Source organism: Folsomia candida, unplaced genomic scaffold (assembly GCF_002217175.1).
Source record: "Folsomia candida strain VU population unplaced genomic scaffold, ASM221717v1 Fcan01_Sc017, whole genome shotgun sequence".
Taxonomy (NCBI): domain Eukaryota; kingdom Metazoa; phylum Arthropoda; class Collembola; order Entomobryomorpha; family Isotomidae; genus Folsomia; species Folsomia candida.
In genome coordinates, this window is record NW_019091209.1 from 1,574,645 (window position 1) to 1,712,014 (window position 137,370).

Genomic DNA, 137,370 nt, shown 5'->3' on the forward strand with positions numbered 1-137,370 from the left:
TGACCAGTCCAGTCCAGGAGCATGTTGATGATGATGAGAATGAATCATGATTTCATTTCATGCAAAATTTTAGCTGACTTTTGCATGCATTTGACTTATGCAAGTTAAACTTTACGATGCATGCTGATTAATTCTACGGAATATTCCGGGACCGAGTGGAGTCGAATATTTACCCCGAAAATAAAAGCGGGTAGGATTTTATGATTCATTTCATCATTTCAGTTCATTCATCTTATCGGAAAAAGCAGCTGGATTAATTATCTCGTGCTTCCCTCGTGGTCTGATCTGGTCTTCCTCCAGCTGAAATTTGCACTATACAACCATTTCCTGGAGGGGGGAAGGATATAGCAAACCGGAAATGGAATACAAATAATTATCCAAAACAGACCGGAAAAGATAGAAAAAAGTGTGTAAATTTGTGTGTCTGTGCATGGTTTTTTATGGGAGATGATGAAATATTTACAATGTACGGATAAGTCGAGGATTACTGTGATGACGTGGCGAAAAAAAGTGTGCACCTGATAACTTGACCACTCCTCCGGTCACTTCCTTCCTCCAAGGGTATGAATTTGTCTTAAAAATTGTAATATTTCCATGAATTATTAAAGTATTCGATATGGTATCGCTAAATATCTCTGGGTGAAAGGGTCGTTTATCTCTGGAAGAGGCATTGACATTGATTTAATTGAGATTACACTTAAATTATTAACTTGGTGGTGGTGTCAAATGAACGTTAAATATTAGGATGGACTCTTGGTTGGTTGGACAAAAAATAAGAATTTGCTGTCATCGACCAAGTCTGCCTTGCTCAACCAGATTTGAGAAATATAGTCACAGTCGCTATTCATTTAATGAATAACACCCGAACGACAAGTGAGGCAAAAAGTAATTGACAACTTTATGACGTTAATCTTTGAAGAATTCTTAATTTGCTGGATGCGGGTGGTGTATCCATTCTTGTCAAGTTGGGCGTAATATTAATATTTGCAGGACGACAGATTCTTGTCACATTACATAATTATGAATGAAATCTGAGCCTGATATTGCTGCATATTCAACTCTCTATTTTTCCAAGAAGTATTTATTAAAACATTAGTGCAGTTAGGTTAATTAAGTTTGATTAATGAATGTGATTACAGTGGCAAATTGATAATAAAAATGGCAAATAGCGAAGGAAAAGTCGTGAAAAAATGAGTATCAAAGGTCTCAATTAAGTAAGTATATTAAGTAATTGGTGGTAGATATTATAATACTGGAAAATTCATAGGCTGAAGGATTTTTAGTGACAAGATTCTTATGGTCATTTTAATCTCGTGTGTGGTAAATGTATGTATTTTTGGAGGAAAGCGTTAATTTTCCTGCGTTAAGATCGCCATTAAATCCTACTCTCCATTTATGTATTATTATTATTTGATCCAAGTGATAATCTTGAGGAAGGAAAGGATAAGAGGAGAACAAGCGTCTTCTGTGTATTTCTTGTTAAAAAATCCAACCATGTTTTTCTATTTGTTTTACTGTAAAACTTTTATAAGTTGTAAATTACAACGTCGTCATCGTCGGCGACTATACGTATAAAGTGAAGATGAGATTGTTCCTGGTCCATGATTTTTTATATTTTTATTGTCAATAGTATAAGCCTCTCAGTTATCTTGGACTGTTCTCTGTTAGGCTGGCCATGATTTTTTTATCTGGAATTTACACTGTCTAATAATAAACAGTTGAAGGAATTGAGTCGATAAAATACAATATTGACGACAAAATTAATCCATGAGACACGTTCCTTTTTAGTGATAAACTGGACACAATTGATAAACCTGTTCTCAAGAAATTGATGACATACGTGGAATTTACGGAGAGAATTTCTGTATCCCTTTTTTTAACCAGCCATTCCAATGCGACGACGGGATTTTGATTTCATAATACATATTTCGTGTGAAGTTTAATTTCATGGCCGGAAAACAAGTTTGTAAAATATATGTCGTAATGCAATAATAATCGACCATAATTTTTCTCCTACGTCCGTTACTTACTTACATAGTTTTATTAATGAGGAGAAGAAAATAAGCGGCTAGAAAATTCTGGAATGATGGAAATCCTGATAATCGCCTCGTGTCGGTGGTGGTGTTGGGTCGCATAAGTTTCTGAAGGTTTCCTTGTCTGTGTGCTAATAAACTAAATTTCATGATGGGAGAGAATCTAGAAGTAAAAGTTGTCAGGAAAATCAAGGTAAAGATTGCAAGGATGTTGCACCACCGCTAGTTACATGTGTATCTCCAGTGATAGCAATTATGCAGACATACACACGTAACATCGGGGGTTCGATTAGCGAAGAATTTAGCGTTATGGGAAGAAACACGAACTTGGCCCTGATTTGATTTCAAGTCATGTCACAATCAGTGGCAGCGGAATAAGCTGTGGGGACATCTGGGAGCATTAACATTGTATGATGGGGGAGGGAGGAGATGGGGAGATGATACGGACATCGAATAACCGTGGGGACATTATCCCTTCCGCGACCACTGGTCACAATGACGTCCTTGGTTGTTGTTGTTTGTAGATAGCTGGTTATACATGTTTTACCTCGACAACATTTCTACATTTGTTCTTGGTGTGATGACGCCAAATGAAGTCAACGGATGTACAAAGGAAAATTCCCACATGGTCGCGTCCTCTCCTCCCGTTGCGTTGTGCAACTGAGAGAACAGATCCTGCGTCTAACAAGACAAAAAAAGTTCTACTTCTTCTTCTCCTTTGGTTTTGATGCTATCTTCTGATTTCGCAAGAACTGGTCCACCATTCTTGCAAGGAAAGCCGTCATATTATCGTGTGGTGTGGTAACCTCGTGTACATAATAATGGGATTGCAATGAAGTAGAAGAAGAATATGCGTGGAGGAATCACCGACCTGATGATCTCTCCTCTGCAGAGGTCTCACTTATTATTATGCAATCGCACAATGGGATACAGCACATTGCTGGATGGATGGAGAGAGAGATCATCCGAGCCAGATTACGACTCCTTGTTAGTCAGTTATAAATCTATTACTACACATTTTGCCAAGAAGCAGTAAACCGTCCGTCGTGGCATATAACGTCTCGCATTAAATTGTTGTACCGCCTAAGGCAATGTTGTCACCCGTCCGTCGGCCGTCTTCTTAATGATACCAAAGCAGTCTTCTTCTCACGCATCCATCCATCCATCATATCGTTTCGTTTCGTCAGTAGTGTTGTTGTGGAGGTACTTACTTGGTTAGGATTGTGGGTGGAAATACCCAATCCAGTCCAGGGGAAATCTTGTTTATCCTCCATTAACGACAACCTGTAAAGTTATCAGGAGTTAGTGCAATATTGGATCAATCAATCTCTTAGAACGCTAGTTAACCCAGTGTGTGACGACTTTTCCAGCCTTCTTTCCGGGTAATTTATTGACTCGATGGTTCATTTCTGGCCTCATTCTTGCAGAACTTCTCGCCCCGTGTGGATCTTCATCAGTCTCTAAAGTGTGGTGCAGTGGTGGTGTCATATCTTATCAAGAAATCAAGTGATTCTCAATAAATACATAGATAACAATGAATAACGGAACGGACAAATCGTGGCCGCCACATGTGGGCATTGTCGCCCTCGAGATCTACTTCCCCTCGCAGTACGTCGACCAAACTGAGCTCGAGGAATTCGATGGGGTTTCCGGGGGCAAGTATACGATCGGGTTGGGCCAGTCGAAAATGGGGTTTTGCTCGGATCGCGAAGACATCAACTCGTTGTGCTTGACGGTGGTGAAGAATCTCATGGAGAAGCATAATATTGGTGAGGAAGAATTATTCAAATTAATTAGTTGGGCCAATTTTTAATTGAATTTTGTGCAGGGTACGAGAAAATTGGGAGAATTGAGGTGGGCACGGAGACCATTTTGGATAAGTCCAAGAGCGTCAAGTCCGTCCTCATGCAGCTCTTCGAGGCCAGCGGGAACACGGACATTGAGGGAGTCGATACCACGAATGCGTGCTATGGGGGGACCGCCGCTCTCTTCAATTCGTTGTCGTGGGTCGAGTCAAGTGCTTGGGATGGTGAGTAGTCTCTTATCTATTTGTTCTTATCATGGGTAAAATAAAGCCATAATTTACTTATGTAGGTCGTTACGCCCTCGTCGTTGCGGGAGATATTGCCGTTTATGCGTCGGGCGCTGCTCGTCCGACCGGTGGGGCTGGTGCCGTGGCGATGTTGGTTGGTCCCAATGCGCCCCTTGTGATTGAGAGAGGTAAATTTGCATAACTCTGGGCGAAAGCGTATTTAACAAATTAGCAGAACTAATTTTTGTGTATGCCTACAGGTCTTCGAGCTTCTCACTCTGCGCACGTCTACGACTTCTACAAGCCCGACTTGGAGTCTGAGTTTCCACGTGTGGATGGGAAATTGTCCATCCAATGCTACCTCTCCTCGCTGGACAAGTGTTACAAGCGATTTTCAGAGAAGGCGAAGGCGAAAAATTCCGAAACGATTTCTCTCGAGTCCTTCGATGGGATCTTGTTCCACTCTCCGTACTGCAAATTGGTTCAAAAGTCGTTGGCCAGGTTGCTTCTGAATGACGCAATTTCTCTCCCGGAGGCCGACGTGAAGAGCAAATATTCTGACTTGGAGTCTATTCGAAGCGTCAAGTTGGAGGACACCTATTTTGATCGGGACGTTGAAACGAAGGTGGTTTCCAGCTCAAAGAAAATATTTGAAGGGAAGACGAAACCATCGCTGCATTTGGCGAATCAGGTCGGAAACATGTACACGCCGTCGGTTTATGGTGGTTTGGTTTCTTACTTGGCGAGGTAAGCTATCCTGGTGACATTACAGTTTGAAATATGTACATATCACATCACATACTTTTTTTGTCCGCAGTAAAACGGAAGCTCAGCTCGTGGACAATCGAGTGTGCGTGTTCTCTTACGGATCTGGTCTTCAAGCTTCCATGTATTCAATTCGAATCTGCAAGGCGAACGGACAACTGACCAAACTTCTCGGTGGAATTTCCGACGTCAACTCTCGCCTCGACTCTAGAAAGAAAATTCAACCTGCTCTCTTTGAAAAAACCATGACGCTACGACAAGAAGTTCATCATAAAGGTATGTAGATTACGATAATGACAAGTCAACGTCATACTTATTGCTAACTCGCTGTTTCCAGCTCCCTACGTACCCGTCGAACCGGTGGCTGACTTCTTTCCAGGAACGTACTATCTGGAAAGTGTGGATGACATGCATCGCCGAAAGTACACGCGAAAAATGAAGTAAAAAAAGGTCACGGATTCCTCTCCTGTGATTCAAACCCGCACAAGAACAAAGCTGATTTTCTTTCTAACAAGAAGAAAAAAGGTTTCGTTTATAGTTCGGTATACCGGTGCTAATGTATTAATATATAGAATAAGCTAGAAAAATTATATAATTATACGCGACACAAATTCTATCATGCCCATTTCCACTGTAATAGTTTTAAGTTAGTAAAAACGAAAAGTATGTAATTAAATTGTTATGTAGCAAATTTTAACCTTTTCACGTTACAAGTTGTTTTTTGCTATTAAAGAAAGAACCAAAGAAATGGAATGGAAGTGACAAATATCTGGTAGTAAAATAATACGGTGAGTTAGTGGATCTGACAAAATTCGATTTGTTTAAAAATTATTGAGACAAGAAATATATCAATTTCTACAAAATTCTATTGTGATTTTGAGCAAATAAATTGATTGGCGAATAAAATTAGAACATTACAAAATTGGAGGTGTAGTAGTCATAAAACTAAATTGCATACATATTTTAAAAGAAAATTCATTTATTTATGACTTTTTTTATTATATAACATTCATCCATCACCTATGTTAATAGTGTAGAAGACAAAAAAGGGAAATTTTACGTACAAAACTCCAAGTAATAAACAACAACGACACTTTGTCATTCAGTAATAGTAAGAAGAAAGTGATAAGTACGAAAGTGGAATAACTTAGTGACGTCGACGAGAGCGGTTGGCATTGAGTGGTTTTTTCATAAAGGCCCAATCAACGTGAATCGTATTGCCGAGCATGTCACCCCCATCAAGTCCGTTCTTTGCTGCACTGGCATCCTTGAAATGTTCGAATTCTATCAAAGCGTAGCCCTAAAATTACATAAAATACGCATAAAATCCATGTACATACTAAAAACCATTAAATCTGTGAATACAACATAATTTATTGCATAAGATACCTTCAAGAATCCAGATCTTCTATCCAAATTGAGATGCAAGCTTTTGATTTCTCCATACTCTGCAAATCTGCCGTGAACATCGTCCTCGTGCGCTTCCTCATGAATTCCAGTCACCATTAAGATCCACCCCTCGATAGCTGAAATAATTGCATCACAATCACAATTAGTTAAAATCCGTCCCAACATAGTTATTATTTTTTTTAATATTTTACATCTCTGCGCCGACATGTCGACATATTCATCAACGGCCCTTCCAGCAAAGTCAATCCTTTCGTAAACCTCGTCAACACCTTCCGGTCGGGGATTCTCCATCGCGAAACCTCGCCCCTTCTTCTTTGGAGCGCGCTGCTTCAGAGTCTCGACTCCACCTAGAAATAGCAACCAACCACCATTAATTAGTTAATTAATTAATAACAAATACCACCAAATTTCCCAATTCACCACATTACCTTCATCCTCTCCGCCTGCCTCATCAATCGCCATGTCCTCCTGCTGCACGTCCAAATCCAAAATATCTGCCATTTTTGGGAAACAATCAACCCCAATTTCCAAACGTAGTTAACTTTTTTTAATTTCACAACGTAATTAATTAATTCTCGAGTCGGTAAAAGAGCATCAGCAGCGGTGTGTGAATTGCAAGCGGCCAACCGAACGTGCGAGCCAAGCCGACCAAAATCCTTGGGGCATTGTAAGACTTGACTCTCATGGTTGCGTTTCCATCTCGATCTACCTCACAAAATAATCTCAGTTTCATGAATTTTTGCGTATTTAACTATAATTTTTTCAGGAATTTAAATTGATAACCCAAATTTGTTTATCTGGCCCCAAAATAATCAAACATTTCCATTAGACTTGACATGATGCCGGAAAGTGAGATTACTCATATTATGTAAACGATGATGGTGGTCTGGTATCTGGTATGGACTCTTCCCTTCCAAGATTCCATTATATTTTATACATCTCCGTCTATACGCAAACAAAGCAACATCCCGTCAAACGATGCCGGCTGTGGTGTAGTGTTGATATTTTTATGAGCACTTAAAACCTTACTCACAGCCAATCGTGTCCAATACGACGTAAAAGTCTCGAGTCCTTCCTGTAAGACACCTTTTTTGGGTAGATTTTGGAATTTTGGGCCCATTTCGTTATACGTAAAAATGCATTCCGCTTAAACTCTTGGACTGGTTTAAAGAAAAGAATAAAAGTTTTTTAAAAATGGCTGGAACGGTTTTGGAAAATTTGAGCAACCGGAAATTGTTCGTCTTAACGTCAACTTTGCTTATTTGTCAAGTCGTGTGTTTCCTGATTGGAGGTTTGATCGGTGAGTATTTTGATGGGTTTTAATGAATCTGTGATGTAAAAGCAAATGTTAATATTTGTTTAATCAGAGTTGCGAGAGCAGAGTCGGGGTTTTAGTTAAATGAATCAATCTCTCATTCTCATTTTGTCATTTCGATTATGAGCAGTTGGATCGGAGAGTGGAATTTTAGTAGTTTTCACTCGGAAATTTAAAAAATTAATGTATACAATGTTGAATTTTTGAAATTAACGTGTAATTTTCAAAATAGATGTGCAATAAATGCATATTTAATGGGAGGAAATGTTCAATTTTACTTTTTTAGCTCCTGCCCCCTCCCGTGCGACATGGATGTTGGGCACTAAATGTTTGGACAAGGAGGCGAACCGGAGCAAATGGACGTACCCCCGGGGGGCTGGGAGATGTCCGCAAATTTCGGAATTGGAACATGACCTCCACGCGAACCAGATCGTCTTCTCGTTTCAAATACCTTTCGTCAAGGAGAACGTTGTTCTGGATTTTTCACGCTGGCAACAAAACTTGATTGGAATTCTGCAACTGGAAATTCATTACTCGAAAGAAACTCCTGTCCGTGAGTAACATTTTAGTTTTTAGAATTTATGTCGTATAAAATTTGATACTTAAAAACGTAAAATTTTAGGTTTTGTGGAAATGAATTTGATAAAATTTGATTATACTTAAAAAATGTAGAGGATGGAGCCATGCTCATGCTGGACACGAGGCTGGCCTACAGGAACAAGTGGGATAAGGACTCGGACTGGAAATTGTACGCGGAATCGATGGAGGAAAGGACGCTTGAGTGCGACATCGAGGAGGAGAAGGAAGGTCACACTTATCACTGCGGTCTCATCCCGTTGTTCGAGTTGGGCTCGCTACACCACGATTTTTACCTGCTCAACATCCGAATCCCGGACGCAGATGGGCATGAGTACAATCGGGTACGTACATATTCCATATTTCGTACATATATTTCGACAATGCCTGAAAAATTATGATGGGAATATTCATTATTAGTTCACATATTCGTATGTCAAGACAATTTTGAAGCAAAATTTGTGAAAGTTTGCAAATGAATTTTTAAGCCAATTTTTTACGGACTTGCGAACTTTGTTTTTTTGCTAATGATGATAACTGGTAACGAATACGCTCAATGTACAATATTACTTACTGTGCCATTAATTGCAGGGAATCGGAATGCTGAAAGACTTAAATTTGGTAACGATCCACCAAAATGGGGGGTTCACGAAGGTGTGGTTATCCCTGAAAACGGTCTTCACGCCCATCGTCCTAGCCGTAGTGATTTGGTACTGGCGACGAGTTCAGGCGCAAGCCCGACCGGCCGCATTGTTGGAGAAGATGATCCTATTTCTCGGATGTGCGATCGAGTTTCTGAACTGTATGTGGAAAAACCTAAAACGAATTATGCGAAAGTATTGCATATAAATGAATTCTGTTTCCTTTTTCATGATTACAGTTCCCATCGAATGGCTCACACTGTTTATCGACATGCCGTACATGCTGCTGCTCAGCGACATTCGCCAAGGGATCTTCTACGCAGCGTTGCTCTCCTTCTGGCTCGTCTTCACGGGCGAGCACCTCATGGCAAGTGAAAAATGCGATGGAGGTCTCCCAGCTTATCCTCATAGGCTTTGAGCAAACTAGTGTCAATTGATCACAAATTTAATTAATATGAAGTTTGCGAAAGACATGATCTCCCAACGGGCACGTTTGGCCAAGATATTTGCATCCGAAGAGGAGAAAGTGCTCCTTAAAGTCGACAATCACTTTCCAAATTCACTGTGCGTTTTCTCCTCTTCGGATGCAAATATCTCGGCCAAACGTGCCCATTGGGAGATCATGTCTTTCGCAAACTTCATACTAATTAAATTTGTGATCAATTTCCACTAATTTACTCAAAATCGGATCGCATACGCAGGGATACGTTCATTATGAGTTTAAAAGATAATTTAAATAATTGTTCACTTAAAAAACTATTTCCCCAGGAGTCGACCGGTCATCGTAACACGCTCCAAACTTATTGGAAGCACTTGAGTGCGGTAGCCTTCGGGTGTCTGTCCCTCTTCCTCTTCGACCTATGCGAGCGTGGGGCGCACGTCGCGAACCCGTTCTATTCCTTGTGGGCGACCCCGTTCGGGACACGTCTCGCCCTCGCGTTGATCATTGCTGCGGGGATTTCCGCCTCCCTTTACTTCGTCTTCCTCTCCTGGATGGTGTGGCGTGTGTTTCGAAACATTAGCAGCAAGCGGACAGCACTTCCAGCCATGTCGGAAGCTCGCCGACTTCATTATCAGGGTACAGTAAAATTTGCATAATGTACAATGTGCCCGTTTTAATGCCAGTGTCCATTTTAACCACATTTATTAGTTACATTTGTATATCTGGACATGTTCACTTTACATTTTTATCACTTCAAAACTTGACCCCAGTGTCCAACGCTATGAACATGACAACAATTTTTCCGAATTTCCAAAAACTAGCCACTAATTTTTCCAAAAATCTTTTTTCCCATAATTTTCATCTTTTTCTATGCATGTATTGCTAATGAATGACAGATAGCATTCAAAATATCAGCAAAAATAATAAGTTTCCTCGTTCCTTACAAAAATTTCCTTGTAATCCAAATTAAAAATGCCTAGTAGATGGAAATATATCATACTAATTAATCCAATTTTCATCTCCAGGCATCATCTACCGCTTCAAATTCCTCATGGTTGCCACCCTCACCTGCGCCGCCATGACGGTCATCGGTTTCATCCTGGGACAAGTTACCGAGGACAAGTGGAAATGGGACGGCGACGTCGAGATCGAATACACTTCCGCCTTTTACACCGGAGTTTACGGAATGTGGAATATTTACACGATGGCGTTACTCTCCCTGTATGCACCCTCGCACAAGCGGTGGCCCCCAGAAAGGGGTGAGTACTTCAATATTTTTGCAAACATGATACAAATTCCCAAATATTTTGAGTCAAAATTTTTGACCAGTAATTAATTTTATCTATTTTTACAATGTTTTTTTTATTATCAATATTATGTAACCATTCATAAGGCTGTTGGCTACGATGTAATAAATCAATTATTGTTACGAATTCCCATCTAAAATTCCGACCCCCTCTTTTTTCCAGACCCATACGCCTCCACAAACAGTGGCGCTGAAGAGATCGAGTTCAGTCGTTTGGATGCCGACACCTCAGAAATTTCGGCGTTGGCTTCTTTCGCAAAAAAAGTTGCGGCCGACTAAAAAAATCTATTTTTTGCATGTCATAACGAAAAGTATTATTATCAATATTATGATTTTGTCTTAAGCTCGCTTTCAGTGTGTAAAACAAGTACTTAATCTTTTTTATCTGAGCATTTTTAACCCACATTTTTATATCGGCGTCATGTCATGTTTTTTAATTTGAATAATTCCGCAAATACGTAGATATCTATGTATTTTTAACTTAATCCCTCTCTCTACGTCACGTAATACACAATGACTCGAGAAGAGACGCGCTGACTAATGGATAATTCCAGTTTCGTGCTGTTTTGCGATGTATAAATTTAAATATACAATTGTGACGTCAAACCTATTATCATCTGCTTATCGCTCTGCTCTGTCTCCTTTAACCTATTCAATCATCAGAAAATTCAGGCGTTGTAAAATTATAATGCAAACATTTATTTACCTAATGGAGCAAAACATTAGGAGGCAATGACGTAAAAAAACTGAGGTGGTTTGGTTGTTTTGTGAATGTCTGATAAAATTTACACAATGATGATGATGATGATAATGCCAATTGTATATCAGATTATTATACGCTTTTTTAAAGTGGTTTGTATTTTATAAATAAATTCTTATCAAATGTATATGTCCAAACAAACAATTTGTTGTTTTTTGCCACTCATTTTTTCATATGACGTGCGTCGTAAATATGCACAAGCACAATTAAATCAATAATTTACCATTCCCATCAAATTTCTCAAATCATGGTTATTTTTATTTCGATAATTAAGTAGTTAAATATTTATATTAAATGGCATTCAACTACGAATTTCTATCGGAAAAAATTGGACTACACGGTAAAAATACTGACAAATTATCAAATGACAACTTAAACAAAAAAGTTGTGTTGCATTCATTTTTCGTAAATAAATAAATAAAACCAATCCGTTTCTAATTTAGTTTTCATTTCATTTTCAATGTCATCCATACATTTAAATAAATACTAAAATTCGTCAGTCTAAACTATTCTATAACCACAACCATAAATAAAAGTAACAACAATGATGATGATGATGATAAATTAATAGTTGTGTGTGTACACGGTAGTAAAGTCTATAACTTAAATATGGCCAATAACAATTATTCATTTTTTCTACACGGTACTTACACAAGCAACACTTATCAATAAAATGTTTATAGTTATCATTTTGGTACAAGGTATGTACGATCATTTCCGGCGTGATAAATAAATTTCAAGGCGTTGGTTTAGTGGGTGGGTGGGTAGCAAAAAAAAGTAGTAAAACTTTAATTCGTCATAAATTTCGTTTACTTTTACTAATCGATAACCATCCACCTTGAAATAGTTTTGTCTATTAAGTCAATTAAGTCACTAAATGTCGCTAAAAAAACCCGAATAAGTAAAAACCATGTAAATAAAAAACGAGACGTAAATACTTAATAATCTCATTAACCTACAAAATTCGTATTGCGTTCCTCCGGTAAAAAATTTACCAAAGAACATTAAAATTTTTTGGTAACAATGTTCTCTAACGTTTTTGTCGTCGTCGGGCGGAATAATTTGGTGGAAGGATGTGTTATTTATTGTTATTGTGTTCATTTTAATTTTAAATATTTTTTAAAGTAATGTCAATGCCGACGAAGGATGGGCGGAATATTTAGTGTAACCCTTTGTCACGAATATTTATTTACGACTTGAACTTCTTCCGGAATGAAATTAAATATAAAGCACCATTTAAATTAATCGTTGCGAATTTGCTGAATTGAATTTGGTCATGAATCTTAAAGGTCAAATTTCTTAATGGTTCCCTCTCTTCTCCATTTTTTTACTACCTGCGAGGTCACTGACCTTTCGTCGGGCTGGACGAGGATGTGTTTTGCAGGAGAAATCATTGGCCGCGGAAGTGGGGGGACATTATTAAAAAAAATAGTTTTACGGAATTGGAGGAACATTGACAAGACATGATTTTGCCGAATTTCTCCGGGGACAATGTCCCCCTGTTCCCCCGCCTCCTTCCGCGGCCAATGGACTGCGAATAATAATAATCGTAATTGGATTCGCTCATCAGATTTGGGATGATATAATCTATCTCAACTTGGATCAGGTGTGCAAAAGTGAGTACGAATAAAGCAGGCTAATTTCAAAAACGACAATAAAATTCTCTGCTCTTGCCGAGAATAGATTTCCTCTCTCTCTTAATTAACAAGACTGCTTTCTCATGGATGACCAAATTTATGAGAGAGTTGTAATAAAACACTTAAAAAAACTGTGGTCTGGTCGGGTAAATGGCTGGCAGGATATAATTTTCATGGTCTAAACCTTGATTTTTTCCCCCATGTTTATCTATTTTTAATTGGGAATTTTAGACAGATTTAGGCCAAGTATTGTTTGAGGGAAAAAGTTATAATTTTCTGAGGTAGATTTTGTTTTGCATTGAATTTGGATTTTTTACGACGACGACGACGATCCCCGCTGTTAAAAAAGTGTGACCAGGAAGCGTATCAATTATTATTATTTATTTTTATTCCTCCATCCGTCCGTCCATGCACCGTTCAGTTCAGTCGCGTTATTTCAAGAATGACCAGACCAACACGAATTGCAGTGAAATGAAATGCATTGCATTCAGGAATGGAAAGAATGCCAAAAAAGTTGTTGTTGTTGGGTTAAAGAAATATTTAATAATAATGAATTCCTTTTTTTACTCGTGCTTTTTTTGAGGACGGAAAAGTTAAAAAAAAAAGTTTTTCTTTGTAGGGGATTTTCCCACACGCCACACCACACCACGCGGCATTCATACCCATTGACATATTATTATGTAGAAATAAATAAATAATAGTAAAATTGACACATAACAAACAAACAACACATGTAGATAACTTTACAATTCCGGTTGAAAAAAAAACCTGTAAAGATCCAAATCCAATGATACATAAATCCAAGATTACGCGTTCGCAGTGTATCATATTTTTTGAAAAGATTGCAATTTTTTGCAATACTACTTTGTGAATGATTTGTAACCAAAATTTTGCGAATTTTGTCGTGAATACCCCCATTTATTTATTCGGGAGGATTTAATTAGTCCGACATTCCTGCTATTGACGAGATAATAATGAATAATCCATGCGTGCATGTGCGTGGGTTGGATTTAGAATTAGATTTAGGATTGGAATTTGGATCAAATAAGGTCTTTTTGTTCTCATTTAACGACATCCACGTCCACGTTACGTCCACGTCCACGTCCTCATTATGTCGGATTCGTGTTAATTCTCCTACTTCTTACTTACGTAATAAATACATTCCTCTTACAAGATCAAAGTGAGATGATGAGTTAACTAACTAAATAGTACCTACCAGTTCCAATAATACCAAAAGATAACCCGAAAAAAGAGAGAGATGAAATTTAAATATTTACAAGTATGTAAACCCAGCACCTAAATAAATAAATAAATAAATAACTATTTCCCTCTCCGAGATAGTTGCCCCTTGGATGAATTTTTTTTTCTTTCCTAAAAACAACCGACCCACCGGTTCCCTATTGTTTCACGGTTAAGGATCCCGCAGATAAAAAAAATCTACAGTAAAAAAAATACACATGCAAATGGAGTAACGAAACTCGACAACCTGCATGAAAGTTAAGCAACCCCGGAAGGTTCCTACATACTTTTGTAAAGCTTTTCCTTCTGCAAGGTCACTGCACACAATAAATAAATACATTTGTATCCCACTCGTTTCGAAATCGACCGATGTGCGAACCCCCAAATTAAAAATAAAAAAAGTCAACTTAACCACACGGAAAAAACGGGTGTAAGGTAAAGTAAAACTTTTTTTTACACCTGCTCAAAGAAGAAGATCCTCGTTTGTTCGCTTCACAGACAATTGGTGTTAAATTCATTAGTAGCTTTTTTTACCTGTACGTAAGTCACCTCTTCATGACGAGGAGGAAGAAGACGATGAGACGAGTGGGTTTGTGAATGGAAGTTGCAAAAAAAAACTTGTGCAGGTTCTTGTCAACTAGACGTGATGATGTTTAGTGATCATTTGCATATATTTTTTTTACGTATGTATGTATCTCTCTCTATTTTTAGGGAAAAATTCATCCAAAAAGCACTCTCTAAAAAAATCTCTTTTGTCCGTCAGGAAAATAATGTATGAGTGTCATCCTAAAAGTAAATATAAAGAGTAGAAAAAACGGTAATAAATAAATAAATAACCCAAAATATCGTCTAGTCCGTAGTGTTTAGTAAAGTTGTACATGAAATGTTGTCTATTTTCTAAATATTTATTGTCTCATGTGTCGTCTCGTTCTATTGCAACTTGCTCCTCTGCTGAATTTTGTCTCAATTTTCCCCTAATTTTAGACTCACTCACCTCTTTACGACAGTCTTGGGAGGTACTTCCGCCCCGTGGTGAAGTCCCCTTGATGATGCAGATGCAGGGAGGGAGGGCTCGTCGTGGCGTAGAAGTAGTGCGGACTAGGGGGCGAGACGGGGGGGAGGGGGGACGACTCGGGAAAAGGGACTTTCTTATTCAAGGCCTGCTTCCTCCTCCAGAGGAACAACCACGCAAAGATAATCCCGACTTGGAGCACGACCAGGAACGCGCAACAGATCAGGAACCCCATGAAATTTAGGCACTGCCCAGACACCGAACGGGACGAAGTGACCTCCCAATCGTCATCGGCCACAGTGTCGTCATACTCGTCGAGAGTGTTATTTTCTTGGAATTTGAATCTATCAGCGATCCGGATACTGTTGATGACCAAGACATTCTCAACCTGCTGGGTGTCATTTGAACCTCCCACACTGCGACGCCTCCTCCGTCCGTACGATTGCGCCTGGAACGACCCCCCAGTCGAGGGATCTGCAGCCAGAGAACAGTCGACCGGCTGACACGTGGGGAGACAAGGGGTCACCAGCGCTTGGAATTGGACCACTTCACTCGTCGGGAATTTAAACGCTTCGAAAAAGGCTTGCAAGATTTTCCCGTGGTTGTGCACGTGCGTCACGGGGCCCATGATGGAGGGGTCGGTGGGACACCCGCGGGAGTCGATAAGCACAATTTCCGCACCGTCAGAACCATCCATGGCGATCAGTTCGCGGACAAAGATTTCGTAGGGAGAGGACACCTCGGCGATCTCGAAGCGGAGGGAGAGCGGGTCTCCAACCTAGATTTTTAGGGCGAAATGTGAAAAAGACGAGACCAAGACCACAGCCATGCACACCACGCCACGAGACTTTGTTTACAATTATGTGTGTGAATGTACCAGTAGTGGTACGGATTTGCTAACCTGTGCCGTAGAAATGTCGGCCCCGACCTGCAAGTAAAAAGAGAGGTCAATGACACCTGCATAAATTTTACATTTTCCTGCATCCACTCCCACCCATTACTCGTACTCATTTCAAAACAAACCCTTTCTGAACAGCACTCTCGCTCTTATTCTTAAAATGGCACTCCCACCCACTGGTTACACCCACAGGGGTGATTTCCTTGCAGAAATGAAGAACAATATTCTTCTAGCCATCTTTGAAGAGGCAAGTGATACCCGCACACCCCACAAAAAAACGAGTAATTCGGTTATCCAGGAGTACAAATCAACGGTAAGTTGAGACGGAGTTTTCATTGATTTTGACTTACATATTCAATTAATTATTTATTAGGTGGAATACTATGATAAAATGGAAGGTCCACTATTTGAGCCAATTTCCATCCAAAATGCCATCCTCAAACAAGAACTTTCTGCGGATGTGAAGACGTTTTTGAGTGAGGAGTGGAAAAAATTGAATGAGAAGGGTCAACATCAATGCCCATTTGTAAAGGATGAAATAAGATGCAGCCAAACTTTCTCCAATCCAAGTCAGATGCTGAAACATTACCAAAATCTTCATACTAGTACTACACAATTCCAATGTAAGGTGTGCAATGCTAATTTCTACGAGCGAGCCGCTGCCAATGATCATGTCATGGTTAAGCATATGTGTAAGTCTTAAATATATAAATCATCAACAATAAATAATAAAATGATGCTAATTTTTTTCCAGTTTTAAAACCCTACCAATGTAAAGAGTGTGACGAGTCATTTAGTGTAAAAAGAAGTTTACTTCACCATCAAGCAACGGTCCACCTTGTCCCACCCAAAGGCTCCATCATCTACACCGAGAATAAAAGTAACAAGAAACTGGCGTGGTTTGTGTTTTCTAGAGAAAAGAGTGAAGGTCAGTCCAATAAGTTAAAATGTATAAATGTTTTATACATTAGATTAATATGCAGGTGGTGCTCTCAAGACTCAAATATATATGATAATTTGGTTTGACAAAGTGACTCGAAAAGTCATGGGCATCTCGTTCGAGTACACATCTCTTAAAGATGTCAAAATAGCAGCAGAAAAGCTCAGAAAAAAGAACATCCGTGCTGCTGAAATACTTGCCGAAGGGATAACAGCTAACTCCTATGGTTGCAGTTATGTGGACGAAATAAACAATGGATGGGATTTCGACCCAAATGATGCAGTCCCAATGGAAATGTATGGTGACGATGGTCACTAAACTTGTGACCAACGCTGTTGGTCACGACAAAACCAGACGCTCATTAGTATTTTTAGCAGATTGTGAAGGGCACTTTTTTGGAGCAATCAAAAAGATGTTGCCTAAAATGCCAGAAGATAATCAAACTTTCTTCAGCAATCGGGAATGGGAATTTGAGAAGAAGTATGGGTTGGAAGCCAAATCTGAAGATGAAGCCATGCCCCCTCCAGAGAAAGTCCAGAGAGTCGTTTAATTAGTATCATTATTAAATTGTTACATTTTTTGTGAGCAGCTTTTCTTAACTTAAAACTAATTCTTAAATATTCTATTCTTTATAAATTTTCTTTCATCCGGAACATACCAAATATGTAAAATGTAGTCTTTGTGATCTCTTGTTATAGTAATATAATACGTGAAAATAAATTAAATTGTATTAACTTACACGGTCTGTAATTCTCATGCTGACATTTGGACTTGGCACGACGGCCGACTCACTCGCCATGGATTGAATTTGTCCCGTAACTTGCAACTCGATTCCATGAGCGACACTCCTGTTCTCCAAGTGGAACGAGCAGCGGAGTGCGAACCCCATGTCGGCACTTGTCATGATTTGGTCATGCTGCAAAAAATGAGGAGATTGTTGTGTAAATACGGGGATTACATAATTTGCAAAATTTTGCGCAAAATTGAGTCATTACGTACATGTTGGAGGACTAAATCGGTCGCGAATCGGCCGGGTTCTTCCTGTTTAATCCCGCACCCGGGATCGGAGTAGTCCATCACCATTTCGAAGGTCATGGCCTGTTTGACATCCAGAACGCAGGAGTTGGGTCGATGTCTCGCGTACACTTTTCCGTTGAAGATTTTGTTCGTGGAGAGGCGGGCGATCAGGTGGTTGGCTTGACAGTCGAGGGTGACGTTGTAGCAGGAGCCGCGTTCGTACGAGACGCTCCCGTTCATGACGAGGTAGGGCTCTTCGACCTGGGACACGGTGACGGTGGAGTGGTGGCTGAGACGGCAGACGCCTTCGAAGTCGAAGGTGTGGCAGCGGAAGGGGGCATCGCTGTATAAGGGATGGAATGGATGAGATGATGAGTGAGGAAAATGAGATAAAAGTTGTGTACGTAAAGTAGCAAATTGAGTCAATGAGACGTAATTTTCAAGTAATGCTGCTTAATACTTCTTTTTCCATGTAGTTTAAATTTCATGTACTTAAAATTTAAGTCAGTTAATTAATCGCAAAACATGTCGAAGAGGAATAACTCTAGGAACAGGGAAACTAAATTTGAGAATTTTTTCGTGGTAGACAAGTCTGAGAAAGAAAACACGGTCATATATTGTTCAACACTCGGTCAAAGTTGAAGTACAGGCTCCTTCGCCGACAACGACTAATTTTGAAGCATGGGGACAACATAAAAAAATTTGTTCTACCAAATTTCGAAAAAAATATATTTCCAGAACGAGTTTATGGAACTTCTTTTACATGTGTAATGATGAGATTCTTTTTTCTCTCGAGTCTCAGATTATCGCCTTGTTATCAAATTAACTTTTAGAGTTTGTCATGCATGTAAATGGAAATTCTAAATTTGCATCCCTGTTATTCTTCGTAATTTCAGTTATAAATGTAAATTTGTTGATTTTCAATGATCAAGGTGTTCATCCTAATATTCATTAAACTTGGCAAAACCATAATGCCTCATTCGAGAAGATATGTATGTTTTACTCAAATTTTTAAAAACTCATACCATTTTCATATCGATAAGTTTTCTCAAAACCAGAAATTCCATTACTCACCTACAAAGTTGGCGACACTCCTCGACCGAGGCGACCCCTTCGTGCAAAGAATCCACCGTTTTGAGCAGCTTGTTCTCAATCCTTTTAAACTCGCACATTTTACTCGGCTCGTCGACACATTGGCTCTCCATGTACTCCACATTGGCCAGAGGGGCGAAACGGCCCGCGTTGTCTAAGCTGTACCGGTCCAAGTCACTCATGACGCATTCCGACTTCACCACATCCCACCAAGCCGACCTGTCAAAAGGTGGAGGAAAAAATGAAATAAAATTCCCGTGTCAAAATCTGGTTCGATAATAAAGAAAAAATTAATTTAATGTGTCATCTCGTCATCATGCATCGTCAGGAGGAAGTGAGGAGAAGTATGTGGTGAGGTGTCCACCCATTACTTGATGACTGACATGCCTCCCTCCGTATGAATGACGGAATGAATGCAGATCGCGGAAAAGATCTCCTCCTCCGTCTGATCCATCAAACCGTTTTGCAGATAAGCTCAAGAAGAAAAGTGGATCTCGACCAGGCAGACCAGACCCAGTGGCCGCGGAACAGGACAGAGGGACAATGTCCTAAACGGTTGTTCGATGTCGGCATCATCTCCCCATCTTATGTAAACCCGTCCCTCCCCTCCATCCTACAATGCTAATGTCCCCACAGGTTCCGCGGTCACTGAGTGCATGCAATTTTAAAGGGATGACCATTGACCGCGGGGACAAAGGGACATTGTCCCCACAGTTATTCAATGTCCGCATCATCTCCCCATCTTATACAAACCCGTCGCTCCCCCTATCCTATAATGTTAACGTCCCCCCATGTCCCCCCCCCCACCTTCCGCCGCCACTGACTGACCAGACCAACGTCAACCCACCAAACTGTCTCTCTCCCTCTCACACATTTAACCGTGTCGGATCCATTTATAATTATTATTTATAAAGAACAACACCTTCTTCTCGATCTTATTCTGCCATGCCGCGATAAGAGATTCATCTCATCCATTCAGACACATGCACGATAATTTTTTCCCCTTTGAGACACGATGAATATTAATAATTGCGGGCATCAGGTCTGTCACTCCAACCTGTCGGGGATGCATTTAGATGTGGAAATCTCGCCTAAAATCTCTCTCAGAGATCCCGATTCAATGGGAGATGACGACGGACGTACCTAAGTCAATGCATAGCACACATATTTCGTGTGACCGTGGTGGTGGTGGTGCTCAATCCAATTGAGAGTGCCGTTACACGAATTGATGAGAGTTTTCAAAGTGCGGATGGACATGGCATCATCATCATCAGAAAAGTTTGGATGGATGGATGGACAGGACATGCAGAGAGACCTCACCTAAATAGGTTGCCTAAAGGCGATTACTTTGTACTTATTGCATTACACGGTGGATTGGATGAGATGAGAGAGATGGCTAAAAAACCCACGTATTTGATTTACACGTTGTACATAAAATACCATGCCGGATAAACAAGTCATACACATCTTCTTATGCCTGCTGCCCTTTATATCCTGCAGTTTTTGAACTGCATTGGATGACCGATCCAAAATAAACTTGACCATTGCAATATAATGAAGATACATACACAACTAACCTAAAAAAAGAAGGATGAGATGGACAACTATCTACTTCACACGCTGGTGGTGCATCCCATCATCAATGAAATGAGTCAAGTGAAGTGAGTGAATCAATGAACAGACAATCCAAAAAATGAGACGAGATTTATTTGCGAAGGATGACAAAGTTTGCAAATTACGGTCGTCCCAATAATATGACTTTTAGCGAGGTGCGTGCAATTTTAAATTAGCAATAGATGGACATTGTATGGTCTATTTTTTCCCCTTCTCCCCCCGGCCGGCACCCAACCTGGCTCGCTCACTCACCCAACCCAATTTAATTCTGGGAATAAGAGGCTAAAATGTAACCCAGGCCGGGTTACGTTACATTGCATTGAATTTGCTGGCTGGCTGACTTGTTGCGAGAAGGTGATGTTTAAAAAACCTGCTTTTTCTAATTTGTTGACTGACTTTGGTTAAGTTACTATTCAAAATTTTGTGGGATAGCATTTATGTACGTGAGTAAATCTCGTATGTGTGCAGTTTTGTTGGTTATAGGGCATGAGGTGAGTCTTCTCCGATACGTACACCGTCATCTTCCTCATCTTCGTCTTCTTCTTCACCTTGACTGAATTATAATATATGCAGAAACATTTTGCGGTACTTTCTTTCTTTGGGTGGACTCGACAATCAACAATTGCAGCCCAACCTTAAGAACATAGATTCGCTACCTAAAACGTATCCACAGCCAACCAGCTCCACATTCCTTGACCAACCAACAAAGTTTAAATTTGCATTTGCATTTCTCCCCTCTTTACAATCTTTTTTCTTCTCTTTTCTTTATGTACATTGTGGTCTGGTAAGTAAGCTTCTAATAATTGTGAACCGGCGTCGTCGTCGTCATCGTCGTCATCCATTGATTATCTGAACGACCGAGTTGGCAGAGATGCAGGCAGGAGATGACCTCGCTTTTGACACATGCATTGACAACAACAATAAGTTGATGCCGATGACTCGCAACAATTATCACCTCGGTTCTCGAATTAGTTATCGATTACACATCTCGATGCATAGGCGGGCGGGACGAGCTGATGAAGGTGATAATATGCAATGATTGTGCAATTTTATTAAACTTTTATTGTGTAGGGTCATTCAGCGGTGTGAAGATGATGAGATGACGAAGGTGATAAATCGTGTGGAGGTGAGGAGGATGATGATAAATGACACTTGGTGAGGGGGATGATGATGATTTGGACTATATTTCCTTCCGAGAAATGGAATCGAATGAGATGCCATAGACACATCCACCTCGGCGCATTTAGGTATGAAAGGAGTACTACTTAATGTAAGGCTCATGGCAAAAATCAGCACATTTTTAATCATTTTTCGGGTCTGGGAATGTATTTTAAAATTCTGAAAGTCAAATTTGTAGAGCAGGGAGTTGCCAATTTTTTGAAAATATGCACTCCAGATTTTGACACTTTTTGAAGGAGGAGATCTCAAGTTTAGGAAGCCTTCAGAAATATTGGAACTCGTCGAAACTGGCTTAAAAAACTCGATGCCATTCCATCAATCAACTCTCTGAGGACAAATTTGAATTTCCAGAATTTTAAAATAAATTCCCAGAGGGGAGAAATTATTAAAAATGTGGAAATTTTGACGATAAGTCATCCAGTCCTACGTAAACACGAATATTGCCAATTTTCGAATCCGACGTACACATTTTTCGCATAAAACTATTACGCAACTTTCCACAAATCTATAACCTTAAACTTCAATCATATCTACTCACCGGCATGGGAACGTCCTTTCCTGAATACCTGCAAAAATTCCATGATACCTCTAAATAAGTATTTTCCCCTTAAAAAACCATCCAAATAATAACTCACAAGCATCCATGCAAGCCATCCTTGACGGAAGTTGCATCTGTTTCTTGACCCCATTCCGGATATAGTAGCCCCTCACCAGCTCAAACCCCCACGCTCGGGTGCAACTCCGCGCCGACGGGATGCACTGCTTTTGAGCGTACATGGTAAAAACTGGAAACTGCGACTTGATCAAGGTGTCTGCAACCAAAAAACAATAAATCTCAACTTTTGCACAATGTATACGTACGTAATGATAAATATGGTTCTTCCACTTCTTCCGCAGAGTCATTAACCGAACCCGTAATTCCTCTAATTGTTACGTGCCTCCTCTGACGACTATCGAAGTCCGAAAGGTTTATTGTTTACGAAAACAAATGAGGCATTGTTCCTGGCATGGGGTGAGTGAGACTCGGAGTGACTGATGGGCGAGACGATGGACATACGGGATGATGAAATGGGGAATTTGAGACAGTCTCATCTCATCTCAATAAATATGTATGAATTTCATTTCATTTCATCTCATCTCATCCAAAAAAAAGAAGATAAGATAAGTTATGCTCTTTTTCTTTTCCTTCCTCACTTAAAAATTAATAATAATAATAATAAATACGAGTTTAATCTTGACGAGTACAATGCCACCCATTCATTCAAATTCGTTGGTGGGTTCGTTGCGTAATGAAATAATTTTTATTATTATTCGTGATGTATCGTTCGGTGGGTGAAATGAAATGCGGAATGAAATTATTCTGCTGCTGCTGGGAATAAGACGACAAAAAATAAGTCATCAACTATTTGATTGAAATGATTCTCAAAATCCAGTTCGGGCAGTTAATAAGTACGAAGAAGAGGTGGTTAGTTAGTTAGTTAGTTATTCGGCATGCATAATAATCTGAGTGTCATTGTACATTTATTGCGGGCAGGCTGGATGTGATGTAACTGTAAGTACAGGTATTTCTATTTATTATTGATTTTTAAAAAGTTGAGGAGGGACAAGTTTCGCAAGGTCTTTTTCTTCTTATGCACTCTTGACCTGAAAAATGGTTTTCTGCTAGTTCCGACTAAAAGACAGTGGCCGCGGACAATGTCCCCACGGTCGGCATCATCTAATATAAACCCGGGCCTAAGTACAATGTTAATTATGTCCCCACCCCTTCCGCGGTCACTGTTGAGCCGACCCGACAAAAAATAATAATAATAATTTTAATTTACTGATGTGATATGATGATATCCGAACACCAATTTTTTCCCATCTTCTAAATATACCCCCATAAATACCAATATTTATCAAGACCGATAAGAAAAAAACTGTACGTATGTACGTACGTCCTTCTTTTTCAAGTGATGATTACACACTTTACTCCCAAAAAAACCGTAATCTTCTTTTCTCAGCCAATATTTATTCGACCGAACCAAGTGAAATAAATCATTTCAATAAGTAATTCAAATCTCGTCCAAAAATGGACATGAGAGATTACTTTCGTCAAGAATAAGGAAGTCGGCTTAGTCGGCAATTTATTTATCTTGGTTGATTTCATTTCATCATAATAATTAACTAACACTGAAAAGAGGAGTAAATCATTCATCGCACCCCGTATTTAATTGTTTGGAAAGAAATTTTTAAAAAAAAATTGGGGAGTGTAGCACATATCATTATTTTTTTGAACATGTCCTCCGGGTGTGGATACCCTGATTTGCTTACCTATAAATAGATAAACTAGTAATTTATTTGTGACGAGGATTGATGAAAGGTAAAATTAGCCTCGTCGTCGTCTCTACTTCTTATCAGGGCAGTTACTTAACTTAACTAAACCAACGAAATTTCAATGGTTGGTGGTTTGAAAACGAGGATGGTTTTTATTTTATTTTATTTTATTTTATTCCATTTTATTTATTTATGTAAAACCATTCCAAATGTTGGTTGGTGTCTAGTTTATGTAGTTCTCTTTTTTTTTGGCACAGAAAATAGTGCCTGAGACCACGGTGTGATGTGATTCTGATTCATTGTGAATTGTTGATTGTGGGAATTAATTATTGTAGACTCAGCGGTATTTCGTTCCTTGTGAAGAAGAAAACCATTCATGGTAGGAGAAGAAGTGAGTTAAGTAAGTGAGTTAGTGAGTGAGTGAGTGAGTAAGCTTGCATAGAAAATGGTAATCATCATCCTGCCCTCGTCTAAATGTGACCAATGTTGGGAGACGACTTTTAAAAAGAAATTTTCACAACAATAGTTTTACCCCATTAGAGAGAAGAGAAGAGGAGAAGAAGCGTTCCCATTGAGGAAGCAATGGCAGAAGAAGAAGAAGCTTTTCGTGGGAGTAAGGACAGGCGCCGTGAAAAAATTGGGGGGATGAGGGGGATAAAAAATTTCGGAAATTTATCCTAACCTCTCCGACTCGTATTTGCATGTCTTAAAGGTTTTTAAGGACGCACAGTTTATGAATAAGCAGGGACAATTATATTTAGGGCATTCATTACAGTAAAATAATTTTTTAAAAAATTGCCAATGTCCAATTTTGCAAATTGATGTTCAAGCCAAATTTTTTGCGAACTTGCGAACTTTTTTTTGCTAACGATGCGAACTCGTAATGAATACCCCCATTGTTGTAAGGCAGGAAGGGGACGAGTTCAATTAAAACATACATCTTTCTGTATGTACAGTATTGTCCCCGATGTCCCCCCACCTTTTTTCGCAGCCCCTGCTGCTTTATGCTGCTCACTCACTACATTTAAAAAGATGCCATGCATACATACATACAAGGAAACTCCTGCCATTCGTAAAGTGCCGTGAAGAAAAAAAGAATAAAGAGTAAATACAATTTACTCAGATTTGCCCAAAGAATAGCACAACTTTTACCCAAACTGTTTTCCCAACATGGTTTTCTTATGCATGCACACGTTCCACATAGACATCTCCTGATTTCAGAGAGATTCGCAAAAGTCTCAGCTTGCACGTTACGTTCAACGTTATGTTTGCTTGCAAATGTGTAATGTGATCAAAGAAATCTCTCAGAAGAAGAAGTGTAAGTGGTAAAAAAACACAGAGCTCTTCTTCTCTCTGACAAGTTCAACATTGACAGAGGAAAACCCGGATGCGCAAATAATACCTTCCTCCTCGCCTAATTCATAATAATGCAATAATGTCTGTGTGTTATGTGTATGTGTAACCATTACGTCTCATTTTATCATCTCCCGTGTGGTCTGCACAATAAAGAGACGCACACCAAACAATGTAACCAACTAGCCCGGCTTCAGATCAACGACGCTCCTCTCGGCGTTGTTGTTGGTCCTCATAGATAAATTATGACGTGGGGAAGAAAAATCTTGTATAAATAATTACCCGTAGGATGTATTGCAGTGGTCAGTGGCCGTGGAAGGGTGGGGACAGAGGGACAATACGGTTGTTCGATGTCGGCATCATCTGCCCATCTTATGTAAGTAAACCCGTCCCTCCCCCATCTATCCTAATGTCCCCAGATGTCCCCACAGCTTCCGCGTGCACTAAGGATGCATATGTAAAGGGAGGCTTCACAGTGACCGCGGAAGAGACAGAGGGACAATGTCCCCACACTTATTCGATATCGGCATCATCTGCCCATCTTATATAAACCCATCCCTCCCCCCTTATCCTACCAGGTTAATGTCCCCCACACACCTTCCGCGGCCACTGGTGTTGGTGGTGGTGGGATCGATTACGACGATTTACGAAATTCTGTGGACATGATGTGTGTGAGATTCTAGTTGGTTGGTTGTGTCTCACTCTTCCCATGGAAGTGACCTCGCCGACCTACTTGTCTCAGTCGTGGTGGTTTTTGGTGGTTCCTCGGTGTGTGTGCCGTATCGTAAATGAATTCCGATGGTCACTCTGTTTTAGCGGAGGAGATGAGATGAGTTGGTTGGTTGAGCTATTTTCCTCATTTGAATATCTATCTATCTACTCGGTGTGGTATGGTATAGTTTTGGTGGGTTGATTTTTAAGTGGGTAAAAAAATAGGAGAATGTTTTTTTTTCTTTCCTACAATAATTTAGATTTGGTTTGGTTGTTCTTGACCATATTTGGGTTATCTTAATTTGTCTAATGCTTTAATTTAGGGGATACCACTACGGCTACGGCGTGCATAATTTGTGTCGCAAAGTATGCAAAGTGTCATTTCTACCTGTCTGGCGTTTTATTCGTGGAGTGGAGGTAACTAACTGTTTCGAGGGTAATGGTCGCGACATAATTTGGTTAAGTATGATTTAACCCGTGTCGGGGTCGAGCGTGGGTAGAAGGGTAGAATAGAAAAATTAAGAAAAAAATGGCAAAAGGTTAAAAAGTTACGAGATAAAGAGATGATGGACAGATATTTAGTGTTTTTGTCAGTAGAAGAGTTGTAATTGTGTCTGTTAAGAAGAAATTTATGGCCTATTTGAACGGCTAATGTCCAGGCCATTTATGCCAAAAAATACCCAAAATGCACATCCCTGTTATGCAGAACTCTACTCGTTTTGTCATTAGAGTTGTACTTATTCCCGTTCAGAAGGCATTTATGCAAATAGGTTTTATGGTAAATTTAAATGACCATTTATAAAACAATGTCCAGGCCATTTATGCCCAAAATGCCCACAATCTCCATCCTCCCCATGTATGTACAAGTTTACACGTCACACGAACCAACAATAATTAAGTATTAGACATGATTATTAATATGTACCGTCTCCAAAATTAGAATACCGACCCGTTACACTTTTTTTTGCCCACTCCTAAAAAAACCGTCTCGTCTCATAACTCAATCTCAGTTTAGGAATGGACCGGAAAATTAACAAAAGATGAGATTTCTTCTTCCTCATCCCTATGCATTTCGTCAAGAATTGGATTTTTATACATTAATAAAAACTATGGGCTTCCTTTCCTTCCTATGCAAACAATCCTCGGGTCGAGCACCTTTTCCTCCTCGTCGTCGTCATCCAAATGACGCCGAGACATGGTCATAAGTATTTATTTAATAACGAGTATAATAATTTTCATCCAGCGTGAACAACCCATCCCGACAGCGGCACGACAATGGGTCATTTTACTATACGAAGTCCTGTTTTCTTTCATTTCATGTTTGCAAACAATGAAATGAAGAAATGTGCACTTTTTTTAGGCCTCCACTCCACCACCTCAAATTTCGAATTAAGACGAGTGGATACTTAAACAATGAGAAATTCACAGGAAGGAAAAGTCGCTGGTGGTGTTTTTTGGATGGATGGATGGAAAAAATCACAATGCAATGCTTTCTTTCACGCACGCACTGCTTCTTCTTCTTCTTCTTCATTACTCGTGAGGCTATCTTCATTTTCATCTCCAAAAATTGAGATTACTTTTCTGCCCAGACTTAATAAAATAATGAGGAAAAGAGTCGTTAAAATGAAATCATGACCAGAAAGCAGCGAAAGAAAGCGGGAGTGAAGAACAGTGGCCGCGGAAGCTGTGGGGACATTAACTAGGGGAGGGACGGGTTTGTATAAGATGGGGAGATGATGAACAACCGTGGGGACATTATTGTCCCCTCTGTCCCTTCCGCGGCCAAGTCAAATAAAAATGATACATTTCTTTTTTGTGCAAATCTGCCCTGAAATTTATGTAGTTTCGAGATGAAAAGTTACAAAGTGCGGGTCATCATCTTCACATAATCGTCATCATCAACGGAGCAAAACCAAACATACCTCGTTTAACGAGAGGGAGCACAATTCATGTCATGTTGACACATTCCCTCTCACATGCAAAATAGCGATTATTAGCAACAATGACATCTTTTGTTTGAAATTTACCCATAAGAAGAAGAAGAAGAAGGAAGGAAGGAAGTCGAAAAAAAACCGCATGCATGCAAAAAATTGGGATAAGTATGAATGGAAAATCAAGAGTCTGTATGCATGCATATTTTAAATGATAAGTGACTGAAGGACAGCCGACGACGTTTTTTCCTTTCTTAAATAATACCGACATATTGGTAAAAAATATAAATTCTGCTTATGCATATTTACTAAATAAATGATAAGCAATAATAATATCAAGAGTGCTTATGTATGCATTTATTGTCCGGCTGTCGGCAAAATTCCCACCGAGTGACGCCTCCACAATAAAACTGATGTCATGTAAAACTTTAAAATGCAAAGTATAAAGTGACCATTTTTTTCCGTGGTTTGGTTAGTTTGACCCCGGAATTTCTCACTTCCGACAAATTCAACTTGGCATTTTTTTTTTTGTAAAAAAAACATCAACTAAAATTCGTGAGTCAATAATTTGACTCAGGAATTGTTTACATTTATTTAAACTATAAACTAGCGGATCGTTACTAACAGGTAAAAAAATTGACCTCAAGGTTTAATAGAAAAAATTGCTCATTTTTGGCCAGTTTTAAGCAGAGAAACGTACACAGCCATTTTATTCCTCCACGTCCACGTCCACGATTCAATGAATAAACAATAAAATCCCGTTCAATTCTATGAATAAAGTAAAAGATTCGATTACGAGAGAAGAAAATACTCTTCGTTCTTCGTGTCTCTTTTAATCCTTGGCGAAAAATATGCAAACTTGTTCCTTGCTCACTTTATTCTGCACATCGAGAAGACCTACTTCCCATTCATACGGAGAGTGCCTCTTGCTTATTCTCGGAGGAGGATGATGCTTTGAATACAACGTGAAGAAGAATGAAAAAGTGATGGGCAAAGTTCAATAGGTATTCATTACCTTGGGTGCATCATCGTCATCGTGGCGATGCATGGCCTCAATAGGACGTGACGATAAGCATCATCGGGAAAGAAATGGCTCACACAGACCACCGATTATCTGTTTCCCATTTCCCAGGGATGCATTATATTCCCCCCATTTCGAAGTTCGTTCGTGGCCTAACGAGACACATGTGAGTGAGGACTCATTATTACGTGTGTCTGAATAAAATGGGTAAGTATTTTTTTTCTTTCTTGATAAGTAGGACACACATAAATAACTCGGTGATTTTTGCGTTTTCTGACAGAAATGGGTGGGTGAAATCTCCAGATTTGTCAAAATCTCCAGATTTGTCAAAATCTCAAAAAAAAGTGACAACAATTACTTTTCATGGCGTGGCGTGGCGTGGCGTCGCATATTTCATGCTCGTGTCGTATCATGTATCATGTTTCGTTTAATCTCCGTGTGTGTGTATAAAACAGTATCAATTTCATCTTATCGGCACAGAGTGCGCGTTGTTGTGTTGTGATAAGTGTGATGATGACGATGATGCTTCTGGCCCAGAATTAGAATTGACAATGGTTTTAGTTAGTTGCATGGATGGATTTGATTTGATTTGATACGTGCCCAAAAAAAGTTTTGTTGACGTCTCTTTGTTGATTTGGTGGCTATGATTGGTTTTTATTTATCTACGACGACACGATGATGCAGGTGGTGGTGGTACAAGTGAGTGATTCATCTCTCTCAAGAGAGGAGACCTCATTAAACCAGCAACATTCATTATTATGTATGCTTGTTAGTTAGTTAGTTAGTTAGCAACCTATTTCTGGATGGTGTGGTTGACAACAACGAAGGTGACGATAAACAAGTTTATGATGTTGCACCGGTAAATGGAAAATGTGTTTTTGAACTCTGACTGATGTAACGAGGTACGGATATAAATACATAATTCGCTCAAGTGCATATACATATTTACACAAGTAAATAATGTACGTACATCCATTAACAATCGGGAAATCTATTGTTTTTACATAACTACGTGGGATGTGATGCACTCTTTTCTTTCTTTCTTCTCATTAGGTAAAAATTCGCAATAAATTCGCAATAAGGTTTTCTCTCCCCAGATTTTTTTTCGGTGGTTGGTACTTCGTGGTGGAAATGAATAATGTTTTTCTCATGAGAATAATATAAAATAAATATGTACACAGAACAGCAGAATATTTTGCTATCTTCTTCACGACAAAAAAAGAAGAGGACCGACCGGAGACACAAACAGGAAAAGGAAAGGAAGAAGGCGTCCAACTTTTTTTTTGTGATTGTCATTCGAAGAAGAATATTTTGCTACTGGTTCGTAATATTTCATGCAATTTCCCATAATAATATGCACTCTGCGAAGAAGAAGATGCCGTAATATAAGTGTCCAACAACTTACCCGTCCTGTCTTTAACTTGGCTCTTAAACAAGACACAAAGTCCCGTCTCAAAATTGACAGCGAGACAAGATTGATTCGATTTGCAGGCCTCGATGCATTCGGCAAGCTGCAAAGTGCCGGCTCTCGTTTCAAGAATGTCCTGTGGAGAGGAGTACATCCAGCCGGTGACCAACTCAAACGTGGCGTCCTCCACGGGACAATTCGTCACGTCGTACTGGGCCACCACCCCCAGGACCACGTGGACCAACACAAACACTGCCCTGCTCCACATTATGTCCAGTTCACTAGTAATTTATTTTATTTCCTAAAGGGGGAGGAGGAGGGGGACACTTGAGACGATTTTTAATATGTCACTCGTCACACCACGATATTTATTAAGATATTTATCGTCCACTCCACACTTTTTGTTGAGACTCGGGAATTTGAGAATTGGAAACTTCCCGTCTTCTTGTCTTCTTGGGCCGAGATATGTCGGACGACTAAAAGGTCTCTCTGACAAACCAGGCAGTAAACTAACTAAGTAGTAAACTAACTATGCGGACATCATCATCCTCGAGATGTTTTCAGGGATCGGGAGGTTTTTTAAATGCCACTCAGTCCACGGCACATATATTCGCAACGTTACGTGATGTAATGGTCAGAGAGATGCAAATGACAGTAAAGTGAAGGTACACATACATAAGTAAAGTAGTAAGGTGTCGGTTGTGGGGTTGCAATAATGCCGTAATCCATCCTAACCTAACCTACGACGACGAAGAAGAAGAGGAAACAGGTACCCGTCGTCGTATGTATGTACATTTGCCAAGTATTCTGTATGTAGTACTACCCACTACTAACTACTGCATACCCACCAGGCCACATTCCCCGAGAAGAAGAAGAAGACAAGACACAAGTAAAACCAGTACTACACATTTGAACTTGGATATTTTACTCATCAGTGGAAAGAAATTGACTCCTTATAATTTCGCTAACTTATTTGAACCCATTTCACACACTTTTCCATCAGACGCGTGGCCGCGGAAGGTGTTCTAGGGACATTAACATTGTAGGGCCGGGTTTATATAAGATGGGGAGATGATGCCGACATCGTGGGGACACTGTCCTTCCGCGGTCACTGTATCAGACGGACGGTGTACCTACCTACACATAAATTGGGAAGATACGAATCCTCAGAAGTTTGCATGAAATTCGAATCAACGGATCTCACTCATTCATCTTTCACATCCTTCCAACAACATCCTTGACTGAAAAGATGAGTTATGGCTCGACCAGTGGTTTGATCTAGTTCTTCTGCAATCACGCAATTATTTAATTGCACTTAATCAATCAAGTTTTCTCATCTGGGGTTGAATTGGATTGCGATGTGGACGCATTTTGGCCCTGTATAACACAACCCTTGGAGGGGGAAGACGAGAAAAAAAGAATCAAATCGCATTCCATTTATCTTGGATAAACAATAGGACTAAATGTGCACACATTTATTTGGGTGTACGAACGAACGTACCCCTTGCGGCGATAATATAATAAATATTGCATTCAAGAAATGAAACAATCGCGGCTTGTTGAACTAAAACAATTTGACGGATGGATGGATGGATGCTTAGTTTGCTCAAGTAGGAAATTATTAGCGGATACTTGTTAAAAGGTGGGAGCGAATATTAATTGGGATTTTATTTAGCAGACGATTCATTCACTATTCGGCATCTCCATTTCATAAATTATTAGAGTGGTACGTTACGTAACGTAATTTAGAAGGGAGGTGGACCAGCGGATGCGATGAGATTTTTGGCAAATTAGTGGCAATAGATAGCAAATTTAATTGGTATGAAATTTGCGAAAGACGCGATCTCCGAATGGGCACGTTTGGCTGAGATATTTGCATCCGAAGAGGAGAAAACGCACCTTAAAGTCGACAAATTTTACACTTTCCAAATTTACTGCGCATTTTCTCCTCTTCGGATGCAGACATCTCTGCCAAACGTGCCCATTGGGAGATCGCGTCTTTCGCAAATTTCATCATAACCAAATTCGCCATCGATTCACACTAATTTCCCCAAAATTTCATCGCATCCGTTGGGAGACCTCCATTCCAACTCGAATAACGGGTACCGACGCACAGACAGACATTTGCACATCCACCCATTCACGGAATGACTGTGCAAAATTAATTACCATAATGCTCGATGTATGTATGTACCACTGGAGAAAACAAATATTTACGTACGCCCCAAAATTTTACACGGGAGACACGGAAGACACGCTAATAATAACTAGACGTGCCAATTCAATTTCGCAAAAATTTTACCACGCTACGCTACTAAATAAATCATGACAGCAAAAAAAAACGTCAATCTCCTCTCATAAAAAAATCGCTGTTGTATAATAATAATAAATACTTCATTGATTGCTTTATTGCTGAAGCAGGAAATGTAAGTATGTAAAGACTGGTTTAGTTCACACACTTTACAGTCACGGTGACAATTATGACCTAATGAACGGATCACGTCGCACATAGTTAATTGCAGCATTTTATCACTTTATTAAATAACAGTTCCATACAGACAACTCGAGAAGAAGAAGAAGCAGCTTAATCAATTCCGAGATGATGATGATGATGACGATGATGACAAGGTGTTTAATTCCTTATATCGATTCATCCCCGACGACGAATCCACTCAATTTATTGTGCGCGATGAGATGAATAATGGGCATGAATTGGGAGTGATTTCGAGAGAGATGCGATCACTGCTATGAAGGGACCAGTGGCCGCGGAAGGTGTTCTGGGGACATTGACATTAGGGAAGGACCGGGTTTATACAAGATTGGGAGGACATCAAACAACCGTGGGGACATTGTCCCTCTCTTATCTTCCGCGGGCACTGATGACGAGGAAGAAATCAGCTCTTGACGAGAAGTAACCTTATCCAAGTGCAGATTATCTAACGCGATGTGCAGGCATACGTTTGTCTCATTTTTTCTTTATAACTTACATACTTATTATTTACCCGGTAGGACAGGATTGCTTACTCAGAGGGTGAGTAAGTAAGTTAGCAGCTTTTTTACCGCTATGCCTGCCTGCATTTTAAACCTCTCCAAGCAACTTTAATTAATACAAGGTTTTTAATGGATGGATGGATGGATGGATAGGTACATGCCCGACCGGACTGGGCAAGAAGACCCTGCAGTGATGAATTATTTAATGTGGTCGGTTGGCATTTTATGTGCGATTGCTTCTGCGAGTAAGTGAGAAGTGAAGTGAGATGAGGGGATGTTTTTGTGACCACTTCTTCTTCGTGGCGTGGCGTTGTTATTACTGCTTGTTGTGTGTCGTGTTGTGAGTGAAGCGACAATTAATGGCCTTTGGCTTCCCTGACATTGTTGCATGTCTTATCAATAAATATCTCCATTGCAGGCAGAGAGAGATTCCAACTGTTAACAGAGTTGAGAGGATGAGAGTCGAGGGGGACCTCTGGGATCATGTCGAGTTCGTTAAGACGATGGGCAGAGGAAGGATATGTATTGAAGTAGGAAAAAGGGGGGAAATATGTATTTATTATGAAGGGGGAAAATTATGAAATATTTACGAAATGTGTAAGATATAAAAATGAGAATTTTCGAAAAAAAAATATTTTTGAAATTAGTGCTATGATATTACACAGGACAGATATGCAGATATGAAAAAGGGTTGAAATATGTATTTTAGAATTTAGGGAAAAAAGCCAAAATGTTTATGAAATGTGTGTGAAAAATAAGAATTGTTAAAAAATTTGTAGTATTGATTCTCTGGATATTTTGTGATCCGACATCTTTTAGGAAAAAAAAATCGTCTCACGTCGTTGAAATATTTACAAAATATGCATTTATTTTAGAAAAACATAAAAAATTACGTATTTTTGAAATAATAGCGGAAATATTAATATTTCTGAAAACCTAGAAATATATTCCATGTATGTATTTTGAAATTTTTGTGCCCTACGCAATTTACGGGAACACACCCACAAAGTTTGACCATATCGGTCGTCCTCATATGATAAAGCTGACCCTAAATACATATCCGCCCTCCCCTGATGACTAACTGATCATCAATTTATCCCCTGTATTTGTACCTGTGTCACAAATGGTTGTAAAAATGTCACACAATTTTAAAAAATTGTGCCGGATTTTTTCCATTTTTGTGATAAGAATAATTGAAACCTGAAATAAATTTGAATCCCTAACTATTTCCGGCATATGGATGAAAATATGTATGGTAAATATGTAAACGTGAACAAATAGCGATTAATCTCTGGTTACATTACATTACATTCCCAACATTTTTTCCAAACTGGTTGGATGGTAATCCGAAGCTCAACATTTGTTTATTTAAAAGCCAGTCGCCGATAAATATGTTTACTTACTGACTTTTAACGTGACTTTGGTCAGTTTTTCTGTGGCAATGCAAGTGGTGGGATTCAGCAATTTGGCTGGCTGTAGATACACTGATGAGAGAGAGTCCTGTTATGCATGCATATCAATTAAATATCAAATCAGCATCAGCATCATCGGTGCCCTGTTTGGTGGTGCGAGTTAAGTGGAGTCACTGATTAAATGGCCATATTTTCTAAAATATTATTCAAATTAGGTATGGAATTGCGTACACCGCAGTGGCCGCGGAAGGGTGAGGGGACAGAGGGACAATGTCCCAAGGGTTATTCGGTGTCCCCAGATATCCCCACACTGTTCCAAAATGTCCCCACACTGTTCATTGTCCCAGTTTGCCCCCACGCTGTTCGTTGTGCCAAGATGTCCCCACGATTGTTCATTGTCCTTAAATGTCCCCACGATTGTTCATTGTCCCAAGATGTCCCCACGGTTGTTAAAGGTCCACATCATCCCCCCATCTTATATAACCCCCCTCCCTCCCCCATCCCTCAATATTAACCTCCCCACATGTCCCCACCCCTTCCGCGGCCACTCTTGCACCTGATCCTTTTTTTACAAGAAATGAAATTTACTGCGGTTTTAGATTTGTGTAACGTAACGATTCCTCCCTTTCCATGTGAGATGAAGATGATCTTTTCATTTTATTAATACGGGTCGACCTTTTTATGCAGCAGAACTAATCAACCACCTTCCGAGGGCCGGCCTTATTGCAATTTTACCCATTGAACCACATATTTATGAAATGACACGATTGTTTTTTAGGCAAAAAGTGGTATTTATCAGCCTCCTCCATCTGATTGACCTATAAAAGGAAAAAGGTAAACTAAACCGAAGATAATCATCCGTAATGAGATGAAACAGTTAGAGAAAAGAAAAGGGATGTGGAAATAATAGTGAAAAAAGTAAGCTTATTATTTATTTATTTACCATCCATGTTGAGACTGATGGGGTTTTGGGATTGGAAAAGTAAAGTGATACATGAAAGAAAGAAATAAATAGTTAAGTGGTGGTGGTCGTGGTGGTGGTGAGTATTGCTTGCAAATAGCGGTTTCACCCCGAAATCAAGACCACACCGACCATCCATCAGACCTACTAGCCTACCCTTGACCTTAGACGGACGGAGATACATGCGGACATTTACAAAACCAGATTTCATGAGACAAAATGCCTCATAATCATCGCAGTGATTCGGTTCATTTCAATCTTGAAAAAAGTCACTGCAGGCAAGACGACGGAGGAGTTGATGATATTCAATTCGTCTACTTTTCTGATGAATGTGTGTAATGTGTCCTTTTCTTGAAGGGTTTCGGGTGGAGGAAGTTACCACTTGGGAGAAAGGGGTTTCTTGCAGGGGAATATTTTGACCTGGGAGAAATGCAAGGTGGGAGAAACTATGACACGAAGCCGTAAATAAGTAGTTCGTACGGCGCGTGGTTGGATGATGCGCATTTCTTGCAGTTTCTGGCACCTCGGATTTCTTGCGTTGCTTGTTTTGCAGTGCACGAAATGTCGCAAATCGGCAAGAAACGAACCACTGAATGTAAGAAATAACGGGAAGAAAGTGGTTTTATGCAGGTAAATATTTGTCCCTGGAAGAAATGCACGGCGCAAGAAACGACGCCCCGTCGATATAAATACTTCATACGGCGCGTGGCTAGATAGCGCATATTTCTTGCACTTTCTCCCAGTTTCTTGCACCTCCAATTTCTTGCATTTATTCCTTCTCATTGCAACAAACGAAACACTGGTCACCAGAAGAAATCTATGTCTCTGTCCACCTTACATACATGGTCCATCCTAAAAGTATAATAATTTGTGTGCCCGTCCGTCTTGTCAGTCAGGTAAGTAAGTTGCCCATTCCTTCTTCTTCCTCCTCCTCGTCGTCTCCTAATGACGACGAGGAGGACCTTGTGGACCTCGTTTTCTTTGATGTGCACATATTTGCCAAACCAAGCAAAAGTTCAAAGTCTGGTTCAAACCTATACGAATCAAAGATTGTGTAACCCAACCAAAGCGATAGCAATTCCATAAAAGTAGAGTAAAACGAGTTTACCTGCTGCATTGCATGCTTTGCTTTCATCTCGCTCTTCAAAAAACCTTTGATTCATTGCACATACGATTTTTCTTATGGGTTTGACTCGGATTGAAGCCAATGGCCGCGGAAGGAGGCGTGGGGACATTAACATTGTAGGGAAGGGACGGGTTTATATAAGATTGGGAGATGATACGGACATCGAACAACCCTGGGGACATTGTCCCTCTGTCCTTCCGCGGCCACTGATCGCTACGTATGTAGTTTGGTCGGTTGGTCGGTCGGTCGTCAAATAATCTGCATACACAAGTCTTATTTCCTGTATGTAAATAAATATATGGATCACGGGGATACACTAAAACGTAAAGTAAAGTAACCTATAATTCATGACGTGACTTTTTACTCTCATGTAAATTCGAAACCTGTGAGTGATTCATTTTCATAGTGATTCATGAACTGGGAGATCAAGACCATGCAATAAGTCGCACCCATAATTTCGATTAAATATACAATGCCTAATCATCATCACTCCACACACAACAAGTGGTCAATTAAGGGGAGAAGAAGAAAATCGGGCAGAAAGATACGGTTATGCATGCATTTATGCATAATAGTTACGGAGACGCAGACAGACAAACACGTGATTTTGAGGATTTTGTTCTTCTTATAATAATGTAAAATTTTTTAAATGATTTTTTGAAAGGTCGACACCGACCGACAGTTGCATGCATATAAATTATGATCTTTTATTTATCCCGTAAGAAGAGAGATAAATTGCACCTCTTAAACAAATAGTGGAAGGGCAGAATGTCATTAGCGGCGGTGGTGGTGGTGTTACGTTGATAATCGTTTACGAGACCGTGGTGACTTTGACTTATGAGGGAAAAGATGAAGAGGATGAATTGTTGATTGTGTGTGGGTTCGTAATAATGTTGGGTTTTTTTAGGGTGAAATCGGGATGTGTTTTAGGTGGATTTTACGTAAGTGAGACTTCCGAGTAAAACTTTGTGGAATTTGGGGTAGAAATATGCGTTTGATGGATTTTTAATCAGAAATTTGAGTATTTTTGAAAATTCTTTTTATTCTAAAATTTTGTACGTCAAAACAAACAATTTTGTAGATTCTCACGCAACATTCTGACTTCCGAGTAAAATTTTGTGTAATTTGGTCATGATGCTTTTCATGCATTTTTATTCAGAAATTTAGCATGTTTGAAAATTACTTTTATTAAGAAATCTTATACCTCATTCCTGTCACAAAATAAAAATAATACGTGATTTGTAAATGTTCACTCTTTTAATACATAAAAATTTGTCGCATAAAATCACCCTGATTTACGAACCCTGCCTGCCTAATAAAGCCGAAGAAATGCAAAATTATCCCAAATTTATAACATGCCAGGAATCCCAATATTTTTATGCGGTTAATAAAAGTCAAACTTATATTGGAAGAAACTAGGCCATGAAAAAGCACATCGTTGCGATCCATACATCCATAAAATCAAAACCTTTATTGTTACCACCAAGAGGAGGGCGATGTCAAAGGTCGCCTCCAAAAGCTGACCCTTGTCCTCTCCTCAAAGCAGGTACCGGTTTAATGTGATCGACCAGTAATGAATTTTGTAACGAAAAGAGAAAAAAAAATCCCATATTTCTGATTCTGATTTATTGCAAGTTTGTGTTTACAGTTAAAATGAAAAAAATTGTAATGAGTTGAAATGTGGTTGTTTTCAAATTAACCGAAATCATCATCTTTATCATCTTTATTACTTCAGAGAAGAAAAGATTATTGAACATTCATAAATGTAATTGCGCAATTATCTCCTTGGTTCAAGTTTTGGTAAAACTATGTAAAAATATTTTGCACAAAAAGATTTTTTAAAAAGAAGTGTGTTTGTTTGTTATTGCGACTCGTGTGTGACAGTGGCCGCGGGGGGCGTGTGGGGACATTAACATTGTAGGATAGGGGTGTATATAAGATGGAGGGATGATGTCGACATCGAACAACCGTGAGGACATTGTCCTGTTCCGCGGCCCCTGATCCTTGACACCTTATCTCGCCAATAATAATGATATGGCCGAGCAGCATGCGATACGCGATCAAATTCATGATTCTTCTTCTCTTCTCTCAGATTTCTTCGATATGGACTCGTAAATGTAAACTAAATGTAATAAATCCTTAATTATCCTAAAGTCGGATAGAAGATTTCATCTAATATTCTGAAGTAACACGGCAAAAAACAACGGCTATTATTTCATTATCGATGTACCACTTTGTTCATGTGTGTATTTTTTATTTTATTTATTTACGTGCAGGATATGATGATGGTTGTTTTGTTGTGTTGTAAAATAACAGTTTGTTTAGTTTAGTTCAGGATAAGGTGTAATAAATAAACGGTGTGGTGCAGTTAATTATAATGCAACCTGGTTGGTTTTAATATGCGTGAAAAATGTTCATTTGCACAAAATCGATTCGCCTATTTATTTATTGTGGAACTGGATTTTTTTCTGAAGGTTTTTCTCATTTCCTGAACAAATCTTGTCCCAAATTTTAAATGCTGATGGTATTAAACTTGCAAATGAAGCAAAGCAACATTTTGTTTGACTTTTGGATTCCAAAATTTGAATTTCTCTTCCTCATATTTTGTTACATGACCACGATTCGCCTAACTTTAACTAACGCCATGCTGAATTTAATTTAAAGGTGCATTGATCTTTTAATAGCGTCTCATTAAACTGTTGCTTGGTGGGTATCAAAGACTGTGCGAAACGAACGAAACCCCGACCGACCGACCAGCAATATTCGCCTTAATAAGAATTTTTTTATCGCGTAATAATACGCAAATTTATTTTAAACCCGGTCCACACCGGGTCCACACCCCACTGTGCGTTCCGAATGCGATTTCTTCCCTTCTTTTTTACAGGCCACGCACAGGAAGAAAAATGCGAGTCCAATGCAAAATTCTGTTCCTTCCCCTTCCGGTCAATCGTGCAAATATTGTTTTAGTTGCAGTTTTGCAAATCTCAGTTTTGCACGGACCACCATGCCGAAGTCCTCAGTGTCAATCGTGCAAATAAGTCGTTGTCGAAGACGTCGCCGTTGCAGATTTGCAAATTCACTTTTGCAAAATCAGTTTTGCACGAGTATCGTATCGGACTATGCAAATGATGACGCTGTCCTGTTGTTTATGCAAAAAAGAGCATGCATTTGCATTGCATAACAAAAACGCATTGTCCAGCAAGTGACGATGATGACGGTGATGATGATTTTGCTGGTGGTGTTATGCAAATGGGGTGGTGGTGGCCCTCCTGGCTGGATAAAAGACATTGTAATCTCGCCTAAATTTGTGATTCGGTTGCGTTGGCCAGCAGCACATGGACGGACGGACGGACGAAGAGAGAGAGCTTTTATCCTCATTTTACTACTCGTGTGCTGTGTGACGGTGAATTTGGGCAGTTTTTTTCATTTCAAAGGAGAGCGAATAACGAGAAGCAGCCAGGCAGCAAAACCAACGAGCCAAACCAACAGCCAGCCAGCCAAGAAGAAGAACAACAGAACAGAACAGAGAACAGACTAAATCAAGAACAGAAAGAACACGGACGGATGATCAAAAACCGACGAGCTTATCTTCTTGTGTCTCTCCCTCTTCTACTTCTTCTTGACTGCCTGTGAGAATACTTCTTTTTTAAAAAAAACTTACGGATTATTGAAATTTTGCTGAGTTTTTTTGTGGTGGTGGTGGGGGTGTGAACTGTATTAATTTGGGGGAAATATCATCACCTGAAAAATGGACAATTAACGGATAATAGGACAGTTTTAGAGAGAGAGAGACCGACGGTGTGGGTGGATTGGATTGGATGTGTGTATGGTGTGGTTGTAAAAGTTGGTGACGACGAATTTTTAACTATTACTAACAAGACGGAGAAGAAGGTGAGTAAATAAATATTTTGTTAATTAATTAATTAATTAATTAATTGAGGGAGAAGAAGAAGGGATTGTCATTTCTCTTTATCGGCGGGACATTAGTTAGGACGAGTGGTGTGGTGTGGTGTCTGTCTGCCTGCCGTCACGTATAAATAAATTAACTGACTTTGAAAGTTGTTGTTCAAATATTAATTTTTTTATCGGTGCGATAATGAAACGATGCATTGTTTACGTTTAGTTTTATTTGTTATATAATAATCATCTGGTGATAATGGTCTGGTCATTCATTCGAATGTGGAGCAGAGAACATGGTCATTTAATGGTTCATTATTTTAGGACTATCAGTGCCCCCTGATAACATTCCGGTTCAAGGACTCACATTTAAATGTGAAATGTCGTTGAATGTAACGGTACAAGTAATGTAATTTGTGTGTGTGTGTCCATGTGGCATAATAATTGGGCAGATATGCTTAAATACAAGATCATCAGTTACGATGTGGAGGTGGGCAACAGACTTATTTAGTTGGTGCTTTACTATTACGGTATTCTTGGAAGTGGTCGTAATTACTGGCAGTTAAGTAAACCGGGAGAGAGAGGATTATTAATGTAAATAAATATTTCTCATGCATAAATAAATACATATAGGAGATGGTACATATAAGGTCGAACGGTATAGGTAATTCTGGGTCATTTGGTCACACAGGGCGGGGTTGGTTAGATTTTGTGTTAAAAAAGCTGACAAATTTGACCACAATAGCGTGCAGCCAAACGTGCTATATGGATCCCCACTCCACTCCAGTCAAGGCCACGTCCACGTTATATTTAAGCTCGGAACAGCATCATGCATATGGTTTTTGTTAAAAAGGAAAGTCGTATCGTCGTCGTGGAAGTGGTGAGATACTGGTGAAAGTGGATCATACTTTCGCCGTGTGTGTGTATAGGGATAAAAGGGAGAGAGAGGCCTCTTCTTTCTCCGGTAGCACGAATATGAAATGAAATACCAGGCTAGTCAGTGGGTCGGTTTTTGTGTTTTTGTGTGTGCACACATCAAGGAGCTTTCTCTCTTCTTTCTTTGTTCCTTTTATCCCATCCATCCATCCATCCCTGGTTTGGTTTTCAGCTCTCCAAGGTGGTCTTCCATCCATCCTCCTCCTTCTCTATTCAGAGAGTGAAAGCAATAGCACCAGCAGGCAACCCAGCCAGTCAGCCAGCACGCTATATCTTGTTCTTCTCTGGGTGAAAGCTGACGTGGGAATGGTCGATATACGATTCATACATACTTACATGCGACGAGGCTAAAATTAATCTCTCCGTCAAAAGAGAAGAGAGAGGAAAGTGGTGGTAGAGGAAGTGGCCGCGGAAGCCGTGGGGACATTAACTAGGGGAGGCCCGGGTTTATATAAGATGACATCGAACCCCCCTGGGGACATTGTCCCTCTGTTCCTGGTTCCGCGGCCACTGGTGGTTTGGTTTGGTATCGTAGTAGTGAGTAAAGCCGAGTATGGATGGCACAGCCTTTCTTTCTTCTCATGTCTTCCCATTTTTTGCGTGTGAGGGAGAGGCTGCTGCAGCTGGGGAAAGCAGGCAAGGATGGGATGCGGATAAGTGGGAGCAGGATTTCGCCCTATAAAATAATGCAGCAAGGGCAGCGTGAATGTGCCGAGTTGTTGGAAATGAGTGTGACGTGCGAGGCGAGGGAGTAGAGAGTGAGGAGAAAGTCGTCTGTCGGTCGGTCGGGGAAATCATGTCGGTCTCGTCGTAATGCTACTAGTAAGTTAGAGTTGTAGTAGTAGGAGTAAAAGCACCACCACCACCACCACACGGTCTGCTTGTATTCTTCTCGTGGTTGGTGCCCTTTTTGGAGAAAAGCGACCGAATTGCATGCGCCGATCGATGTTGGAGTACACAAGAGGAGGAAGAAGAAGAAGAAATTGGCACGGCTCGCTAGCCAACCTAAACTCACCCTCGCTTTCTCTCCCCACATTTGCGAAAGGGCTACCTAAATCGATCCAGGATGGAGGCCAACCTGAAGAGTTCTCTCCTCGCAGCACACAATGGTCTAGGTAGTAGGGGAGCTAAGAAGAAGGAGTAGTCAGGCAGCATACATAATCCGAAAAAAACCTCCCTGCACACCGTGGTAGGTGACGGACCAAGTTTTAGCAGAGGAGAAAGTAGGCAGGCAGGCGGAGAAAGCAGGGGAGCCTTATTCTCTCTCTTCCTCTTTTTCTTTCTCTCTCTCCGTGGTGTGTGTGCACCTCTGCGGTTTTGTCTTTGTAAATTTCTTCTTGCATTCGAATCTGCCTGATTTGATAGTGTGGTGTGCTGGCAGGGAGGGAGAAAGTATAGGCCAGGATCTACTATCTCAACTAGACAGGCAGGCAGGCGAGGGAGGGGGAAAGTGGAGTGGAGAGAAAGCATGGAGCCTAGAGGAGAGGTGACCAAGAGGACAGGACACGAAAAGAGAAGCAGATAAGTTATTAGAAAAAAGAGAGGTGACAATAATTGTCCGTCACTTCTTCGTGGTCGTCATCGTCATCTGCTGGTCATACGTCATTTGAAAAATATATCCCCCCCCTCAATCAATCCAGTCCTCGCGGTGCTATGAACTTTATTCAAAAGTAAAATGGGTGCTCACTTCTTAATTGCCATTATACAATAATAATAATAAATAATAAGAGTAAAAGTAACTAAATAAATAAATAAATAAGCTAATTAGCCTAACAATAATTCAGTGCTACCTAAAATAATAAGGATGTCTCGGTCAACTAATAACTCGTACTTGTACCACTCTTGGTGATCAATTCTTCTTCTTCTACTACTACTCTTTTCGCCTGTATAAATGTGAGTCTTACAATTTTATTTTTTTCCACTCATTTTTCCCCCCGTTCTTCTCCGAGGAGGAAAACCCGAAAATATCTTGAAAATCCTAAATTTAGACCTTAGTATGGTGTTGGTTTAGCCGTGGCTCTCGGAGATCATTCTCGACGACGAGTCTCTCCCTATTTAAACTGTTTATTTTTGTGTACTAAACTATACAGACGGCTAGAGAGTTCTCTCTCTATCTCTCCCAGAGTTATTATTATTCCTCTCCGAACTAACTACCTAATCTGCATAATATGTACATGCCGTAGCCAATTCTCTCTGTGCAACGTGCACGAATTGCACTGCAGAACAAAACCAAGTCAGTCCTGCTTCCGTCATTACTTTGGCTGGCTGGCTGGCATCAGTTAATTAAATGGAAATGGATGGATTGGTTGGTTGAGATAGTTATCAGCATGGATAAAGCCAGTTAGTTTAGTGTAGTTAGTTATTATTCTCCTCGTCATCATCATCATCATCATCATCATATCATTTCTCTACTATATCTTTTTTTCCAGCTTATGCAGCAGTCGAGAAGGACGACGACATGAAACCGCATGTGTGTCTCCTCTTTGTGATTCATTGTTTACTCCAGTTAGTTTTAGTTTTATAGTTTAGCTCGGCCGTGGTGGTGGTGTGGGTTTATTGCTGCTGACTCTAGGAATTAAATGACTATATAAATATATGTGGAGTGTATATGGTTCCTTCCTTCTGACGTAGAGGTTTTATTCCTTGTGTCATCTTATCAAGAAACAAAGGAAGAAGAAGAAGAAGCGTGAATAATCACAAAAGTCAGTCTGGTTCAGTTTAGTTCGTGCCACCGGGAGTGAGTGAGAGAAGTTTTTGGTGGTGGTGGTTTCTCTGGTCGGTTTGTTCTTGAAAAGAACACAACTTTTTTTTCTAGTCAGAGGAGAGGAATAATTCATTAAAATTTACTTTTTAAGAGTAGGTTAATAACAATTTGGTTATGTAATGGGTGGTTAAATTTTAATGTGTTCTCTCTTTTTTCTGTGTTCCAGGTCGTCACTACTTCTTTCTTCTTCATGTTGTCCTCCCGGTGGTGTTTGTTGAGATAAGACACACTCCTCTCGGCGGCCGCTACTCTTACTGCCCTCGTCTTCAGCAGAAGGGGTTTAGCCTAGACTGTCAGAGTAGGAGGAGGAGGAAGTTTAAATCCAGTGAAGATGGCGAGTGACGAAGGATTGCCGTCCCAATTTGGGATCGGGCTGGGTGATTTGCGAGATCTTATGGAAATACGGGGGATAGAAGCGCAAGAAAAAGTTGCAGAGGTGGGAGGAACCCAGGAGATATGTCGAAGACTGGCTTCATCGCCTATAAACGGTGAGATTAATAATTCGAAGGGCAATTATTATGAAGGAAACGGTGACGAATGATTTGTTTTTCTGTGATTGGCAGGCTTAACTGGATCAAAGGCAGACCTGGAGCTTCGACGCCAGGTTTATGGTGCCAACGTCATTCCACCAAAACCCCCGAAAACCTTTCTCATGCTGATGTGGGAGGCGATTCAAGACGTGACCCTCATCATCCTTCAAGTAGCTGCCCTAGTCTCCTTAATACTTTGGCTCGTAACGAAATATAGTTCTGGGGATGACCATGACGAGGAAGATGACGAGGAGCATGGCTGGATTGACAGTGTGGCCATTCTTGTGTCGGTCGTGGTCGTAGTGCTGGTTACTGCATTCAACGATTATACCAAAGAGCGTCAATTTAGAGGTTTACAAAGCCGGATTGAGGGCGAACATAATTTTTGTGTCATTCGGGGAGGAGAAGTGAGACAAATTCCGGTCAGCGAAATTGTCGTGGGTGACATTTGTCAGGTTTGTCATCTCTTTTTTTGTGTGTTTTGGCATTGTGTCAGAGAGAGTCAAATTACTCATCTGTTTGTATACATCATTGCAGATAAAGTATGGCGATCTTTTACCCGCGGATGGTATTTTGCTACAAAGTAACGATTTAAAAATTGACGAATCGTCACTCACCGGAGAGTCAGATCATGTCAAGAAAAGTGAGAATACAGACCCAATGGTGTTATCAGGTACGCTTCTTTCCTTCCTCATCATTCAGTAGTTTAATGGCCTACCTAAAACATTATTACATGTGCGTCACTACCATCTACTCTGACTAATTCACATGTGTGTTGTGACGTTGACCAGGTACCCACGTCATGGAGGGCAGTGGCAAGATTGTCGTCACTGCGGTAGGCATTAATTCTCAGTCCGGCATCATTTTCGCCCTCTTGGGCGCTGCAGCTGAGGAAACTGAGAAGGAGAAGCCAAAAAAGAACAAAGGTACCAATCTGTCTTTAACAATACATTAGTTCTAGCACAATTTGTGGTACTTTATTTCTTTGCTATTGGAGTAGAACCCGTCAAACCCGAAACTCCAAGGGTTATGAAGCGAGATGAAGAGGCTGGAATGCGACCTGTGATTTCAAACAGCCATCAAACCGCTGTCAGAGATGGGAGACCACCTCCAATTCCAGAAGAAGCTCCAATTCCAAAGGAAAAAGTGGAGGACAAAGGACATGAAAAATCCGTGCTGCAAGCTAAGCTAACTAAACTCGCCATACAGATTGGATACGCTGGTTAGTAAGAAGGACAAATAGTGAAAAACAAACTGGATGAGATTGAAAATGTTTAAACCTTATTTTACCGTTTTTCTTCGTAGGTACCGCAATCGCCGTGTTGACCGTGGTCATCATGTTTGTTCGGTTCAGCGTTTTGACCTACGTAATCGACGGAAAAGAGTGGCATATTAAAGATGCCCAGAAATTTGTGACATTCATTATTACCGGTATTACTGTGCTCGTCGTTGCCGTTCCGGAAGGTTTGCCATTAGCTGTCACGCTGTCGTTGGCATACTCTGTGAAGGTGAGACGTTGATTCTTTCAAAATAACTAACCAATCCATATATTATTTACAATATTGATGTATGCATATTTTTGTCTGTCTGTGCGCAGAAAATGATGAAAGACAACAATCTTGTCCGACATTTGGACGCTTGTGAAACTATGGGTAATGCCACCGCCATTTGTTCCGACAAAACTGGTACTCTCACTACAAACAGGTTGGATTATTAGACATATATATCGACTTTTTTTGTTAACCAGTTTAGTACAAAATCGGTGAATAATTGATGCCCATTAATTTCATTAGGATGACTGTTGTCCAATCCTATGTTTGTGGAAGTAATCGGAAAACTACTCCAAACTATGGCGATTTACCTCCTCACGTTGCTGACGTACTTGTTCACGCAATTGCTGTCAATTGTGCTTACACTTCTCGAGTTTTGGTAAGATCTTGACAAAAATTTTAAAACACGTTGTTTTCCTGGTAATGTTTTTGTTAAAACAATTTTCACCGAATATGTACAGCCTCCAGATAATCCGGGAGAACTGCCGAAACAAGTCGGTAATAAGACAGAGTGTGCTCTACTTGGCTTTATTAGAGATATGGGGAAGGATTTCGGACAAATTAGAGACAGAATCCCGGAAGAATCGTTTACTCGTGTTTACACATTCAATTCCGTGCGTAAGTCCATGAGCACAGTGATCCCACGACAAGGAGGAGGATACCGGTTGTTCACCAAGGGTGCTTCAGAAATGATATTAAAGAAGTACGTTATTTAAGTAATGTTTAGAATTAATATTTAATATAAAGTTATTAATTTTCCATGTTTTCACTATAATTAGATGCGCGTACGTTTACGGGAAGGATGGAAAAATTGAAAAGTTTCCCAGAGAGTCTCAGGATCGTTTAGTTTCGGACATTATTGAACCCATGGCTTGTGACGGTTTGCGTACCATAGCAGTCGCATACAAAGATTTCGTTCCACACAAAGCCGAAGAGAATGAAGTCCTGTCCGAAGGCGACCCCAACTGGGATGATGAAGACAATATTGTAAAAGATCTGACATGCGTGTGCATCGTTGGAATCGAAGATCCTGTCAGACCTGAAGTGAGTACAGTGTTTTTAAATTCAGCACGTTTGAGATGGACATAAATATTAACTTCACGTTTAAAACTTTCCAGGTACCTGACGCAATCAAGAAATGCCAGCGAGCGGGAATCACAGTGAGAATGGTCACTGGAGATAATGTGAATACGGCTCGATCCATTGCTCAGAAATGTGGCATCGTCAAACCCGGTGACGAATATTTAATTTTGGAAGGAAAGGAATTCAACCAAAGAATTCGAGACAGTAATGGAGAAGTCCAGCAACACTTGATTGACAAGGTTTGGCCAAAGTTGCGAGTTTTGGCCCGATCCTCACCAACGGATAAGTACACCTTGGTTAAGGGCATTATTGACTCGAAGGTACGAATTAGTAATTAGTTTCAACTTGATTTTTTTTTACACAACACAATTTATTATTCGGATTTTGACTTATAATGTTATTTACTATTCCAGGTAAACGAGAACCGTGAAGTCGTCGCCGTAACCGGTGATGGAACGAACGACGGCAAGTTCTCATCTTCTTAATATTCTTAATAACAAAAACAATTAAAATCATATGTAATTAAGTCGTTTAAAACTTTTAATTTTTATTTTCAGGTCCAGGTAAGCAAATTACACTTAAAGTATTTCAGTCTTCTTCCTCCTCCTCGTCATCATCATCATCCTCGTGATCTGATTGGGGGTTGGGCCCAAATTCCGCTTCCGGATCGACGACGTTTTTCCAGTTCATCAACTTTTTTTCTCCGTTCGGTTTCTCTGTCTCCATCCATCTTTCGATGACCTCACTCCTTTTAAGAGTGAGTGGCAACTCGGAGCAGTCCTCCAGTGTCGCCCACTTGGGAGGCCATTCCCCACTCTCTTCATCCACCTCTTCAAACAACTCAATGGACATGTCCAACGCCATCTCGATAGCCTTCTGGCGATATTTTTTCTCCAGGGCTGCCGTCCTCGTGATGATGTAAGTAGTGGTGGCGTTGGGGTTCATCTTATTACGTTTTCTTCCAAAAGCCTAATGAAGTAGTAATTTTAAATTATTGTATGCACACATAATAATTTCTATTTTACCCCAACAGATATTGAATTCTTACCATGAGAAACGCCTCCGTTTGTTCCTGATGGAATGCGTCACGGCAGAGAATGACCTTCACCTCAAAGCACTTGTATTCCCCCGTTTCGAGTCTGTCTTTTATGAGGCTGCGATGGGCGGGTTGGAAATGTTTCCTCCGTATGGAAAACAAACCCTCGCGAGTTGTCGTCTTCCCGACGTAATAAACCACAAGGTCATCCCGGGTGCGTACAAGTTTCGCGACGTAAACTAGATGCATGCGTTTCCTGTTCCTCCTCATCTTGGCGTTGTCGAGATTCTTCTGGCGGAAGTCGTCGTTCTCCCAATACTTTTTCCGCTGGAGGTCTTTATTGTATTGCTGGTGGTGGATCGTCATATCCGCACCCCAAATGCGTCGGAAGTGGGCCCGGAGGGTGATGTTTTGCCACCCTTTCTTCTTGGCGGAGTTGGATTCCTCGAAGTAATAGCCAAGGAGAGGGGTGTAATACAGCTTGGCCTCCTCAAAGGTGGAATTTGCAGCTTCCAAAAGTTTCGCCCGTTGCACCCGATCCTCCTCCTTCCCCCTCAAGAACCCCAGAAGATCCTTCCGCGCCCTGTCGACTTTCGGGGTCTCGGACCACATCTGCAAAACAGAAAATCATGCATTTCTCCCTTCCTTCATTCATTCAATCCATTTTTCATTCAATTATGCCTGCGCAAATGTATGTAAAAATGAATGAATGGGTATTTTTCTTACCGTGTTCTCATCTTCCTCCTCTTCCGTTGGTTGAGGGTTCTCCTCTTGTTCTGTCCTCTTCTTTTTCAAATTCATCTTCCAAGTTTTGCGCAGGTAAGACAAGTAGGAATTGTTTTCAAATCCAGAGGCTTTACTCCTGCTTTTCACTACAAGGTAATATCCCAGGGTTGGGGACCACTGGAGGTCATCCCTGGGATGTGATCCACATTTTTCCACCAATTTCTTCAACTTGTCGTCATCCCTTTTCCTCCCCTTCAAAAACTCGACCAATTTCCCTCGAAGTCGGTTGATGACCGGATCGTCACTGTAGACCTCCATAATTTTGTTGTTTGAGATGATTCCTTGACAAAATTTGGCACTGCACTGGTAATGATAGTGGTGGGGGAGAAGGATTTGTAGAGTAAAAGGGCCTCAATCATGATGAACATCATAATTTTCTTATTCTTCAGTTTGAAGGATGATGATGATGATGATGATGATGATGAAGAAGAAGATGGAAAACAATCCGTTCTTGAGGCCTCACTCATTTTGTTTTTTTTTCTCTTTCAGCATTGAAGAAAGCAGATGTCGGGTTTGCCATGGTAAGACGATTTCATTTATCAAATTGGAGAAACATTTCCTTCCATTCACGGTAGCTTATGGTGTCCATTTTTTCAGGGTATCGCTGGAACGGACGTTGCAAAAGAAGCTTCTGATATTATTCTTACTGATGATAATTTTTCGTCTATTGTCAAAGCTGTTTTGTGGGGCCGAAATGTGTATGACAGCATCGCCAAGTTTCTACAGTTTCAATTGACTGTGAATGTCGTTGCTGTGATTGTGGCCTTTATTGGTGCTTGTGCTGTGAGCAGCAGTCCTCTCAAGGTATTAGACACGACATAAACAAAACTAAGCTAACCATTGCGTACGATTAGTAATATTCCTAATCCTTGTTTGTTTGTTTTAGGCTGTGCAAATGTTGTGGGTAAACTTGATTATGGATACTTTGGCGTCCCTTGCCTTAGCTACTGAAATGCCTACTCCGGATCTTTTATTGAGGTAGAAATGCTCAAAAGTAACGATTTAATACTGAAATGAATACATTTTCATTAACGTTTGCTTGTCTTACTTTTTCAGAAAACCATACGGTCGTACAAAGCCCTTGATCTCGCGCACGATGATGAAGAATATTTTGGGTCAAGCTATTTATCAGCTGGTTGTTATTTTTTCTCTGCTCTTTATTGGTGAGTGGTTCAAATGACTAGTTACATATATGTTTCAAATTGTGGAATGGGAAGTAAAATGCACACTTGTCCTGAATTTGTAGGAGACAAGCTCTTGGATATTGATAACGGCACTACTATCACCGAACCGTCGACACACATGACCATGATATTTAACACTTTTGTAATGATGACTCTCTTCAATGAAATAAATGCGAGGAAAATTCACGGACAAAGAAACGTGTTCAAAGGAATCTTCACAAATCCCATCTTCTACGTGATCTGGATTCTCACAGCCGGTTTACAGGTTTCCAACCATACCAATTATTCAAAATCATAATTATCATTCAGAAATTTCTTGTAATGTTCAAAATATTCTTCTTGTCTAGATTGTAATCGTCCAATGTGGTGGATTAGCCTTTTCAACTTATCCACTACGATTGGAAGAATGGATGTGGTGTTTGGTATTTGGTGTTGGTGCTCTTATCTGGGGTCAAGTTGTCACCACAGTTCCGACGCGAACACTGCCCAAATTATTATCGTAAGTAGTTTTCACCATTAAATACATGCATAATAACGGTTATTAGCCATGATTAACTTGAACCTTGTGTCTTCTGCTGCAGGTGGGGACGTGGGCACCCAGAACAGTACACTGACGTCGTACCTTTGGGAGAAGAAGGATATGATGCGGATGCAGAAAAAAGGCGAAGTGCTGGTCAAATTTTGTGGATTCGGGGGCTGACCAGGTTGCAAACGCAGGTAGGTGTTTTGCCCTAACTTGACGAGTTGCTTGCAATAATAATAATTAATTAATGAAGAAAAAAGAAAGAAATAGGGACACGCGCTTAGTTTTATCTCTACAATTGAAGTAGACGATCAATTCTAAATATGATAGCAAAGTAAACATTCAAATATGGTGGCAGTCAACCCCTCCAACATTCAGGAGCAGAAATGTTTTATCAGTACAAACAAATTCAGGGAACAAAATAACCTGAACTTAACAAAAACCTTTTTAACGTCTTTGCTCAAAGTTCGGAACATTTTGCAATTTAAAACCAAGGAGCGGGTGTTATTTATGACTGCCACATTCCGTTCCGATTATTTTCCAACGTACTCTGGCAGAAAAAAGAGGGAGACGTCGTTAACTTATCAGGAATAGAATAGCAGAGACGACGGCGGAGTACGCATACATATTTTTTGATACTTACCATACTATACTAACCATATCGTAGACGCGTAAGAAAAGGGGCAGCGTACCATAAAAAAAATCTGCAAAAATCCTTCCCGTTATTCTTATTCTCATAACTTGAATGACTTTCCCCTGAAAAAATCGAAACCGAAAAACTATCCCCTGTCTTTCCCTTTCTTTTTGAACCCGTCAACACATATATTACTTACTTATACTTACCTCTCAATTACCTCATGCGGTCGTATGGTATCTATGCAAAACTGATGTCTTCCACCATATATTTATATATATATATTTCTCTCTCTCTCTAACTCTCTACCATCCATACTATTTACGACTACTCCTCCTCCTGTACAACCAACTCTCATTCATTCATGGTGCTCTATGTGTCACCTAATTTCATTACATTTTCCTACATTTATTACATATCGGTTACGAAACTATTTATTATTTTCTTTATTTACTGAGAGGACCAGACTGGAATACTTTTGAACAGTGGCCGTGGAAGGTGTGGGGACATTAACGTTGTTGGGAGGGACGGGATTATATTTATACTGATGGGCAGATGATTGTCCTTTTATCCGACGCTTCCGCGGTCACTGCTTTTGAAGACGTGGTGGTGGTGGTTATCATTTGATAATTATTTTAAATTTCTTCTTATGTATCTCCTGTTTTTCATCCTTGATGGCATATTTCCATCCACCCACCAGCACCACTGCCACGGCTGGTCTGATCTGGTCGGCATATTTCTTTTTTATTGATTTTGTTGTTGATTTTGATCTTAAGAAAGACATCTGTTTTTAAGTTCTCTCCATCTTTCTCTCTCTGTTTTTCTGTACCGGAAATCTTTCTGAACATATTTAAACCATTATTCTTTTTCTTCTTCTTATCCATACCGAACCATACTTACCTCTTTTTGAATGTACAACAAATACCATGTTATTTATTACTCTCTCTCTTATCTATGTTTTCTTGACCTCCTATAAATATTATCTTCTTCTTACATATGCGTGAGTGACTAACGTGTACTTTTCTACCCTGCTTTTATTATTACTTATTATGATCTGTATTTTACATTACTCCTGAAATCACAAAATCTCTCTCTGCCTATATGAAAAAAAGTTAACTGAACACTTGCGGAAGTGGATGATGGCGACAAAAAATATCTATGTTGTTTCCTTTCTTTCATGTTTCTGTCTTTCTCTCTCTGCGCATAATTATTCTATTCTATTCTTCTTGTTACCGTGATATTCTTCTCCTCCTACTAAGCCGCCACTTGTACCTTTTTTAGCTCCTTAAGTGAAACAAATCTTCTCTACCCATCCTACAAAATTGGGCGTATTAATTTCTTCTTAAGGGTGAAAGTCGCAACGTGTTTTATGAAAGCTTAAAAAAAATCTCTATTTCTCTATGCGAAAAAATGTTACTTGTGTGTTTCTCGTCCTCGTTTCGTCTCTTTCTCCTTTCTCATTCTTCTTCTTGTTCACCTTGTTCGTTCTGTTAATATTTATGTGTATGGAAGGAAGAAAAAACAATGAAAACTGCCAATTTTATTGCAAAAAATATACTATAATTGTGGAGCTAAATGAAACCCGAGTTTGGCAGAGTGCTCGAAATTGATCCCTATATTTACACTTGAAGTGATCACAATTATTGACTCTAAATAGCAAAATCCTCGGACGCAAGTGTATAATTTGTCCTCTTTTTCTCTTCTCCATCCAGAACTGATCTGATCTGATTATTATTTCTTATACCGCTTAAATAATGCTTGTGTGTGCAACCTTGGAGTAGTTTTTGTGCACTCTTTTGGATGCCATATTAAAATGCTAAGTATAAAATAATAAGTAATTCTTGATATGCATGCTATTTTAGTTAGTTAGTTAGTATATGAAAAAAATGAACACGCACCCAGACACATAAACACACGCCCCACTCACTAAATAATAATGATATCCATACAATTAATTAACTACACACCTTGCCCCCACCCCCCGTACGTACGTAAAAAACTTGTATCTCTCTCTGGTAAAACTGGCTGAGCAAAAATGATCATCATCTCCTCGCCGACGCGTGACACACCCCCTCCATCCGCTGGAAGAAGGATAGGTTTCTCTTTTTTTGGGGGGAATTTGGTGGTGCTGGGCTAAAACGCTAACTTCTTTCTATCGACTTATCTTTCTCTCGGTGATTGAATGATGACTCCGACGACTACGACGATAACAAAGAACATTGATTGAACAGACAGATGAATGCAAGCAACCCTGTATTATTTATGTATAAGACTCGTATTATTATATCTCTACTTATATATTTACTTACTTATACGACATAATAATTTAATTTTGCACTGGAACGTGGTGTGTAGGTCGCAATGACCTGTGATGAATTGACAATGCGAGGTCTGTGCGGTTGTAGATTATATATTTATATTCAGATCACATCACTATTTATATTATATATCTATCTATCTATCTTTCCCCCAAAACCTTCCCCCCTGCGTGTCTACTTATCCGCCTTGATTCCTACTTATATAACTGCAAGTGAAAGCAACCCATTCCCTTCGTGGTGATGTATGTATCGTAAATAGTAGTGTCTCAGTCCGTATATGTAAATACCTCTGTGTGGAATGTGCTCTCTCTCTCTATGCCCCCTTCCCCCCTCTATTCCCCCCCCCTCTGGGTTGTTCTCTCTTATCTTTTCGGCTCATGGCATTATTTTTGTTGTAGTGTTCAGAACCTTTCTCCTCAAGTATAAGATTTCTGTGGGATTATGTGGCCTTGAATTATTTCATTATTTTGTTTTTCTCTCTGAATATGTAGCATTTTTACACCCCAGCATCATTCCCTAACTACTTTTACTTTCTCTCTCTTTCTCTCTTTCTACCAAACCACCCTGACGACGTCAGTATGAAAATATGTACAATACGATGATACGTTGCTCGCTTATTTTAGCTATGTAGGGTTACTTACGATAAGTTAAGGTGGAGTACCAATTTTTGAGAAGGATATTTAGACTTTTTTTGTGTCAGGGTGTCAAAATTGTGCATGTTTTTCTCTTCTCCTAATGCATTTATTTCCCCGGCCGGCTGGGATTGTGTTGTACGATTTTTTGAAGAAAGAAATGAGAACGGCATGGGCAGCAAGATAAGGATGAGTTTTTTGCTAGATGGAGGAAAGTCGTTTGATTGTTTTGCCCGATAGTTTTTCTTTTTTGTCGTGAGCTGTTCTGTTCTCGAAGGCACAAGATGAATGATGAAATGCTATACCGCTTTTGGGAATATACGTATAAGTATTTGAAAAGGTCAGCTTATTTATTATGTGAGGTGTGTTGTTCTTGTTCTTGAAACTACTTGTCGCTACTACTACTTTGTTAGAGAGAAAAGAAAGGAAAATAATTAAGAGTGTAAAAAAAGTAGTGCAAAGGTTATCAATTTTTCGCGTCCGGGTATGAATTCTCATCTCTCCGAACAAAAAAAAATGACACATAAGTAAAAGCAGCCTTTTCCTGATGCCTCTCTCTCCCAATGTCCTGTTTTTCAGTTGAGAGTGATAAGAGCATTCAAGTCAACGCTGGAGGATATGGAGGAGAAAAGATCTGTCCATAGTTTACACAGTTTGCAAAGTCTGCGAAGCTCACGAAGTCATCCAGGGACGGGAAGACCGCTCTCCGACATCAGCTATATAGATGAAGACCCCCTCAAAACGCCGTCACCGTTGACCGACAGCCAAAAATCGACGGGGAATCAGCTCCTAAGATTTGGGACCATTTCAGGCGACGATAGACGTAATGTACGTTGGACCAATACGGAAACACTCCCATCTTCCCGAGGTGGTAGCACGCTTAGCCCGCATCGCCACATTAGTCGTTCTCTGCTCCCCGAGTTGCCAAAGTTGGTGCAGGAGACGAGCATCTAAAAAACAGAGGAGGAGAATGAGATGACCAAGAAGACGTCACTTTATATTAGAGAATCCAATACTTTCTCTCTATCTCTCTTTACTAACACGGACCACACCCACACCCCCGATATTAATTACGATGATATTATCTCTATCGCCTCACAAATGTGTCTTCCTCTTTTACCAAGACGTATACTACTTATTGTATTTACCACCTTCCTTCCTCTTTTCTCTGCTTCTTCTACTTCTACTTCTTCTTCTCTCTTGTCCCACTTCCACCCTCGCCGTTTCGATGAGAAACGATGTCTGCCAAAAGCCTTATCAGTATTTTTAGAGCCTCCTCCATATCCAAATCATTCTTCCCTTGTTCTTCTTCTTCTTAATCTCAGTATTCTGTCCGCGGTGTCTCTCTCTCTCTTGTCTGTATGTCTCTCCTCAAGCGAATCTCAATATCAGTAATAACTATTATAATTATAAAAAAATAATGAACTATATCAATGAACATCTTTAGGACAGGGTATAAAAAATACAATCAATCACTTCTCATATATAAAGAGGTCAGTAAAGAAAAAAAGTGACCTGTAATTATGTACTACTACTACTACTGCCTGATCTGGTGTGTCTGTTCTTTTTATATAAATGTTCTTGTCGTGTCCTGTATTATTCGAGACGTAAATATGTAACGTAACGTAGTAGCAGCAGCATTGTCCAAGTTGTGGCCGCATGTGTATATTTTCATTCGCAGTGCTGTAATAAATTTACTCCTAGTTTACCACTACCACTCATTTATTCGGTTGTTTTTCTTCTAAGGTGAGGTTCAAAGAAGGGTAAAAACTCGAACTTTCTCCATCTGTTGTAATGGCAGAAGAATGCTTTTCATGAAAAATATTATCAAAAAATGTAGAGAATGGAGTAAACAAATTTCTCATTACTCGATAAGTATTCACAAACTTAATTCGTTTCACGGAGAAAGTCCTTCCACTTACAATTCAACATTTACTTGGTTCGAATCTCATTGTTATTTCTCTCGTAAAATTTGCCGTTCTTCACCTCACCTTAGAATTTTAAGTTGTTCCGTATTCTACTTACATTACATTTGGTATGTCGTATTACGTAACGTAACCCTTTTCCCCATTGATATTGTCTGCCGTGTTCTTGCCCCCTTGTTGTTGTTGCTCTTGATCAATCTCCACCAACCAACCACACCCAATGTTGTCTCAGTCCAGTCTGGTTATCTATTAATTATCACATTGATTGAGGAGAAAGTGCGTGCGTGAATATTATTCATTATATTGCACCACCACTACCACCGCATCATCACTATATTTAATTATTGCACCAATTAATTAATTAACCTACTCATTCACCAACCAACCAACCAAACCGCAAGAGAAAGATTGACGTACAAAATATGTATTTTATCCTCAGCCAACATTGTGTTCAGTCTTCCAGATGATGAGGTTTGGTTTACCGATTTCTAAAAATTTTCTTCTTCTTCTTCTTCTTCCCTGTCAAATCAGAAATATTTAATACTTGGACACAAATTTTCGTCTCCTTCTTCTTGAAAAAATACCTACACTTACTTGTTCTGCTCTGCTCCCACGTTAATCTGCTTTCGTTTTTTCCAGCGGCACAAAATACACAAAGAATGGTTACACTTTTCTGTTTGTTAATATATTTACTAACCTGAGCTGGTCAATACGTAATAATACTCCATCCTCCCCTCCAAATAAGTAGGTTAACAGACAGGACAGGCCTGCATAAATAAAAGTATTATTAATTAATTAGTCACAATTAACTTACAATTAAGAGTAGTTTAGGTACTAAAACGGGAAACAGGTTATCTCTCTCTCTCTCAAAGATAAGCAAGCAAGGATCTGATAAGGATACGCATAATTCTCTCTGTAATTGGAAATGTTGGGCACAAAGAAAGCAAGAAGAGTTGAAAACTTACCTGATATTAAAAATACACATGATAAAATGATAATAAATAGGACACGATCTGAGACTCGTTTGTTTTACTTACTAACTTCCGGTCAGTATATACCGTTTCTGTCGAAGATAAGTAGAAGAAGATAAGCATATTATTAGTGGAGAGAGAATTAACACTACAGTATTTACAGTATACTACTACATATGGACTGGGTGGGTCAGGTTGAAATTAGCCCAAAATATGTATGTATTAAAAAACTATCGATAACATAAATATATACGACAAATTACTTATCTTTATTTGACCAATGTTCATACACATAAACTCATTAGTGAGACGAAAAGAAGGCATGCTTAGAAAAACTCGTCTTATTTTGAACTGAAACTGAATTAGTAACTTGAAAAGACATGAAAAACCGTAGGAGTAGAAAAATACATACATAATTAATTAGGTTGTGACTACGGACGGACATAACCTCTCAGTCATAAAGTAGCTCTCCGCTGAGAAAACAATCATATAAACAGCATATATAAAATACATAACTATGTAAATACATACACCTATAACTTTTTGCCTATAAATAAAAAATAGCACGAATTAAAAGTGGATGATAACTAACTAGCTTCAAAAATTACTAACATGTGCATACGTACACTTATCTAATTGCTGCTTATGTATTTACCGTATGTAGAATGGCTTTGATTGATTATGTAGTTTCAATACATGAATTTGAAACAGCATGCTTAAAAAATTGACTATGCGCATTACTTATCTTCGTCCCCTTCTTCTTCTCTTCTTATCATAAAAAATGAATGCTATTCCCCCCACCCACCACGATTCCTGCGTGTATATTAAAAAAACATGTCGTAAAAACAACAACTGACAAATTATTTTATTAAAATATTTCCTTATTTCCTTATTTCACTTATTTGATTTTAGAGGAAAAGTACACTTTAGTAAAAAAGGATCGATTGTTTGTAATAACTGAGAAAAAAAACAAGTATTACTAAATAATAATAATGATAAGTCATTCACGCTCATTCATGTGTGTTGTGGTATTAATGAATATGGTATGAGTGAATTTTACAAAAAAATCAACTGCAATCTTCTTATTCATTCACTTATTTGTTATTTTCTATTGTGCGCCTATGCAAAAGAGCAAAAACACTTGAATTATTATATAAATGTTTGTTTGTCTATCTATTTTTTGTGTGAAATGTCACGCCATTCAATATTTGACACACACTTTACTCGTTGTCGTTATAATGAAGTACTTACTTATCAATCACTCGTTAAGTAAACTTAGTATCTTATCTGGTCTACTTTTTCTTATATATTTTTCCGTCTTTGTTGTCTATTCTTCCGCACTTTACATTACATACTTGATCGGACTTTGTTAAAAATTGTGAGTAAAAAAAAGAAGGAAAAACTTTAAAATTTCCTTGACACGACTTTCTTCTTACCTGTGTATGTAAGTAAAAACTAAACTATTTAAACAGACCACTAAATAGATATCGATTAGGATATAGTAATTATATATGATAAAAAAAATACACCTTCTTCTCACCTTCTCAACTTCTTCTTCTTCTTCTATTCTAGAACTTTACAAAAACTAATAAATAAATAAAATCTGAACGAATTATAAATATTTCTTGGAGAGAAAGAATCAACGCAGTGGAATAATTTTTTGCAGACTTGTTATTGTCATAATTTCCTCCTTATTTTTCTGGCACTGTCCTAAATATTTGCATATTTTTAAAAAAGGAAACAAAAACGAGTAGAGAAATGAAGAGGCATCCGTAACAAAAAAAAAGATAGGAGAAAAAAAAGTATGTATGACCTTCCTTCCTGTAAATTTCCTGGGAAAAAATGGTGACAAATTTTTTTCCCCTCCTTGACTTTGACTCCTGTCCTTTTTTAACCCCCTTTTGAAGTGGAAATGAAATGAGCCCCCCTTTTATGAAATGAAATGATACTCTTATACTGCCACTCTTACTCTACTACTGCTACTTACTACTACTACTACTGCTACTTGCCTCCGAGGTATGTGTGACACTTTTATCTCACCGAACTCTGCCCTTTGATATGTAAGGTCATAGGCGGTGAATTGCAAGAGAGATTAATCCCGGTTCCCTACAGCAAGGTACGACAATTACTTGGTCTTCTTCAGGGAAAAAGTTACGCTACGGGGGTATGTTGTTGAAAGAAATGAAATTAATTTGTTCAAATTTTTAAAACCCAATGAACTGGGTGGAAATTGAAAAAAAATTATTCAGAAAAAATCAGCGTTTTAGGGTAGCCTGAAGTTTTTAGAGAAAATAAAGTGTTTTTTGCGAAGGTGAGATTCGAGCCCTAAATTCTTTCAAGTGTGGTATTAAACCATCTCAGATTTGATTCTTGATAGAAAAATTTCCAAGATTATGAGCACTTTTGACATAAAAAATGTCGATTTCCCCCCCTTTTAGTATGCAAATGACTTCCTACTCCTTCATTCTTGTTTACCAATCCCATGATTTCGAACTATCGTTATAATATTACATTTAAGGCCTGAATTTGATTCGTTATTTTGTAGGAGAAAGTAGATATCTGTTCATGACAGGTTTTTTGAAGTGCGGAAAACTTTCTCCCCGTTCATACGTGATCAGACAGACGATTACCTTCCAGAAATAGTTCCAGATCGCTAAACTTAATGCGAGGCACGTAATCGTTTCCATTTTGGTTAAACTTTTCCGATCTACATACTTTTCCTATTTCCCGTTTTAGATTTGTTTTTCCTGGTCGGATATTTAACTATCCGAAAGTAAATATTTTTCCCCTTTTTCTCCCTACCATTCAACAACATACCTCCGTAACTAAAGTTTTCTCTCAAGTTAACAAAATGATTTCTGTGATTTAAAAACCGAATGAATAACAAATTTTTTTGTCATTTCAAATTGCAAGAGCTCCACAGATCAAGCTGTAAGCAACTTTTTCGGAGCTTATCCATTACTCTAGTCTTAATGTTAACATGGGCGTCATGCATAAATTATGGGATAAGTACTTAACATAATTCATGCATGGCGTCAAACTTATCCCTAGTTATTAATTATCTAAACAAGACTTTTACTTACGTTACTTTCACCTTGCACTGCATGCCCTCTGTAAATATCTCTCTTTGTCTGTCTCTCTCTCTCTTATCTTTATACACTTATCTGTCTCTGTATTTAAGAAATATAATATGTAAACTATTTATATTTAGTCACCTCTTGTTCTTGTTCTTGTTCTTTTCTATTACTTATCGCTTTACTCGCTTTGTCTTTGATTTTCTCTCTATTTGGCTTCGTGACACTGGTTCTTATCCTCTGTGTGACTTATCTAAATATTATTCTTATCTCACTTTTTGAGTAAGGATCATGTACGTACGTATGTATGTGTCGCACAAAAATTGTCATGATGCCGCTATGAAAAAATTGATATGCTTGCTTATTAAATATATAGCTTCCTTTTTCACCATTATTAATTAATTATATGGCTTATCTACTTACTTACGTACTCACTCCCTATTTATACTTTTGTCGCATGGAATGAAATAAACGGGTGTAATATTTGTAAATCTTTTTGAAAAAAAGAAAAAAATATTTTCATGCCTCGTTTTTCTTTTGTTTTCTTCTGTATTTTTTTAAAATTTTCACTGGTGAACGGAGTAGTTATACTATTTAGAAACACTGTAGATTAGTAAAAAAAAAGTGAAATCTTTGCTTGATCGTAATTATTAGTAAAAAGTAGAGGATCGTAGATAAAGTAAAAATACGGTACGAAAATACCTCCACTTATTAATTACCCATTCTTTCTTTGCAAAAAATACTACCCAAATCCGCTGTATTTACTGAGTAGTGTACCCTTTAGATAACTTAAAACAAAAGTATTTCTATCCTAGATAAGAACTTATCTTATTCCCCTTACTAATTTCCCCTCCGGGTAGACTAGAATTGAAAATCAGCTGTTCTTCTCTCCCTCTCTCTTTGGCGCAGGACATTAGTATTTTGCGGTGGAAGTAATTAATCTTGTCGTCGTGTTTGTCGTCGTTCTCTTTCGTCGTCGTATATTTGTCGTAATTAATTAGTTAGATTCGTTGTCGCAATGTCAGTCACTGTTTATTAGGAGAGAAAAACTTAGAAAAAGCGTTATTTTCATAAATAATAAATAAATAATAACTGAGCTAGTTTATTGTTCTTTAATACTCCGTCTCCGTCCGTATTTTTTTTTGTTTTCGTCGGGTAAATAAATTACGAAAAAAGAAAATCCATTTGTTTCGGATTTTGTTTTTAATTCGCACATTTCAATGTCTCGTTTCGTTTCGCTGTTGTTGATTAATTGGTTGTTCGATGGAAAAATTATTATTCTTATCATTAATAATTATTAATTAATTGTGCGTAGAAATGAATGGACGAGGTCATTGTGCGCAGATTAATTTTTCTTTCTTGAGTTGTATTTAATTTGCTCTAAATGTCGACAATTATTTATAAGCTCTTGGTGTTTTTTTTCTCGGTTTAACTTATTTATTACTCTCGTAATTATTATTATTATTATCATCATAATTATGTTATTATATTGCAAATATGCACTCAAAACATAAGTTCGCATCGCATGCGGCTATTTACCGTGCTTATATAAAACAACGACGGGATGAAGGAAGTCAGTGGACCACCATTTTTATGAAAAAAAAGAAATTTTACGATGCAACCATTTTCAAAAAAATTGACCAAATTTATTAATACAAAAAATTTTATCAGATTTGAAGGAAAAAAATAATAATCATGCCGATTGGAGGTTGGATCAGTTTTTCACAATTTTTTATAAAAAAAAACTCTGGAGGCAGACAGACCCCGTAGGATTTTATCTTCATGGAATAATAATTTAGGGAGTAGAAAATAATTGTTTAGATTTGCATCCTACAGTTTTTGGAGAAAGTTTTAGGAAAAATATTGATGTGTCGTTTTTCTGAAAAAAATCACTTTTCCACGAATTTATCAAATGATGAGCATGTTAGGCGATAAATAAAAAAACTAGCCTTTTGTACGTCACCATCACGGATGACTGAAAAGTAGACCTAAATACAAAGCTTGTCGCATAGTAGAACTGATATGATCACCCCTTTTTAGTCCAAAGCTTATCACAACTCTGATATTACTCTTAGCAGCAAGAACCAGCAACCAGCAGCAGTCTGACTATTTAGTAGTGTGTGGGAGGAGAGATGACCACTCCATCTCCCCCACTCAATTAATTACAATAATTAGTTAATTATTTGATTAAGTTTTTATTTCTCATTTTCCTCACTCCTTCTCAGAACATGATGGAGTTTTTATTTTTTGATAGGGCACAACAATCAAAGAGTGATAATTAAGCAATGAGTCACCCATAATGGGTGACTTTTTTTAGGGGTCATCGTAAAAAGAGAGGCTTATCGAGCTTATCTCTGGTGATGTTTCCTCCGTCGACGTACGTATAATTTAAGCAGAAGGCTTGAAGAGAAAGTATATCGTAGAAAAAGAAATGACAAGATCGTAGTAATCTGGAATAAATCCAAGACTAGATCTGCATGAATCTCCTCCTTTTTGCTTTCCTCACAGTGATGAGACAAAAAAAGTACACGTTTCGTATAGTCTCCCATAAAATATTGATTGATTGATCCAATCCTCCAGCCGATCGATAAAAAGCATGAAAAATATATTGTGATGAAATCCTTTGATTTTCGGGAATCAATTTGATTCCGAGAAGAAATAAATAATAAATTTGGTTCGATAAAAAAATCCTTCTAAAAAAACTCAACCTTCAATGCGTACACATTTTTAAAAAATGTGGAAAAGTTGATAGATGAGAAGAATGAATTCTTGGTCCACAACAACGACTTTTTCCCCCGTGTGTGTGTTTTATATGTGAAATGTGACCCCGACATAGGGATCCAGACGGGGTACTGTTCCTCCTCTCGGACTGGTGATAAGCTTCTTTTATCTAAGATATGATCTTATCACCCACCAGTCACATATATGAGAGGAGGAGACTACTTACCTGGCTGGATCCCTGCGTTACCTCGGGGTCAGAGTTCACCCCTATTTTTTACATGCAAAGCTGCAGCATTTGCGATGGATGATCAACAGAGCTGATTTATATATGATTCCGCATGTTGGCTGCACTGTATAAAAGTGCTAAATGTAATTTTTCAACTTTTTTGAGTCACATATTTACATTTTTGTCATGTTTCTCTTCTCTTCTTCTTGTTCTCATTATATAATTGATATGTACTATGATACGTACTACTGGCTCTTATAATGGGGATATATCGCACGACGTGTGAATTTTTACTTGTCAGGCTGCAAGGCTACAACATGGTTTGGGTGATTCGCAAAACAAAGGCCGGCTGACCGAGGTAAATCAGCTCTGTTGAGTGTATCCATTCATTCATTCATTCATTCCTTCTTCATAATTAGTGTGTGTCATAATTATTTTGTGGGTCATCCCCCTCTCCTAAAATTGCTAACGTCATGTTTCTTTCTCTTTGTGTCCCCTCGCACCTCCAGATCCGTGTAGTTAACGCATTCCGCCAAGGACTGGATACTCGCTATGGGGAGCGGAGTAACCCCTCGATCGCTGCCGTGCTCCAAAAACAGGCGTCCCTCAGCAAACGCCTCTCCCAAACTTCTTCCATCGAGTACGCCGACAATTATCCGTACGAAGTCTCGGCCCCAGAGTTTGAACGACTCAGTTCTCGAAGCCATACGGAGACGGCGGTATAGTCGACGTCGACGACGCCAATGTCGCCGCCGACGCCACGCGTGCCACCACCACCGCAAAACAACGACCATCTTACAACATCACGACCTTCTTCGTGTGTATCATTCTCAGTTCAATACATATTTACCGTTAACTAAGGATACAATTCATTCGTGTGTACTCAAAAGACCGTTTCAGACAGGCCTACTCCACCCAGAAGATATATATCCATGTATAAAAAAATAACTATTACCTTCACAACAACAGCCATTTATTATTATTATTATTCGTAATTAGTAGTTAGTTAGTTAGTAAGTAGAAATCAATCCCCACACGCTCCAGTTCTAGCCGGGCTATAATTATGTAAATATTCTTAGTATTTTCATTCTTCTTCTCATTTAAGGTGCGTATCGAGACCTGCGCAGTGCGTGGGTCGTAAATTATACGCAGATTTATTATTAACCCAACAACTTTATTATATGTCGCCACCCTCCCTTCTTCAAAAATATATTTACATTTATTATTCTACCAACCACGGTTTGTCGACAAAGAAGAAGAAAAAGTTTCACAAAAAGAAGTGGGTACTGCCAAAAAATCTACGGTACGGTTTATATAAATTTTAGTGAGTGAGGGAGGACATGTGTAAAAGTAAAATGTAGTTAGTTAATGTAACCCAAAAATCACCAATTTACTTCTCCGTGCTAAATAATATACTATATACTTGTTACATAAATACGTTACGGCATTTACTTTATCTACAGATAAGTCTTCTCAGTTGATAATCGTCGTCGTCACCACCAGTACTACTACTAAATACCACCACTTACTAACTAACTAAAAAACCCACGTGTTAGATAATAGAGCTTGTGACTTCCATCATACATAAATATTCTAGTCCAAAACTTGTTCTTATCAAAATAAAAGAAAGAAAACAGAGAGTTCGAAAAGCATGCATATGTACCTTACAAAAAACGGAGGAAGAAAGTTTTTTTTCAATAACGATTAATAATTAGTTAATAATGCAAAAAATACTAAAATGATGAATGATTAGAGAAAAGAAAAAACCCACTTTCCAAATGTACTACTCTACTTCTACTCCTAATTAATTAATTACTTATACTTATACTTTTAAAACACAAATATTTGTACCACCACTTTTTGGCTATAATTAATACCTCACTACTAAATACCCACGTATGTACACATAAATAATTAATACATACAACCAGATCTGTTCCTTTATTACTTACTTACTTGCGACGATTATATATCCATTACGTAATAACCTTATCATCACACCGGTATCAGTATCAGTCTAGTTTTTATGCTGTATAACGACAAATATTGAATTCATGTACGTTTCGTATGTATGTATGTAAATGTCTTTGTATTTGCGTGAATGTATATAAAGTTAAAGAATAACTTTGTAAAAAAAAATGTCAATCTTTACCGTAAAAGTACATCCTGTGGTCAGACCAGGCCACCCACCGTACAACTCATCACATCAGCTTTAAATACCCCCCCCCACACACACAAAATGTCATCATAATTAAAATCCCCCCACCTCGCCGCACGTGTCATGTCCCCACGTGGTCATGCATAAAAAAACTGCGACACCTTTTCTCTTCCCATGTCGACGTCCTTTTTAACTCAGAAATGAAATTATTCTCGCCGCTCCGTGTCTAGATTATAAACGAAGAAATGGCTGGCTAACTAAAAAATGGGGCGCTCAATTTTTCTATACATGTCAAAATAGTTAATTTATTACGACTAGATTGTATTATTACTTGAGAGACTCTTGTGACTGAATTCCATATTTTTTCTCACCCTTTTTCATACACCGTCAAAATATTTCTCTCTCACTCACTCACTTTTCATTCCTTCTTTGTAACTAATTTCGTTTCAGTAATGTAAAAATCTGCTTGTTTTCCACAGTGACTTTTCTTCAGGAAAATATAAATCCATGGGATATGGATTTATTTAAAATTGTGTGTACTACTAAAAAAATGTAAGGGTAAATTTTTTTCTGGCAGAGAAAATATCTTCCTGACATTTGACTATTCCCCAAATCCCCACCCCCACCACATCAGGATAATTAGTAATATATACTAACCTTTGGTTGCTAAATCTACCTCTCTTTCCTCTAATATTCACCAAACAAAATCATACTTTTTAACGCAATGACAAGTCAACCAACAAATTCCAAAATTTTCAGAAAAAAAAACAACAATAAGTAATGTTCGATCCTCCACAACAGCAATTACCACCTAAAATTATTGACTTTCCTACCCTCTTTCTTCTTCTCCTCACTAATAAGTAGATAACTCCAAACAAATGATAACCCGTAGCTAGCTAACTAATCAACCAATTAACGAGAACTAAGCCATTACTTAGGTCCTGTAATTTTTCTTTTGAAAAAAAGTACTTACAGAAAAGTAGACGTGGTGATGAGGGATGGATGTCATCCTTCCTGCAAGCCAAATATATATCTAGCCCGATTATTTACATATTTATGTACTTACATACACTGGCTTAAAAGGAGGGGGCTTTTCCCTCCGGGGAGGACGATTCAGTTTTCATTTCACCAAAAAAACTATACCCAAACCTTGTGTGAAGTGCAATTCGTACGTATTATTTTTTATCAATTTGTGACAAGAGAATAAAATGGTGAACGAGAACATGAACGTCCGACCGAAGAAGATGTGGTGATCACTAAAAAACGAACTAACTTATTAACTTAGCCATATTTATAGACGGTTATCTTGTTATAATTATTGTTATTATTATTGATTAGTGTGTGATGATAAATTCTAGTACTTACATAATTGCCATAATAATTAATAATAATAATGAGGAGGAGGAAACTAGTGCTAAAAAAATTAGATAATATGGTGGTCGTCCTGCAAAATGCCATAACACATCACACGATGGAAGAAATCAATTTACGCAGGCAAAAAAAGTGGGGGTGTTCTTTTCTTAATTTTTTGCGAAAAAAATAACAAGCCGTGATTTACAAGGGTTATTATTATCACTTTGATTTTAAAGAACAACTTGATTTTGGGGACATGTCACACAGTCAGATTTTTTGTTTGTGGGGGTGACACGAACGGGAAGGAAGGAACCCTTGCGTGGAGAGGAAAGTATTTAGCAAAATGGGAGAAATACATACATACATAAATACTAAAAAAACTACTCTTGGGTTGGGTCAGATTTTAATAAGTGTTCAATGAATTTAAGGAGTACATATTATGATTATATATTAAAAAAGAAAGTTTGATGATCTTGATGATGATGACGATGTGAAATGAAATAGCCTCCGATAGCTCACCAAAAGTTGGCTTTCTGTTCAATAATAAAAACAACTCTTTGATAATAAACATGGATTGGAGTGGTGGAAGAAATTTATTTATTGGAATGGCAAACTTTTTCAGAAATTTGCAGTTGTGAGGCATGAAATGCATATGGAAATTTTAATTTGACACATAATTATTAAGAAATTGTCTCAGCACATAATAAACAGATGGTTATGAGAGGCAAGTTGAGACCACGATTAATTTGGTAGGTCTGTCTTTTTCTTTGATAAGCATGGTAAAAACGATCTTATCAAACTTAACTAATCTAACTTATTTCGAAAATCATAAACGGATGACTGAGAAAAAACTGAAGTGCTTACATCGTCGCAGTAATTATTAATAGATGCGGAGTGAATTTGGTGCGGTCAAGGGCGAGTTTTTCTGTGGTGATGAGATATCTCAAAATAACGATATGCAAGAAGAACCAGAACGTTTACAACTTTAAGCTTTTGTTAATAATCAATGATTTTAGTTTTATTCCTGAAATTTGATCACAATAAAATGAAAAGTCGACTTAATAATTGATTGATAACTGCAAACAGAATGACTGCGAGTGACTGCGACGTACATAATTAGTTATAAAAATTATAAAAATGATAAGTTCAGCTAAACATGCTCCCCTGGAACTTGGCCATGAGAGCAGCGTGATCGACTACTTCATCATCGGCCACATCGCCCAAACTCGCCCTCAAGTGGCATTGACGCTTCAGATCGTGAGGGCTGGGCTGCTCGGACTCGAAAATCGCCCGAACGTGAACTTGGTGCTGTCTGATCTCGTCCCTCGCTTCAATTAGCTAATTATCAAAATTACGTGGTTAGTATTACCCACAAAATTGTGGGAATTAATTATTTGCATGAAAAAGAATGATAAGTATTGCTTACCAAACGACTTTGCTCGTTCACGTCATCGCATAATACTGGGAAACATTCTTGTTTGGTTGCTCGACCCACTTCGGATCGATTCAGTTTAGAGAAAACTTCCGTTTCCTGCGAATTATTGAGTAAAATTGTTAAATACTGCAGAATATTAAGTCCACATTTGAGTATAAATATGCATTTACATGAAGAATCTCCACTTTGAGCTCAAACTTCTCCTTGCCGACGAGGAAGAACTGTCCCGTCGCAAGCTTTTCTATTTGGAATAAGAAGTCCATGTTAAACTCGGGGTCGAACGAGTCTTTGAGAGAGAGCACTCTGTCCCTCCCGAATTGTGAAGGAACACGATTTTGCATCATTTCATGGAATTTATTGGATTTCGGATTTCTGAGTATGTTGTACTCCGACGTGTCCAAGACCATCGTTGGAGGTGGAGCGAGCAGATAGCTGCAAAAGTACGGAGTTTGACCTCCTCCTCCTTCCTTCTTGTCGTCGTCGTCGTCACCGGCGTCGGCGATGGGAGTGTCGTCGATAAGCAGGATGGAATACAGCCAGTAGTGTGAATCAGCCTCGGCGGCCATGACCAGAAATTGGGTCCAATTTGAAAATTCCAAGCGGTTGGTATTTCACTGTGCGGACAGAATATATAAAACTCGTTATAATAAGAACATGATTGCATTAATTTGAAAATAACAAAATTCATGCCAAACTCACGAGTATTTTCATCCTTGAAATATGTCGGGCCTGTCTTTTGCACAAAAACCGTGGCTTTTCGCTCCTCAAACACGGGGACCTTGTGGACCGTCGTCAAGTGGAGAAGATATTCGCACATTGGAACATCTTCCACTCCACATTCGACATGGCAGTCGAGTCTGATCCTGCACAAGGAATGATACATTTGTAATTACAACCTTAACCTTATCTAATTAATGAGTCTTACCGATAACCGCAAGTCTGCTTGTGAACCTTCAACTCGGAACTTATTTGTCTAACAGGACAGCCATCGTAGGGACAATTCTCAATGACTTCGTTTGATGATTCTTCCATTATTGGAAGTTTTAAAATTGTAGTTATTCCTGAACAATTAATAACTTTTAAAAATCTCAGCCTGAAAACTTATTAACTTTAAGTGACTTGTTTTAAGAAGACCTGTCGTCGTGACGGAGCAGCAAACAAGGCAAGACTAACGAAGGAATGAAGCAGTCGAGTAAAAGGAGACAAGCGCAGCCTTATCTTATCGCAGCATATCGGCGTGGCGTTCATACTGTCCAGCTGTTTCCTTTGTTCAAATTTACGACGAAATTTGTGTATGATTTCCTCAAATAGAATCCAGACCTTATTTGTTGTTCTTATCCAAACCCTGTGTAAAGTCAATTCGTACACATTATTTTTTGAAGTTTAGAATTTATACTTAATTTACTCAAATAGAATTCATACCTTCTTCCGCCAATTAAAAAGTGTGGAGCGCCGACTGATAATAACTTATCAATCTAAAAGTTATCAAATACATTGATCAATAATTTGCATGCATGCCACTTATTATTATGCAAACTAAAGCCTAGTACTCAGGACGAATGTTCACGCGGAATTTCATCGTGCTTAAATTCTGTTAAATTTTTCGCTGGAGAGACCTCAAGGGCAAACGAAAGTCGGCAAGAAAACCAAGTTTGGTGGCGACTGAGACAGCTCGGAAATTGCCACTTCGGGCGGCTCGACGAATTGGAACTGGAGGAGATCCACCAAGTTTGGTGGCGACTGAGACAGCTCGGAAATTGCCACTTCGGGCGGCTCGACGAATTGGAACTGGAGGAGATCCACCAAGTTTGGTGGCGACTGAGACAGCTCGGAAATTGCCACTTCGGGCGGCTCGACGAATTGGAACTGGAGGAGATCCACCAAGTTTGGTGGCGACTGAGACAGCTCGGAAATTGCCACTTCGGGCGGCTCGACGAATTGGAACTGGAGGAGATCCACCAAGTTTGGTGGCGACTGAGACAGCTCGGAAATTGCCACTTCGGGCGGCTCGACGAATTGGAACTGGAGGAGAAGGAGATCCACCAAGTTTCGTGCCATGCAATCTGCCACGACAACGGCCTGCTTTTGAAGTCAGCCAGTCCAACTTTGAAGCCGACGGCATTCTCGGAAATGGGAAGGGCACTGTTTATCCCAAGTATGAACTTGATTCGCAGTACAACTTCATCATTCCCGAGCCGCACAAGTTGAAGAATGCTCCGTGGAAGCAGAGTCCAATTGAGCCGCCGGAAGGGTTGGAACCAACCGTTTTGTAAGCTTTTGCAATTCCAGTTAACATTATTCTTAGTATTATAATTATTACATCATGAATGGCAATAAAAAGTTAACTGATGGTTTTAATTCTGCTCTTATTACTGTTGCTTGCAGATCTGTGGCGGCGTCGGTGAACTTGGGAGCAGATTTGGATCTGAAAGCTGTCGCTGATGCATGTTCGGACTTGCGCTATAATCCCGAGTCATTCGCACCCTTGGTCATGCGTCTCAAAGATCCAATCGCCACGGCAATGATTTTCCCTGGCGGGAATATGATCATCTCCGGTGCTAAATCGGTGGAGGCTTGCAAGATTGCAGTGACAAAGTTCACAGCGATGGTTCGGTCGGTGGGATTCAATGTGAGACCATTTGGAATGTTGATTAAAAACATCTCTGCTGCCTTCAGTGTGGGCTTCAAGATTAGGTTGAGGAGCCTCTCCAAGGATCGAATGCTCACCCCACAAATGACGTGAGAAACCTATTCGAACAAATGATAACATACTCATTAATAAATAACCCATCTACTTGATTAATAAGTACGTTTATCATTTCATTCGCTGACAGGTACGAACCTGATGCGTTCACGGGTGTGGCCATGGTCTTACCATGTCCGAAAGCTAATGTAATGGTATGCCGGACTGGGAGCGGGATAATACAGGGTAATTAATTATCACATTTACCTACATTTATTTTGGAGGGAGAGAGATTTGAGATCTTTTTCAGTTGGCACTACAATTATTTATAGGAGTGACCTCTTTCAAGGATCTCGATAAGGTCTTCAAGATTATTTACCCCCACCTCAAAATGTATGCAATGTAAATAGTAATTAGTCATGCAGTCTTAATTTATATATCATGAACAACCACAATACTTTTAATAATAAAGTCAAATTCTTTCATGATAAACAATGAATTGAATTTGTTTAAACATGATTTTTTTTAATGGAAACTTTTTCAGAAATATGCACATAATTCTAAGCACTTTGAAACATGAAATGCATATGAGGCTGGAAATCCTAATTTTATGCACATTTTATCAATAATTTTTCAAAACTTGGCCCGTTTTCCTAAGTACAAAGTTAAATAATGAACTATTTGTAAGCCACTTTCTCCTGCGACGCCTGCTTTCGCTGAGGACTCCACCAGTAAACCGAGCGACTCGGGCCTTGACCTTCAGACGACTCGCTGTGGGACGGGGACGAGAAAATCGTGGACTTCGTGGGCGGATTTTTAATCACTGCAGCAATCAAAAAATAAAGAAACGATTAGTTAAATGAGTGAAATTTATGGACACAGTTATCATCAGGGAGCGGATGTGTATTTACAAAAACAAAAATATTTACGAAATATGTAACAAGTTTCGCAGAATTTGTATTATTTGTTTTTTTTGTAATCGATTTCTTTGAACAAAAAAATTCGTCTCGTGTCATTGAAGTATTTATAAAATTTATGTATTTTTGAAAAAAATAGCTAAAATATTTACGTATTTTTTAAACAATAGCAGAAATGTTTTAAATTATGTCTAAGAAAACCCAGAAATATTTTGAAATTTTTCCGATCTGTACGAGATCAGTAATACACCAACAAAATTTTACTGTCGGTTGTCATTAATAAAGAAAGTGGAACCTAAATACATAACCGCCCTCTGGTTATCACGATAAGAGTATTTTGATGACTTACAATTTACCCAAATCCCGAACTGCGCCTTGGAGAAGCGGATCTCGTGACGTAGCAGGTAAGCGCGATGACTGACGCTCCAGGCGCTCTGGTTGTAGACGACGCTGCGCGATCCGGCCTGGCGAATCGCCTCGTCGAGGTTCTTCGCCTCCCAATGCAGACAGTGCAACGCGTAGGCGAGACGATTCAACTCGTCGGAAAACTTGCAGGAGGTTATCCGTGACCCTATCAGTGTTTGTCGGTATAGGTCCAACTCCAAATAGAGAACACTGACTTCGCTGGACAAAGTCATCTCGATCTGGAGAAAAAAAACACATTTTTAGTTTAAGGTAAGACATGACAACTAATAATTGTAAGTCAGCACATTTTTCATCATTTCGCCGCTTTGGGAATTTATTTTGAAATTCTTGACGACAAATTTCTAGAGTTGGGAGTTGTAAATTTTTTAGAAAATATACACTCCAGATTTTGACACTTTTTGTAGGAGAAGATCTCAAATGTAAGAAGCCTTCAGAAAAATTGGAACTGGCTTAAACACTAAACGCCATTCTATCAATCAACTCACCGAGGAGAAATTTATCGTCCAGAATTTTAAAATAAATTCCCATAGCCAAGAAATGATTAAAAATGTGTGGATTTTTACGATTTTGGTGATGAATCCTACGTGCATTTACATGAGTATGAAAAAACATAATTTAATTACTTACCTATCCTTTTTAATTTTTTGAGAGGGACAAGTAATTTCACTAATTTCACGTACTTTTGGAAAACGATTTTCAACAAATTCTTCTTTACAATTTTCCCGAGAAGTGTCCGAGAGCGTCCAGAATTAGACTGACTCGTTGAAAAAGGTGAGATGCCCTTTTATCCTTTAGTGTCCTTTTATTATGGAGACAATTTTCATCCATTCGGAGGGACAATGTTGACGGGAAGTTGGATTGGATTCCCGAACGAGAAAAATAAATGACCATGATACAAAATGTATGTAAGCATGTATGTAGATTCTTATGTACATACAAAAGAGATGACAATCTTATCATGGGTTTGAGACGCAGATCATGGAAATGTGAGCCTAACGAACGCAATGAATTGAATTTATCAGGTAACAACAAGACTGATAAGTCGTATTTATCGTGCATCCGCATTTCTCGTCTCGAATGCTGGCTAAGAATTAGCTGCAACAATTCGTTATCGCATGATTTGATTTGTCTGTCCTTTCATCTCTCCAATTTACTCCTTAATTCTAGAAATATTTACATGATAAATGCATAAGAATCAAATTTTTATAGCGTTATGTGCTTATCAAGCTCATCGTTACTTTAGTTTTTCAGACTAAAGGCAGGAATGCAAATGCTTTCAGAAATATATTAGCGAGACGGGAAAATGAGACGCAATTCTCCATATAAGTGGAAATATTGGAGAGAATTCCGTCTCATTTTCCCGCTCGTTCATATACTTCTGAAAATAATAATAAGTCCGACTTGATTTGCATTTAATTAGTCTGAAAAACTTAACGGACGACGAGGTTGGGCATAACTTGGACTTTGCCTTTGCGTTGTTGTTTGTTAAAAAAACATGTAAGCATAAATTCCGAGAAATGAAAATGGGTCGGTGAGCAAGTCCAGCAAATTCACTTCCAAGTCGTCCACAAATTTTAAGCATGGGAAAGAAAGCGATTGGTGGCTGATTAATAAAATAATAAATAAAATTATTATTGCACACACGTCATCGGAATGCGAAATGTAATAATATGCGAAATGGGAGGAGATATGGGCAGATTTTTGCATGGGTGGATTGGATTTGCATACCTTACCTCGTCCATCAACCACTTTTTACTGAAGAGCGATTGATATGCATGCCTAAATGTAAACTAACCTGAGTTTACTATATATTAAACTATAATAAGTCCACTAACAAGATGCATGCATTATGTACAACTGTCCAGAAATGCCTATGAAAATATTTGCATAACCGAGGCGTCCCCAGGAAAGCATTTTAGTCGCAGGAGGAAAGTGAAAAGGATAACACAACGGCAAACCCTAGATTCATTAACGTCTTGCAGAATCAGAGTCCACCAAAAAAAACTATCAAAAAAACTACCGAAATGTTGTAAGTCATTAAAATTCTTAAATATTATGAAATTCCGATTGTGTTTTTAACGCATGATTTTGTTGTCAGCCGCGGTATGAACTTTCATGAATTTCGAAACCACTACGAGGACCTCGTGTCTCATTCATGGTACATTCATTATAAGTAATACATTTTATACAATTGGTGGACATGAATACGAAAAAACGATAATTTTTATTACTTATCACTTATCAGTTACAAAATGTCCTTGGAGTTTGAAAGTCTAAAACCTCGTGGAAGCGAGATGATGCCATGGTCGGCAGGAAACCGGGGAATGAACCGTCCGAAAAACCGGTTCGTCAACGTTCTGCCTTTCGATCATACTCGAGTAATTCTCAGCTCCGTTGAAGGCGTGGATTTCAGTGACTACATCAACGCGAATCATATCTCGGTAATACGAGTCTCATTTTTGCAACAATTTGCATATCCGTGCCAAAATTATTTCCATATCCATATTTGCAATCATTCATGGAAATTTGTGCAGGACTACAACTCCAGTGGAGAGTTCCGTGGTCGAGAGTACATTGCTACTCAAGCGGTACAGATAAATTCAAATTTTCATGAAATGCGTCCCAAATTTTGATTATTCTTCATAATCACACAGCCGTTAAAGAACATGGTCAACGATTTCTGGCGATTATGCTGGGAGTCGAATACCACGTGTGTCGTCATGTTGGCCCGTTACGTAGACCGACCTTCGTCCCCGGATGACTTCAATCCTTTCCAATTCAGTCGCCCAGATCGGGAAGAATGCACGCATTACTGGCCAAGCACCTCGATTTCGGAAATGTATGGTGAAATTGAGGTCGAAGTCATGTCCGAAATTCTGGACGGGTATCGACGCTCGCCTCACAAATGGATCATCTCCGAGTTGAAACTCCGCTACAAAGTTTACAAAGAAAAAATGAAACATCTTTCATCGTGAAAGTTCTTTAGTCCATAATTTGCATATTTTTTTCCAGGAGCAGGAAAGACGCCTTCGTCACTACCAGTTTCTAACTTGGACCCATTTGGAGTCCGTCGACCCACCCGAAGCGCTTGTCCACTTCGTCCGAGAGGTTCGGAAGTATGCTCCCTCTCCGATTCTGGGAAACCCATCCAACGCGCCCCTCATTGTCCACGGGAGCGCAGGCGTCGGTCGCACTGGGACCTTCATTGCGGTCGATATTGCATTGAATCAAATCGAGAAGAAGAAAGCCGTCAATATTGCCAGCATCGTGAGTCAAATGCGGGCGCAAAGGGTGAGATATGCAAATGACAATGATGAATTACTGGAAATATGTAGCATAATTATGACGAAGGTTGGAATGGTTCACACGGAGCCCCAGTACGTCTGCATTTACAAATGTGTCATCGTAACACTTGATGAAATCGAGGCTAACGGCATTGAATTTGGCGACCCTGCGCCGGGCAACCATTTCGAAAGAGTTGTCCCCGATCGAGAAGAGTGGTTTTGCAGCCTCTCCAACATTTAGGTCTCTATGATTTTGACCAAGCAGCAAATCCTAATTTGATATGTTAAATGTAATTGACTAATAAATGAATGGAATTTACTTCACTCATCCTCAGCTTTGATCGATAAATAAAAATGCATGTCTTTCCTTTTCATGAAATCATGGCTCATTTGCATATTTATAGATGCGACGTAAATAAATAGATGGTATTTTTATTCAGACGGAGACGGGAAACGTGAACAAAAACATACACACGTAATGAATGAAATTTGTTAGATACGAGTTGTATTCAGGTATATGAATTGAATGCATGGATCTCTTGTCATGAAAGATGGCTTACCTGCAGGAAATGTTATCTGATTTGTCCCTAGTTTCAATTCTCCAATGTATGCACTGCCAAGTTAGAAAAATGCACAAGAAATATAACACTTAATAGAAATTAATTTAACAAAGTGTATTTATTGATTCACTTCAATCAAAATTCAACAAATTCAGAAAATCATTGTTTTTTGTTAGATGGTAAAGTAGACCCAACTTCTGCTGAGTATAATGAGTAATTATCGGCATCTTTTTTCTTTTCCTCATTCTCATCCTTCTTATCGGTCGCCAGAAATTGGAAATCTTTAGCGAGCATTTGGACTGGTTCAGCATTCACGTTAGGGTTGATGGGAGAAAAGACCATCTTTTGATCAAAAAACTGGTTCAAAATTGGTCGAGTAGGGAATTGGTTGAAGTCGAGTGCCAAGGCGTTGGATGCCAGGACTTCAGCGGCTGAAACCATGGGGGCGGACGTTTCAATGGTCAGATCTTGCGGAACATGAAACCTTGGAACGAGCAAGTCAACAAGGTATGGAACAGCTTCAATTGTCTTGCACACGACATCAGTTTTATCCCTGTCCATGTAAAAATGAAACGTTTCATGAATTGCAAATATTCATTAAAGAATTCGCTCAGTTTAGATTGATCATATTTAATTTGATTATTACGATTTGGACACATTGATCTTAATGTTGGTTCCAGTCGTCATACTTTGCAAGGCAACGGATGCTCTTCTCGACCAGATATTCCCCACGGGTACAACCCCTTTCAGACAACATTTGTAGGCCTAATTAACATAAATTTTATCAAGTTAGCACTAATATAAAGACATGCCACCAATTATTACAATTTGTATGCATTTTAGCACTCACCAGAGCAGGATAATAGCTCACGTACACTGGAAGGGAGCACATTTCATCCGCCCGGAGCGTCAAAACTTGACCGGCATCAATCAGTTGAACCTTATGGTACGGAATTCCACGGTCGGCAACATTAGTAAGATTCGCCTCTAGGACGACACCTCGGAGCCAAGTTCGCGCTCCATTTTCCGTACGCTTCACAGCGACCAGTTCCGTCAAGGCGTAATGGACTGATTGGCGTTGACGCCATGCCATATTGGGTTCCAAAAGTTCGTTCAGTTTGGCTTTAATCTTGTCAAAAGCCTCGACTCCAGTTCCTAAGAACACGAGGAAGAAATTCATGAAATTGACCACAACACCTTCATTGTAGATTTTATGAGATCATCAAATTTATATGCTTACCAAACTCTTCGGTCCCCGTGTCTGGAATATTACTCATCGACCCATCATGCATCATCGGATTCACCGGCGGTGTACTCTTCGAGGTTGCAGGTGGAAATGCAGCTCGGCGAATACATTCCGTCGTCTTTCTAGGAATTACGTAAAACTCCGAGGGCGAAACTATATGCATAACTTTAACATCTATCCACATTCCATGTTGGAAATGGGGCTTGTTATCCAAAGTGTAAGAACTGGTAACTCTTTGTTTTCCCAGATCAGAGACTGCGAAAAGAAAAGGAAGACGATCAGTTAACTTAACAATTATTTATTCCACAAACTAAATATGTGTAGTAGGAAGACAGGTTGTCGTCGTCATCACCACCAACCACGGTACCTCTGCCGCCACGGATATAGACCTGACTACTATCATCTTCGCCCAAATCAGGAACATAGTCAACAAGATACTCATCATCTCCTTGTGGAGGTACTAGAGAATCTATCGTCCCACTGTTACGACCAGTCTCCTCCGGTTGATTAACTTTTTCTTCTTTATCCACGGAATTCATTCTGTACGTAAATAATAGATAACAAACAAGGCAATAATTAATTAATGGTTAAAATCAAAACAACCCCTCGAAATCTAATGTCTTACTTACTCTAGTTATATCCTTAAACTTGTCCTGACAGCGATCCAATCCACCTGCGTAATGAACAAATAATGCAAATTCACCTTATCATCAAAAGTAGGGACGACCCTGTAAAATGACCTAATTTACAGACAACTTACTAACTAAGAGATGAGAGAAATAGCTAATTTCATCAAAATTACGAATCCAACAATAATAATCCAAGAATATTATGAAGCAACAAACGACAAGCCAGAAATGCGGTTCGGAAACGTTTTTTGCTACCCAAGCCAAAGTCGCAATTCCTCTGAATCCGCTAATATACATAATATGCAAAGTAGTCTCGCTGGCTGGCTGGCTGCAATAAATATGAGATTACCTCAGAATCCCCTTTAATTTAATTAATCATCATTTCATTGCACAGTTTTCCAAACACTCATCATGGCCAAGATTAGTCCTTAAAATCATGATCATTAGCATTGTCCAGGACAAAAAATTGTCCTTCGTCATAATATTTTATTCTCTTTTTTTCAAAAAATCATCTCATCTCGACTTGTTTTCGAAGTCGAAATCGAACTCGAAGCGCCCTCTGGTTCTGGGCTCGAGTTTAGATTTTCTGTTGACTTTTGCTCTGCAGATTTCAGTCTGACTCACAGCAGAACCAAAACTTTCTCACGGAATTGGTTGGACGGATCCCAAGAAAAATATCAATATTTTATGTACCAGACTTCGTTTTTTACTCCGTCCACGTAATAAATTTTGTGTACTTTTTAATCACCATCATCTGTTTCGAGCAGCATAATCCGACTAAAACTTGCCGTTGTTGTTGTTTAGTTCGTGTAGTTAGTTAATGTTTTGCTGCTGTCATTAATTAAATAACCAACCAATCAACTAATCTCGCTGTTAAAGTCAACAACTGAACCAGGACGGACGTCACTTTTTTGTTGAGGATATCCTATTTGTACACACTCCTTGGGAAAACATCTTTGTGACCGATTTTATGAGCGATGGGGATAAAATAATTGTTGTATTTTTGTAATAAACTTTATTTTTTGGAAGGAGAGGTGAAGTACTAACGAACTGACGTGAAATGTTGTCGTCCTCTGATAGGGACTGATTGTTGGGTGGGATTCTTGTTAACAAGGGAATTTGACAGTTTAATGAAAATGTAGAGAGGTTGGTGGGAAGTGGTGTGTGGGTGGTGCCTTAATTAATGAATGATTGATTAGTTAAATAGTTTGCTAATTAATTGGAGTGCATAATATACGTAGCCAAAGGGAGGAGGAGGTTCCTGGTCAATAATGCTTTAATTAATAACGAAAAAAAGAAACGAGACGCACAACGAACAACGATAGAGGAACAATCGAAATAGGAAACGAATTTACATTTTTCGATAAGACTGGCAGCAGAACAAAGTAGAGGGGATAAGTTGTGGTGTGTCCATTGGACGGGAAGAAATACTGGATTTTTTTAATTGGACGGTGGACACGCAGGTGAGTGGGTTGATTGTTTTGTTTGGTAATAATTTAATGATAATTTGCTAATTTGTTTATTTTTGTTTTGTTTTTATAGCTCACATTCCACGAAATTATGAACAAGACTGAGGAAACGTGGCAGATTTAATGAAATCGTTTAATTTTAAGGACTGCTATATATTTGCGTGTTGCTGTGTAATATAATCGGTAAGAAGAAAGAAGAGAATCATTATAATTATGTCCAGTTTTTAATAAATTGTTATGTTTTTGGATACTTCAGGACGTCAAGATGAGTGCCATGCAAGAAGTTAAGAAAACTTGGGGGGACAAGTTCGGCGGTGAATTGCCTGCCTCCTCCTTCTGGGTGGAGGACGTTTTAGCAAATTTAGAAACGCACAAGGCTCGCATGGAAATGCTGAAACAGTCATTGAGAGAAGAGGAAGAATATGTGCGATTCTTGGAGAATTTGTTGGAAGAAATAACAGCAAAAACTGCTCACGGGAATGGCGAAGAGGCAACAGGGTCGGAAAAAGGGGCGGCTGGAAATGACTGTACAAGTCCGAAAAGCAATAATATTACTGAAGTGATTCAGGATACGCTTCAAAGAAGATATCAGGACAAGACGGGAGGAGGAGATAATAGCAAAACCAAGCCGTTTCTTCTCAAATCAAGTGACGAAAGAAAACGATCGTTATCCAAAGAAGATGGTACTTCTAGCGACTCGACAAGGACGGGAGGCAAAGCGTCATTGAAGAAAGCTGATGGACAAAGTGGCAAGACTGGGTCGTCGTCATTGTCATCATCATCTTCATCCAGCAATGCTACTTCTTCAGCTGCTGCTAATTCCTCACCAGATCCCAACAACGAAGAACACTTCGTCACGGTAATTGAAGTCAGTGGTGCCGACAAAAAATCTGGTGGGAACAAGGACACCACAGCCGCGGAAGAGTGTAATGGCAGCAGTCGGAGACCTGTGCCTCCGATTCCTCCACCAAAAAATATTAAACGTGGAAGTGTTTCCTCCGATTTGCCAACCCCACCTGCCAATCGATTGCCATTTACTTCGTTCGGCCATGGTGTTGATACGGCGAACAAACCGCACGAAATGATGGAGAGTCAACTCAGGTTCGTGGAGGACAAGGACTGCTTGGAATGGTTAGGCGAACGAAATGTAGTCTTCGATTCGAAGATTAACAAGCAGTCGTCATCTTCACGACGTGGTCAGCAGGTTGGAGGGAAGTCATCGGAAGGAAGTTCTCTGTCCAGCACCAGTAGCAATACCGTTCCACAACCACCTCCGACAAATGGTGCAGAGGAGAACGTGTTCTTGAAACCGGCAGTTAAGAAGAAGTTTGAAGGGAGTAAACTGCCCTTGCCACCGAAAGGTTCAAATATGTTACCTCGTAGAAAAAACGTCCCCTCCAGCTTGGATCTTACCCCATCGCCAAGTTCGGAACGAAAGAATGGAGCCAGATCCAAGATTTCCGACATGATCGGAAAATTGGAGGGAAACAATATGCTGCGTGGAGAAATGGGGTCAGAATTAACGCCAAGACGCTCATTCAGACTTTCTAGTCAGCAAAAACCTGTAAAGCATCGACCCACGATCGAGTCCGAAACCCATTTGGACGACTACATGGATCCTTTAGATGCACAAGGTTTAATTTCAGAAGACATTTACGATCTTCCCCCCAGTTCTCCAGCAAGTACGAAGAGCTTGGAGGTGGTGGCGACTAAACCTCAAAATCAACGCAACGCAGAACAACCACAAAAGCAAAAGCAGCAGCACCCACAGCAGTTAGAACTTGAGCCGATGTACGATACTGTTGCGCCAGATGACGACAACGAACAAAACGACGATGATTACGTCGTCCTTTTGGATGAAGAATGTAAGAGCGGTACTGAAGGTGCACGGCGAGGGGACAACGATTCTGGGGCAAAACAAAGAAAACGGCCGGTTGGGAAAGATGCTGGAGGAGTTGTTAAAGGAGACTCTGCAACGATTCGGTCGCAGACATCCGTCGTTTCTGGACATAGTATAGCCACCACGAGTTCGGGAACGACATCCGAGACCGAGGGCTACATGGAGAGTCCCGTTCCCAATGACTTTCTCAATCGTGAACGCACCCCGTCGACAAATTATGTCAATTTAGACTATTTCTTGTGGTATGAATATTCCGACGATTTGTTTCTAATTTTAACTGTATTGATAGTTGTTAAAATATTTGATTTGAATTTGTAGCAAAACCGGGAAGAACGAAGGGTACGTTTCTGAGTCTGAACCTGACTCGGAGACCGAGTCGATCCTTCATAGAGCAATGGCATATGAAAATGCTAGCGAGATGAATCTTAAAACAAACGGAAATAGTCTAGGTAACTGACCCATCATAGACTTGAAGGCTATTGAATTTTGTAAATTATATGTAATTTATTTACCTAATTGCACTATATTTTTGTCCTACAGGATGTGACGAAGCGTCGTCAAACGGAATGGAAGATGCATTGACCAAAGCAAACGCAGAAGCTCCAACTATGCGAGTCGCTGATCAAGTCAAATTGCGATCATTTCAATCTAGAATTTCAACAATAGCAGCCAGTGAGACGCAATACGTGGAAGTGCTTAATTTACTTCTCCAATACATGAAAGCCATGAAGGGAACATTTTCAACTTCTAAACCCGTCCTTTCCACTGATGACTTTAACATCATCTTCTACAAGATTCCTGAACTTCATTCGATGCACCAAAAATTCTTGGTTTCTCTACAAGACGAATCTTCCGTGTCAAAGTGGGAAGTGGGGAAACACTTTGAAAAACTGGTAATTTAGTTATCAATATGATTTATTGTGTAATAATAATGTTGCTATCATATTTTAATTTGTTTAAAATTCAACTATTTCTACAGGCCAAGGAGGTTGATATATACGGTTCTTTTCTTCAAAATTACTCCCGGGCAGTGGACACGGTGAAAAAGTGTAGTCAAAGTAATGCTGCATTTGCCGAAACAACCCGAGACATTAGGTCTCGCACATGTAATATCAATGCCGGCGTAACACTTGAGACACTCCTGCACAGCCCGGTCTCCAGAGTACAGAAAAACCTGGAAATTGTGACGGTATGTAAAATTGAAATATAAAATTGTGCAAGACAGACATAATTTTGTTCTGAAATTATGCAGGATCTGCTTAAACTTCTGCCTGAATCCCATCCTGACGTGTTGAGCCTGGAAAATGCTCAAAAACTGTTTCAGTCTTTCCTCACGGAATTTAAGATGATCCAGCCTGAACAATTGTCGGAAAAGAGTGCTCGCACTCTTGTGAAAAATTCGTTCATGGTAGAACTCCACGAGGGAACGAGGAAGCTAAGACATCTATTTTTATTTAATGATGTCTTGGTTTGCGCCAAGTATAAGGTATGTTATTCACGTACTTAGAAATTGATACAAATAAGAATATAACGAAATGTATAATTCGTGTTCAGGCTACTGGGAAACAGGAAAAGTTTACATACGAACTAAAGTGGCACATGCCCATCACGGACTGCATGGTTGTTGAAAATTCCGAGCAAAGGGATACCGCTTCAATTAATTTGGTCGCACTAAGATCAAGGGCGTCCAACGTTCGAGATCAAATTAAACGGCAATGCAGTCGTGATGATAAGGTATTGTAATCTGTAATTGATCCTAATTAATAACTAAGGAGTATTGTTCATCCGAATTTATTAATGATTAATTTAAGAAGCAAAAGGCTGAAAAGAACCGAAAAAAGTTGGCCGGGTTGGAAAGTCAATTGGTTTTAGCGTCCCCAAACCTCATCTTCAAAGTGAAAGCGGCGATAGGAAAATCCACGGGGACATTTTTTCTTTCTTCGGAATACGATAGATCCCAATGGATTGAGACCATCGAAACTCTAAAGGTATTTTAATTACTGATGTTTAAATTATTTTACGGCATTGACATTTTGAAAATAATTGATATTCTGTGATATTTCTACAGAGACAGTCGACTATCCTTCCAGCAACAGCTCCTTTAAGCTCGAATGAGCTGCAGCAATGGATTACACGCCATCGAAAAGATCTAAAAACCAATATGTATATGGGTTCGTACTTGCTACGCTCTGGACGAGATGAAAACATGCTCGTTGGAGATTTCTACATTCTCATTGGACAGTTGTCTGGAATTAAGCGGCCCGCAGGTAAGTGGTCGGTTAGGGTTGAGTGAGCATGGTTTTTATATATAAAATTATACCGTTATTTTGCAGATCTGTTCATCTGTTTGGAAGTAGACTCTTATGGTCATTACTTTCGAAAGGCAAAAACCAAAATGATCTGTGGCAGCAGTCAGCCAAGTTGGAACGAAGATTTTGTCATAGAGCTTGAGGGAGCTTTAAACTTAAGAGTTCTTCTCTATGAGGAGCACCCAACTCAGGGACAATTAACCCGTGGTGCTACGACCGTGGAGGTACACACATTACACTTTGATTTCTGAATTATACATGATCATTTCATTGTGCACTAATAAATTTCTTTTTTTAATTCAGTTGAACCGGTCCTGGATTCAGGGGTCTTTGACTAAAGCAATTGAGAAGACCATCAGCATGCAAGATTACACGCTCTCCGTCTCTACCCGGTTCACACCTTCAGAGATGACCATCAGACGTGTCCCGACGTCAAAAGCTGGAGCACTGTTTGGTGCAAAAATAACTCAAGTTTGCAAGTAAGTCGTTGATTCTTTCTTTTAGTTTCCGCTGTGACTAATTTAAATGACATTGATTTTCTTGATTAAATAATAGACGGGAGAAGCGTCAAGTTCCATTTATAATAACAAGTTGTGTAAAAGAAGTCGAAAGGCGTGGTATAAATGAGCAGGGCATATATCGAGTCAGTGGTTCTGTATCGGATGGGGTACGCTTAAAAAAGGCGTTTGAATCAAGTAAGTCTACATGTCTGTTAACTAAGCGTCCATTTGTAGTGAGTTGATACCTGATATGTTTTTATTTTTAATAGACTGCTATGAAGCGGAACAACTATTGAAGGAAGTTGACGTAAATTCAGTCGCATCTCTTCTTAAAACCTATTTGAGGGAACTACCAGAAGCCTTGTTTACCGATGATCTTTATCCAAAATTCTTTGACGCATTCAGTTTGGGTGATGACGAGATTAAGTCATCCGAACTAATGCAAATCTTTGATCAACTACCACCCTTAAACCAACACATTATTATGTACTTACTGGATCATATGACTAGGTATAATTCCACAATTACAGTTTCAGTCAATATATTTTATATGTAATGATTCACACCTATTTTATTGCTTTCCTCCTAATCCGTAGAATCAATCAGCATGAAAAACATAATAAGATGTCCATTAACAACCTTGCAACCGTTTTCGGTCCTACATTGCTTCGACCCGGAGGGAAATCTTCGGGAAACGCATCCATGGACCAGTTAGCAGCCGGGACTGCAAATTGTATTGCCCAAACAGGCATACTATACTTTTTCCTCTGGAAGCGAGCAAGTAATCAAGAACAAAGTCACCAAATGCCACCAAGCTACTTGGCAATGTAGCTGGTATTTACAATGAAAGACTCCCTTCTCACAGTAAAGTTATCACTTAACTTATCGGGTAGTACATCTCCAACCATATGGTCTTAATGCGTGTCCGTAAACTTTAAATATTTTGATCTAACTAGCCTAAGGTGCAATATGTACTAAATTTAATGTGTTCCTTGTTAGATACCATACTGCCAAGTATAATCTTTTTGTTAGTAGGAGAGTAACTTCTCAAATATTGCTTGTTAGCAGCTACGTCCAATGTTAAGTGTAAATTCTCCGCATTACCACCCACCACAAATTGTAAAGTATTTCCCATTGATCGTCACTTTCTCAGCATGCTGCTATATATCTTGCTACTAGTTCTCGTTAAGTTTGCTGACGAAAGTTTTTATTTACCTTATGCAACGAACTTTTAATGTAAACCTTTCAGTATCTGATGATTTCTTTTTTTATCTAACAAGTTTCGAAAATTTGTAACTCTTTTTAAAATAATGACTGATGATTGCCAACAAGAGGGGTGTGTTATTTGTATTCTCTCCTCCGCATGGGCGTGTCCAACAACCAACCAATTAACCAATAGTTATTTTAATACTTAACCAAGAACATAGCTCAGTTATGGTAAGGATGTAATGTTCACTGCTACTGATTGCAGCTGGAACCACGTTGTTTGATCGATGATCATCCAACTATTTTTAAACAAGATTTCTGGACCATGTTTTATATTTGCAAACTATTTTATATTTTATACGACAGTGACCGACTTTTAGCTACATATGTAACCATCCGCCCCGTTAACCATTGTCCTGCATGTTAATTGTTGTTTGTGTCCGTTAAAGCTATTTAGTTAGTTAGTTAGTTAGTGGTACTTATGAGGGATTGTTAGAAAATACGTAAAATTGATTGTTGCTATATATTAAATACTTCCTAGTCATTTCCTTCGAGTTGAATGTACAAATGTATAAATATTCCGTCGCATAGAAAGAAATCGAGTCAACTAGTTATAATTTATTATTCCAATAACAAAGGTTTTGTTTTTAGTACAGAATAAGTTTGTTGTTTCTTACATGTTTTATATTTAGAATATGTGAAAAGTTGTCCGCTGTAAACGCCGCATTTTAAAAATAAATAAATGGTAAACAAGATATTGTGAGGAATGTATGTAGATGTTGATTGATTATATTGGTCGTCATCCATCGAATTGCACTGTGTTAAGTTCGTTTCTGTTTCTTGGTAGGCTGCGATTTAGTAGTTTTTGCCTTGCTCCTTGACATGACGGCCCGATAAGTGCGCAGGGAACATATAAAGAGGCCAATGTTGACTAGGTACGTCGAAATACAGACGACACAAGCATCTTGAAGAACTATGAACAAAGCGTAGCCCAAATAAATGGACATGACTATGCCCGATATGCCCAGCACGAGTCCGCCCAGCGCTACGAGAGGATGTGGAATGATGCCTGGGTAGGAAGAAGGAAGAACAAATTTAGAAAACCAATTTGAAAAATTGTGTAACCATAGGACTCAATGGCTCATCGCCAAAATCGTTAAAATTAGCACATTTTTAATCATTTCTCGGCTCTGGGAATTTATTTTAAAATTCTGGATGACAAATTTGTACCAGGTCGTTCACAAGTTTTAGAAATATAGAAACAAAAATCCAAATTTTGAGTGTTTGAAGTTTAATAGCCTTAAGAAAAATTGTAACTCATTGAAACTGGCTTAAAAAACTCACCACCATTCTATTAACCATCTTACTGAATACAAATTTGTCGTTCACAAGTCTAAAATTAATTCCCAGAGCAGAGAAATGATAAAATTGTCTTCATCTTGATGATTTAGGTAACGAGTCATAGATAGTCCTATGTTAACTCATAACTAATATAATTATCACATACTCGTCACGAAAAATAAAGGATACATTATCAATCCGAATAAACCATTGGGCTGATTAAGGAACGAATCAGGTCCGAGTATTTTGCTGACGAGACCAAATCCCGTCCCGTATCTGCAATTCAAACACTATTAATCACGTCTATATTCAAAATTACTACAAATTATGTCCAAATTACTCTGAAGTGAAGACTAGCGAACAACTAATTCTCGCCGCGATGTCACACATGGCCGTGTACGAGGGGTCGTTCGCTTTCGAAATTTCGACATACAGCGCATACGCCGAAAGGGCGAAGCCCACCAGGGACAAGGCTCCGGTCGCACGGGCGTAACTTGACCCCATTATTTCTACCTTCTTGACCTATAATTAACAATAATTAACTAAAACTAGTCACAAATAAATAAATAAGAATGTAGCCCCCATACTTTTTCACTCACCATTGAAGAAGATCTATTCTATACTAACCCCACCCGTGCTGGAAGGAGTATTACCTCGCCATAATTGCTTGTCCAGTCCGATCCGGTACAGATGTCGTAATTTGTGAGAAAAAGAAATAATAGAACGAACAACAAGACGTGACTTTCCGTGTAAAGTAAACATTAATTCCGAGCAACCAGACCAGACCGTGGTTCCCACGAGTCCGTTTTATTTCAGCCCAGGGCAAAGTTGGACTCCGGCGAGGAAATTGAGAAATTGAGACGATCTGTGGCTTCGTCTCAATTTGCCTCGGGTGTAAATAATGTGAGACTATTTTTGTCATGTTGATGCAGAAATGTGAGGATTACTGTCTCAAAACCGTGGTGATTTTGGTGAGGATGATGATGATAAACGGAACGAGTGGCACGAGTCAATCCTGGTGCGGATGGTTTGTGGAAGTGGAAATGAAATGGAATGAAATATAAGTAAAAGTACTAGGGACAAGGTAATCGATCGGCTTATCAGGATTTCTTAAAAATCTATTATGAAAATTATGAAATTATAAAAACTTAAAATATTTCTAATATACGTGATGAAAAATATAAATAATGAGGCAATTCACTTTTTGACAAGTCTTTGGTAACCTAGTAAAATAAATTCGTAAATTCTGTGAACATGCAATACAAACTTTTACAAAATTTTGGAAATATTTTGAAGGAAAATTAAAATTAGGTTACAAATTTATGTAAACTTACTCAGATCAAGGGCAGCGTTTCTGTATTTTGTAAAAGTTTGTAAAATTATGGTATACAAAATGCACGGATTTTACAACTTACCAAGGATTGCGTGAATTTGATTTAATTAAAGTTGGTTAATTTTATGATAATACTTGTTCTTTATTGTCCCCACTCGTTTGCTCTGTTCATTATAAAGATTTAAAATATATTATTATGTGTATTGATCTACTATTGACAATCACAACAAGAACATCTTCTTTTCCCGTCATTCGCATCGTATCGCTGAAGCCTTGGCATTTTTGGCTATAAATGAAATTCATTTTTGGAAATAGTGAAAAATATATAATTTGACCTTAATTATATTTACTTAATTAATTATGTGTACATACATCGCTTCTCGGAGAACTCTCTTCTTCGCCGTCCTCTTGGAAAAGCCGTCGCCCTCGGATAGTTGACTGAGCCGTCTTCGGCTTAGACTTTGGCGTGACTTCGGAGGCTGGACGACTATCCTGAATGAAATGGAACAATTATCAAACAAATTAATTTTCAGTATGTAATTAAAATTAATGACAGAAATTTGTTTGTTGTGGAGAGGTTTTGTGATTGCATTGCAATTGCAAAACCCAGAGCAGGTCGTCTCCTGTACACTTACCATGTTGTTATTTAGTTCTTTTGATGGGTGAGGATTGAAGGTTATCTTTCTAAATCAAAGTGTGTTGATAATTAATTCGAATTAATTAACATAATCAGGAAGGTGCCAGAGTCTGAAGAATAATAGGCGGGCAGTAGGATGGTTGGCAGACGGCACGGCATCACCATGTCAAGAAGAGGCCAAGTGCGAAGGAAGAGTGAGAAAATCACAGACAAATCTGATACAGATTTTTAACATGTAAATCCAATCAGATTTTCAGCACGTAAAGATAAGAACTTATGGAATTTTGAAATTCTAAAATTAGTTGAGAAAATTACAGATAAAATCTGATACAGATTTTAAACATGATAATTCAATCAGATTTTCTGATAAGAACTTATGGAATTTTAAAATTCAAAAATCGATTGAGAAAATCGGAAAAAAAATCTGATACAGATTTGAAACATGTCAATTCATATCAGATTATCTGCACGTAAAAGAACTTATGGGATTTCAAAAATTCAAAAATCAGTATATCTAGAAATAGATTTCATCTTATCTTATCCACAAGTTTTTGTTCCTTAAACTTTGAAATACTTTTACAATATTTCTGCCTTCTGTACTTTACTTTCTGTCCCGTCGGGAACAATGTCTTTGTTCATATCGCATAATTGTTGTCGTACTCTCTCTCTCTGATTTCATTACACACATTTTCTGCCCAAACTTGTTGACTGGTCGTATTGTTTGTGGCCCTTTGTGGGGAACGAGCTGACGATAAGAAAGCCTGCCTGCCTCAAGTATTTTTATTCTTTATTGTGTCACCACTCCACCATTATTATTATTTTCCGTGGTTTGGTTTACTGTGTAGGAGTAAAAGTCATGTAAGTGTGGACAACTCCGTGAATGGTCATGTTGTCCAAAATATAAGTGGCAAAAATGTGAAAAATGGTAAATGAGCCTGAGGTCATCATCACATCTTTTGTCACTATTTTTACTTTCCCAAAAATCTCTCCTTCCTGAATGAACATAAATACTTGCCCGAAAAAAATGAACGAGACTGATTGTCCCCAACTGGTTTTAGTTCTTGTCAAGCAGGGGGTTTCGTTAGTGCCTCTGGATGTTTTCCTCCATCGGGAGGACTTGAAAAAGGGCAACTACTTACCAAAAAAAAAGAAAAAGAATTCAATTCCGCCACTATTTTATTATAGGTACGTACCCTTCTCTGGCTGTAAGTTAAGTGGGGACGCACGACCAGGATCATGATGATATGATGATGAACAATAATATATATCCGACTTTTACACTAAATTACCCCCTCGAACTTTGCCACACGGTGATCGGAGAGCCCTCAGCCACCACAAATCCTCACCATTTTTCTATCATGTGGGATTTCATGGGATAAAAACAATCAATTTTCATGCTGCCTTGATCCATCGAAGGGCTGGGTAAGGGTGCAGTCAGTCAGTAAGTCATTCACTCGTTGCGGCTTTTCAACAACCCGACCGAGCGAGGACCCCTTTTGTCCCCATGTTGTAAATCATCGAAGCCATTTCTCTCTGAGATGATGAAAGAATGGTCCCCTCTCATTTTCAAACAAGGGCCCCTTGCAGAGCCCGTAATCTCATTAGCATCTCGCCCAATCCGGCCCTCCGACCAGGACCAGACCAGTTTTATGGATGGATCTATGTTATGGATGGATTTGGGCTGGAGGAAGGGAACGACTATCTAGTTGTAGTCAATAGACAGACAGATATGCGATATTTTTAGCGACTAAAACGGACGGAAGGCTCAATTTGCAACGGGATATGTGTAATTATGGGATTATTTATTTATTTGTCATTTTCATAAATGATGGAAATGTGATGAAATAATTTGTGTATAGAGAGAATCGAAATTATGGACGTATTGACTTTTTTGGGATAATTATAAGACGGAGAAGTAATTAGGGAGTCACTGGGAACTTGTAAAATCTGGGCGTTTTGTAAGATAATTTTACAAGCTTATGTATGCCCTTGATTTGAGTAAGTTTACAAAAATTTGGGAGCTATGTAATTTTCCTTCTAAATATGAGTAAAATTTTGTAAAAGTTTGTAAGTTTAAGGATTTTATGGAGTTTACAATGTTACCAAGACCTCTGTGAATTGCTTTAATCAATAAAGCCAATCTAAAATATGGGTTTTAGGGATAACTATTCGACAAAGAAAATTTTATAACATTTCAAAAATTTGTGCGAAATGTAGGTTAAAAAAATTTGGCATAGTTTGGAAAACATTTGTATATGCGAATAGAAAATTGTATCAACGTTGACTAGTTCGACTTCATCGTGGTTTTTGCAGTATTTAAACTTGCGAGATTTACAGAATACAAATTACATAAAGACATCACCAATACTACTGTTTTCATGAAAATTTTCACGAAAAGCATGTAGATATTTAAACATCCTCAAAACTTTCCATTTTATTTCCCCAGCCCCAAAAAACAAACTTCAAAAATCACTTTAACTCTTGAGTAAATACATTTAACTTGCCTTCTTATTTTTAAAAGGGTGCAAAAATGCAGTGAAGTGAGGCTTACATATGACGAAGGGAATTTAAGGGAGGACAAGTCAACCACCATTATTAATAAACCACTAAAGAGAGACAGAGTTTAGCAGAGTGGATGGATGAATCCGAATTTACTGGTACTTTTGGCTCATTCAAAAAGTTGAAGTGGTTCCATTCCTCCGTTGTCGTCAACACTTGAATTGGAATTTCTTTCACTTTTCTACTCACGGACAACAAAAGGCTGCTTGACTTTTGTATGGATGGATATTGGATAAATTGGATAAGTTCCCATTCATCCGGCAACCACCACCACGGCCACGACTTCCTTTTTTATACATGTCCCTTCCTCCCTTCCTTTCTTGGAGGCATCATTATTGGGAAAATGGTCAAAAAGAACAACACGCAGAGGTGCAGATTAATTCATTCATTGCGAGTAAAAAGGTGTATGCATTATGGGTTTGAGGAGGAGGAATCTCGTCTCATCGCTCAAACTTGGTGACATTTTGAATTCGACGAGTTTAACGACAAATTTTTCAATATTTTGAAAAATTCCCATTATTAGAGATAAGTGGGTTCTGAATAAGAAGATGAATCGGTGAAGGAGAGTCACACCCACAGAATGTGTAATGCACGGAATGGCATGTGTGGTCAGGAGTAGCGTTATTAATATCTTCGATTATTGTGACCAGAAACCAGTTGATTGTGTTCAAGTGGTTTTTGGTCACAATTGATGAAATGAATTGAAGAAAGATGAGACGCTATTAATAAAATATTTAACAATGATAATGTTGTTGGGAAGAATACATGTATTGTAATTTGTATGCATGCTGAGCTGAACACACATTTTACATACGTACTGGTGGCTCGTTTTACATATGCGTGAGTTGTGTCGGGTATTTCGAATTTTTTATTATATTTGTGTACTTAAGAAAATTTAGGATAAAATAAATAAATACCAGAATTTGTAAAGAAGTCGAGTTTTGTATTGGATTTTTACATCATGTGTAATAAGTAAATATTTTGTATTAAGTTGCATATTTATTGTTTAAATGTTCACAAAAATCTATTTGATACTTGAAAAATAACTGCATCAAGTTTATGCAACTCGACCCATGCAAAATTGTAGATAGTTTGTTTATTCGTATTCTGTCGACTCGAAACATGCAGATTCTTTCTGAAGCAAAATGTATGAATTTTCAATAGATTTCCATACGAAAAATGAATGAGAGCTTTACATGCATAATTCTTGATTTATCACATTCAAAATTTAATGGTACTTTTGAAAATGAAGTAAAAAAAATCGCTAAAAATAGTGTTCATCCCACTAAATAAATTTAACTTGTTTCATCTTCTCCACTAATTATTATTGCCTGGTTTTTCCACACGTGTCGATAGTTTAACCTTCTTCCTGCATATTAATGAATAGCCGGAATATTAGAGTGGGATCAATTACACACATATGTATGTTTATCATATCATATCACGACTTATGTAGGATTGGACATTTATTTGTGGTTCGGCTTACGCTTATTGAAAGGGAACCCATAAAAGTTGACACTACACATATCCGACTCTGCCACTTGAAGTCCTCATCTCATCACGGATATGATTTCAAGTGGCCCAAACAGTGGCCGCGGAACAGGACAGAGGGACAATGTCCCCACTGACGTCGGCATCATCTCCCCATCTTATACAAACCCGTCCTTCCCCCCTATCCTGCAATGCTAATGTCCCCACAGCTTCCGCGGCCACTGGTCCTCAGGATAACGTGTTGGGTCCTCTCTCTCCTGACAGTGGCCGCGGAAGCGTGAGGACAGAGGGACAACGTCCTCACGGTTATTCGATGTCCGCATCATCTCCCCATCTTATAGATACAAACCCTGCTCCCCCTATCCTACAATACAAATGTCCCCACAGCCTCCGCGGCCACTGAGCCCCAAAAAGTCACCCTGTCTGGTCGTCCAAGTGATTTACTTTAACCCACATCCCGTGCCTAGTACCCACAGATAATTGTGCGCCCTTTTCACGTCCCCTTTCCAGCCCTCGTCGTGGTTCCTCATCCTTCCTTCTCCATGCCCTTCTGCTGACATGGAGTGAAACCTGAAACGAAGTCAAGGGCCTCCTCTCAAGCCCTTTGTCATCACGAGGAGTAAACATACAAGGGTCTCGTTAACACAAGTCCACTAATACTCGGACCAAGTCCTACTCACTCATTCAGTCCGACTTTTGCCTCAGCCCTTGGAGCTAATCCTCTTATCGGATTACCTCCATTCACTTAATCCCCCACACAAACCAGCTCCGTCTCAAGTTACATACGTACATAAACTGTCGCAATAATCGTAAAGTAATCACCATTATTTACGAATGGTGAAGTGTCAACGGATAATAATAATAATAATAATTGAGACAAGGCTTGTTATTAGTACTTTTTTGGAAAAATGACGCTACTTTCGAGTAAATTGTTTCGCCCGTGGGACTTGCCCCAGCAGGAGGATGGTGTTGTTGAGGGGAAGGATGAGAAAAGTACTTCGTCACCTGAGACGAGAAATGTGTTCGTGGATGAAAGTGAGGTGAAGAAGAAGCGAAGAAAGTGCAGTGATGATGATAACCGAAGTGGTGGTGGTGATAAGAATGTGTGTTCACCACGATCTGTGATACTGAGTGAGGAGGAGGCCATGCTGGGGGGACGAGGATCTTGTCGGGGTGGGAGTGACTGTGACCCTTGGTTGTTGGATTGCTCTTCGTCGTCTGGGGGAGGTGGTGGAGGACGTCTCCTGTGTCCGGAATCCTGCTCGTCGCAATCGCCCCCAACCACCCCCGGACTTTTCCTGCATCCTTCAGCAATCAGTGATTTGGCGAATTTGTCGCGCCACGAACTCACCGCGATGGGACTGCTCCCCAGGGACGCGGCGTCCCACAAGGTCAAGAGGCAAAGGCCGAAACGCTTCCATTGTCCGCATTGCCAGGTCGCGTTCTCAAATAATGGGCAGCTGAGAGGTCATATACGAATTCATACGGGTGAGTGGAGTGAATTTAGCATATTTTGGGGGGGGGTCTTTATGAAATTCGCATATTTTGGCAGCCAGGGTCTTTATGAAATTCGCATATTTTGGCAGCCAGGGTCTTTATGAAATTCGCATATTTTGGCAGCCAGGGTCTTTATGAAATTCGCATATTTTGGCAGCCAGGGTTTTTATGAAATTCGCATATTTTGGCAGTGTTTTTATGAAATTCTTATTTTAGGCGAACGTCCCTTCTCCTGCGAGCATGACGGGTGTGGGAAAAGTTTTACGAGAAATGAAGAACTCACGCGACACAGGAGGATTCATTCCGGTAAGAATAATAATTAGTGACAGTTAACGACTCTGGTTTAATCATGATAAGAATAATAATTAGTTATCGAAAACTGTGAAAATTTTCGACTATGATTTAATTATGGCGGATCGTCGTCGTCATCGTCATCACGATCCTAAAACTGAAAAGAATGGAGTGTACTTAATATTTTTTTGTGGTGGTTTACAGGCCTGCGACCCTTTCCGTGCAGCTACTGTGGGAAGAAGTTTGGGAGGAAGGACCACTTGAAGAAGCACACGAGGACGCACCAGCGCCCCATGTTCTCGGGCGGGATGATTGGCTATGGGAACCCTTTCCATCCATTCAACCCTCCTCTGGGTGCGGCCGACTTTCCGGCATCGCAGGGCTCCTATGGCCTCCCCTCCTTCGTGCTCAATATCCCTCCACCCTTCCACTTCTCGTGAGGAGCAGCCCTCCCTCCATGATCCAGCACCCTTCGTACCGTATAAAGTAGATCTGTACACACCTCATGTAAAGTATTTTGTACATAGGAGAAGATCCTTAATCAGTTCGGTTTTTGTAATGAATAAAGAGAAGTTTTTGAAGAAGACTCATTTTTTCAGAGAGTTGCAGATTTATTTGGGATTTGGTACTTAATTGACTGCATATTCTTCTGGACACACTCTGCGCATATGTACACATATGCACTTATGTATGTACACACATTTTTATAAATGGTTAAGTAGATTGCATCTTTGCATTTAAAAAAGTTAAGATAAATTAAATGACAAGTTTTTAAATCAGAAGACTCCTTTTTTTAGAGGGTTTTGCATTGCATATTTATGTTAAATTTGATATTTATTTATTGCATTTTTAATTGACTCCATATTCTTATGAAGACACTGTGCATGCAAGTTTTTTTAATCAGACTCCTTTTTTCGGAAGGTTTTGCATCCACATTTATTTGAAATTATTTGATATTTATTGGATTTTTAGTTGACTGCATATTCTTACTGCATTCGTTAAATTACATCTTTTTGCATAGAAAAAGTCTTTGTGGAAGATTTTACCAGCGAGGTTTCATATTAAGAGATTGAATGCAATTTTGGCACGTATATGTATGTGAAATCAGTGTACTCCTTTTATCGGAGGGGTTTGCATTGCACATTTATCAGAAACTTGGTGTAGTATTTATGCATTTATTGCATTTTTAATCGCCTTCTCATTCTTATGTATGTACACACTACATTTTTATAGATGGTTGGATTGCATCTTTTGCATTGAAAAAAATTTATAGGTGCACAATTTTACCAGCGAGGTTTCATATTAGATATGCGTTTCATATACTGGTAATTTTGGCACGTATGAGAAATCATCGTACAAATATACACACGTGACGTTATTGTAATCAATATCACACCAAATCTATGCATGTTTGTCATTTGGTGAAGGACCGGATTCTAACGATGTCTCATGGCCAACTAGTTATGAATAATATTAGCCGAGATCATTTCCAGCCAACCTAATACATACAATCAATCGAACTCTATGCATATGACAACGAACAAGGTTTTACATACTAGCATTGTTTGTTTGAGTTCATCCTATTTCGAAAAACATGCATGTCATCCCGTTTGCCTTTTTTTCATACAACCGTCCTCCTGCTTATCCAATCCAATCCACTGGTGACAGATGAGCCGAATACATAAATACATACCCAAATCCAACATGAAAAACGAACCACTCGAAAAGCAGCCTAACAAATGAAGAGAGCTTCAGAAAAAAAAGAATCAACGACAAATTTATCCCGTTTGTTGGGAAAGTGCGATTTTCACGGTTAAATCGCGCCTTCATCAACATTTACAACCCTACACCCTCTCCAAATGAATGACATGACATTACACGACCACGGCCAAACATATACACATTTTCATTTACATGACCACGCCAACATCGGTCGGTACAAGTTCAAAGCACACATTTTTGCCTAGAACACCACAAAACAAGACTACTTTAAGGTGTAACTTATTATCACAATTGTTATCCAATCTGCTGCTCCCGATGAAATATGAAACCAAACCAATGTCAAAAAGTTACTTTTTCTCAAGTGGTCTGGTCTCTGGTCGCACATTATTAAATGAAAACGATTCACCCGAGGAGACAATGCCCAACCAGCGTCGGTTTGACTTTGAGGTCCTCGCGCAATAAAAGATATCGACTTCTCTCTCGCACCACTTGATCTCTTTGGAATTGGAAGATGGAAATTTGGAGCACTCCTTGAAAAGCGCCCCTTTTTGCGGCAAGTCCCAAGTTCTCCTCCCACTCTTGACTTCACCACAAAAGTGACAAGGTAACAAGGAAGGTGACATGTCGGTCGGTCGGATTAGCACCCACGAACCCATCTCGAGAACAAGATTTTTATTCAATGAGCCCCATTGTGTGTGTGCTTCACTTAACTTGTGTATGTGTCTCATTGTTATCATCTCTCAGCCGACAACGAAACAGACGGACCGACACACATTTTGGTCTTGTACTCATAAGTAATGTAATAATATAATCTTTTCAGTAGCCCCTCTCGACACGAGGACAATGGAGGTACACGAAATTTGAGAAGACTTAAAGTTTAGTTGTTGAATAAATGGGTTTCATTTATTGAAAGGAGAAAAGTCAAAAGTTGGGTCCAGAGAAGGAATTGATCCATTCTCATTTGTCAGTCACACTTCACACCTTGGAGACGACGGTGACTTAATCAATTACGGACTTATCATTGAAAAACCTACAGTACTTAACGTTGCTAAATGGGTAAATGAGATTATGGATTGATTGATCGGAGGATACGATATACATACTTTGACATTCGATTTTGGCTAAACGTATTTGTGTTATGGACATATTTCGGGCAAAATATGGATTTTAGTCGTTGGTGGCCTGGCCTGGTGTTGGTGTACACCCAACATTTTCAATTTTGATTCGGATGTCGAACTTTAATTGTGAAATTATGTATGTATGGATTCGATCCGGACTGATTTCGTTGGTGGTCTGGTGTGGTCTTCTATTCAGTGAGGGCAGAAATTGGATGTATGTACATTTGTAAGTACAACGATGGTCTCATAGTAAAGAAGACTTTACTATTTAACGTTTAAACGGTAGGTTTTCTCCATTCACAAAAAAAACGGATGAGTGTATGGAATTGTAGAATCTGAGAATGTGTGACCTTCCTCAATGAAAAACGGGTGTATGTATGTATGTAATTTGAATTGAATAAGGTACCTTGATCAAGATAAGGGCTACTTGTACATATATCTGCATTGATACTTTTTTTAGCGTGGTCAAGATTTCTAGAGAAAAAAGAGTAGATTAAAAAAAATACATACTCTGCACACACTTCTTTTTTTCTTGACGCAACTTTTTTTTGAAAAGGGCAAAGAAAACTGGGAAATGATATCCCGATTTGTGGTGGTCTGGTCTTCTGCCCCCTGAATACAATCCCACACCTCGAAAAGAAGAAGAAGAAGAAGAAGATGTGTAGAATAAATCTGGTAATCCGATCGAGAGACAGAATTGGTCGTCGTGGAGTGTTGTTTGTTCGCACAATGGAGTTGAAGACATGACAGAAATATGAGGTCTTTTGATATATTTTTGGTATCAGTTTTCCCATTTGAATGAATGCCTGCCTGAATAGGGAAGAAGACACAATGTGTATAATCCATCCGTCGGATTGACTCCATTGAAGCAGTCTGTTCAGTTTGTACTAATGTGCGTTATTAGTCGCAGTAGGTGTCCTCCTGTTTGGTGTGACTTCTTCCCATTGTTGGCAGTCAGATATGCAGTGTGTATATTTATGTACGAAGGGGACGACGACGACAGTTATGTAGGACAGATAACCAATTTTCGTTGGGTGGTCTGGTCTGGTCTGGTTTGGATGAACAGTAGCGAAAAAGTTTAAGAGGCAACAATTAAAGGTTCGGTAAATGGATTGGATTGGATGGAAAGATGTGTGTGTGTTTGGTTGGTCTTGTGGTTTTGTGCATAAATAATAATAAACTTGACACGTATTATGGAGTGAAGTTTATAAGAGGCATAAATCTACACGGATGTATTGGATTGGATGGAATTTAATGCGATATCTTGAGAAGAAATGAAATAAAATGAGATACATACATAAATAAGTCATCCCTTTAGGTTTTCAGGATAATAGATAAGAGTCGATTTATACATATATGCACATAATTTGGCCAGATTTCAGTTTTGTTATAGCTTTAATATATTAATGCAGTGGTGGAAATGGAACCAATGCAAAGAGGTGTGCATACTAATAATGATAATAATGTGTCAGCAGTTTTAAGTGTCAACCTCGACCCCTGATATGATCTATGACTTGCTTGCTTTTGTTTGTAGAAATCACAGATTTTGACGCTTAGACGAGTGTACGAAAGGTGAAGGAGGGTTTTGCTACATGGCCCAATTTATGTCCGACATACCCACTCAAATTTGTTGTATTTATGTAAACCATTGCCAAAAAATGCAATTTTGATCTGATTTTGCATTTTATTGATCGTATCTTGTCATATTATCAAATACGATTTTCAAGTTTAAAGGTAGATTACGTAAATTATAAAGTGTAACTTACAGTTAATAATGCATCATGAAATTAAAATCAATTGTAGCTAGTCTTTTCATTTGGCATAGTAAAGGTCAGCAATTAAAAATTACAAGTTGTAAATATGTATGAAATATGGATTAAATAAAGTAAAATATGTTGAATATGTACATTAAATGTGCGGCTTAATTAAATGACTTACATACATTATATTTTGAAATAATGTGAATAAAACTATATGTACATGAAATATTTTTCAGTATTCCTAGATTTTTTTAAAAATATGTTTGTACATAGCTCACAACTAATTATTTTGAAGTCATCTTCTACTAGACGAAGTCAAGATCCTTTTAATGCGGCCCTTTCCAAAATACCTTTCCTACCTTTTTTTCCACGAGCAAGTTAACATTATACATTACATTTTGAGAGAGAATCTGAGAAAGGCGATTTGGCAAGACTTTGCTACAGTAGACGTTTCAATTTGGCCGGAAATCATGCCTTACTTATCTTTGGATCTTAAAACATAAATTGGTTAAAAATAAAGGCCTTAAAATTCATATTTTAACATTTTCTTCATTAAAAATACATATTTCCATGATTAGAATGAATGCAGACATATCTGCCTTAGGCGCCGTCCATAAATTACGTAACGCAAGAGGGGGGAGGGGGGGTCTAAGGCTCCAATGATATCGTGCCTATGTTACACATGTTAAAGGGGGGGAGGGGGGGTCTAGAAAATCGCGATTTTTGCGTTACGTAATTTATGGACGGCCCCTTATACTTATTAAGCAAATCGTGCAGTCCTTTTTAACTTTGTAAAATCCGTAAATTTTGTAAAATAAAATAAGACAAATAAAAAGATGCCCTTAATTTGAGTAAGTTTACAAAAAATTGGAAGCTAATTTTGCTTCGAGAAATATGAGTGAAATTTTATAAAAGTTTATAAGTTTACGGATTTTACGGATTATACAAAGTTACGAAGGACTGCATGAATTGTCTCATCCATTGTTTTCACTTTCCTCAATCGACTAAAAGTGGAAAACATGACCCTTTCAAGATATGAGTAAAAGTTTGTAAAAACTTTGTAAGTTTACGGATTTTACAAAGGTACCAAGACCTGCGTGAATTGACTCATTATGTAGTTTCTCACTTTCCTCAATCGACTAAAAGTGAAAAATATGCGACTTTCAGAGTATCGCAGTGAGGTTTATTTTTCTTTCGAACTATTCGAAAATTTCGTAAAAGTTTACAACTTTACATATCTTACAGATTTTACAAAATTACGAACGATTGCGTGAATTGCACATCTACTGTGTCTGACTATTCTCATGTCTAAAAGTAGAAAACATTCAATAAGATATGAGTAAAATTTTGTAAGTTTACGAATCCTACGGATTCTACAAAGTTACCAAAACCTACGTGAATTGTTTCCTTATTCAATTTCACACTTTCCTCAATTCCCTAAAAATTAAAAACCTGAGACTTTCAAGAGTTTTCCAAAATCTGCCTGATTTCCATTCCAGCCCTCAATTTATTTCCGCTTCGTGCTCGCCATCTTCACGCGAAAGAGGTGAACCACCCAAAAAAGCAGCGGCAGTTGATCAATCGTTTGAGTAGAACGGAGAAACTGGGATTTTGCATTCACTTCTTCACATAATAAATTTCAACACAAAAACTTTATCGTCGTCACTTCCATACAAAAAACCCAGTGATTTTTAAATTTTAGTACAGTTAACTAACCTTTTTCGAACTATCGATATTGCTACACACAAAACTACCACACAGGAGACGGGGGTGCGAGAGGAAGAGAATTTTTGGTAGGAAAACAACGCCAATTTTTCCACCAGAAGAAGAGGAAAAATAAATTTGTTTTCATTGTTTTTTTTAGGAAAAGGGGGACGCGATTTTGTGGATGATGAACACAAATTCGCAACCGACTTCGTCATCTTCGGATACCAACCCGGGGTCCGCGTCAACCCCGACGACCACGACATCCACCCCCATCACTGTGTACACTCGGTGCGGCCCCTCCGCCCCAAGAATTCGGTACAAACGCCCCCATGCCCTTATCTGCAACGGGAAAACGGAAACCTGGGGGAAAGCCATGTCCGAGTATAATTGTCCTATTTGTATCGGTGTGCTGAAAGAAGCAGCCATCACGCGGTGTGGGCACACCTTCTGTTTGGAATGTATAAAACGGTCCCTCGACGTGAAACCGATCTGTCCCCAGTGCGGAACGGCGGAACAGGCAGAAAACATTGTCCCCAACTATGTCGCGGATCAACTCGTAATCAAGTACTTGTCTACACAAAAGAATGCTAAGACTGATATATTAGAAATGGCCAAGTTAAATGATAGCAGCCCGTCGGAAATACTGCAAAATATGAACGTCAACAAGTTGAATTTGAACAATATTGAGAATTTGATAATGATCTTGCAACGGAAGAGGGATGTTCTCTCGGCCGAGTCGCGAGTTCATGAACGTACCTTGCTGCTGGAATTTTTGGGGGAGTTGCTCAAAGTGAAGAAGGCGGAGAAGGACAGGTTGGAAAAGGAGGTGCATTTGATTGAGCAAGACTTAACACAGGTTACTTCGCGTCCTTACAATGCCGTGAAAGGGGGAGGAGGGAATGTTCTTCACAACGATTCGGAATCTGGGGATGAAGGGATTGCGATGAGTTGTTCGAGTTCGGATATTGAAGGATTTAATACGCAAGTCTTGTCGTGTGAAGAATTGAAAGAAAAATCCATGTCGGCCCGGAGGAAGAGGATGCATTCACATTTTGATGAGTTGATTAATATTTACATGGATTCGAGAAAAGTGGATCTTCACGATGTCCGAAGTAACGACGCCACTGTTCCTAATGACTCGGGAGAGTCGTTCGATTACGAAGATTTGGACCGGTTTGGGTCAACATTGTCCAGTATTTCACGCTACAGTGCGTTGAAGCCTTTAGCCACGTTGTCTTACAGTGCAGATTTACTAACCAATAATAACATCGTGTCCAGCATTGAGTTTGATAAAGACAGTGAATTCTTCGCCATTGCTGGGGTCACGAAAAAGATTAAGTTGTTCGAGTACGCGACCGTGATTGGGAGTGCGGTTGATATTCATTGTCCGAATGCAGAGTTGCTCTGCAACGCCAAGATTAGCTGTGTCGCCTGGAGCGGATATTATAAAAATCGGTTAGGAAGTTCGGACTATGATGGTTGTGTTACTATTTGGGATGCTTCGACTACGCAGAAAATTCAGTAAGGGGATATATAATTACAGTCATTAATTAATTGGTTAATTAAATCCAAACATTTCATAGTTTTGCTAATAAAATAACACTTGTGGTTTTAATTTCTTTCTTTAGAACTTTGGCCGAGCACGAGAAGCGAGTCTGGAGCGTGGACTGGAGCAACGGTGACCCTCGCCTTTTCGCATCTGGATCCGACGACTCCAAAGTCAAACTCTGGACGACCATTACGAATCAATCAGTTGCCACTATTGAAGCAAAAGCTAACGTGTGCTGTGTTAAGTTTTGTCCACAAAACAGTTTCATCGTCGCCTTTGGATGTGCGGATCATTGCATTCACTACTACGATTTCCGCCATGCTCGCCAACCCCTCGCAACCCTGACTGGACATAAGAAGGCTGTCAGCTATGTGAAGTTTGCATCAAAGGATGAGCTCGTTTCTGCCTCGACGGATAGCAATTTGAAGCTGTGGAACTTGCAGTCTGCCTCGACTGAGTGTGTACGGTCTTTCACTGGACATATCAATGAGAAGAATTTCGTGGGTCTGGGCACCGACGGAAATTATATCGCGTGTGGATCGGAAAACAATTCTTTATATATTTACTACCGCGACATTTCCCGTCCCTTGTTGCATTTTAAGTTTGATAATCATCGAAACATGCTGGATAAGCCGAAGGTGGACGATGCTGGAGAGTTTGTGTCGGCCGTGGTGTGGAAAAAGGGGTCTCCAGTCATCGTCGCGGCGAATAGCCAGGGTTCAATCAAAATTTTGGAGTTGACGTAAAAATTCTGTTATACGCCACGTCTATATGTTTGTCAAGTTATTTAAAAAATGATCATAGTCAAAATTCTGTGTGTAATTTTAGTTAAGCAGTATATACATATTCTTTTCGTCAAATTTTGTCAGTTGACGCTGAAATTGTTCAAATATTTAAGTATGCCAAACTGTCAACTGTGTCCAAATTCTTGTGTGAAAAATATTCCTGAGTCGAATGTCTTAAATTGAAATGTTAAATCTTGTTTATAAAAAATGAACAAATGATGTTATAATTTGTTTAATTAATTAATTAATTAACTATTATGAAAACTTATCATGTTGATAACACCCTATCAATTAATCAATGATTACAATTGATTTATAATGATTTCCATTCAACTATCCATTCTATTAGTACCTTCCTTACCGGAAATGGTTGTTCTGACGGTGTAACTAATAATGAAGGTCTCTCAACGTATGCTCTTAGATTTTGAGGAAACTAGTGTCAATCGATGACAAATTTAATTAGTATGAAATTTGTAACAGACGCAATCTCCCAATGAACAAATTTTGTAGAGATAATTTTAGGAAACTTAAGATAACAAATTTTACACTCCAAATTTATTGTGCCTCTTTTCTCCTCTTGGGATGCAAATATCTCTGCCAAACGTGCCCATTGGGAGATCGTGTCTTTCGCAAATTTCATACTAACCAAATTTGTCATCGATTGAGACTAATTTGCCCAAAATCTGAGAGCATACGTTGGGAGATCTCCATTGTAAGATTAATGAGTACGAGAGACGAGGGAGTAGTAACTTGTTTACTAAGATATTACTAGTGTCTAATAATTATTACTATATTATGTCCCATTACGAATGTATCATCCTTGCTCCGATGTAAGCCTTCCTTCATATTATGAATATTTCTTTTTTTATGAAATGCCTTAATTTCCGAGTCGGAGTTGTTTTGACACCAAAAGTGAGAAATGATAAGTGTAACTTATGCAAAACACAATAATGAACATCACAAGACAATAATATTTATATATTAGAAATCAAACCATGTTTTATTGGCGTATCTATTTGTAATTATTACGATGTCTCATCTATATTTACTTGAGAATTTCATGATCAAAGGTGAACATTGCGTACGCCTTGTCCATCCCAGAACCCATAATTTGTCCCAAAATGTTGACATAGTTGGACATGTGCTTAATTCGTAGAACGGTGATGGCGTTGAGGCGTTCGGCGAGGAAATCGGCGAACTGAAGAGGAAAAATTTGATTAGTTGGTGTAATTTTGAATTTGAATTATTATGATAACTTGTGTACCTCTGCATCTCTGGGAAGGTTTTGCATCTCTTTGGGCACGTGGTTGGAATTGTAGGCCAAGTGGAGCGTTTGCAGAGCCATTTCCTTTTCTAAGTCTAACGCCCAGGCTAAAGATTCCACCTCGTTTTGCCGGTTTTCGAAATTTTTAGGGAGCTGGAAGGATTTGCATGCATGCATATTTAACTTTTATTGATATGTTTAACGTAGGACTGGATAACTCATGGCAAAAATCAGACATTTTTAATTGGCTCTGGGAGTTTATTCTAAGATTCTGGACGATTTCAAGATTAAAAAGCCTTCAGAAAAACTGGAACTAATCGAAAATCGAAACTGGCTTAAAAAACTCAACGCCATTCCATTAAGCAACTTACTGACTAGAAATTTAAAATTTCCCAAAAATCATTAAAAATGTGCTTATTTTGGTGATGGGTGACATTAACTAATTATGCAATTTTTTGGGGGCTACCTCCAACTTGAAGTTATCATCCAATCGACCCCCACGCTTGAGCATGTGGGTCATAATGTCAATGGCGGAGTTCCACTCTTCATCGGCAAGTTTGGAGAAAAACGCGTGGAACCCGGGCCTGTTGACGTTCCATTCGTTGAAGTAGTTGGCCTACGAAGATGACATTAAGATTACGTGATAACTTATCAGTTTTTACGGAAATTATGAAATATTTAAACGTTTTTATGTTTATCCTTACGGTGAGCAGGTATTGCATCGAGTGCTTAATATGCAGAGCGATCAGACGATTCGTATCATTTCCGAGACGGGGGAACGCTCCCCACTCAGCAGTACAGGATGCGGCGTCGTAAGCTTTTTTTAAAAAAATGGTTGCAATTTCATAAAAACTCCGGAATTTGATCAAACTCACCAGAAAACTCTTCCGTCCCACAGCTCGCATGGATCGTGTCGTAACACGGCGTCGCAGCCAGAGTGGATGGTGCCCACCACACGAGACAAAGACCGACCAAGGCGTAAAACTTCATTTTTTTAGTGTTTATTTCTGAAAATTAGAAAATTATGACAGGTTTTTTAGAGAGGAACACATGCAAGTAAGCTGAGACTATTTCCTTAAAAGTTTACCCTAACGTATGTATTAATGGCAAGCAATGTGATCTGTCCAATTCCTCCCGTTGTTTAATATCTGCTGGTTATAGATTGTGTACTTGACGAGTAAAAAAGCTGACTCTTCTTGTCATCCAGCGTGTGTGAGGAGAGACGAAAGTAAATTTATTGTCGAGTCAATTCAATCCAATTCTCAAGTGGAATTATTGGTGGATGGATGGACAAACTGAGTGTGATGATAAGAAGACTCTGCTTACGAAGTCCATAAAAACAAACTGTGTCTGCAGAGTAAAATGAAATAAAGGATGCCTCATCACCCATCCGAACAAATAGCAGCTTTATGCTTCATGGTGTTTATCATCTCTCGTGTCATGTCAAGTCAGCAAATTGATTTCACCACGAAGAACAAACACCACTCGGATCAATCGTGCCTATTGTCATGTAACCTTTTTGGATTGGGATAACATAACAACTTCTCCACAAAAATATCGTCCATATCCATTTTTTAGAGGGTATTAATTTTAGTTGGACTTGTGTACGTATTTGGCGAGGAAGAGGAGAGAAGAGTTGGGTGAATATACATAATTTTTTCAATTGGACACTTTCCTGATTACAGGCTGGATCATTTGTCCGTATAATCAGTCAGATTCAAAGGTCAATTTATGTGCAATCAAGAGTGGTCTTGTGGACGTTTATATATTGTCCTCGCTTTATGAATTGGTGACACGTACGTAGGTAGCTTAGGTAAGTATGAACATAAGTGGTTAGATGTGGAGATCGATTGTGTTCAAGTAGCAGATTCGTTTCGTCGTGACACTTATTCATTACAGTTGCAGTTATCTTGCATAGACGGCAGAACAGGAGAGAACAGATAAGCAGTTACCAGTCACCTGAACAATAAGTGGCAGGAGTTGTTTTGTAAGTCTGCATTGCACATAAACTACATGGACGCGTGATTAATACCGTTTTTAACTGAAGTCATTGCAGTATCGTGACGAGTCATATCAGGATTGAGAAGAACTTTTTTTCATAAGACTTAAGATTATTTAGAAGAGGAAATAACCAAGATGAAATTTTTAGTTGCGTTTGTCGTCCTCATTTCCTGCGTGGAATGGTCGGTTCAGTCCAATTATTGTAAGTTCATAAAAAAATATGAATACATAATTTTGTACGAATTGATCTCAATTTGTGCCAATTTCACTAGGCGAGGTCGGAGTGGGACTCTCCTCGGAAAAATCGACCTGGCAAGACATGGAGGACAATTGTTATAAAAGTGTCGTGGATCAGATTCATCGTGAATTGAATGCTTCGATGACTTATCTTTCGATGGTAATTAAGTAAATAGAGATGTGGAACTTATGGATGAAATAAATTCTAATGTGTGCTTTAAGGGGGCTCATTTCACGACGGACCGTCACTACCGTCCCGGTGTGGCGACGTTCTTCTTGGAGGGTGCTAACGAGGAACGGTCTCATGCCAAGGCCCTCATGGACTACATTCTCATGCGAGGTCTCTCCGTCAAGAGCAGTGCGATCCCTCCACTCGTGAGTGAGCTACATTACTTTAGCTAAAAAATACATTTAAATATGCAAAGTATTGTCATCCTTGTCGAAACAGATTCCCAAATTGAGATGGGACTCCATCGAGCAAGCCCTCTCCGTCGCGATGGACATTGAGAGAAGCGTCCGACAAAACTTTGTTGATATTATTCGCGTCTGCGAAGGAAGTGACAATGTTCGACCAACGGCTAATAATGATTATCATGTAAGTTTAATATTTTACATACGTTCAGTCACCGCGGAAGCTTGATGGGACAGAGGGACAATGTCCCCACGGTTGCTCGATGTCCGTATCATCTGTCCATCTTATATAAACCCGTCCCTCCCCCTTTTCCTACAATGTTAACGTCCCCACATGTCCCCACAGCTTCTTCATACGTTTGACAGACTCTTTAACAATAAATTGTCCCCAGGCTTCCGACCTCTTGACCGGAGTATTCTTGGAGGAGCAGCACCAGAGCATAAGAAAGATTGCGGGCCACCTTGCCACTCTGGTCAAGATGAAGACCACGTACGGAGAATTTGCGGAAATCATGTTCGACAAGACGCTCCTTCAGTAAACTATATTACTCATTTACATATAATAACTTATCAAATTCAGTAATATACCAGTTTGTCATCTATTGAATGAAATTAAAAATATATGTGTAAGACACGATTTCAGAGATTCCATAATTTTGTGTTTTATTTTTCATCCCACAAAGAAATGCAGATATGATTCAGTTTTTATATAGCTTAAGCTGTCGTAATTAACGACAGGCATGTCGTTTAAACAAATTCATTATAAAAAGTTGTTACAGTTTTACTTAACAAGTGAAGTCATGATGTAGTTTTATAAAGTGACCTTTATATAATGACCAGACCAGAGTAACATTAAAGTGTTTTCTTTTTCACATTACATTTCTCTTGACGGATTATTATAATACAAATTCGAATTATTATTGTTTTTCCTATGTTTTTGTTTTACAATATTATCAAATATACTAAAAAAATTCCTATTTGTTTTGACAATCAATGTGCATATTAGCATGTGTAGCATGAAAGAAGGCGAATTATATTGTTCTATTTGTTTTCAGATAAGAAATAATAGTATCATTAAAGTTTGGATTTGCTGCCGTTTCCCACACATGAGCTAGGAATGAACATAAACGGCTTCCCGCAAGGGTACAGACCTCGTTGTCGTTTCCAGTTGGCCACATCCCCGATTTCTTCCTAAATAACCGAGACAAGTAGAAATGAGTTTGTTGATTGGATTTAACAATTAGTGGGTAAATTATGTCGTAAAAGTTACGTACTTTTGCAACGGTAGGAGGTGGGATTTCGCCATCGACCTCATTGGTTTTTCGGCCTGCTCCACCTTCAGCCATAGACACAACGTGGACAGAAAGTCGTCTCTTCTTGTCGGCGTCCAGGGCCATTGTTTCCTGTTTTTATTATATAAGTATTTAAGTAATGGCAGGTTTATTATTAATCGATTAAAGAAATGATTAATGTTATAGTACCTCGAAAAAGTTTTTGATGTCGGATAGCGTGACAGTCTCTAATTCGCTAAGCTCTAGCTGTTGCTTTTCAAAGTTATACTGTTGTGCTGTGATCTCGGACCAAATGAGGTTGGCTCGGTCGATCAACTTTTTAGGTTTTTCTGCTTTACGGACAGATAATGCTGTTCGATGTTGAACGAATTCATCTTGTGTCATTGTTGTCAACATTTCCTGCGAGGAAGGAAATTTAGAAAAAATTCAGTTATAACTTGGACAGGAATTAAAAAGGATGATCCATATTTTTGATCTGCATACGTGGAAATGTTTAAGGAAGTTGTTGATTCGGGACTCCACATATTCTGGATGACGGTCACTCTGAATCAAAATCTGGATTCCTTGCGTTCCATGTGCACGACGGACGCCAGTGAAGACGATGTAGCCCAACTGTTCTTTAGTTCGGAGGTGGTTGAAGCATGGTTCATTCGCGATGTGCTCTAATAGTTCAACGACCACATTTTCATGTGTGCCTTGGAGTCCGGTTTGGAATAGGACTGGTAGAAATAAGAAATAAAAATAAGTTATTACTCAGATTTAAGGTAAGATAAAAAAATTCATGATAATCCAAACCTGCTGCACATGAACTCAAGTGCGTCTTGTGTTCTGATTTGAAAATGTACTCCGAACCTGGAAAGAAATGATGAGTAAGTAATCGGCTAGCTTAAAATTACGCCGAAATAAAGTATTTACCAGGTGGAAGCTCAATCTCTCGAAGTCGAGATGTTTGTGACGCAATAAGTGAATGAGTTCCTTTCTTTTCGAACAAATCTACGCAATAATTCACAGTGTTTAAGGCTTCCTACGAATAGAAAATGTCATCAAATTAATGTAGTACCCACATAAATACAACCGTTCAAAATTGAGTTATTAATAAATGAAAACTTACTTCCGAGGTACAATTTCCATGAATCAGCCACTCAATTTTCACTTTGGAAATAAAATCCTTTGCAAAGCTTTTCAGTTTTTCAGCCGTGACATCTAATGTAAGAACGAAAGTGAGATTGGGATGAAATTTTATGAAATGAAATGACAAATTTTAAGGGGGAAAATTACCTTCCATGGCGCTTAGCAATTCTTGATTGGACCATCGCTTTTCACGCAAAAGATACGTGAAATAGTACGAAGCGTGAGAATAGGGTTGCTCATCTTCCCAGTTTTTAAGGGATCTTATGTAAAAGTCTTTCAATACTTCAAATCGTTTTGGATCAACTTCTAAATCAACAAGTTTCTCAACAACTTTGTTGAGAAGCAGTCCAAGCTTGTGATCATAACCATTAACAACGATCTATAAAAAATATATGCTTTGTAAGTGCACTAGAAATGCTAAAAACCAAATGAAATAACAATTGCATAATTATTTGCATACCTCCAGTCCATACACTGAATCCGCAATAACGTAATGAAGACCAGCAACACTCGCAGCGTAAGAATACTCTGTTAGTAAGTCCTTAATCAAAGTAACCAGCATGTGATTCAGATTTGTAGTCAATGGCTCGATTAAGGGAAGTGGACTAAAAATTCAAGTAACAGACATTTCAAACAATCTCCTACGAAATCTTAAGTTAGCATCGTGAAATATAAACCTGAAGATCTCTGCTCGAACGACCGCTTTTGGCATCATAAACTCGTTATCTTGCAAGAACCACACTCGAGATAGCGGAGTGTCCTGAATTATCTTAGGAATGATCCCCTTCTGTTTTTGTATAAAAAGAGTTTTAAGAATAAGTAGTTCATAAAATTTCTTATTTAATTGCTATTAAACGTACTGTTATCGGTTCGCCGAAATGTTCCTCCCTCTTCTTCAGATCAAATACAGACGGAATAAATTCGTTTTTGGATGGCATCTTCAACCTGTCGTTACGTCCACAGTTTTTCCATTTCTGCAATGAATACGAGTATTGTTAACATGAAGTGTGGTCAAACATAACTAAACAACTGTTAGTTTACCTGGATTTTCTGTGGTTCAATCTTATCGTAGTTGTATTTGACCCCATACCATTCTTCAACTAATTTAGTGTTGGACTCGAATTCTTTCGATACTACTGTTACCCTACATAAATTATGTAAATTGTCATTGCATTGTTATTTTATAACTTCAATCTAATGAATAAAGTCAATTCATTAATCAGACTAACCGAACATTCTCCGGCGTCATCCCGTCCAATATTTCCTTAATCAAACTTGGCTTGTATTCAGTCAATATGTATCCAGCACTTAAAACATCTTCCAAAGGATAGCTCTGCAACAGAATTTATATATAAATTGTACAATTGCACACAATGTATAATTTTTGTTGAGTTTTGTTTAAATGAATTTTGGCTCCTACGTGCATAACACTGCTCAAGTTGGAAACCAGAGATTGTGGACGTTCCTTATCCTTGAATCGAAACAACATTGCATTGACGTTTTTCATTTCCTCCCAAACCCAGGGTTGAGGTCCAAGTTCGTGTAACATTTGCAAATACTGCCGAAAATAATAAATCCGTTTATCAATCCATTCGAATAAAACATATTTCATGAGTTGCTGTATGTTTAGTGTATGAAAATCTGACCCACCTGGAAAATGAATTCTACAATGTTATCAGTATTCTGAAGTCCTTCATCAGTCAAATCTACGGCGACTTTAAAAATTCCAAATCCTCTCGCAGGCACATGAGAACCAGCTTCCAAATGGTTAACCCAATTCTTTTCCTTCAACAAGGACAACAAACTTCCTTGCCCTTCATGTCCGATAAGATGGGACAGGTATCCTTCCGCCTGGTTAAATGAAGAGAAACCATTAAAATATTTACTTCACCACATTCTTTAAAAACACATTGATATCACTCACCGACGCTTTATAATGTGGGGTAGTATCCGGAGTGGGAAACATAACATGAAGATGTCGAATATCCTTAACGGGAACCATTTGCAGAACTGTCTGCAGTTGTTCTGGCCCGTATGGATTCTCCGTCCAGAAGGGAGCTTCAACATCCCTGTTATCCACTTCGAGAAAACGGTCTTCAACTAAACGTTGCAATTCATCCAAAGTTTCAGATCCGAGGACAACCAAACTCATCAGATTTGCAGAGTAGTACGCTTTGTGATAATCCATCAGGGCGGAACGAACATCAACATTTTTCTCCCTTGGTCTTGTCCACAAAGTTTCTCGGTTTCCTTAAAAATATATGAAATTTAATCAACCAGTTTCATAATGTTCATTGCGAGACAAATCGGCTTCCTCAATGTTGTAAAATACCTGTTGCAAAGTAGGAATAGGGATGATTCAGATTCGCCGTCCCCACATCCAACTGATGCGACCTCCAAGGATCACTTGGGATATTTTTCTCATGTTCCGAATGCACAGCATTGACTTCCCGTTCCGTCGCAGATTCCGTGAAGAGGGGAGAAATGAAAAATTGTGAGAATCTAAAAGAAACAAACACCATTTTTCAAAATCTAAACTATCTAATTTTAAATTTTCAAAATCCACACCTATCCAACGCTCCCGGTAGAGAATGTGGTGACACGTCAAAGTAGTAATTAGTATGATCCCTCGCCGTATATGCATTCGAAGCACCTCCATTCTCCGCCAGAAATTTGGCGTAATCATTCTCCTCCGGATATTTTTCCGTCCCGAGGAATAACATATGTTCACAGAAATGAGCAAGGCCAGGCAAATGGGCAGGGTCATTCATACTTCCTGCAAAAACAAAACAATTATTTAATTCCAGTTAGTCACCCTCCTCCATCTGATAACCCACCAGCAGCAACCGACAAGCTGGCGGCCGCCTTGTCCGTGAGCGAGTCACTGATGAGAAGAACCTTAATCTTATTGTTCAAAGTGAGCCCTCGATACTCCCTCTTGTCCAGGGGGGACTTGATGATGGGAGGGGACACCACACTAGGACCCTTGGACAACGACATGCTGACTTTCTGCTTCACACCCACGCTGCTGTACCGTTGTATCCTACGAAGAAAAAGGAAGGAAGGAATGTTATTATTCAAATTAGAGCGTGGTTTAATAATGAAACACGTCACACGTAACATGGCGGAGTGTAAGTTGTTGTTGGTATCAGAGAAACGACAATGCGCACTAACTAACAATATCACATTACTAACAATTAACCTTTGAACCTTACCCGAAAAATACGTCGGAATGTTTCGCACGACTGACTACAAAGAGGCAAAGTCTTTTTATGGGCAACATTCAGAGAGACAGGGACACGAGTGGGGGTGGTCTGGATGGACGTGGGAGGAGGAAGAAGAGGATGTGATGGGAGGAATGGCTTATCTTTATCTTATCGAAAATCCAATGAGTATGGAGTTTTATAGTGAAAAAAATTGGAAATAAAAATCACAATTTCATCATGTTTACGATGATGAAATTTACTCAGGATTTGGAGGAAATATTGAAATGAAAAATATAACACTTTTTGAAATTTTAATTATTCACATTTTCCAATTGTGGATTATTTTTTGTGGCAAAAAACGACGTTTTTTCACTTTTTCGTGGAAACAGTCCACCTGACTGCGGCTGCTGTGTAGATGAGACGACACTTTCTTCAAGAGGGATGCGATACGCCACTAACCACTAACCAAATCTCATTTAGATTGCCATTGACCATTTCTTAGTACAGATTGCAATTAAAATTAGCAAAATGCCAGGTTTTATTGTGATGATTTTAATTGTATGTATGATATTAATTAATTCATATCTAGTACGCAGTAGTTTGTAAGATATGTTTTCATATCAATGTACTTATGACATAATGCATGTCATGCAAATCCGGGATGATCTTTTGGCTAATTTTATTCTCAAATTTGGTAAATTTTTAGGTAAAGTTTGATTTTTGAAGTGTTTATTATGCTCAAGTTTTCAGGACAGTGGTCGAGACTTCGTGAGGAGAATAAATTTAGAGAAGTTTGAAAACCAAAGATATACTTTTTTATTTTTTTTTATTTCCTGTAAAAAGCATAACTATATTTTTATTTTTGCAAATTAATGCACAATTGATATTTCTGGTTTGGTCCATTTTTGTAATGTTTTTGGTGCAGGAATCAAAGAAAAGGAGACAAAGGATGCGTCCAAATTCTGCCTTTTTGTTAAAAAGGGCGAATTTTGATCCTCCGAAGTTAAATGCTAGCGGAAACACGTAAATAAAGGTATTAAGCCAATAGATTCGCTGAAACCGTCAATTTAAATTCAAATAGTAAAATAAGTGTTTATTTGCAACATGCAACAATAATATGAAAGCACACCGTAAGAAACTTTACGATCAAGTTTCCAACAAAAGAAAAACAAGGTTAAATTTATCTGTATAATAGTAATCATATAAATAGTCTAGTTGTAAACATTACATTATTGCGTTTTTTTGTGAAAGTCATACTGGTTAAAATAGAAGCGTAAAGTAGACGCGTTTTAATTTCTAAAAGATAGATACGCACATAAAAAGATAGTTATTCTCGTGTTTGAGCTTCTGCACGGTTAATTCCGTGTAAAGTCCTCCTCATTAAAGTCTGGATCTTCTAAAGGATCTAATTCTGGGATGGGTTCCCGATGCAAAGAAATGTGGAAATCAAGACTCGCATCTCCAGCCTTTGTTAATGTCAATATTTCTTCCTCTTTCTTGATCAAAGCCGTCGTGGTGGTGGTATTCTGTCGCCCTCGCTTATTATTATTTGCACTGCTATTACTCGTCGTATCATTTTCTTCCTCTCCTCCTTCATACTTGACCAGTTTCCTTCTCAATTCTTTGTTCTCCTCCCTGGACTCGTTCAGCTCTGTCAAAAGCTGAGAAGGAAACAAAAGGGGGATGAGTTGATTATGCTCTTTCAATACCGTACTAAATGTAACCTTCGTCCAAAGATATCAAAAATCAAATATATACATAGTAAATTTAATATATACATACTTTGTCCACTAATGCGCGTAGATTGGAATTGACCATTTGTAGCTCTTCAATAACCTCGGCGTCATTTCTGGGTCGGATCGTAAATTCGAGAGCACGAGCGGCCTCTTCGGCACTCTCTGTCCTTTGAAGGTCTCGATAACCCACAACGGTAGGAGTTTTGCTGTTCGATAAGATTTGTAGGAGGGAATCCACTTCGTCAATTTGTCTGAATATATCGCTCGGATGTTGGTTCAAAGGATCCATGGGATTGGTCGGCCTACTATTTTCCGTCAAGGGGCGAAATATTCTTTTCCGTTCAGCATTCTTGTCCGCCATGATTTTCTCACGTTTGCAATTCTTACTCTCGTACAGTTCCCTGGTACATAATTAATTAGTTATTATGTATCTTACTCAACTTTCCAAATTAAATATTTAGCAGTCACCTCAAAACTTGGGCTAGTTGTGCCTGCCTCTCGTGAAATTGGGCTTGTTCTTCCACACTTCTTTTACAGCCGGACTCCTTCTCCAACGTGGCTTCGAGGTCGTGCAATATCTTGGCCGCTTTCAAATGGCACTCGACCGCTTCTCCTAATTGTCCCTTCCGCACAAACTTTACTGCTCGACGTCCCGCTTCGTGAGCCTGAAAAAAGTACAGAAGAAGATAAGGTCACATTATTCCCGATATGTGCCACACCTTCATATCTTTATGTATTATCATTAGCAAATGTGACGTGTTGATTCCGAACACGGCACGCAACTTTAGATTACGTATTCTTCTTCTTCGCTGCGTATTGTAAGTCCTGCCGTGATGATCGGTTATCATGTTTCTCTTTACATAACCAACCACCACAGCTTATATAACGAAACCTGATAAAGGGACGAAAAGTGCGGACAATGGGTCTGTCAATCTCTGGATGAATAGCCCGAGATCGGTGATCAAGTTGGGTAACTTATCATAAAGGAAGTTGTCTTCCCTGCCCGGATCGGATCAAGTTACGCATTTAGAAATGCGTAGTAATGGATCTTAAGTGCGTACCCAATGCCCCCGGATTAAAAATCGACTAATTTTTCTGAAAGTGTCAGTCACACAATGTCACGAGGTGATATGGGTGGGTGGGTGGATGGGTTATCAATTATTACCTTACCTTGTTTAGATGCGTTCTTTCCATGTGGTGAAGAGAACAAGGCGGAATGTCCTCTGTTACACCGGCGGCACGAGGACAACGGGGAGGAAAAAAAAGGTGGGTGTGGTGGGTGGGTGGAAAGCAGACTAGATTTTGATTTGACTAATATTTCTCAAAGAACAAAGGAAATGTGAAGAAAGTGATAGATGAAGAAGAACAAGAAGTCAGCAGTTGTTTTGGGTGACGGAGTTTGTTGTTTTGCTATTTGGCTCTGGCATTTCGTCAAGTGGAGTGGGTTGAGATTTCGAGTTAAAAATGGGAGAAAGTTGGTTAACTTTCTCTCCAACTATTTTTTACCTTAAGTAGGGCAAAATAGTTATTATTTTGAGCTCCGTTCATCCCAGGGTGTGGATTTCTGGGGGTGTTACACCCACAAAAAGAGGAGAGGTCATACGAAATTACAGGTTTTGCGAAGAAATTAACTTTCTAATAACGATGAAATTAACTGAAGAAGTATCTTAACAGTGCTGTTAAAATACTTCATTTTTTACAAAATCGTGCAAAAAAAGTATTTTGACAGCGATAAAAAGTTAATTTCTTCACAAAACCTCTAGTTTTGTATGACCTCCACGCAGATTCTCCTCTTTTTGTGGGTGTAACACCCTCAGAAATCCACACCCTGTGAATAACGGAGATTAAAATACTATACATTTTGATAAAGTAGTTTGCCCATCCATGTCAAAGTAGTTACACTAGCTTAATAATAATATGAAATGAGATATTTTGCATGTACGAGATACATAAGATCCTACCATAAATAGAGTAAAAAACTTTTCCACTAAACCTTCGTGTTCTGATATTCCAATTATTCGATCGTATATACATACTTATCATCATTTTATTACTATACCATCACTTCTTCCCAACCTTGCATAACTTATTATTAGCTTGTAAGTAAAAGTTTCACTGCGTGGATGGTCTAATTTCATGCATCGATTTCATGTCTGATAAAGTTCAAAACAAGTCTCCCTCACAAGTCTTTCATAAAATCAGGTTGAGGAGGAACAAAGGTGTAAAATACGTAAGTTTGGACCTTTCCTGGTAAATTTTGGTCTATTTTGAGGAGAGAAAGTTGGGCAAATCTGGCTCACCATTTCGCACGGATTGGATTTACATATACCGTAATCTTTGTTAGTTTGTGGAGAAAAGCAAACTATTTTGCAAAGTATCGGGTGATCATTTACACCATATTTCCAGGAAATTTATCTCGGTGTTTATCATTAACGGCGGAAGCGGGGGGACAGGGGGACACTGTCCCCAGAAATTCAGCAAATATCGTTAATAAGTCCCTCCTTCACCAATTCCGCAATGTAATGTCCCCCCAACTTCCGCCGCCACTGGTGTATATAAATTGTGACCACCTTTGACACAAATTCCAGTAAACGTAGATTTCCTTAAGTTTAAGTTCCCATGTTTTCCTCGCACAATGAACACAATAATATTTATGTATACAATTGTACCCAAGATTTCCAGGAAATTTACCTTGATGTATATAAATAGTGATCATTTCTCTCGAAATTTGTCTCACATTGTGAAAATAACAAATATTTACGACCCGAGCTAAATCGTACATTGGTAAAAAATTTCGATCGATATGATGTTATCCACGTACACTTATTTTTGGCGAAGAGCTTATATAGCAAAGATTTTCATTCCATGAAAACACGTTTTTCCCTACTGGAACAAAATCCTTGTTTTGACGTCGATCTCGACATGAGGAAATTAGTTTTGAACGAATTTAACTATTTTCATCAACATCAAGAATAACTCGACTTTAGATAATTGGTAATATGTTGGGATACATTAGCGAAAAAATTACATGGGCAAATTAAATGGACACATTTTATTTTATTTTATTTATAATGATGTTATCCCTCGAATGAATAAGCATTGAATTATAAACTATGGAAAGATCCAGACAGTCCTCCTTTCGTAACAACAAGATTAAAATTTGCATAAGTTTTTCTAACTTGGTAAATAGAAATCGGGGATCTGAAACGGAAACTAATTTTGTCCAGTTTAACTTGACGACGTTACTGATTTGAAATGGATAAATTACTCAAAAACAACAAGTCATGGAAGAATCTAATTAAGCCGAATTTTTAGATTGGAACTTATTTTTAGTGAGGTGGATTAATTGTCTCATTGTTGATCACTGATCAGGTAATGTATGTACATAGCACAAGCCAGGTGAGCGTTTAGTTGTTAGAATGTCAACAGTTTAAAGCTTATAAAACGCGTGGAAAAATTCAGCTAATTATACTAATAAACTTGAGATGTACATAATAAAACCATGTAAATTTTCCTATCGTCATCTTACAGTCAGTTGCAGTGAATAGATTTTTCTGTCTTTTGAAACTAATAATTTCCCGTGTAATTTTACAAATTTGCAGTAAATGGGACATTTACAGGTAGTGATTAGTTTCATAAACTTGATTTATGGAAGTTTACCATTCATCATTCTGACCAAATTTTGCTCTTGTGATGCCTGGAAAATTTCGTTCATCCAGTTTTACGACGTTTCATACATTACACATTTCGACTTAACGTTACAGTTGAGTAAGTTGTATCCCAACCCCAACCTGACATGATTTCCTTACTGTAACCCGAATGCAGAAAAAGAGACGACGGAGAGATATGAGACACGTCTCCCAACTTTACGTCTCCCAACTTCACATTTGTCGCTTGTCTCACCAAGTCTGGAAGCTGAAAGAAGCAGCAGTTTTTTTTTCATGGAAAATAAATTGTATCGCAAAAAACAATTGCCCCCTTGAATGCACCAAGCATTCAACTTAATTTATTGATGGTCGATTAACTCAAGAGTGAAAATTATGACCGGACTGGTCGACCACGTATGTATTTAATCCAGAGTGACATATTATTTACCCATTTTTGTCGACATATGACAAAGCAACTTTATCATCATGCGTCACTGAATCACAGGTCATAAACATGTTATTCGTCCAATTGTCAATTGTTGACTGGACGGGATTATTCTTATTATTATGTTCTAGAAATTCCGTCATCCATTCATGAGAGATCTTGCAGGTGTTCGTGTTCGTATCGTGAACGTAGCCAGTGGAAAAAACGCAGTGGAAAATTCTAGTTTTGTGAGAATTACGCATTTTCGTGAAAGTCGAAATTAGTAAAAAACAAAAATCTGCGTGTTTGGAGAAAGCAGAGAAAGTCGTGAGTACGCCGACATATTTAGCGAGTTAGTGTATAAGACTGGATGTAAAATAAAATACTTGTCGTTCGTTCGTGGGTGGGTGGTTGGACAGAGATTGTTATTTGTACATGAGATTAGACGAGACGAGAATGAGACCTTTGTGCTGCTGTGCTGCTTGTTCATCATAAGTATTTAGACACACACAAACAGAGACACACACACACATCGAGAGGATGAGGCTTGAAACGAGCAAATATAGATTTTCACCTGGATACCATCATGAGACGAGAAGAAGGAGATTCAGTGAGTTTCCATGAATCTGCTTTCTCCCGTAATATGTACAAATGGAGAAAGAAAGCAGTCGTGATCTCTATCGTAAGCCTCGATTATGCTACGATCTGACTTGCCTTTTGCTTCACCTTTACTTACGTACGTCTACTTACTTACTTTCTCTGGATCGTTTTACTTTACGGGATAAAAATCCAAATTAAGCGGATCGCTTGGATACCTGGGTTAATTTCGGGGACTGAAATGACTGTATTTTTTGTACGTTTAGTTTTTGTACGTATGTACACTCGTTCATAACAGTTCATTATATTTACTTGATTATATTTAGCCCATTTAAAGTTTGACATGGTTTGTTTCCATTTTCTTCTTCCGTCCTACTGGCGGATAATTAGTGACTGGTAAATAATTAGGTAGTGTTGTGCTGCGTAGTATATTCGTTTATGATGAATAACTTTGATAGATATGTTGGACGATAAGACAGAAACAGAAATACTGCAAACTATACATACAGGTCTAGAAGTATCGATAGTAGTACTAAAAACCTATGAAATAGTACGATACGAATCGTAAACAGTACACAATTAATGAAGTGAAAATGACTTGATAAAAAGGGCCAAAAAACTTAACGAAATCTCACTAAATAGCAAATTAGGGTGTAAATTACGTCCTCAATTAGCATGGAGTAGAGAGAAAAGTTGGAAACTACGTGCGTATACGTAACAACTCAGATTATTTTCACCCATTTTTGCTTTCACCCGAGTCTCTCATACATATTAGTGAAAGAGCGAGATTATTATTCTGCCGACAAAATGCGACGACAAGGGCGACACGTCTGTTCCAGAAAAGCGATAAATAAATTATTATGCAGATTCCTCTATAAATTTCCGACTTTTAAAACCCATTCTTCCATCGAAACGATGAAGACAAGTGGAAAATGAGGTGTTTATGCTAATCGGGCACTTATACTGCCTCCGGATCGGGTTATGTATGTGTTACCCGCTGGGTCGGATTGTGTTAATTTCCTGAATTGGGTACTGATTTTCATAAATACAAATACTCAGAATCTCTGTGAAAAGGGATGATTTTTGAGGAATTTTATACTCCAATAAATTCGTGTTTTGTATGCATCAAAGAAGAATTAGGCTCGCTGGGTTGAATGGAATCTAATTTTCGTTTTCTATTGTCTGCATCTGTCCTATGTCCTACGCGACGCGTTGTACGGATGAAGTTCTAATTAATTACGACCCTCCTTTATACACGTGTGATTCTATTTATGTACAAATTACCTACTACACTCCTCAATATTTCACCTGTCATGTCAAACCGACTGCCGAGTGAGTGACTCTCAGCCAGCAGCCTTTGTTTTTGTTTGTGTGTGTGTGCGAATTTCGTAGAGAATCATTTACTTACAGCAGCCCTCATACTCATTAAAAGTGTAGTTACTACCGAGTAAAGTTGTGTAATGTGTAGGACATGAAAATATGTAGGTGGATTTTTTGGGCATTTTTATTAAACTTAAATTCTCTGGACATGTGACATGTTGACCTTATAAATTTAATTACGGGGCAAATAGCTGGGGTGGGCAAAGTACTTTGTCAAAATAAAGCATTTAGTTATGCATTAAGGGAATTCACGCAGGCCTTGGTAACATTGTAAATTCTGTAAACTTTTACAAAATTTTACTCATATTTCGAAGGAAAATCAGCTCCAAATTTTTGTAAAGTTGCTCATAAATATCAAGGGCGTCTTTTTATTTGGTAAGTTTGGAAAATTATTTTATAAACGGAGTGAATTGCCTCAGTATTTGTGAAGAATTAACTTTTTAGGGTGTACAATAAAATACATTGTTTTCACGATAAAAAAATAAATGTATATATTTTCTTAAAACTGCTGGATTCTCGTCTTTTTGTAGATGTTTTTACACCTGGAAATCCAAACACTTTAAAGAAATTCTCAAATTCAGGAATATTTTGCCCATCCTTGCCAATTAGGCCTTAAATTCCCTCGACATGGACCCAACCACAACTCTACTCAGTCACTACTACGATATCCTTTTACTCATATTTTCAAGTATTTAAACCTCGAATAAGTAAACTCCACCGTTTTTCAAGCCGTTCACAAACACAACCCGGACTCCTCCTGACAACTAACTAAATATGTACGTATGACACAATGGCAAGTGTTGCATACAGGAAGATGAAGATTAAGTGCGAGGTAGTGAAATGCCAAATTTTTTTCTACACCGAGAGAGATGACATTTTCCTTCACATCACAACTTATTACAAGAATAAAACTAAGGATAATTCGAATTGTGATTAGAATGGATGGTCGTGGTGCGCAGTGGCCGCGGACAGAGGGACAATGTTCCACGGTTGTTCGATGTCCCATAATCTCCCCGTTTTATACCCCTCCCTTCCTTTCGTACTATAGATTTTTAAATATTTATCTTAGGTACGATGTTGATTTCATAATTACACCTGATTCTCCAATTAAAATTTTCAACCAGTTTCCAACTTTTGAGTTTTTTACGAAAAACACGAAAAATCCACTTTTTAACGTTAGTATAGGAAAAATTCCAAAATTTTACAAGAAAAATCTAAAAAAAAATCAACTTTTTATCATCGATTTTTCCACAAAATACCAACTTTTTTAGGAAATTTTGATGTCAGCATAATTTATGAAGTACACAAATTTGTGCATTTCATATCGTCACATATTTCACCATATATTTCATTTCATTCCGTTAAAATACTACACAAATGTGTATACTTCATCGTTAAGGGGTTAATGTCCCCACAGCTTCCGCGGCCACTGATGGCAGGAAGAGGGAGTCAGAGAAGAAGAAGAAGTCCGTGTACGTGTGGATATTTGGGCGTGTGGGCGTCCCCGGTGGTGAAACAGTACTCGTCGTCGCATCGTATTTTGACCTTTACGTTACTTACTTTACTTTAGTTTAGTTTAAATCTCTCTCGAAATGGCAATCTTCTCACTCAGCAGAAGACAAGTCGACTCCTCAACAGGTAGGAAGAAGCCCGGCCAATGCAACCATACTTTTTCCGCAATAACATGTCTTAACTTTTTTAGCTCATCTTTTTTGCACGATGAAATTTATTTCTTTCCCTTCGATTCCTCCCACTCGCATTTTGCAAGGAAGGAAAGGAGAGAGAGAGAGAAAGTAATACGCGGTCGGTGCTGAGGCCTCGGGTGAGCAAAACCAAAAATTTTATGATTCCTAAATATTTACCTTGGGGAAGATATTTATTTCATTTAAAGTTCAAGGTTTTGTATAGTCTGTCATTTGATGTAGGTAGGAAGGAAAGGAAAGATATGTAAGGAATTATTTTGTAATTAAGTAATACTAATCGTTTGTTAGGGACAGTAGTAAAATAAAATAAAATGGGATCGAGATTTTGGAAAAATTTTGTGAGTGAGATTTTCTGTTGTCATTTTATGTAAAATGAGAACAAAACGTAACTCTATTTAGGAGAAAACTAATTAATAAGTTGGATTAATAAAAAAAAATTATGTGAGTGAAATTTTGGAAAAATTTTGTACTGAGATTTTCTCCGTAAACAAAAATACGTAACTATCTATTTAAAAGAAAATTATGTAATTAATAAGTTCGATTTTGGGATAGATTTCAGCTTTACGTTAGTCAATTCTTCATAATAGAATAAAATATTTTACAAAAGATAAGCTCAAAATATATACGTTGCACGTGGAAAATGGTAACACTTTTAAAAAAATAAGCTAGGAAAAGAATCACTTTAAGCCTATTTACCATTTTTCTGTGTAACATAATGCACCATAAATGGGAACGGAATAACAAAATAGATATAAAAAAGTAGTAAGAGAATAACTTTAACACCTCGAGTGTTACAAATGTACAGATTTTTTGGAGTGTTTTGCATTCTTTGTTGCCTTATTTGTTTAAATAGTTTTTGGTCGGTGGTGGTGGTGGAGTGGTGATGTCTTTTATTTTGGAAAAGGATAAAGAAATGTGGTGAAATCCAGGAGAATAAATTTTTTATCTGGACGTATTTATTGTTCACCGTTGGATGCAGTTTTGTGCAAAAAAATACAATGCAGATGATGCAGTTTTTCAATTCACACTCTGGACTGGAATTTTCTGTTGACGTTCGATATATCATTTTTTGAGGAGATGATGATAATGATGACGCACATTTTTAACCACTTATCAACCCCGGATTGATTGATTACTGCATACCGGACGGTGGACAAAGGGAAAAAGTGTCACCCAAAAGTGAACGGAATTTACCGTGTGCAGAGAGGCAAAACCTTGTACGTATTTATTAAAGTGAATGTAATTAGGTAATCGATTAAACGGGACGATGAAAATTTATATGCTCCGAGATTACTTATCATCGCCAGTGGCCGCGGAAAGACAGAGGGACAATGTCCCCACGGTTATTCGATGTCCGCATCATCTGTCCCCATCTTATAACCGTCCCTCCCAATGTTAATGTCCCCAGATGTCCCCACGGCTTCCGCGGCCACTGATCATCATATCACCTCATCTTGCGTGCTCTCCTCATACATATTCCTGTCGTTGAGATTGATCAAGTTTGAACCTGGCTTGGTTTTGGTATAAAAGTCAAACGCGAAATGTCACGGGTGTCAAGTGCCCCCAGGAAATTTTAGCAGCAACAGCACAGCTAAACTTTAATTTTGCAGAAATATATAAATAACTTACGTAGTTGCTGCCGTGTTTGATTGAGAAAATCATTATGGAATCTCTTTACTTTGTCCTCGTTGTGGTTTGCATTTCCCTTTTGAGCGGTGGTGGTGGTGGTGGTGGTGTGGCAGGTTCGTTTGTTTCTTTAAGCGTAAACGTGTGGGTGGGTTGTACTTATTTTGTGTCCCATATTTTCAGGACAATCCACCGACCCCCCTCCATCAACGACCGAAGTTGTCCCCGATCCGACGACGGACTTACCCCCAGACACGACCGATCCAGGCTCCACATCCGAACCCGGGTATGACTGCAGTACCGACGGGATTTTCGCGGACCTCGAATTCTGCGAGTATTACCATTCCTGCCAAAACGGGGTTCACGCTTGGATAAAATGTCAGAGCAATTTCCTCTTTGATCTCCGCTATATGGGATGCAACTACCCGGAATATACAGACTGTGGAAATCGAACCCGGCCAGACGGTTATCCGGGCACTGTGACCCCGCCGGATCCAGCCACCACGCCGGGGACGGGGTATCAATGTCCCCCGGAGGATGGAAACTATCCAGATCCGGGAGATTGTACGGCGTTTTATCAGTGTTATCAGGGGATCGCTTATCGACAAAGGTGCCCCTTTCCCCTCCGGTTTGATATCGCGCAGCAAGTCTGTAACCATCCAGGTTTCGTAGACTGTGGCGACAGGCCGGTGCCCGATCCGAGGAGGAAGTAGAAGTAGAAATCTCTGCATAATTTAGTATTTAGAATATTTATGTAAGAAATGTATACATGTGCGAAATAAATATTTGCATATCATCGACCTTATCATAAATATGTAGTTGACAGATTGCAAATCCTCTTTGAAATCAATTTCTCTCAAAAAAGAGAGAGAAAAAAAGACGAAATCCATCAATATTCATGACACAAAGTAGTGACAGCATCACATTCGAGAAAAGAATATTTACCGAGATGCAAAAGAAATCACCATTATAAATAAATAAGGATTTGAGACCAATTGTTGTTTATTGAGAAGAAGGAGGCAAACCAAACCACAACAAGTCTTCTTTTTTTCTCTTTCGACTTGTTAAGTGGGCTATTCTGTATTTTTGAAGATGAGTCATATTTTACGGTATATATTTTAATTAGGTTTTATCCAAAAAGGGCAGACGAGATCGAGAATAGGTGGGATTCTCATGTGTGCATGGCATCATCATCGTCAAGTATAGCATTTCTGTATGGATGGATGGATGTATGTATGCTGTGCATGGATGGATTTAGTGTGCTGTGTTCGTGATGTGCCGTTTGTTGGAGTATTGTTGTTGCCACTAACTAGCAACAATAACAACAAAATCTCATTCTTATGTATGGATAGGTTGGATGAGAAAAAAAAATCAGTTTCCTCTTCTTCCTAGATGATCAGGGTTTCGTTTCTTGCGGGTGGGGTACATTTGTGGTAGTGGAAAGGAATAAATGGGAGAAATGAGAAGTGCAAGAAATGCGAGGTGCAAGAAATGCGAGGTGCAAAAAACTGCAAGAAATATGCGCCATTTAGCCACGCTCCGTATGAATTATTTCTAACGGCTTATTACTTTCTCCCACTTTGCATTTCTCCCAGGTCAAAATATTCACCTGCAAGAAACCACAAATTTCTCCCAAGTGATTAACTCTTGCACCCGAAACACTGGACAAGATTGACCACTCAACACGCTCATACCCACATTTTTGAAAGAATAACAATAATAATAATAATATTCAAACCGCTTTTAAACACTGCTGGACTCTCTCCCTTTTCCTTAATTCTTTTCCTTTTAACTTGAATCCAATCCCATCCAAATTTGGAACTGGAGGATTAATTATTATTCTTCTTCTGGTTTGGTTTGCGCATCCTTATTCCTTATCATAAAAAGATTCAATATTAAAGCCATGTTTTTTTCTGCACTGGAAGAAATGACTCCTCTTCTGAGGTGACATGGATGGATGGGTGAGGTCCACTCCACCCGCATTCCTTCCGTCAAAAGGTATTCGAGATGAATTGCATACACATTATTGCATACACATTACGATCGAGTCCAACTCGAACTGGATGTGATTCGATTTTTGGGATTGTGCTCGATGGGATGGCACCTTTTTGGACGTGGTGTTTCCAATCGTCTCACGTTTCTGGGTAATAAACAGCAGTTGAGAGAGGTGCACATGGATGGGGAGACGAATTTCGCCTGTCAGTGGCCGCGGAAGCCGTTCTGGGGACATTAACAGGGGAGGGAGGGCCGGTTTTATATAAGACGCCGACATCGAACAACCCTGGGAACATTGTCCCTCTGTCCACACCTTTCCGCGGCCACTGTTCAGCTTCCTTTGGGGCTACGAAGAAACACGACCAATCGCCGTTCGTCCATTCCATTTGTTTGTCCACTGATTTGCTTTGCTAAGAGATGAGAAGAAGAAGAAGAAAAACTGCACCGTCTGCAAATGCCAAGTCCACCCATTGCGTCCTTTTTTGGTCAAGGCTACTTTTACTTCCTACGCATCCATCGGCTTCGTGTGGGCGTGAGTCTTTTATTCTTAATATTCATAATAATAATGCCCAAAATAATGTGTGAGATGAATGGCCAACTTCTCGTTGGGATGACGACGACGACCAGGATGACGAGCATCACTCACCATGCAGGATTTCGAAATTTCTTCTCCTGGACTTTTCGCGAGGAGGCTGATTATTGGCAGAATTCGGGGGTTATTGATTCGAGGAAGTGCGGAATGTGGTACACAAATTCGGAATGAGACAAATAACAACTTTACACGAACACACGTACCTTTTGGGAGACAAAGTCATTAGATGTGAGTTTCGCTGCTCAGGTGCGGGGGCGTCAGTATCACGCTACTTTTCAGTGCATGCCGAATGGCTTGAGACAGAAAGACGAGAGATTTCTTGGAATATTGGTGGATGGGACTCGTTACACACATCCGACTAAATAAATAGATCCACTCTCGGACAGACTGATTGTAGACGGGAGATGGATAATAATAAAATAATTATCATCGTCATCATCTTTCTTGCCCTCCTCCTCCTCCTCCTCATCCAGAGGATCCAGGGTTTCGGGTAACCACTTGCAGGAAAGTGTTCTTTTTTTGCAGGGGAATATTTTGACCTGTTCAAAAATTTAGGTTTCATTCAAAAGTCAGTCATCCCGATTTCTGATTTTTCATTCGCATTCAGGCATTTTGGTTCAAATTCGTTTCATTTCACTTAACTTCATCAGACTTCATTTTTTATTTCGCCTCATGTATTAAGCATAGGGTGAAAAATGAAATGAGTGAAAAATTTTTGTATTCATAATCATTCAACTGAAATTACGGAATCTTTCACTCGCTTTCATTCAAATGACAGGAAATTCATTTTCATTCACTGCCATTCACTATCATAATCTGTTGAATGAATGAAGGCGAACAGGTATGAAGAAAAGACGCCTCGCCGCAAATAGTTCATATAGCACATTTCTTGCCGTTTCTTGCATCTCCCATTTCTTGCATTCCAGTGCAAGAAATGTATACACAAACCCACTGAAACCGAGCCACTGCCACTTACCGTTTCTTCCTTCCTTCTTCTTCTTCCAGCACTCTGCGTACGTAAAAGTTGATAAGTTTCTTCCCGTGGAGAAGAAGAATTCAAATCGTGCAGCACCACCAACACAGACGCGCGTGGGTGTCGGATTGGGTTAAACAGAAGAAGATCAGGCACACTTTTTTCATTTGTATCCAATGCATCCACTTTTTTCGCAAATAAATTGGCATGTATGTATCCATGTGCATACATCACTTCTTCTTCTTCTTCTTCTTGTATAATGCGATCTCTCTCTCCTCACACAAAAATTACATCACACACAAATACTTACACATGACATGACTTCTCCGTGTGTGTAGGGCAAATAGGGCAACAAAAATTTAATTACCGTTTACAAAACGGTAAGAAACAATATAAATAAATACGTAAATATCCATGTGATGAAAGCACCTACACATTTATGAACTATGTTCTTAAACAGTGGCCGCGGACAGAACAGGACAGAGGGACAATGTCCCCACAGTTGTTCGATGTCGGCATCATCTCCCCATCTTATTTAAACCCGGCCCTTGTTAATGTCCCACACCTTCCGCGGCCCCTGGCAGGCAGAGACTTGCTTATTGTATTGTGCAACTAGTAAATACTTGACCTTATTGTGAATGATCAAAGAGAGAGACAGACAACGAGTCAACTCAACCCGAGGGAAAGGTTAAGACTTCCATTTCGTCTACTTATATGAAGAAAAAGGCCGACTTTTTGACGAGATTTGACTAATGGGCAGAAAGAGAGAGAGATATTATTATGATGGAGTAAAGTAAAGTGGAATCAAAAAGTGGAGTGCGGGGTGGGTGAAAGCAGGAGCAGCCAGTGGCCGCGGAAGATGTTCTGGGGACATTGCCATTAGGAGAGGCCCAGGTTTATACGTATAAGATGGGGAGATGATGCCGACATCGAACAACCATGGGGACATTGTCCCCCTGTCTTCCTTCCGCGGCCCCTGGCAGCCCGAGCAACAGGCTGTGTGACATGATGTAAGATAGATATGTAACTAGTGCAGATATTATGGCTGGCGTGGCGTGGCGTGGCGGTGGTGGTGGTGGGGAAAGCAGCGAAGAAAGTCACCCAACCGACTCTTGTGTAATTCAAGCCTTTTGTTGAACAAGTATTTATAACAAGTGATTTAGTTTGGGTTTCTTCCTCCACGAATTACAAGTTAAGTATGTATTTTGAGGGAACGAGTTAGGTAGTTACTACGAATGATGAAAGGATTAAAAGCAGGGAAATATAATATATAATTGGTATAAGTGGAACTGTATGGGTCGATAATTCTTGAGAAATTTAGTCACTATGTATGTATGTACATGGTTGATTTTGTATTGTACATATGAATAAGAAGGAAACATCTCGGTTGACTAATTTTCCCCGAATTTGTGAGACTGATTAGTTAGCAGGGCTTCGCTAGTTTGCTACATGTGTATATTTCTTGCAGTGCAAAATAAGCCATGCAAGGAATGCAAGGTGGGGAAAACTGCAAGAAATGTGAGGTGCAAAAAACTGCAAAAATTGTAAGAAATTAGCGCCATTTAGTCCCTCTCCGTACGAACTATTACAGCGGCGGGACCTAGTTTCTCCCACCTTGCATTTCCCCCCGGTCAAAATATCCCCCTGCAAGAAACCACTTTCTTCTCCCCTTATTTCTTGCTTATTCCACCTGAAACACTGTTACTTATTCGTCCTCCAATAGGTACAAACTTACGCCGAACTTGACACAATACATATAATCTCCTTCTAAGGTTGCCTCCTTACCTCATTCATTTTCCCTCCCGTTTACTATTAAATCGAGGGCAATGAAACGAACCAAGCGCGGGTTTCTTGCCTCATTTTCTACCCACGCTCACATGTCCACAATTTAGCATGTCCATTAGCTTCACAAAAGCGGTATCCAACGTCACCCTTCAATTCGAGCCGAGTGGATTGGATCCAATCCCAAACATTTAAATCTCTCGATGATATCAAGATCACATTACCTGTCAGAGAGATCGAAAGACCATCAAATCCGGCTGGTTGTTGGTTGGGCGAATAAAATTCGAACGGCACGCACCACACACCAACCACCGCACCACGACCATAACTCTTACACCAGACCGTTTTAGATGGAAGAAGGCGAGTAAAAAGAGACACAAGCAGCTAAATAGCAAATAATCAATGGCATCATCACCACACCACCATACCACGTACACACACAGAATACTTACTTTTTACACATCATGCACGTCTTATTGCCTCGTCGTCTTCTTACTTATTTAGTCAAACTACATGGATGGACGTATGTATGTACAATATTATTGGCGTGGGCTCAAGTTGTGGAGATGCTGCGATTAACACGGCAACTTTTGGTAGTGCATCTCAACGCCAAATAACAAAACCTCACTCATTCAGAGGGATTCCTCCTCACTCGATCTTCGCCAGCGCCGGAGAAGAAGATCAAGAAGAAAACGACTAGCTTGTTTTTTTGGGAGGATTTAACCAAGAGGTCGGACCGAGTAGGGCGACGTGGAAAGAAAGCCCGCGCTAATATAGGACGCGTGTTCCTCCCCCACAGAAAAAAAATCGCCCCCACTAGAAACCCATAAGCGTGCTTATCATCAGGACAAGTGCTGCGAAAAGTGAGTAGGATGCCGAAGGTCAAGGAGGTGACCAGGTCGCAACTAGTGTCACGTACCAGTTTGGTCAAGTGTGGTGGTGACTACGAGTGGAATAAATTTGGGTAATAAAATAAAAGAGAAAGCAGAAATCTTGAAATGATTTTCCTTAATGGTTTAACCAATCGTGGAGAAAACGGACCGACCAACTTTTCCGTTTTATTTACCTCGTCCTTTCTCAATTCATGGCGTGGCGTGGCGTGGTTTGGTGACCATTAGAATTTAGACTTTGAGTGAATCCCATCATTACAAAGAGTGAGGTGAAAGTGATGCCTGCCGGAAAGTGAAATCAGAGCTGGGTTGAAAAAGCTACGCAGTTCTTATCGTGTCGTGTTATCCGTGTGAGAAAGAAGTGAGTGCCGTTAAATGTAGTTGATACGTGGCTTGTCGTCTTGATCCTCCAGCAGCATTGGAATCAATCCCACCTCTTTCTCTCTCTGGAGGCATGATGGGGACTCCCAGGATGTGCGAGGACGATGGGATGATAATAATTGAGATGGTGCTCATTCGCATGCACATGCAGGGCTCATTTCCAGTTGCCGTCGTGGAAAAAGCGAGGGTATTACAGGGGAGAGAAAGTACAATTCGTCGCCCATTCATCATCCGCCACACATAGCGAGGAGACGACTACTTGTTGAGCTCTCTGCTGCCTCTCTGCCCACGCCAAATCCAATCCACACAAGCTTCTCATCGTCATCATCATCATCTTCATCGGCTAGCTGTGATAACTGACTGACTAACTTTCACCGTGACGGAGGGACGACGGTGTCTCACTTTTCTCTCCCTCGCGTTTTGGTGCTATAAATATAGAAGATAAGATATTTTTGGAGGAGGAGGAATTGATAAGTAAAACTGTTCCCCAGTTAAGGATAAGTTAGTTAGTTAAGGAGAAGAGAAACAAACATAGTGAAGAGGAAAAGTGATGGAAAATTCTGCTGCTCTTGAATTAATTGTGATAAATAAATATGAAAGTAACAAAGTTTTATTATAAATATTCCTCCTGCTTAAGATAAGAATTGAAGTAAAAGTAAAGTAAAGCGCAAAATTTTATTCCATTTTGGATTATAAAGAATGGTGAAATGTTCCAGACTGAACTAAAGTCATGTAAGTAAATTTTTGCAGTTTCTTTTTTTGCACATGTATTTATTAAATGGGTGAAATAGTGAAGATTTGTATCTCAGTTTGTCCCCTGCAATTTTGTGCACACTTTTTTTTGCACATATAATAGTGACGATTTCTGGATTAGTTTGTCCCCCGTTTTTTGCCGAAATCGGGATGATACCTGCCTTATTATCGAACTAGTTAAAACCAGCCTGAAAATGGGAAAGTTTTAAGGAATGAATACGTACGTACCTACATATGTACCTGTGTCAGGCTAGTTATGTACCCAGATGTACCCACATTTTGTAAGTAAGGACATGGTCCATAGAGAGCCAAATTATTTAATTGCATGACTCGACCTTATACAATTTCTTGCAGGAGAGGAATTTACTTTGAATGAATCTTTAAAACCAAGAATAAATTTATTTAGTGGCCAATTCTTCTCGTCAGACTTTAAAAAACCAATTCTAATTCATGAATGAGACGATTCGAGAGAGATGAATTGGGGCAAAGATTTGCTTCTTCTTGGATTGCATTGCACAGCATCCTCCTCCCTGAAAAAAGAAGGAGAGAGACACTTATACATACATAAATAGGCAAAAAAGTAGTAAGTAAGTGAGTTTTAAGCAGATTCATTGTCTCTCCTTTTCTCCGAGAGGCAAGGAAGGAAAGGTGTCCTCGTCCTCTTGTTCTCCTTCTGTATCAATAAGTGCATGGAGATGAAGAAGATATGCACCACCTTGATCTATAGGTGTCTGTGTATTCCCTCGTACCAGTGGCCGCGGAAGGGTGGGGGGACAAAGGGACAATGTCCTCAGGGGTATTTGATGTCCCCTCCCCTATCCTGCAATGTTAACTTTCCCACCACCCTGCAATGTTAATGTCCCCACATGTCCCCACGGGTATTCGATGCCCCCCCCATCTGCCCATGTTATATAAGCCCCTCCCTTCCCTATCCTACCATGTTAATCTCCCCAGATGTCCCCACCATCCCCCCACCTTATATAAACCCATCCCCCTCCCCTGTTAATGTTCCCCGATGTCCCCCCAGCTTCCGCGGCCACTGATTATTCCCACAATAAATAAATGGTCCTGATGTATGTATGTTGAGTATGTAAGTGTCTCCCCCCATTCGAAATCTAACAAAATGTAAGTACAAACGTACGTATTCAAGCCCAACTACTCCTCGATTATTCAATAGAATTACGGCAGAGAATAAACCGGAGATAATAAATTAAGTGAAGAAGAATCACCAGCATTGCCATCAGCATCAGCATCATCATTTTATTTCTTAATGGGCAGGCTAAATTCGTGTAGAACTAATTAGCAGTGATCATGAACCCCCGCAGAATCTTTACACATCCTTTCAGGATGGCCAGCTAAACACAATTGGATTCATAGTCATTGTCCTTGTCCTCTAATTCTGTCTGAATCCGTGTTCTCCTTGTTTTCCGATTTTTTTTGCAGACTCACAGTATTTACGGATGGCAACATGTCTGTCACCAAAATTACCATGTGGCGTTTTTAACAACAGGTAAGCAGAAGAGGAGAGGAAAGGATTTGTCCCTTCAAAATAAATACAGTGCTCTCTCACTCACTCACTCAGCATTATTTGTGTGTCCAGTGACCGCGGAAGGGTGGGGGGACAATGTCCCCAGGGGTAGTCGATGTCCCCCATCTTATATAAACCCCTCCCTTATCTTACAACGTTAATGTCCCCACGGATATTCGATGTCCCCATCTTATATAGACCCCTCCCTCCCCTGTTAATGTCCCCACGCCCTCCGCGGCCACTGTTTTTGTATGTCTCTCTCTCTCGCCCCGATTGATGCGATGTGACATTATGTTCTTGTATCCGTATACACGCCTTATTTCGCTTCTTATGTATCTAAATACGTAATCCATTATTATTATTGTTTAGTTAAGTTAGTTCGATGCAGTTTTTTGTGTAAAGACGCCATTGTTTGTGTTGATCTTTAAATTGGTTCGAAAAGTTCGAAATAGGTAACTGATTTGTAGCAAGTTTCGCAACAAGTGGTTGGTTGGTTACTCGGTGTGAGAAGCACGTTACGTACGTGGTCTCACCGAATGCAATGCAAGTGGTATCGTATGGGCACCAGATGCACAGTTTTTGGTGGCTCGTCGATAACAATAAAAGATCACAATTGTTATGTGTCTATCTGATTGAGGAGTACCTACATTTTTCGTCTGTACGGGTTAATTCATTCATTCCAAATTTTTTAAAGTCATCCTGCCTCCTTTCTTGCCTCGTCGATCGGTGTGGGTGTACGAGACACGTCGACATGATGTTAAGTCACCTGCTTTCCGGTTAAGAAGAGAGAATTTGTGGAATGTGGAGTTTTGCAAAAAAAGTGCAGTTTTTTACACACATCGCGGATCTGATGTGATCTTTCTTCGGAAGGAAGAGGAGAAGAAGAATGAGTCACACGTACACACTGATCGATACTAAATGCAGGATATGGATATGTGCATATCTTCGGGTGGATATCAGATGGAGAGATGACGACGATATAGTATTTACTCTCTTGGAAGAAGAAGAGATGATCTCTGGTGGTGAGCTGCACTGCAATCCACGTGCTACCGGCGTATAAATAGAAGAGAACTAATTTTAGGGCCAAAAAATAGAAACCATATTGGGTGGGCGAAACTCGGCTAAAAATACGGAGTGATGATTCTTAAAGTTATTTTAAGTTGGTTTTGGTTAGAGGCACCCAATTCGCAGGGAAGATATGGACGGATACACGGGTAAGAATGGAGGGAGGGAGTAAGATAAGTAAGTAAGTATGGGGACGATGCATTGCATACTAATGGATGGATGGATAGAACCGCATTTCGGGTGGGTGGAGTGGAGTGGTGGTGACAATGTGTATAACAACAACGAAATGGATTAATTGTAAACAGAATTTTATACAAACAAAAAAAACGGGTATTTGTGTTCGGGTATTTGTGTGCATTCCGGGGAAGAGGAGTTAGAAACACTGGAAATAATAAGGGGGCAGATTTATCACTGAATTGGTAATAAATGATCAGTATGAAATTAGTCGGTATTTCGTTTCTTGCCGGTTTGGTACATTTTTTAACGGAAAAGCAAAAAACGAAAAAAATGAGAGGCTCAAGAAACTGCAAGATAGTGCAAAAAAGAGCAAAGAAGTTCACAAAAGTGCGAGAAATATGCGCCATTTAGCGACGCGCAGTATGAAGTATTTGTCGCGACGGGGCGTGGTTTCTCGCGCCTTGCATTTCTCCCAGGTCAAAATAGTTACCTGCAAGAAACCACTTTCCTCCCGTTATTTCTCACAAATAGTCATTTACTTGTATCCTAAACACAGAAAATAACTGATAAAAAGGCAAGCATTTTAATTTCACGGGTGAAATTATTATCCCCCGAATATCGGTAGTGTTTAATACCCGGTGACAATTTTGTCCCCGTATTATTTAGCGTGCCTCCACACCACATATTTACTACTCAATATAACGGTTTCGGATTAGCGAGGGCATAACATAAGAGATCTTACATAACGTAATGTTTTTATGTCCGTACATATCCTCACAGAAATTGCGAGCGTATACAGTCATCAATGTTTTTGGCTCAAAAATAATGCGTCCCATTGGGATGGGAGGAATGGGCAGATTTTATTTTGCACCAAAAAAGTGAGACGCCTCTCATTCTCGCATACGGCCTTGCCCATCTGGTCACATTGCATAACTCCTCGTCTCACCTTCCTCACCATGAGATCAAGTCGTAACTGCTGCTGCTGCTGCTGCTCATCCACTCATTGCTGCTCAGGTGCATTGCTCTGAAATTCCGTCTCAACTTGCCTCGTCGCATGGTAAATATGAGATTTCTGGTCGAAAAAAACTGATTTTGGACAAATATTCTTTTGGAGGGGATTGGATATCTAAAATCCTTGAAGAAAGGATGTAAATACGCGTCTCGTTAGTGGTTTTATCGAGTTAGTCGTCTAGTGGGAATCTCAACTATTGCTGGGTGACGTAGTTTTATGAGAGATGTGTGATTTAAAATTAGAGTATTGCTCATCATTTGAAGTGGCGAAATGTCATCTTCTTCTTCTTTTTATTATTCGAGGAACACGTGAGGAGGCCAATTTTAATGAGATGTGTATTTACAATTTGAGACGGATTCTTCATCTTCATCGTCATGATCTCATGTGTATTGTACATAAATATGTCTGAAAAAGGGACATTTTTCGCACTTTAAAGCCCTCTTTTTTTTAGAAGAAACCTTCCCCGATAACTTGAGGCCCTGAGTGGTTTCTTGAGAAAGTTTATGGTATGAGAGATCTGTTTTACGTGCTGATGATCATCACCCTCCGCTGCTGTATCCTCGACTGGTTAGCGACGCTGGGAGAGAAGGCGCTATTAGGAACGAGTTGGTCTCTACTCTACAAACACAGACTACGAGGACGGGTTTCGGCCAAATTCGCCAATTTATTCGCAGTGCTGACGTAACCCTGCATATGTACGTCGGGGAGCGTCGGCATTGTTCGTCTCCCAAATATGGTCAAGTTCAAGAGCGATGCGATATGTAAAATAAATAATGAAGAAAGGAGAAAAAAGAGTAAAAGTGTTTACGCTTTTTGTCCTGTCTTCTTCCGCATCATAAAAATGAGGTGAGGTCGCCATACCCACACGGCCACGGTGATGTCCAGTCCAATCTAGGATGATGACGACCAGTGGCCGCGGAAGGGTGGGGACAGAGGGGCAATGTCGCCAGGGTTGTTTATTTTCGATGTCGGCATCATCTCCCCATCTTGTATAAACACGGGCCTCTACTTATCCCACAATGTTAATGTCCCCAGATATCCTTACAGCTTCCGCGGCCACTGGTCCCTCAACAAAGTCTATTTTTCTCCATTACAGTGGCCGCGGAAGCTTGAGAGGACAGAGGGACAATGTCCCCACAGTTGTTTATTAGATGTCCGCATCATCTTATGTAAACCCGTCCCTCCACTATCAATGTCCCCACGGCTTCCGCGGCCACTGACGACCACTACTTACTTACTACTGGCTGGCTGTGTGTGAAGAGTGTGTCGTCGTGTATACATACATAGTCGCACTTATATAGTTAGTTAATCATGACAATGATAATCTCGTGGTCTGGTCTGCGAGGAGATAATTAAAGAAAACTCTCGACTCATCAAACGCCCTTGTGTTCATGTTTAATTTCAGTTCTGAGTTGTTCTTCTTATGGATTCGACTCGCGCTATGCGACGAATGACCTCATCGTTTTGCTTACTCGTTCGTTCTTAATTCACTCATTTATTTATTTATCTTTCAACTTACCAAGTTGTGTGTGTGAACGTGAAGCAAACCGCAATAATTTCTGAATGGTGGATGTAGATGTGCATACGTACGTAACCTGTTGATCTTATGGAAAATGTGCAGCATACTTACATTTAGCTCAGTCAGGAGTGGTAGCCCACCCAGTGGCCGCGGAAGCCGTGGGGACATCTGGGGACGTTAGCATTGTAGGATGGGGAGGAGGGACGGGTTTATATAAGATGGGGAGATGATGCGGACATCGAACAACCGTGGGGA

The 137,370-nt window shown here is 39.1% G+C and overlaps 19 protein-coding genes and 1 long non-coding RNA gene across 31 annotated transcripts in view; 10 read left to right on the top strand and 10 right to left on the bottom strand.

Moving 5' to 3' along the window:
- The first annotated feature begins 201 nt into the window (after positions 1–201).
- Positions 202–5,739, top strand: LOC110856680 (hydroxymethylglutaryl-CoA synthase 1). 2 transcript variants are annotated; one of them, XM_022105178.2, is made up of 7 exons: positions 202–561; positions 3,461–3,802; positions 3,862–4,062; positions 4,128–4,253; positions 4,326–4,812; positions 4,883–5,106; positions 5,168–5,739. In XM_022105178.2, the coding sequence occupies exons 2-7, from the start codon at positions 3,568–3,570 to the stop codon at positions 5,272–5,274; spliced, it is 1,380 nt and encodes a 459-aa protein (XP_021960870.1). In that variant the 5' UTR covers positions 202–561; positions 3,461–3,567; the 3' UTR covers positions 5,275–5,739. The 2 variants fall into 2 exon arrangements, with proteins under 2 accessions (XP_021960870.1, XP_035713429.1); XM_035857536.1 differs by lacking the exon at positions 202–561 and having other exon boundaries at positions 3,125–3,802.
- Positions 5,740–5,791: 52 nt separating this feature from the next.
- LOC110856682 (RNA-binding protein 8A) lies at positions 5,792–6,882 on the bottom strand. The gene is made up of 4 exons (XM_022105180.2): positions 6,669–6,882; positions 6,432–6,587; positions 6,220–6,356; positions 5,792–6,130 (listed from the first exon to the last, which is right to left on the bottom strand). Exons 1-4 carry the CDS (start codon positions 6,739–6,741, stop codon positions 5,978–5,980), a joined length of 519 nt encoding a protein of 172 aa, XP_021960872.1. The 5' UTR covers positions 6,742–6,882; the 3' UTR covers positions 5,792–5,977.
- A 311-nt stretch (positions 6,883–7,193) lies between these two features.
- LOC110856966 (protein wntless) lies at positions 7,194–11,421 on the top strand. Its single transcript, XM_022105556.2, has 8 exons — positions 7,194–7,540; positions 7,842–8,108; positions 8,228–8,475; positions 8,723–8,933; positions 9,012–9,139; positions 9,541–9,850; positions 10,240–10,473; positions 10,684–11,421. Exons 1-8 carry the CDS (start codon positions 7,435–7,437, stop codon positions 10,797–10,799), a joined length of 1,620 nt encoding a protein of 539 aa, XP_021961248.1. The 5' UTR covers positions 7,194–7,434; the 3' UTR covers positions 10,800–11,421.
- Positions 11,422–11,513: 92 nt separating this feature from the next.
- LOC110856795 lies at positions 11,514–31,287 on the bottom strand. Its single transcript, XM_022105349.2, has 8 exons — positions 30,646–31,287; positions 22,544–22,720; positions 22,447–22,474; positions 19,098–19,334; positions 18,006–18,366; positions 17,746–17,922; positions 16,070–16,096; positions 11,514–15,946 (listed from the first exon to the last, which is right to left on the bottom strand). Exons 1-8 carry the CDS (start codon positions 30,914–30,916, stop codon positions 15,155–15,157), a joined length of 2,070 nt encoding a protein of 689 aa, XP_021961041.1. The 5' UTR covers positions 30,917–31,287; the 3' UTR covers positions 11,514–15,154.
- Positions 31,288–40,461: 9,174 nt separating this feature from the next.
- LOC110856808 (plasma membrane calcium-transporting ATPase 2) lies at positions 40,462–68,011 on the top strand. The gene is made up of 24 exons (XM_022105365.2): positions 40,462–41,029; positions 44,902–45,223; positions 45,299–45,720; positions 45,803–45,938; positions 46,057–46,191; positions 46,263–46,487; positions 46,571–46,773; positions 46,863–46,969; positions 47,059–47,194; positions 47,277–47,518; positions 47,595–47,859; positions 47,934–48,218; positions 48,312–48,363; positions 48,456–48,461; positions 50,210–50,241; positions 50,318–50,524; positions 50,607–50,698; positions 50,777–50,883; positions 50,967–51,169; positions 51,252–51,403; positions 51,486–51,621; positions 59,973–60,023; positions 60,821–60,838; positions 64,438–68,011. The coding sequence occupies exons 2-24, from the start codon at positions 45,067–45,069 to the stop codon at positions 64,651–64,653; spliced, it is 3,585 nt and encodes a 1,194-aa protein (XP_021961057.1). The 5' UTR covers positions 40,462–41,029; positions 44,902–45,066; the 3' UTR covers positions 64,654–68,011.
- A 418-nt stretch (positions 68,012–68,429) lies between these two features.
- On the bottom strand, positions 68,430–71,384 carry LOC110856800. Of its 3 annotated transcripts, none has more exons than XM_035857450.1 (8): positions 71,248–71,384; positions 70,297–70,349; positions 70,009–70,219; positions 69,800–69,935; positions 69,574–69,737; positions 69,045–69,488; positions 68,866–68,970; positions 68,430–68,777 (listed from the first exon to the last, which is right to left on the bottom strand). In XM_035857450.1, exons 6-8 carry the CDS (start codon positions 69,438–69,440, stop codon positions 68,586–68,588), a joined length of 693 nt encoding a protein of 230 aa, XP_035713343.1. In that variant the 5' UTR covers positions 69,441–69,488; positions 69,574–69,737; positions 69,800–69,935; positions 70,009–70,219; positions 70,297–70,349; positions 71,248–71,384; the 3' UTR covers positions 68,430–68,585. The 3 variants fall into 3 exon arrangements, with proteins under 3 accessions (XP_035713343.1, XP_035713344.1, XP_021961046.1); XM_035857451.1 differs by lacking the exon at positions 71,248–71,384 and adding an exon at positions 70,491–70,612; XM_022105354.2 differs by lacking the exon at positions 71,248–71,384 and adding an exon at positions 70,425–70,566.
- A 672-nt stretch (positions 71,385–72,056) lies between these two features.
- LOC110856807 lies at positions 72,057–73,758 on the bottom strand. The gene is made up of 3 exons (XM_022105364.2): positions 73,528–73,758; positions 72,824–73,118; positions 72,057–72,380 (listed from the first exon to the last, which is right to left on the bottom strand). The coding sequence occupies exons 2-3, from the start codon at positions 73,110–73,112 to the stop codon at positions 72,235–72,237; spliced, it is 435 nt and encodes a 144-aa protein (XP_021961056.1). The 5' UTR covers positions 73,113–73,118; positions 73,528–73,758; the 3' UTR covers positions 72,057–72,234.
- Positions 73,759–74,474: 716 nt separating this feature from the next.
- Positions 74,475–76,519, top strand: LOC110856949 (tyrosine-protein phosphatase 10D). Its single transcript, XM_022105540.2, has 7 exons — positions 74,475–74,929; positions 74,999–75,058; positions 75,146–75,341; positions 75,435–75,488; positions 75,555–75,839; positions 75,913–76,191; positions 76,252–76,519. Exons 1-7 carry the CDS (start codon positions 74,925–74,927, stop codon positions 76,423–76,425), a joined length of 1,053 nt encoding a protein of 350 aa, XP_021961232.2. The 5' UTR covers positions 74,475–74,924; the 3' UTR covers positions 76,426–76,519.
- Positions 76,520–76,843: 324 nt separating this feature from the next.
- Positions 76,844–79,100, bottom strand: LOC110856798. The gene is made up of 7 exons (XM_022105352.2): positions 78,751–79,100; positions 78,620–78,663; positions 78,358–78,530; positions 77,985–78,245; positions 77,595–77,899; positions 77,391–77,509; positions 76,844–77,297 (listed from the first exon to the last, which is right to left on the bottom strand). The coding sequence occupies exons 3-7, from the start codon at positions 78,527–78,529 to the stop codon at positions 76,904–76,906; spliced, it is 1,251 nt and encodes a 416-aa protein (XP_021961044.1). The 5' UTR covers position 78,530; positions 78,620–78,663; positions 78,751–79,100; the 3' UTR covers positions 76,844–76,903.
- Positions 79,101–79,271: 171 nt separating this feature from the next.
- Positions 79,272–86,758, top strand: LOC110856793 (active breakpoint cluster region-related protein). Of its 2 annotated transcripts, none has more exons than XM_022105345.2 (15): positions 79,272–80,082; positions 80,162–80,271; positions 80,345–82,230; positions 82,307–82,437; positions 82,529–82,881; positions 82,968–83,177; positions 83,241–83,474; positions 83,543–83,722; positions 83,800–83,976; positions 84,057–84,255; positions 84,322–84,521; positions 84,601–84,776; positions 84,853–84,992; positions 85,067–85,307; positions 85,394–86,758. In XM_022105345.2, the coding sequence occupies exons 3-15, from the start codon at positions 80,354–80,356 to the stop codon at positions 85,626–85,628; spliced, it is 4,353 nt and encodes a 1,450-aa protein (XP_021961037.1). In that variant the 5' UTR covers positions 79,272–80,082; positions 80,162–80,271; positions 80,345–80,353; the 3' UTR covers positions 85,629–86,758. The 2 variants fall into 2 exon arrangements, with proteins under 2 accessions (XP_021961037.1, XP_021961038.1); XM_022105346.2 differs by having other exon boundaries at positions 83,803–83,976.
- Positions 86,602–88,138, bottom strand: LOC110856806 (vitamin K epoxide reductase complex subunit 1). Its single transcript, XM_022105363.2, has 4 exons — positions 87,944–88,138; positions 87,685–87,866; positions 87,511–87,620; positions 86,602–87,072 (listed from the first exon to the last, which is right to left on the bottom strand). The coding sequence occupies exons 1-4, from the start codon at positions 87,944–87,946 to the stop codon at positions 86,825–86,827; spliced, it is 543 nt and encodes a 180-aa protein (XP_021961055.1). The 5' UTR covers positions 87,947–88,138; the 3' UTR covers positions 86,602–86,824.
- A 685-nt stretch (positions 88,139–88,823) lies between these two features.
- Positions 88,824–89,496, bottom strand: LOC110856809. Its single transcript, XR_002548604.2, has 3 exons — positions 89,313–89,496; positions 89,050–89,169; positions 88,824–88,963 (listed from the first exon to the last, which is right to left on the bottom strand). It is a non-coding gene; the product is annotated as an uncharacterized LOC110856809 (long non-coding RNA).
- A 4,564-nt stretch (positions 89,497–94,060) lies between these two features.
- On the top strand, positions 94,061–95,713 carry LOC110856950 (Krueppel-like factor 14). Its single transcript, XM_022105541.2, has 3 exons — positions 94,061–94,852; positions 95,078–95,167; positions 95,357–95,713. Exons 1-3 carry the CDS (start codon positions 94,273–94,275, stop codon positions 95,590–95,592), a joined length of 906 nt encoding a protein of 301 aa, XP_021961233.1. The 5' UTR covers positions 94,061–94,272; the 3' UTR covers positions 95,593–95,713.
- Positions 95,714–101,344: 5,631 nt separating this feature from the next.
- LOC110856796 (E3 ubiquitin-protein ligase COP1) lies at positions 101,345–104,126 on the top strand. The gene is made up of 3 exons (XM_035857299.1): positions 101,345–101,545; positions 101,617–102,980; positions 103,088–104,126. The coding sequence occupies exons 2-3, from the start codon at positions 101,641–101,643 to the stop codon at positions 103,752–103,754; spliced, it is 2,007 nt and encodes a 668-aa protein (XP_035713192.1). The 5' UTR covers positions 101,345–101,545; positions 101,617–101,640; the 3' UTR covers positions 103,755–104,126.
- A 640-nt stretch (positions 104,127–104,766) lies between these two features.
- Positions 104,767–106,394, bottom strand: LOC110856802 (soma ferritin). The gene is made up of 6 exons (XM_022105355.2): positions 106,145–106,394; positions 105,933–106,064; positions 105,762–105,874; positions 105,524–105,673; positions 105,058–105,210; positions 104,767–104,991 (listed from the first exon to the last, which is right to left on the bottom strand). The coding sequence occupies exons 2-6, from the start codon at positions 106,045–106,047 to the stop codon at positions 104,839–104,841; spliced, it is 684 nt and encodes a 227-aa protein (XP_021961047.1). The 5' UTR covers positions 106,048–106,064; positions 106,145–106,394; the 3' UTR covers positions 104,767–104,838.
- Positions 106,395–106,488: 94 nt separating this feature from the next.
- On the top strand, positions 106,489–108,356 carry LOC110856803 (ferritin subunit). 7 transcript variants are annotated; one of them, XM_022105357.2, is made up of 8 exons: positions 106,489–106,638; positions 106,743–106,870; positions 106,957–107,044; positions 107,105–107,260; positions 107,331–107,455; positions 107,518–107,670; positions 107,744–107,890; positions 108,099–108,356. In XM_022105357.2, exons 4-8 carry the CDS (start codon positions 107,194–107,196, stop codon positions 108,243–108,245), a joined length of 639 nt encoding a protein of 212 aa, XP_021961049.1. In that variant the 5' UTR covers positions 106,489–106,638; positions 106,743–106,870; positions 106,957–107,044; positions 107,105–107,193; the 3' UTR covers positions 108,246–108,356. The 7 variants fall into 7 exon arrangements, with proteins under 7 accessions (XP_021961049.1, XP_035713195.1, XP_021961048.1 ...); XM_035857302.1 differs by having other exon boundaries at positions 106,963–107,044; XM_022105356.2 differs by lacking the exon at positions 106,489–106,638 and having other exon boundaries at positions 106,664–106,870.
- On the bottom strand, positions 108,344–113,764 carry LOC110856794 (insulin-degrading enzyme). Its single transcript, XM_022105348.2, has 20 exons — positions 113,345–113,764; positions 112,967–113,172; positions 112,698–112,905; positions 112,462–112,631; positions 112,054–112,379; positions 111,780–111,980; positions 111,550–111,687; positions 111,359–111,462; positions 111,171–111,273; positions 110,990–111,103; positions 110,807–110,916; positions 110,590–110,734; positions 110,277–110,508; positions 110,110–110,201; positions 109,914–110,022; positions 109,794–109,850; positions 109,482–109,717; positions 109,188–109,397; positions 108,981–109,109; positions 108,344–108,897 (listed from the first exon to the last, which is right to left on the bottom strand). Exons 1-20 carry the CDS (start codon positions 113,410–113,412, stop codon positions 108,781–108,783), a joined length of 3,075 nt encoding a protein of 1,024 aa, XP_021961040.1. The 5' UTR covers positions 113,413–113,764; the 3' UTR covers positions 108,344–108,780.
- A 637-nt stretch (positions 113,765–114,401) lies between these two features.
- On the bottom strand, positions 114,402–116,488 carry LOC110856799 (nuclear receptor-binding factor 2). Of its 2 annotated transcripts, XM_035857478.1 has the most exons (5): positions 116,242–116,488; positions 116,051–116,166; positions 115,540–115,736; positions 115,118–115,472; positions 114,402–114,996 (listed from the first exon to the last, which is right to left on the bottom strand). In XM_035857478.1, the coding sequence occupies exons 2-5, from the start codon at positions 116,051–116,053 to the stop codon at positions 114,691–114,693; spliced, it is 861 nt and encodes a 286-aa protein (XP_035713371.1). In that variant the 5' UTR covers positions 116,054–116,166; positions 116,242–116,488; the 3' UTR covers positions 114,402–114,690. The 2 variants fall into 2 exon arrangements, with proteins under 2 accessions (XP_035713371.1, XP_021961045.1); XM_022105353.2 differs by lacking the exon at positions 116,051–116,166.
- A 7,729-nt stretch (positions 116,489–124,217) lies between these two features.
- LOC110856804 lies at positions 124,218–125,260 on the top strand. Its single transcript, XM_022105361.2, has 2 exons — positions 124,218–124,564; positions 124,632–125,260. Exons 1-2 carry the CDS (start codon positions 124,486–124,488, stop codon positions 125,159–125,161), a joined length of 609 nt encoding a protein of 202 aa, XP_021961053.1. The 5' UTR covers positions 124,218–124,485; the 3' UTR covers positions 125,162–125,260.
- A 5,165-nt stretch (positions 125,261–130,425) lies between these two features.
- LOC110856797 (early growth response protein 1-B) overlaps positions 130,426–137,370 on the top strand; it is a 14,486-nt gene continuing 7,541 nt past the window's right edge. The window contains exons 1-2 of the mRNA XM_022105351.2: positions 130,426–131,793; positions 133,258–133,324. The gene's annotated coding sequence lies outside the window, so the exon portion shown is untranslated. The remainder of the gene's footprint in view (positions 131,794–133,257; positions 133,325–137,370) is intronic.

Bases quoted from the DNA above. Each gene is read 5' to 3' on its own strand.
- LOC110856807 (XM_022105364.2), bottom strand. From the start codon at position 73,112: ATGACTTTGTCCAGCGAAGTCAGTGTTCTCTATTTGGAGTTGGACCTA. The intron at 72,381-72,823 runs GTAAGTCATCAA...TGATTGCTGCAG, and splicing joins GTTCGGGATTTGGGTAAATT to TGATTAAAAATCCGCCCACG.
- LOC110856793 (XM_022105345.2), top strand. From the start codon at position 80,354: ATGAGTGCCATGCAAGAAGTTAAGAAAACTTGGGGGGACAAGTTCGGC. The intron at 82,882-82,967 runs GTAATTTAGTTA...CTATTTCTACAG, and splicing joins GGAAACACTTTGAAAAACTG to GCCAAGGAGGTTGATATATA. The intron at 84,256-84,321 runs GTAAGTGGTCGG...GTTATTTTGCAG, and splicing joins TGGAATTAAGCGGCCCGCAG to ATCTGTTCATCTGTTTGGAA.
- LOC110856966 (XM_022105556.2), top strand. From the start codon at position 7,435: ATGGCTGGAACGGTTTTGGAAAATTTGAGCAACCGGAAATTGTTCGTC. The intron at 8,476-8,722 runs GTACGTACATAT...CATTAATTGCAG, and splicing joins ATGGGCATGAGTACAATCGG to GGAATCGGAATGCTGAAAGA. The intron at 9,140-9,540 runs GCAAGTGAAAAA...CTATTTCCCCAG, and splicing joins TCACGGGCGAGCACCTCATG to GAGTCGACCGGTCATCGTAA.
- LOC110856806 (XM_022105363.2), bottom strand. The intron at 87,621-87,684 runs GTAATTTGGACA...TTTGAATTGCAG, and splicing joins TCGCTAGTCTTCACTTCAGA to ATACGGGACGGGATTTGGTC. The intron at 87,073-87,510 runs GTATGTGATAAT...CTTCCTACCCAG, and splicing joins TCCTTTATTTTTCGTGACGA to GCATCATTCCACATCCTCTC.
- LOC110856799 (XM_022105353.2), bottom strand. From the start codon at position 116,265: ATGGAAAGAACGCATCTAAACAAG. The intron at 115,737-116,241 runs GTAAGGTAATAA...TACTTTTTTCAG, and splicing joins AAAGAACGCATCTAAACAAG to GCTCACGAAGCGGGACGTCG. The intron at 115,473-115,539 runs GTGACTGCTAAA...ATTATGTACCAG, and splicing joins CAACTAGCCCAAGTTTTGAG to GGAACTGTACGAGAGTAAGA.
- LOC110856794 (XM_022105348.2), bottom strand. From the start codon at position 113,412: ATGTTGCCCATAAAAAGACTTTGCCTCTTTGTAGTCAGTCGTGCGAAA. The intron at 110,023-110,109 runs GTAAGTTTTCAT...TTCTATTCGTAG, and splicing joins ATGGAAATTGTACCTCGGAA to GAAGCCTTAAACACTGTGAA. The intron at 109,110-109,187 runs GTACTATAACAT...TAATAAAAACAG, and splicing joins ACATCAAAAACTTTTTCGAG to GAAACAATGGCCCTGGACGC.
- LOC110856680 (XM_022105178.2), top strand. From the start codon at position 3,568: ATGAATAACGGAACGGACAAATCGTGGCCGCCACATGTGGGCATTGTC. The intron at 3,803-3,861 runs GTGAGGAAGAAT...AATTTTGTGCAG, and splicing joins CATGGAGAAGCATAATATTG to GGTACGAGAAAATTGGGAGA. The intron at 5,107-5,167 runs GTATGTAGATTA...CGCTGTTTCCAG, and splicing joins ACAAGAAGTTCATCATAAAG to CTCCCTACGTACCCGTCGAA.
- LOC110856802 (XM_022105355.2), bottom strand. From the start codon at position 106,047: ATGAAGTTTTACGCCTTGGTCGGTCTTTGTCTCGTGTGGTGGGCACCA. The intron at 105,211-105,523 runs GTAGCCCCCAAA...AAATCCTTCCAG, and splicing joins ATGATAACTTCAAGTTGGAG to CTCCCTAAAAATTTCGAAAA. The intron at 104,992-105,057 runs GTACACAAGTTA...TTTCCTCTTCAG, and splicing joins ACCTTCCCAGAGATGCAGAG to TTCGCCGATTTCCTCGCCGA.
- LOC110856950 (XM_022105541.2), top strand. From the start codon at position 94,273: ATGACGCTACTTTCGAGTAAATTGTTTCGCCCGTGGGACTTGCCCCAG. The intron at 94,853-95,077 runs GTGAGTGGAGTG...TTCTTATTTTAG, and splicing joins TCATATACGAATTCATACGG to GCGAACGTCCCTTCTCCTGC. The intron at 95,168-95,356 runs GTAAGAATAATA...GGTGGTTTACAG, and splicing joins ACACAGGAGGATTCATTCCG to GCCTGCGACCCTTTCCGTGC.
- LOC110856796 (XM_035857299.1), top strand. From the start codon at position 101,641: ATGATGAACACAAATTCGCAACCGACTTCGTCATCTTCGGATACCAAC. The intron at 102,981-103,087 runs GTAAGGGGATAT...TTCTTTCTTTAG, and splicing joins TCGACTACGCAGAAAATTCA to AACTTTGGCCGAGCACGAGA.
- LOC110856795 (XM_022105349.2), bottom strand. From the start codon at position 30,916: ATGTGGAGCAGGGCAGTGTTTGTGTTGGTCCACGTGGTCCTGGGGGTG. The intron at 18,367-19,097 runs GTGAGTAATGGA...TCCCTTATACAG, and splicing joins GAGTGTCGCCAACTTTGTAG to CGATGCCCCCTTCCGCTGCC. The intron at 16,097-17,745 runs GTAAGTTAATAC...TTTTACTTGCAG, and splicing joins GCATGAGAATTACAGACCGT to GTCGGGGCCGACATTTCTAC.
- LOC110856800 (XM_035857450.1), bottom strand. From the start codon at position 69,440: ATGGCCGCCGAGGCTGATTCACACTACTGGCTGTATTCCATCCTGCTT. The intron at 68,971-69,044 runs GTAAATGCATAT...AATAATTCGCAG, and splicing joins TCAAAGTGGAGATTCTTCAT to GAAACGGAAGTTTTCTCTAA. The intron at 68,778-68,865 runs GTAAGCAATACT...TTTGATAATTAG, and splicing joins TGAACGAGCAAAGTCGTTTG to CTAATTGAAGCGAGGGACGA.
- LOC110856682 (XM_022105180.2), bottom strand. From the start codon at position 6,741: ATGGCAGATATTTTGGATTTGGACGTGCAGCAGGAGGACATGGCGATT. The intron at 6,588-6,668 runs GTAATGTGGTGA...TGCTATTTCTAG, and splicing joins GGCAGGCGGAGAGGATGAAG to GTGGAGTCGAGACTCTGAAG. The intron at 6,357-6,431 runs GTAAAATATTAA...CAATTATTTCAG, and splicing joins CGACATGTCGGCGCAGAGAT to CTATCGAGGGGTGGATCTTA.
- LOC110856803 (XM_022105357.2), top strand. From the start codon at position 107,194: ATGAAATTTTTAGTTGCGTTTGTCGTCCTCATTTCCTGCGTGGAATGG. The intron at 107,261-107,330 runs GTAAGTTCATAA...CAATTTCACTAG, and splicing joins GTCGGTTCAGTCCAATTATT to GCGAGGTCGGAGTGGGACTC. The intron at 107,456-107,517 runs GTAATTAAGTAA...GTGTGCTTTAAG, and splicing joins CGATGACTTATCTTTCGATG to GGGGCTCATTTCACGACGGA.
- LOC110856804 (XM_022105361.2), top strand. From the start codon at position 124,486: ATGGAATCTCTTTACTTTGTCCTCGTTGTGGTTTGCATTTCCCTTTTG. The intron at 124,565-124,631 runs GTTCGTTTGTTT...CCATATTTTCAG, and splicing joins TGGTGGTGGTGGTGTGGCAG to GACAATCCACCGACCCCCCT.
- LOC110856949 (XM_022105540.2), top strand. The intron at 75,342-75,434 runs GTAATACGAGTC...AAATTTGTGCAG, and splicing joins TCAACGCGAATCATATCTCG to GACTACAACTCCAGTGGAGA. The intron at 75,489-75,554 runs GTACAGATAAAT...ATAATCACACAG, and splicing joins AGTACATTGCTACTCAAGCG to CCGTTAAAGAACATGGTCAA.
- LOC110856808 (XM_022105365.2), top strand. From the start codon at position 45,067: ATGGCGAGTGACGAAGGATTGCCGTCCCAATTTGGGATCGGGCTGGGT. The intron at 45,224-45,298 runs GTGAGATTAATA...TGTGATTGGCAG, and splicing joins GGCTTCATCGCCTATAAACG to GCTTAACTGGATCAAAGGCA. The intron at 50,884-50,966 runs GTGAGTGGTTCA...CTGAATTTGTAG, and splicing joins TTTTTCTCTGCTCTTTATTG to GAGACAAGCTCTTGGATATT.
- LOC110856798 (XM_022105352.2), bottom strand. From the start codon at position 78,529: ATGAATTCCGTGGATAAAGAAGAAAAAGTTAATCAACCGGAGGAGACT. The intron at 77,900-77,984 runs GTAAGCATATAA...TCGTGTTCTTAG, and splicing joins CACGGGGACCGAAGAGTTTG to GAACTGGAGTCGAGGCTTTT. The intron at 77,298-77,390 runs GTAATAATCAAA...TTACATGGACAG, and splicing joins AAGATCAATGTGTCCAAATC to GGATAAAACTGATGTCGTGT.